The 144179-nt window shown below is 40.0% G+C and overlaps 7 protein-coding genes and 6 pseudogenes across 7 annotated transcripts in view; all 13 read left to right on the top strand.

Moving 5' to 3' along the window:
• Nucleotides 1–543, top strand: part of LOC118818401 (extracellular calcium-sensing receptor-like) — a 4034-nt gene extending 3491 nt beyond the window's left edge. Inside the window, exon 6 of the mRNA XM_036585656.1 lies at nucleotides 1–543. This exon is cut by the window's left edge and continues 371 nt beyond it. Coding sequence (XP_036441549.1) covers nucleotides 1–543 — 543 coding nt within the window.
• A 10802-nt stretch (nucleotides 544–11345) lies between these two features.
• LOC118818388 (extracellular calcium-sensing receptor-like) lies at nucleotides 11346–14895 on the top strand. Its single transcript, XM_036585642.1, has 6 exons — nucleotides 11346–11548; nucleotides 11775–12060; nucleotides 12153–12959; nucleotides 13052–13279; nucleotides 13359–13482; nucleotides 13985–14895. Exons 1-6 carry the CDS (start codon nucleotides 11346–11348, stop codon nucleotides 14893–14895), a joined length of 2559 nt encoding a protein of 852 aa, XP_036441535.1.
• Nucleotides 14896–21923: 7028 nt separating this feature from the next.
• LOC118818405 (extracellular calcium-sensing receptor-like) lies at nucleotides 21924–25513 on the top strand. The gene is given in 6 exon segments (XM_036585658.1): nucleotides 21924–22123; nucleotides 22307–22592; nucleotides 22684–23481; nucleotides 23582–23809; nucleotides 23892–24015; nucleotides 24603–25513. Coding segments are annotated over 6 exon segments (2484 nt in total). The 5' UTR covers nucleotides 21924–21986.
• Nucleotides 25514–26133: 620 nt separating this feature from the next.
• LOC118818386 (extracellular calcium-sensing receptor-like) lies at nucleotides 26134–29900 on the top strand. Its single transcript, XM_036585640.1, is given in 7 exon segments — nucleotides 26134–26339; nucleotides 26618–26903; nucleotides 27458–28270; nucleotides 28385–28615; nucleotides 28730–28762; nucleotides 28764–28854; nucleotides 28987–29900. Coding segments are annotated over 7 exon segments (2574 nt in total).
• A 4577-nt stretch (nucleotides 29901–34477) lies between these two features.
• Nucleotides 34478–37804, top strand: LOC118818392 (extracellular calcium-sensing receptor-like). The gene is made up of 6 exons (XM_036585646.1): nucleotides 34478–34692; nucleotides 34844–35132; nucleotides 35302–36093; nucleotides 36234–36461; nucleotides 36557–36680; nucleotides 36897–37804. The coding sequence occupies exons 1-6, from the start codon at nucleotides 34478–34480 to the stop codon at nucleotides 37802–37804; spliced, it is 2556 nt and encodes an 851-aa protein (XP_036441539.1).
• Nucleotides 37805–39662: 1858 nt separating this feature from the next.
• Nucleotides 39663–43269, top strand: LOC118818389 (extracellular calcium-sensing receptor-like). Its single transcript, XM_036585643.1, has 6 exons — nucleotides 39663–39877; nucleotides 40028–40319; nucleotides 40499–41290; nucleotides 41464–41691; nucleotides 41781–41904; nucleotides 42294–43269. Exons 1-6 carry the CDS (start codon nucleotides 39663–39665, stop codon nucleotides 43199–43201), a joined length of 2559 nt encoding a protein of 852 aa, XP_036441536.1. The 3' UTR covers nucleotides 43202–43269.
• An 11291-nt stretch (nucleotides 43270–54560) lies between these two features.
• On the top strand, nucleotides 54561–59374 carry LOC118818477 (annotated as a pseudogene).
• A 2184-nt stretch (nucleotides 59375–61558) lies between these two features.
• LOC118818479 lies at nucleotides 61559–67608 on the top strand (annotated as a pseudogene).
• Nucleotides 67609–71583: 3975 nt separating this feature from the next.
• On the top strand, nucleotides 71584–75842 carry LOC118818480 (annotated as a pseudogene).
• Nucleotides 75843–85581: 9739 nt separating this feature from the next.
• LOC118818481 lies at nucleotides 85582–89968 on the top strand (annotated as a pseudogene).
• A 6932-nt stretch (nucleotides 89969–96900) lies between these two features.
• LOC118818483 lies at nucleotides 96901–108184 on the top strand. The gene is given in 13 exon segments (XM_036585748.1): nucleotides 96901–97115; nucleotides 97253–97544; nucleotides 97721–98512; nucleotides 98679–98903; nucleotides 99005–99128; nucleotides 99273–100176; nucleotides 104823–105041; nucleotides 105180–105471; nucleotides 105618–105824; nucleotides 105826–106410; nucleotides 106572–106796; nucleotides 106914–107037; nucleotides 107277–108184. Coding segments are annotated over 13 exon segments (5112 nt in total).
• An 11384-nt stretch (nucleotides 108185–119568) lies between these two features.
• Nucleotides 119569–125112, top strand: LOC118818484 (annotated as a pseudogene).
• An 11609-nt stretch (nucleotides 125113–136721) lies between these two features.
• On the top strand, nucleotides 136722–142884 carry LOC118818486 (annotated as a pseudogene).
• Nucleotides 142885–144179: the final 1295 nt, after the last annotated feature.

Raw genomic sequence — 144179 nt, forward strand, 5'->3', positions numbered from 1 at the left:
GTGTTAATGGCCTTCAGAGCTACACTTCCAGGCAGTAATGTCATGAAATGGTTTGGGCCTCCACAGCAGAGACTCAGTGTTCTTGCCTTCACTCTCATACAGGTCCTAATTTGCATTATATGGTTAACAATATCACCTCCTTTCCCCTACAACAATATGCACTACTACAAGGAAAAGATCATATTAGAATGTCGATTAGGTTCAGCTATAGGTTTCTGGGCTGTACTGGGTTATATAGGAGTCCTCGCTAGCTTATGTTTTGTTTTGGCTTTTCTGGCTAGAAAACTGCCTGACAATTTTAATGAAGCCAAATTCATCACATTCAGCATACTGATCTTTTGTGCAGTTTGGATCACCTTCATCCCAGCTTATGTCAGCTCTCCTGGAAAGTTCACTGTAGCTGTCGAGGTATTTGCTATTTTAGCTTCTAGTTTTGGTTTATTATTGTGCATATTTACACCTAAGTGTTATGTCATTCTGTTTAAGCCAGAATTAAATACAAAGAAACATGTTATGGGGAAAATGGCATCCAAATCACTTTGAGACATGAAATGCAATAAAATATTTGCATCTATAAGGTGTCATTAAATGGAATTATGGATATACTGAAATTGTACTCTGAGTTGCCACTGCCCAGCTGACCTCAGCTTGTATAGCAGACTTGAAACTGTAGCGGTAGTTGAGATCAGCCACACACAGCCAACAATGTGGAGATCTGCTGGTTCATAGCAGCCAAAATAGCTTTATAGATAAATAGATAGATTGAACTTTATTGTCATTGCTCAGTACAAGTACAAGGCAACAAAATGCAGTTAGCATCTACCAGAAGTGCAAAAAGTAGCAATACTGCAAACGGACAGTGCAAATGTGCAATAACAGGCATAAATATGATGTATCTATGAAATGTATAACTATATGAACAATATATACAATTATTAATATATCTATGAATGATATATACTTGTATATACACATAATACTCTAAATATATATAAAGTATGTTACGTACTGTTAGAGTAAGCAGTTATGTGTTGTATTCTATATACAGTGAACAGTCTTTTGCATGGAAATGCAAGGAATAATAAATATGAATTGATGGGTCATTCTACAGAAAAGTCTATTTTTGTGTCCATAGCGTTAGCGTTACAATTTATTTATATTTCAAAATAAAACAAGTTATTTTAAAAATACACCTTCTTGAGCCATTAATTTAGCAATATTCGTTTTTAAATAAATTATCTAGAATTCCAAGCACCACAGAAGTGCTTGTCCCCATAGTCATGTGTAAAGGCTCTATTTGCCATATTTATAGAGTGCCATATTTTGAAGAAAAAACAAATAAATATTATAAAATATATAATGAAAGTTGTTGTCCCCAGGAGTCGTGTCACTGGTGCTACTGCATAACAAAAAATCTCTTATTTTGAAATAAAAATCATACTGATGACATAACTTGACTTCCTTTTACCTATTTTCTGAGGATCTATGTAAAAAGCACATGCTAAGTCCACTGTGTCTTTTCAGTTGACGCCTATGGATAGATAGAAAAGTGGACGTTTCTGTAGAATGACCCAAATATTGTGTGCAATATGCAAGTATGAGTATTAGTGGAGTGGTGTTGAGTTCAGCAGGGTGATGGTGGAGGGAAAGAAGCTGGACCTGAGCCGACTGGTTCAGGTCCGAATGCTTCTGTATCCCCTCCCAGATGGGAGGAGGTTAAACAGTGTGCGGCTAGGGTGGGAGGAGTCCTTGATGATGCTGCGCACTCTGCGCACACAGCGCTGGTGGTGTTCCTTCTTTAGACTCCTCAGGAAGTAACGGCACTGCTGTGCCTTCTTAACCAAGTGTGAGGTGTTGAGTGTCTTCGGAGATGTGTACTCCCAGGAACTTGAAGCTGGAGACACGCTCTACCTCAGAACCATTGATTCGGATGAGAAAGTGTGTGCAGCTTTTGCTTTTCCGGTAGTTCACAATGAGCTCCTTGGTTTTGTCTGTGTTGAGGGAGAGGTTGTTGGCGGTAGACCAGGCAGCCAGGTGCTGGATCTCCTCCCTGTCGCTGATGTGGCCAACCGCTGTGGTTTCGTCTGCAAATTTAATAATGATGTTAGATGTATGCAGAGGAACGCAGTCATGGGTAAACAGGGAGAAGAACAGAGGACTCAGCACAAAGCCTTGTGGAACACCAGTGTTCAGGGTGAGGGTGGAGGACATATGACTGACCAATGTCACACACTAGGGTCTGTTTGTCAGGAAGTCCAAGACCCAATTACACAGGGGGGTGTTGATTCCTGGATCACTGAGCTTGGTGACCAGCCTGGTGGGGATGACTGTATTGAAGGCGGAGCTGAAGTCAATGAACAGCATCCAAATGTATGTGTTCCGATTCTCCAGGTGGGTGAGGGCAGAATGAAGAGCTGTGGAAATGGCATCCTCTGTCGATCTGTTTGAATGGTACGCAAACTGGAGGGGATACAGTGATGGTGGGAGCACTGCTTTCAGAAGACTGAGAACCAGTTTCTCAAAGCACTTCATCACAATGGGTGTGAGTGCGACAGGGCGGAAGTTGTTCAGACATGCTGCAGAAGAATGCTTTGGCACTGAAATGATGGCTGTAGCCTTCCAGCACATGGGAACAGCAGCCTGGGCCAGTGGCAGGTTGTAGACGTCAGTGAAGACCAGGGCTAGCTGTCCAGTGCACGCTCTGAGGACTCTTCCGGGGATGCCATCTGGGCCAGCAGCTTTCCATCCATTTACTCTGCTTAGTACTGAACATACGTCCGCTGGAGAGAGTGAGGTGGGGCTGCCGTTGTGAGGAAGTCCACTCCATGTGTTGTGTTCAGCAACGCCCTGATCAAACTGAGCGTACAATCAATTAAGCTCATCTGAGAGAGGCACTGCTGGCTGGGGGGATCAGTGGGGGAGGTCTGTAGTCTGTCAAAGTCTGGATGCCCTTCCACATGTGGCAAGGATGAGAGTTGTGGAAGTGCTCTTCGACAGACAGTTTGTAGGCGTGTTTGTCTTTCCTAATGCGCTTCTTCAGGACTGCCCTGGCTGAGCTGTAAGCCTCAGCATCACCAGATCTAAAACCAGCGTTGCACGCCTTCAGCAGTAGCCGAACCTCAGCACTTGTCCTGATTAGGAAAGATTTTCAGCCACTTGACAAAGGTGACATTGTCAATACAGGAGTTGATATAACTCATTACAGCTGAGGTGTATGTGTCTAAGTCCGTGTGAGAGTCTGTAGTGGCTTCAGAGCAGAACATACTCCAATGAGTGCTCTGAAACTGATGCTGTAGAGAAGAGACAGCCCCCTCTGGCCACACTTTAACAGTCCTTGTAGACGTTTTTACAATGTTTTTAGAGTGGCACATATTTGGGGAGCAGAAACAATGTATGCGTCTGCAATGTTTGTGTAGACGTGATCTTGAGTTTTGTCTCCTCTGGTCGGGCAGGGGTCATTCTGGTGGAATTTTGGCAGCACAGATCGCAAATTACAATGATGGAAGTCCTCAGCAACAATATAAAGTCCATCTGGGTGTGCAATTTGTTGTTTGCTGATCGCTGTACTTAGCTCTTCCATAGCTAGCTTAGCATTAGCATCAGGAGGAATGTAGGTTGAGGTAACAATAACAGCTGTGTGCTCTCGTGGGGACAAAACCTGATCATCAGATACTCTAAATTAGCAGAGCACAGACTTTCAGTTACGGTGGAGTCCGTACACCATGATTTGTTTACATAAACACACAGACCTCCTCCTTTACTCTTACCGGAGTCCTCAGCCACTCTGTCCACTCTGAACACATTGCGTCCCTGCAGTTTCAGCACGCTCGTCGGGAAAATCCCCGTTCAACCATGTTTCTGTGAGAACAATGATGTTACACTCTCTGATCTATCTGTGCACAGTAGTCCAGAGTCGCAGTTCATCCATTCTGTTCTCCAAAAAATGCTGGGAACTGATGTCTGGTGCAGGTTAAGCCTTAGCTTAGCCCATAGTCCAATTCGCCTTCCCTGCCTTTGTTTACGGTCTTGGCGCCTGCGTCAGCTTCGCTCAGCTTGGGGAGCCAACTGTGCAGTCCACGGCACTCTTGGTATTTTCCAAGGGAGTTCCAGATCACTAAAAACTAGATTACTGCAGGCAACACCAATGTTCAGCAAGAACTGCCGACTATATGAGATGTTTGCCTTGCAGTTTGTGATGAAAAGAGTAGAAATCAAAAGACTGTTAACTACTAAAAAGCGAATTCCGGAGAGACGCTGGGCCTTGCGTTGTGCACATGCCACCATCCTGGCATCTTGTGATTGTGACTGAGACTGAGCTAAACATCATCAAAGCTTTATTCACATTCAACATAAAATCATCACACCTTGTTTCAAACTTCCTTTTATCTTTAGGTTTTACATTTTACATGTAGATTAAGCAAGATTCATGACTTTTACTTGTTATGCAGCAGAGAAGACAGTTATGCAGCATGTTTTACCTCTACAAGCATCCACTATGCTTCTAACAAAACCGGGAAAAAAACGCTGCGTGTGTTTACTCTGGGTGTGACAGTATTTGAGGCCCCAGCTACAAGTTGAGGGAACAAAAAAAAAAGTCACCCTTTTGTTGGCCCTTTCAACCAGCTACACATACCAGCTTCCCCCTAACTGGAATACCACTGTGTCATCTGTGATGATGCTGTTCCTGCTGTTTCCCAGTCATTTTGGCTGCTTTTCTGCCACAACTGATTTAACTTTCCTCTTGTTGTTGACTTTGCACTCTCATCCCTTTCAGTTCCCCACACTGGGAGTCATGTATTCTTGCCATTATGGGCTTTTTAGTGGCTTAAATTTCAAATGTGATCTTCATCCACTGTCAGAAGTGAACAACAACTGTTGTCAATAGGACACACCATGCCAAACTTCCTCATGCAGTGACTAGAGCATTATCCTGCTGTCTCTGCCTATTATCATGCCCCTTTACTCCCACTATTCAGCTGTTTCCTTCTAACAGTCATTTCTGCTCCATGTTGATTCCATTCAGTTAAAACCAGCCTTACTCTCATCTAATCCTTTACCTACTATGTTTACCATAATTTCACTATGCAATGTCGACCAGAAGAGGATTGGTTCCCCTGTTGAGTCCTGGTTTGTCTCAGGGTTTCTTCCTTGTGCCTCTGTCCCCTGTTGAGTCCTGGTTTGTCTCAGGGTTTCTTCCTTGTGCCTCTGTTTTTCTTGCCTTTGTCACCCTTGGCTTGCTCATCAAGAGTTCGGACTCAGATGTCTGTTAAACAGCTTGCAACTATTTCACCATGAAGATATTACATGGAATCAATTCTTCTTTCCTCTGACTTTACAACCTCAGTAGCCACACACTGCTTACTCCAGGCGTTTACTTAGGGTCAACTTGAGAAGATCTCTCTTTTCTGCCTAGGCTAAAATCCCCCACCAAACCACATGAAGCCCAAAACCCTGTGCCTAACTCAGTTATCCAAATGCTCCACCTTCTGACCAACCTCTCTTTCTGAACCCAGCTCCTCCATCCATTAGATACACATATATCTAGATTACTGCTCTACCCAAGCAGCTACAGTCCTTGCCACCATCTTGGAATTAGATCTTGCAGGACAGAGACTATTGGACCAGTCTATCTCATCATGTGAAGGTCCCTCAAGTATACTCTTCTTACAGCTCACTCAGTCCAAAATCCAAACAGTTTTTGAAATGATCCTTAAGTTCTTTTGGGGGTCTGGTCTACTAGCTCCAATCAGAAGCCACCCAGAACTCCAGACCAAGTTCTGAGTTGCCTTCCTTCTCTCAATCAGCTTTCCCTAATACTACTACCACATGTTTAAGGCATAGTCCGAACTCAGAAAATAGAGTTATGGAATAACTGAAATTTGGGTGGAGGATCATGCTTGAAAGCCCTCCTCCTTCCAGTCTAACACCCTATAAATTTCCATCCCTATCTTCCATTTCTTATAAGGTTTTCACAATCCCCACCGTCACTTCATCTCCTCCTGTTACTCACTCCTATCAGTCTTAAAATCATTATGAACGGGGGGGTCCGGTCGTCTAGCTCTAGGCAGAGTTGTCTCCCATTTCACAATCAGTCTTCCCTCATTCTGCCACCAAATGTCAAAGTAGAGTCCAAATTTATGAACAACTGTCTATCATGACCTTCACAAAGCCAGCAGATTAAAAGGCAGAAAAGAAAATTATGGTAAATCATTCCATTTGCTTTGATTTGTTTTAAGGCCAACACACAAACTTGCTATACTGTAAAGACCAGAAAACTTGGGTGTGAGCAATGGAGACAAGGGCAAATAATGACTTCTATTCACTATGCCACATTAAATGTAAAAACCACAGATGATCAAGAATTGGGAATGCATTTTGTTGGGGTTATTAATTCAATATGTTTTTTCACATACAATGCCTGGGAATATGAGGCCATTTTTAATGTTACAGGGCAAAATTAATGACAGACTCTTAATTTTGTTAATGATGAACACCTAGCATTTTTGTTTTATTGTGAGTGATATGATAAAATATTTATACATTTCTATGACTGCCTCCGCCGAACTCCTTCATCATTCACTCACTAGGGTAGCACAGTAGGTTTTAAGAATTAATTTTTACCAATTTTTATCCAAGGGCAGTTTCATGATTCCAAGGTCAAATGCCTTTAATGGCCTCCTCAATCAATAAATAAAAAGATAACTAATATTAGGAGAAGTCCTGGAGCATAAAGTGTAAATTACAGAGCCAACATCAGGCCCTCCAACAAGTGTTCAAGGACCAGCAAACCCATTTTGAGGCCCTGGTAAAGGGACAGGAGGAGGACTGGAAAGTGGTTCGGAGCCTGCTGCACTCCACCAACCCACCAGTTGTGGCCACTCACAAAAATGACTCCACAGGATGCCCCAGAAGCATTTCTGGAGCTGTTTGAGTGAGCTGCCAAGGACCATCAGTGGGATGAGAAAAACTGGGCAGTCTGGAAACCCAATTGGCTGCTCACCAGCTTCCAGTGAGGTTGCAGCTGGTATACACAGAGATTAAAAAAGCGTGATTAAAAAACACCCCTTCTAATCCTATGTCCTCTCTCCCTCCTCATGTGACATCAACTGAGCCCACAGGGGCAGGTGTGTAGGGGGGTGCAGGGAATCAGGTCATTTCCAGGACCAGTGTCTTCACATGGAGGTGGGCATGCTGGTCTGGATCCCCCACTCTCCTCATGTCTCCTCCGATTGAGCTGGGATGTACCAAATATCAATTCAAGGGGGTACATATCAGGTCTTGCTGGATTTAGGTTGTGATCAGACCACAATACATCAATGATTGATTCAAAACATAGCTTTGGGAAAAGCTTATGAAGGTAAGGTGAGGTGTGTTCATGGGGATGTGCACGATTATCCGCACGTGTCTGTCACTATTGAATTCCGGGGGGAAAACATAGTGCTAAGGCAGCAGTTAGTCCTCACTTTACCTTCACCGTACCCATCCTTTAATGCTAGGGACAAACTGGCCACAATTTCAGGAATTAGTAAAGAAACTGACAAACGATAGATCCCGTACCAAGGAATGGGGCAAACTGTGCAACGAGATGAGCTGTGAAAAGAGATGGGCTTCCGGGGCCATTGCACACTTCTCCAGACTCAAGTTTATCGGGGCATGGGGACTTGGTTAGGGGAGCCAATCCCGAGAGGAGGGCTTCTCTCCGGGGCTCCACCCTCAGGATTCCCCTAGGGGATTTCCCCCTGGAGCAGTCATGTGATGATACTCAGAAGCATGCCTTTAGCCAAGTGAAAGCCTTTGATGGTCAAAGACTCAAACTGGAGAGGATGCTCACATACCCCTATTTTTGTATGTTAAAGGATAAGTTATGCATGGTGTGACATGTGACATGTGAAACTCAAACAGAGAAGATTATAAAAATGCATGATTCCAAAGAGCTGTATGGAAATGCTTTTCCATGTGGCTTATAATAAACCTATGGCAGGACATTTGGGCCAGGAGAAGACACTAAACTGGCTAATGGCTTGTTTCTACTGGCCAGGCATTTACAATGATCTCTGCAAGTGGAGTGTGGCTTGTGATGAATGTAAACTAGTTAACCCCCCGGCCGTCCCAAAAGGACCATTGTGCCCTCTCCCCTTAATTGAGGTCCTCTTCGAGAGAATTGGTATGGACCTCGTCGGGCCATTAGACCAGAGTACATGTGGGTGCTGCTTTGTATTGGTTCTTGTGGACTATGCCTTTTCAGAACATCTCAGCACACAGTGTTGTGGAAGCATTCTTTCGCATCATCTCCCGAGTTGGAATCACAAAAGAGATTCTGACTGAGCAGGGTACCACTTTTATGTCGGGCACCTTACATGAGCTTACGTATGAATTACTGGGCATTAAGTTGATTCACACCAGTGTTTACCATCCACAAATGGATGGGCTGGGTGAACGATTTAATCAAACCCTGAAAAATATGATTTGTAAGTGCTTACATGAAGATGCTAAAAACAACTGCTTGGGTAGCTAGAACCCCTGTTATTTGCTGTGCAAGAGGTCCCGCAAGCCTCCTCGGGGTTCTCCCCTTTTGAGTTGTTATGCAGAAGACAGCCTTGACTGGAGGTTCCCAAAACTATCAAACCAACTCCGATCTTGTGTGGTGACCAGCTCTCGCCTTCCCAGAAAACAGAGGTTGGCAAGTTGCAAGCCGCGTTTTCAGACGTGTTTTCACCTCTGCCTGGCTGGAACATGCTCAAAGAGCACCACATTGAGACAGTTCTATGCAGTCGCCCCTATACATTACAATAACAAAGTGTTTTGGGAAGAACTCAAGGCCTATGCTTGATATGGGAGTAATAGTGGAGTCGAGCAATGACTAGAGCAACCCTGTGGTGCTTGTTCCGAAGTCCGACTCAACTCTTCCATTTTGTGTCAATTATAGAAAAGTTAACGCAGTGTATTGACAAACTGCTTTTCAGTTGGGTGCTGCTCTTTTTTTATTTGACCCCGGATTTAACCAAGAGATACTGGTAGATCCTCTGGACCCCAGTATCTTGTGAAAAAGTTCTCCACACCACTGGTTACACCATTGGTTACACCATTGGTTACACCAATTTGTCACACTTCCGTTCGGATTGTTTGGCGCTCCAGCCACATTTCAATGTCTAATGGACAAAATCTTATGCCCCCACACTGCGTATGCCGTGGCTTATTTAGATATCACTATTTATAGTAATGACTGGCAGTGGCATGTGCAGCATCTCAGGCCGTCCTTAGGTCTTTGAAGTGGGCTAATCTGTCACCAGCCCACTGACTGATCTCACTAAAAAGGGAGTCCCAGACCCGGTCCAGTGAACAGAGCAGTGCCAAAAGGCTTTTAACTGGGTAACAGCAGCTCTTTGCGGGGGGTCTGCTCTTACACTCACCTGACATTACTCTCCCTTTTACCTTACCGATAGACATGTCAGACAGGGGGCTGGGGCCGGTTCTGTCACAGAAGGTGGAGGGGGTGGACCACCCTGTGCTGTATATTAGCTGGAGGCTCTCCCTGAGAGAGACGAAATACAGCACCATAGAAAAAGGGTGTCTGGCCATCAAGTGGGTGGTTCTCACCCTCCGATAATATCTGCTTGGGTGGCCCTTCACTCTCTGGTATCTGGCGTTGTAGCCCTTTAAGTTCAACGTCGCCCACAGGCCAGGGGCTCAGATGCTGGTAGCGAACTTCCTCTCCCACCTTGCAGGTTGGGGGGGTGGTGGTGTCTGGTGAAGACACAAACCGAATGGCAACAGTTACACCTGTGGGTGATTGTTTCTTTCCACACTTGGGTAGAGAGATGAAATTAACTTAAAGCTCCAGAGGAAGAAACAACTCTGAAGCTTGCAGCAGTGAAGAGCTATCTGCTCACAGCCTAGCATTCTTTTGTTTTTGTTAATGTTTGGAGAGAAAGAATAAAAGGTCTCTGCCCACTGACACTGCCTCCTCTGTACTCCTTCTGCCCACACCCTCCAGGGTATCACAATAATACTATATGTTGTGATTTTATGTATTTCAATTATTGTGCTTGTTATTTGCTATATCACATAATACCTAGTTTGACTGCTTCATTCAGTTAAATGAAGTGTGCTGCTAATAAAACTGAACAAATCCATGTTTTGACGGTAAAGGCGGCCATACACTGTACTAAATATGATATTTATACACATTAGGTGTTTTGGTTGTTTCGTCCACATTTTGAATGTAAAAATGCATGATTTATATTCAAATCAACTAGACTGCAACACCCAGCAGGATTCACAGATAATTTTCCTTGAGTGAGCCTGAAATGTTGATCTGAACCTAAATGCTACCAGAGAACATTCTCCCACAAATCCTACTTAACCAACAGCACCAAGTTTAGAGTCTGATCCTCTCTTGCAAGAATTTTTTTCTCACATACATCGCATCATGCACCTCAGTGCCAACAAGAGACTCTAGCTTAAACCCAGATTGAAAACTGGGTAACAATTTATTTGGATAGCTCTCTATATAGATGATTGTAGATGCTTACCTTACCTTACATTTAACTTAAATTCAACTAAAAATCAATTAAATCACCTCGACTCTTCCAAACCCTAATGCTGTTCCTAATATTGATCTTAAACTTTGCCTCAATCCAAAACCTAAAATTAAATCTAGCCCTGGCCCTAATGTGAATGGTAACTCTAATGCTATTAAATATCAACAGAGTTTTCTCAAATGAAGGGCAACCAAATGTTTAACATAACAAAAGCATGGATGCAGAATAAAGCAGGCATCTAAATATTACATTGGATCTGATTTGGGCCTGACAAATATTTAATATGAACCCCTGAATCTCACTCTATCTGTCATGACAGGTTTATACAAACATTTTAAATTCAATAATACCCACAAAGTACTATCAGAGAGAAAAATAAAAAAAAATTGGAATGCCCAAGTCAATGTCCCAGTTCAAATCTATTAAAACAAGAAATTCACCTAGAGGAAAGAGACAGAAGTCAAAAACATTAAACCACAAAAAGGTGACATTTTATACTTTTACTCCATATTTATCTTTAAATCTTTCATTTAAACTGCTAGTGTATGCAGGAAAATTTAATCATTCTAGTGATTCTCTGAAGGCACTATATGATCAATACTAGTTTCATTGATATTTAAAACTAATTTTTTTAAGAAGGGAAGATGGATAAACCCCTGCTGGATCATACTGTATGATCACTTGTACAGATACAATATGATCACATGATCTCATCCTTCAAGTGCCCAAAATGGGCTATCACTCTCTATATAATAGATCTCCCAGCTGTGAAGCGCAATGGAGTAGTGCTGCAGAGCCTCTGCAATGTTTCTCTATGCGTTTCTGCTGCTCTGTGTTTTTAAAGCAAAAGGAGAAAAGGCGAAGTGCCAAATGATTGGGAGTCTAGAGTACCCTGTGCTTTCCAAGGATGGGGATGTCATCATTGGAGGAGCTTTTTCAATTCACAGCAACATTACTTTACAGACACTGTCATTTACTGAGAAACCACAAGGTCTAACCTGCACCAGGTTTGTTTCATCTTTCATTCTACTACCACTGCGATCTAAAGAAAACCTTTCATTGAATTGGAAGGGTGAGGACCTGGGAATAGTGAGGTCTTGTGTAAGTGGAACTGAATGAACATAAACTTTTTAAAAATGTTTGCAACACTGTATACTACTAAAATTATGAATGACTGAAAGATAAAATTGTATTATGTTATGATTGTATTAATATTTTTGTTCTTTTATTTAGTTTGGACTTCAGAGAATTCCGCTTTGTTCAGACCATGATATTTGGTATTGAAGAAATTAACAACAGTAGTCTTCTTCCTAATATTTCAATTGGGTACAAGATATTTGATAGCTGCAGCTCAACATTAGCCTCTATGAGATCAGTCATGGCTTTGATAAATGGCCAGGAGCTTACAGCGCAAGAAACCTGCTCTGGGCACTCAGCAGTGCAAGCAATCATTGGGGAGTCAGAGTCTTCTTCAACTATTGTGATGTTGAGAGCAACAGGGCCATTCAGGATTCCAGTGGTAAAGTACATAGACATCAAACTGTTTTTGGTAAAACATGCAACCATAGCATAGCAATAATACTAATTTGATGTGTCATTTACTCCCAACAGATTAGTCATTTTGCGACCTGTGCTTGTCTGAGCAACAGAAAAGAGTATCCCTCCTTTTTCAGAACAATTCCCAGCGATTACTACCAGAGCAGAGCACTGGCTCAGCTAGTGAAGTATTTTGGCTGGACCTGGGTAGGAGCGGTCAGAAGCGATAATGACTATGGCAACAATGGCATGGCCACATTTATGGAAGCAGCAAGAAAAGAGGGAGTATGCATTGAGTATTCTGAAGCCATTCTAAGAACAAATTCCAAGGAAAGCATTGCTAAAGTTGTGGAAGTGATCAAACAAGGCACAGCTAAGGTTTTGGTAGCATTTCTGGCCCTGAGTGAAATGGATGCTCTGTTAGAAGAGGCTCTTTCTCAAAACATGACAGGGCTACAGTGGATAGGCAGTGAGTCCTGGATAACTGCCAGGTACTTGGCAACTGAAAAGACATCAAAAGTTATCAGTAGTGCAATAGGCTTCACAATCAGTAAGTCTAAAATTCCAGGTCTGAAGGACTTCCTTGTAAAAGTCCATCCATCTCAGAGTCCCTCAAGTGCACTTCTGAGGGAGTTCTGGGAAACAACATTTGGATGTCAGTTTTCTCAAAATGATGACAATGAGAAGCTTTGCACTGGATTTGAGAATCTTAAAGAAATAAACAACACATTCACTGATGTGTCTGAGTTAAGGATTTCCAACAATGTGTACAAAGCAGTTTATGCAATCGCCCATGCCTTGCAAAACACATTGGCTTGCAAAGCTGATGATCCCTTTGAAAATATAACTTGCACCCAAAAGGATGCACTGCTGTCAAGTCAGGTAAGAAAATGTAGTCTTTAGAAATAATTAGAACGTTACAAGCACACAAACAGACATGGAAAAAAAGCTAAATTTTTCCCAAATTTTTTCAGGTATTACATTCTTTACAGAGTGTTAACTTTACAATGCCTACAGGTGAGAGTGTGTATTTTGACAGTAATGGAGACCCTATTGCAAGGTATGAGCTGGTGAACTGGCAGAAAAATGCAGCAGGAGACATTGCCTTTGTTACAGTGGGTCACTATGATGCTTCTCTCCCAAGAGATGAGCAGTTTGTCATGAAACCTATCAATATAATCTGGGCTGGAAATAGTGACATGGTAAGTAAGTACAGCTTAGAAATTGTTAAGAGAATTTGAGATTTGTTGTCATTTTTGTGGAACTGAGAATGTGTTGCAGAGGCCCAGGTCTGTATGCAGTGACAGCTGTCAACCAGGCTTCAGACAGGCACAACTAAAAGGGAGACCACCTTGCTGCTTTGCATGTGTACAGTGCCCTGTGGGTGAAATCACCAATGCGACTGGTAATTCATGTGTACTGTAAAAATCAATACCATTCAAAAGATATTTAGAAAAGAAAATAAATTTTACAGCATATATTAAAGTATTAGTATATATTTTAAGAGGTTGTATTTAAAATTCCATGTTGTTTGTAAATACCAATAAGTTGATAAATAATATAATAGAATAGATCGTTTTACAAAAAATCCTTGAAATGTTATCTGCCACATACATGAGGCATTCTTAATGTTAGTTTCTTCATTTTGTAAAGTCCCTACAAATCAGCTGAAACCTATTAAGTTAAACCATCATCATATATGTATATTATACATGTCCCTGCCACATAATTGATTTTATATTAGTGAAAACAGTGATTTCAAACTTTCAAATGGTGATGCCAAACTCTAGAACTGAAGTGTACATTTAAGTTTAAAAGGACATTTACAGATAGAAATCTTTAATTTTGTAACAATTCAATATGTTGTGCATGAGTGTTCTATCTGTGACTATTCCGTCTCATTTTAGACTCTGTGGAATGCATCAGATGTCCTCTGGAGTACTGGTCAAATGAAAACCACAGCCTCTGTGTTCCAAAGAGAGTGGAATTCCTCTCATTTGATGAAAACATGGGAATCCTTCTGACAGTGTTTGCATTAACAGGAGTTTCATTTACCATAGCTGTAGGACTGGTGTTTTTCTACTTCATAGATACACCACTTGTAAAGGCAAGCAACACTGAGCTGAGCTTCCTCCTGCTCTTCTCACTGACTCTGTGTTTCCTCTGTTCACTTACTTTTATTGGTCAGCCCTCTAAATGGTCCTGTATGCTGCGCCACACAGCGTTTGGGATCACCTTTGCCCTTTGCATGTCCTGTGTTCTGGCAAGAACAATAGCAGTGGTAATGGCCTTCAGAGCCACTGTGCCAGGCAATAGTCTTCCACAGTGCTCTATGCCTGTACAGAGAATGAGTGTTTTCTGTTGCACTCTTTTTCAAGTCATTATTTGTACTTTGTGGTTAGCACTAGCGCCTCCAGTACATCGCAAAAACATGGCACACTCCACTGACAAAATCATTCTAGAATGTGATCTAGGTTCTGTGGTAGGTTTCTGGGCTGTGCTGGGTTATGTAGGACTTCTAGCTGCTTTGTGTTTTGTTTTGGCTTTTCTAGCACGGAAGCTGCCTGATAACTTTAATGAAGCCAAGTTCATCACATTCAGCATGATCATATTCTGTGCAGTGTGGATCACTTTCATCCCAGCTTATGTCAGCTCTCCTGGAAAGTTCACTGTAGCTGTGGAGATATTTGCCATTTTAGCCTCAAGTTTTGGTTTGTTATTCTGTATCTTTATTCCAAAGTGTTATATTATTATACTTAAGCCAGAGCAGAATACTAGGAAACGGCTAATAGGCAAAACACATGCAAAATCACAATGACTTTTCTCCAATCTCTGCTCTGTACACATAGACACACATTACACAGACAGTAAATACATGAAATGTGAATAAAAATATTTTGTAACTGAATAAATGAAAAAAGAATGAAATCTACAAAAATAAAAACATTGAAAAAATGAATAATTCATATTCAAAAATCTGGTATTATCTGTGGGATCATGATAAGTAATTTTGGTGTAACACATGATGACAGATATGTTAGAGGTCTAACTAAATGACAACCTACTTGCACTATTACCCACTATCACTGCAAAACAACCTCTACTATTTTTACCTGTATTGCTAAAAAAATAATTTATTGTAAGTCCAATCACAGTCATAACATTTTTTTAAATCTCCAAGGTGCATCAATAAAATATGGTGAAACACTAGAATCAGCTTGCAGGAAGCCTTTACAGAAAGGAAGGCCTACTTGCTACTATGACTGTATACCATGTGCAGAAGGAGAGGTCAGTAACAAGACTAATCTCTATTCTTCTTCTACTATTTAGGATGCTGATCCTGAACTATGGCACAAATAACACCATATGACAATGTTTGGTTTCATTCAATGATCATAATTGTTTTGCAGATTCAAATAACTGTGAGCCGCGTCCAGAATACTGGTGTAATGTCAAAAGAGATAAATGTGTGCTGTAGGTCATACAAATTATGGGGATAGTACTGGTCTTCTTTTCTCTTTCTGGAACAGGAATAACAATGTTAGTCGGTATTTCATTTCGAATTAAAAAACACACTCCCTTTGTCAGAGCAAACAACTCAGAGCTTCCCTCTTGCTGCTCTTCTCACTGTTGTTTTTTTTCTGTTCATTTACTTTCACTGGTCAGCACTCTGAGTGGTCCTGCTGTGTCACACAGCATTTGGAATCACCTTTGTCCTGTGTTCTGGGGAAAACAATAGTGGTTTGGATGCTGCGCAGAATGTAAATAAAAACAGAATGCAATGAAATGGAAATCATATAAACCATATTTTTAAAGGAAAATGCTACAAATACAACACATCAAATGTTGAAACTGAGAAATGTTATTGTTTTTTGAAAAATATGTTCCCATTTTGAATTTGTTGCCAACAACACGTTCAAAAAAGTTAGGACGGGGGCCTGTTTACCACTGTGTTTCATCACCTATTCTTTTAACAACACTCTGTTAGTATTTGGGAACTGAGGAGACACTGCTGTAGTTTTGAAAGTGAACTATTTTTCCATTCTTGTTTGATATAGGATTTCAGCTACTCAACAGTTTGGGGTCTCCTTTGTCATATTTTCATTTCATAATGCCCCAAATTTAACAGTGGGTGACAGGTCTGGACTGCAGGCAGGCCAGTTTCAAGCCCAGACTCTTTAAATATGGAGCAATGCTGTTGTAATACATGCAGAATGTGGTTTGGCATTATTTTGCTGAAAAAACAGGGTCTTCCCTGAAAAAGACGTCATCTGGATGGCAGCATATGCTGCCAAAACATGTATATATTGTTCAGCATGCATGTTGCCTTCACAGATGTGCATGTCACCCATGTCATGTGCACTAATGCACCCCCTATACCATCACGAATACAGGCTTTTGAACTGTGCACTGATAACAAGCTGAGTGGTCTTTAGCCTGGAGAACAGTGTCCATGATTTCCAAATAGAATTTCAAATGTTGATTCATCGGACAACAATACACTTTTACACTTCCCCTCAGTCCATTTTAAATGAGCTCGGGCCCAGAGAAGGTGGCAGCATTTCTGAATCCTGTTTATGTACAGTTTCTTGTTTAAATTTTAACCTTCATTTGTGGATGCAGCGGCATTTTCACAGACCAAGTTTTTCAGAAGTGTTCCTGAGCCCATGCAGTGATTTCCACTACAGAATCATGTCTGTTTTTAATGCAGCACCACCTGGGGGCCCAAAGATCATGGCCTTGTCTCTTGCATACAGAAATCTATGGCCATTTATGGCCAAAACGCAAACAAGAAACAGCAGGAAAATAAAGCAAAATAAAAAGGCAAATAATGACTTCTATTTGCAGTGCCACATAATACCAACTGTAAAAACTGTAGAGGATCCTTAATTGAGAGTGTATCTTGTGTGTGTGGGGGGGTATTAACTCTATATGATTTCTCTAATTTAATGGGATTCGTATGAATAGAAATATGAATGAGGCCATTTTTTATGTTACAGGACCACGTAACTATGATGCAAAACACTATGCTTCATTCAGCAAAATCTTTTTTTTTTCTTACATTTGCTCTTGAGAAAGGTCCTGAGAAAAAGTCTACATCAGTAAGTCCAGGTCATGTGATGTGTTCTTAAACCACAGATTTGTTTTCACCTTTGTGCTCTTGAGTGCACATTGATTCTGTTCTTACCTTCCATCAGAATCTTCATGAAAACAGCTTAAGTGGGTGTAGCAGCAGAGGCATGGTCATGGTCTGTAAGGTGGAGGGCAGGTTGGAGTGAGGGAGCCGGCTGATTGGTGAGCATGTGTAACTGTGGATAATTGTCCCCCTCCCTACTAAAATGCCTTTTTTCCTTCTGTAGAGAGAGAGAGCTGAAAGAGAGGCAAAGAGGCAGCAGAGAACTCTGAACAATCAACTTAGCCTGAATGACAAGATTAATGATGGACTGCTGATTTTTGTTATTGATGAGAGCTGTATGCTCCAAATCTAGCATTTCTGTTTCATTGTTAGTGATATAATAAAATATTTCTGTGCTTCTATGACTGTCTCTGCCATAGTCCTTCCTCATTTACCCACCAGGGTTTCACAGTGGTGCCGAAACCCGGGATAGAAGTATGAAGCCGCCGTGAAGGCCTCTCTCATTAAAACCCTCACCCAGATCCAGTAAAGCCAACATCAGGCCCTCCTTCAAGTCTTCCAGGAGCAGCAGAGCCTATTCAAAGCCCTGGTGCAAGGACAGGAGGATGACCTGAAAATTGATGAGACTTATCAATCTGGAGGTAATGGAGCAATTCATGGTCCACCCACCCAGAGGAACAGCTGCTTGGGTATAGTACCACCACCCTGAGTATCTGGAGGAGGCCCCTAGCCAATCACTGCTGGCTTCTCTCTCTGTATCCTCTCTCGTGCCCCCTCATGAACCAGCTCCACACAAAAAGGGAGCATTTCCTCCAAAACCTATTCCCTGTATCCATACTGCATTTACAGGGCCCATTAACCCCTCCCCTTCTGATCAACTGCCCTCTTTATCTCAACAGGTGGTGTCCACGGAGCCCCAAAATGCTGGGACAAAGCCTGGGCAGGTATGTTGGGGATGTGGGAAACCTGGTCATTTCCAGGATCACTGTCCCCACATGAAGATCGGAGCCCTGGCTCAGATCCCCGACTCTCCACACATCTCTCCCGACTGAGCAGGGATGTACCACATACCAATGAGTATTCAACGGGGTACGTATTGGGCCTTGGTGGATTCAGGTTGTGATCAAACCGCAATATGTCAGTGCTTGATTCAAAATATGACATTGGGTAAAGCTTATAAGGTGTAGCTGAGGTGTGTTCATAGGGGAGATACACCAATACCCGCTCATATCGGTCAGTACTGATTTCTGGGGAGAAAAGCTGTTTGCTGCTTTAGCAGCCCGGGAAACTCACAGACCAATCGCATGCATTGTAAATATCACACGTGATGTTACTCAGCCAATCAGATCTGTGCATTACGATGAGCACAGAGACTCGAGTGAGTGATGCACACACAGGGTGAGAAACAGCAGTCAGAGAAGAAAGTGAGTCACATTGCCTGCTCTTAAAAGAGAAAACTGACAATAACTGTTGTTGAAATATTACTGAATTGTACTTTATTTGATTTGACATTCAGTGGTTGACTCTATAAGATGTTTATATAACTACTACTTCAGTATACAGTATATGGCACTGAATCATGATGCAGGTTAGACATTATGATGTTCCGGACTTTTGCTTGGACTTATTGAATTTTAATTAAACATCCCTGCCCTAGGGGATTTCCCTCTGGAGCAGTCGCGTGATGGCACACTAAGGCACGCTTTTGATCAGGTTAGAGTTCTTGATGGTCAGAGGCTCAAACCCCAGATTGTGCTGACATATCCCTATTTCTCCAAAATAAAAGATAAATTCTGGCATTTATGGTGATGTATGCAGGTGGTCTGCGTCTTGCTGTGAATGTCAACTAGTTAACCCTCCAGCTGTCTCAAAAGTGCTACGTTTACACGAGGAGAGAAAGTACTTATTTCACTTCCCACATTGAGCTCTAAATTACTTGCCAAGTGGTCTCTTTGAGGTCACATGACAAGTCGAAGAGGTTGACTATAAGGTGAAATGGTCTAAAAGAGGTGATGCACTACAGATATTCCACCTCGATGTCCTTAAACGGTGGAGAGAGGCAATCCCTGTTTCTCTGGCTATGGTTGTCCCAGAAAACATAGGACTCCAGGTGGCATACAGAATTTTCCCATGTGTTTTCAACTCTGCTGGGCCAGACCAACACACTTCGTTACATGTGGTGACCAGCTCTCGCTGTCCCAGAAAACAGAGGATGCCAGGTTGCGTACAGTTTTCAATGTGTTTTCAACTCTGCTGGGCCAGACCAACCTCATAGAGCACCACATTGAGACCCCTCTGGGTCTAGTTGTTAACAGCCACCCTATAGGTTACTTGAACACAAGAAAAATGTAGTTCATGAGAAACTAAAGGCCGTGCTCAATATGGGAGTACCAGAGGAGTCGAGTTACCAAGCCCAATGGGACTGTTTGGATCTGTGCCAACTATAGAAAAGTCAACATGGTGTCTATATTCAATGCTTATCGCATGCCACGTGTTCAATTGCTCGAATGGTTGGGCACTGCTTGCTTTTATTAGACACTGGACTAAACTAAATGGCACTGGCAGATCCCATTGACTCCAGCTTCCTGTGAAAAAATGGCATTCTCCACACTCTCTGTTAGGACCATGCCCCACTCTAGTGGCTCCACTGCATGAAAGATGCCAATCCCCAGATCACCTGGTGGTATTTGGCTTTACAGCCCTTTAAGTTAAAGATGGTCCACAGGCTGGTGGCTGATTTCCTCTGCCGCCTTGGTAGGGAGGAGGATGTTGTGGGCTGCTAGTCGGTTGCCCGACCTCAGTCAGGTGGTGAGGGTATGTGGCAGCAGGGGTATGATCAGGTGTTGTCTGTGAGGCAGATGGCTGGTTGGAGTGATAGATCGGGATGATTGCTAAGCACGTGCACCTGTACATAACTCGCTCTCTTCCTACTAAAATGCATTTCTTTCCTTCAGTAGAGAGAAAGATGTGAGAGAGCAACAGAGGCAGCAGAGAACTCTGAACATCTGAATGATGAACGTAATGACAAGGTTAACGACAGACTCTTGATTTTATTATTGATGAGCACCTTGCATTTTGGTTTCATTGTGAGTGATAAAATATTTCTATGCCTCTACAACTGCCTCCTTCCTCACTCACCCACAAGGGTATCACAGAGGGATTTGAGAAGAAATTTCTTTTTATGAACGTTTGGTGGATGAGGCCCATTGTTCCTTTATGATGATCACAAACAAATGATTTTAATGGCCTTCTCGATCACTAGATACATAGATAACTGACCTTAGGAGAGGTCCCAGAGCATATAGTATAAAGTATATATCCTACTCTTGACACAAAGAACTGGAGATTTTTCATCTTGAAGAATAGTTCAATATTTCAGGAACCAGGACAAGTATAGTACTTTGTTAGATCTTAGGCACCTGAGAAATGTATTTATATTTTTTTGTTATATATAATAAAATAAGTCACAATTTAATTATTTCAATGTGTCTGCTTAACCATTACCAAACCTTTTATTGCGGCAGTCTATTTGCTATCATCTAATACCTAGTTTGGCTGATCATGCTTCATCAAGCTAAATCAAATGTTCCTTCCAATGGAACCGAAAAAATCCATGTTCTGAAGGTAAAGTGTGGTCATACAGTGTATTAAATGTGATATTAATATATGTGTTCGGTGTTTTGGTTATTTTATCCACACTTTGAATATGAAAATGCATGATTTGTATTAAAATGATTAACTGGACTGCAACAAAACAGCTGGATTCATTGAGAACTTCCTTGAATAGGCCTAAAATGTTGACCTGAACCTAAATATAGCCCTGGTCTTAACCTGAACTCTACCTCTAATGTTTATGAGTATTAGCTGAGTTTTCTCCAGATAGTTTATTAAACATTACAACATCTATAGAAAATACAGAGGGCAATCCAAATGAAGTGGGACCAAAAATGTTTAAGATGATAAAAGCAGAGATAAAGAATGAAGCAGGGAAGTAGAAGAACTAAACAGGGATAAATGCAGGTCAGTCTGTTAAAAGATGTGAGACAGAATATGAGACATCTGAATGTTAAATTGAAGCTGATCTGAGGCTGACAGATATTTAAAATATGAACCCCTGAATCTCACACTATCAGTCATGATGGGTCCATACAAATATTTCAAACTCAATAATACCTACAAAGTATCAGCGATGTTTTGAGCTGTGGTGCTATTGTACTTTTAACAGAGATATTTATTTAAAGCTGAGCTCTAGATATCTAAAATAAATCGAATAATACTAAAATTATCTAAAATAAATCGAATAAAACAAGTAATTATCTATCTTCAGCATCATTACATAAAGCCTCAATGGGAGGTGCCAAAGAAACCAAGGTGAACCAAGAGAGAAAAAGAATAATAATAAAAAAATGGACTGCTCAAAATAATGTTCCAGGTTATATTCAATAAAACGTTCACTTACAGTAAAGAGGCAGAATTCTATAAACGCATTCTATCAAGGACCAGTACTAGTTTCAGTGATAATTAAACTACGTAGATATGTAGGAAAGAAATGAACTCCCTCTGGATCATATTGTATGATCACATGTTCAGATATGATCTGATCACATGATCATGTACTTTAAGTGCCCAAAACGGGCTATCACTCTCTATATAATTAGATCTCCCAGTTGTAGAGAGCAATAAAGTAGTGCTGCAGAGCCTCTGCAATGTTTCTCTATGCATTTCTGCTGCTCTGTGTTTTTAAAGCAAAAGGAGAAAAGGCGAAGTGCCAAATGATTGGGAGCCCAGAGTACCCTGTGCTTTCCAAGGATGGGGATGTCATCATTGGAGGAGCTTTTTCAATTCACAGCAAAATTACATTGCAGGCGCTTTCATTTACTGAGAAACCACAAGGTCTAACCTGCACCAGGTTTGTTTCATCTTTCATTCTACTACCACTGCGATCTAAAGAAAACCTTTTTTTTGCACTGGGAGGGTGAAGACTTGAGTAAGTGGAAAAGCAAACTGTCCATGCCTAAACATGTTTGCAATACTGTATACTGTTAAAGCTGTGAACGAATAACTGTATTAATGTTTTTCTTTGTTCATTTAGCCTGAACTTCAGAGAATTCCGCTTTGTTCAGACCATGATATTTGGTATTGAAGAAATAAACAACAGTAGTCTTCTTCCTAATATTTCAATTGGGTACAAGATATTTGATAGCTGTGGCTCAACATTAGCCTCTATGAGATCAGCCATGGCTTTGATAAATGGCCAGGAGCTTACAGCGCAAGAAACCTGCTCTGGGCACTCAGCAGTGCAAGCAATCATTGGAGAGTCAGAGTCTTCCTCAACTATTGTGATGTCGAGAGCAACAGGGCCATTCAGGATTCCAGTGGTAAAGTACATAGACATCAAACTGTTTTGGTAAAACATGCAACCATAGCATAGCAATAATACTAATTTGATGTGTCACTTACTCCCAACAGATTAGTCATTTTGCGACCTGTGCTTGTCTGAGCAACAGAAAAGAGTATCCCTCCTTTTTCAGAACAATTCCCAGCGATTACTACCAGAGCAGAGCACTGGCTCAGCTGGTAAAGTATTTTGGCTGGACCTGGGTAGGAGCGGTCAGAAGCGATAATGACTATGGCAACAATGGCATGGTCACATTTATGGAAGCAGCAAGAAAAGAGGGAGTATGCATTGAGTATTCTGAAGCCATTCTAAGAACAAATTCCAAGGAGAGCATTGCTAAAGTTGTGCAAGTGATCAGACAAGGCACAGCTAAGGTTTTGGTAGCATTCCTGGCCCAGAGCGAAATGGATGTTTTGTTAGAAGAGGCTCTTTCTCAAAACATGACAGGGCTACAGTGGATAGGCAGTGAGTCCTGGATAACTGCCAGGTACTTGGCAACTGAAAAGACATCAAAAGTTATCAGTAGTGCAATAGGCTTCACAATCAGTAAGTCTAAAATTCCAGGTCTGAAGGACTTCCTTGTAAAAGTCCATCCATCTCAGAGTCCCTCAAGTGCACTTCTGAGGGAGTTCTGGGAAACAACATTTGGATGTCAGTTTTCTCAAAAAGATGACAATGAGAAGCTTTGCACTGGATTTGAGAATCTTAAAGAAATAAACAACACATTCACTGATGTGTCTGAGTTAAGGATTTCTAACAATGTGTACAAAGCAGTTTATGCAATCGCCCATGCCTTGCAAAACACACTGGCTTGCAAAGCTGGATGATCCCTTTGAAAATATAACTTGCACCCAAAAGGATGCATTGCTGTCAAGTCAGGTAAGAAAATGTAAAAAACCTTCAGAAATACTAAGGATATTACAAGCACACAAACAATAAATTATGCTATTTTTTTCCCAATTTTTTTAGGTATTACATTCTTTACAAAGCGTTAACTTTACAATGCCTACAGGTGAGAGTGTGTATTTTAACAGTAATGGAGACCCTACTGCACGCTATGAGCTGGTCAACTGGCAGAAAAATGCAGCAGGAGACATTGCCTTTGTTACAGTGGGTCACTATGATGCTTCTCTCCCAAGTGATGAGCAGTTTGTCATGAAACCTATCAATATAGTCTGGGCTGGAAATAGTGACATGGTAGGTGCACAATAAGTACAGCTTAGAAATAGTTAAGAGATTTGCTGTCATTTTTGAGAGTGTAACTGAGAATGTGTTGCAGAGGCCCAGGTCTGTGTGCAGTGAGAGCTGTCAACCAGGCTTCAGACAGGCACAACTAAAAGGGAGACCATCTTGCTGCTTTGCATGTGTACAGTGCCCTGTGGGTGAAATCAGCAATGAGACTGGTAATTCATGTGTTTTTTTGTTTTTTTTTACTGTAGAAAATAAAACACTACCATTCAAAAGATATGTTTTACAACATAGATTAAAGTATTGGATTACATTTTAAGAGGTTGTATTTAATATTCCATGTTGTTTGTAAATAGCAAGAAGTTGATGAAATAATATAATATAATATAATATAATATAATATAATTATCCCTTTATAATAATTCCTTGATAGGTTATCTGCCTCATGTATGAGGTATTCCTAATGTTAATTTTATTATAACTTCATTCTCAATGTAATGCAGTTTTCTCAGCCATCTGTAGATGTGTTCATCATTCTGGACACATTAAAATTTTTTTAAGCCCCTACAAATTAGCTGAAACCTATTAAGTTAGGTAGAAGCATCATCATATATGTATATTATACATGTCCCTGACACATAATTGACTTTATATTAGTGAAAACAGTGATTTCAAACTTTCGAAATGATACCAAACTCTAGACCTGAAGCATACATAAATATATATAGAAATCTTTGATGTTGGAACAATTCAATATATTGTGCATGAGTGTTCTATCTGTGACTATTCCGTCTCATTTTAGACTCTGTGGAATGCATCAGATGTCCTCTGGAGTACTGGTCAAATGAAAACCACAGCCTCTGTGTTCCAAAGAGAGTGGAATTCCTCTCATTTGATGAAAACATGGGAATCCTTCTGACAGTGTTTGCATTAACAGGAGTTTCATTTACCATAGCTGTAGGACTGGTGTTTTTCTACTTCATAGATACACCACTTGTAAAGGCAAGCAACACTGAGCTGAGCTTCCTCCTGCTCTTCTCACTGACTCTGTGTTTCCTCTGTTCGCTTACTTTCATTGGTCAGCCCTCTAAATGGTCCTGTATGCTGCGCCACACAGCGTTTGGGATCACCTTTGCCCTTTGCATGTCCTGTGTTCTGGCAAGAACAATAGCAGTGGTGATGGCATTCAGAGCCACTGTGCCAGGCCATAGTCTTCCACAGTGCTCTATGCCTGTACAGAGAATGAGTGTTTTCTGTTGCACTCTTTTTCAAGTCATTATTTGTACTTTGTGGTTAGCACTAGCGCCTCCAGTACATCGCAAAAACATGGCACACTCCACTGATAAAATCATTCTAGAATGTGATCTAGGTTCTGCAGTAGGTTTCTGGGCTGTGCAGGGTTATATAGGATTTCTGGCTCTACTGTGTTTTATTTTGGCTTTTCTAGCACGGAAGCTGCCTGATAACTTTAATGAAGCCAAGTTCATCACATTCAGCATGCTCATATTCTGTGCAGTTTGGATCACCTTTATCCCAGCTTATGTCAGCTCTCCTGGAAAGTTCACTGTAGCTGTGGAGATATTTGCCATTTTAGCATCCAGCTTCGGTTTGCTATTCTGTATCTTCATTCCAAAGTGTTATATTATTATACTTAAGCCAGAGCAGAATACTAGGAAATGGCTAATGGGCAAAACACATGCAAAATCACAATGACTTTTTCCAAATCTCTGCTCTGTACACACTCAGACATATGCATATAATGTGAATAAAATTACGGTGCAACTGAACAAATAAATAAAATAACAACATTTTTCAGAATAAAAATGATATATTAAATAAATGTATATCACTTTCACTTTTTCATTTTTAAATATTTAAGTATTATCTGAGGCATCATGACAAATAAACATGTTGTGGTACATGATTAGGCAGATATGTAAGGGGTCTAAATAAATGATGTCCTAGTTACACTATTACCAACTATTCCTGGAAAACAACCCCTATCATTTTAAAATGCACTGCTAAACCAGAAATTTATTGCATTTCTATGTCACAGTCATAACAATTTCCAATTTCCCAAGGGTGCATCAATAATATAAGGTGAAATACTGGATTCAGCCTAGGCCCTGATTGGCTCAAACATCACCCACAGATCATTGCTCCATTTTCTTGTCAATCATCACACTAGCTCTCATCATTGGACAGAAAAGGTAACATGCCACTTAGCATTATGTCAGGCCCCATGTTCTGCTGTCATTAGATGTATATAAAGACAGAGTTCTGCTCAATATAGTGAGAGGATTCTGTAAGGCAAATATTTCCTATAGAGAGTCATGCTGTTGCTGGCAGACATAATGATGATAATCTTTTTTACTGCTAATGCTACAGAACAGCAATGCACAGCATATGGAGCTGATGATCTTCTTCATTTTTCTAAAGACGGTGATGTCTCCATAGGAGGCATTTTTTCATTCCATCAGTATCCACTAGATGTGAATCCAACACTACAAGTCAACCCAGGAAATATTAGGTGTTTTGGGTAAGATGAGAGAGAAATATTTAATGGGATAATTCAACGCTGAAAAGCAGTTGTCTGAAACCGAAATTACAATTATTCTGTATGATTTGAAATGGTTAAAACAATGATGAAATATGTAATGTGACATTATAAAGCTGAAAAGTAATACCAAAAGTACTGGGTACATTAGAAAATGTTGGGCGTTGCACAAAATGTAAAAACATAGCAAAGAGATGGTTGGGTAAGAAAGCATTGACAGACAAAAATGAAACAAAAGAAAAATATATATTTGCTTGTAGGGTTGATCCAGGAGAGCTGCAGTATGCCATGACAATGATGTTTGCTATTGAGGAGATTAACAATAGCACAGATATCCTTCCTGGCTTTACACTGGGCTACAGAATATATGGCTCCTGTCCCAGCATTCCTCTCTCTGTGAAAGCATCACTGGTTCTCATTAATGGCCCAGAAGACAGGATTGATGAATGCATCAAACTCTCCACTGTGCATGCTGTCATTGGAGAGACGACTTCAACAGCCACCATCGGAATTGCAAGGACCATGGGCCCATTTCGCATACCAGTGGTGAGTCAACTGAAAATTTGATTTGTTAAGCCAAATTTAAGCATAATAAAGTGTCTAGTATGCTGTTTATTCCCACATTATTCTTGTATAAGGAGATAATTATAATATGTCTATAACCACATTGTGTCACTGGATCATGTCTGTCTAGAGATACAATTACTTCTAAAGTTTAATTATCCAAGTTGAATAATCAGGCAAAAGCGTATTCTTAGCTGTCTCAGTGTTAGATAAAATTATTTCTCCATAAGCCATGAGGTTCTCCATGAGGTTCTCCATGAGGTTCTAAACACAAATTCTGAAGTTGATATTTCTCATAGTAATAACCCTTTTATTTGATTTGCTTGCATTGTGCCACATGCACATTACCTACGTGATTTAGAAATATTTTTAAGATGAATAGACTTTTTTTTTTAGTTTAAGGAGAAGGCAAAAATGCATTTTAACCGATGAAAAATACAGATTAATCTAATTCAAGACAGTTCAATCTGAGACATATGAGCATTGATCTGACTGTAGTATAATCCCAGTATCAGACTGCATTTTTACTTTCACAGCTCAGTCACTCAGCTACCTGTGCATGTCTTAGCAATAGAAAAGAGTACCCCTCCTTCTTCAGAACAATTCCCAGTGATTACTACCAGAGCAGAGCGCTGGCAAAACTGGTTAAGCACTTTGGCTGGACCTGGGTGGGAGCTGTCAGAAGCAGGAGTGATTATGGCAATGATGGAATGGCCAGTTTTCTGGAAGCTGCTGAAAAAGAAGGAGTATGTGTGGAGTACTCTGTGGCTATTTACAGGACCGACTCCAGAGAGAAATTTCTAGATGTGGTGGATATCATTAAGACATCCACGTCTAGGGTCATTGTGGCTTTTGCAGATGGTAATGACCTGGACATCCTCATTAAAGAGCTTTACTACCAGAATGTGACTGGTTTTCAGTGGGTTGGCAGTGAGGGCTGGATCACATACAGGTATTTAGCCAACACCATAAACTATGCTGTGGTTGGTGGTGCAGTAGGCTTCGCTGTGCCCAATGCTCATATTCCAGGCCTGAAAGAATTTATTGCGAGCAGCCGACCCTCTATGACACCAGGTAATACAGGACTGGTTGAACTGTGGGAGAATGTGTTTGACTGTAATCTGAGACTTCAATCATACAATGGTGCCAAATCTTGCACTGGAGAGGAGTCTCTGGAGACTGCGCACACAAGGTTTACAGATGTCACAGATGCCAGCCTACTGAACAACATCTATAAGGCTGTTTATGCTGTGGCATATGCTGTGGATGGACTGCTGGCCTGTGTGGAAGGAAAGGGGCCATTTCCCAATGGTTCATGTGCAAGGAAAGGAAGAATAGAGCCCTGGCAGGTGGCATGAGTACAGTGTATTTTTATTGTCAGAGCATTTCTTCATTTATGTCACTGCCATTTATTTCAGTAATACATTGTTCAGTTGTTGAGTCTTGTACACTATGTTTTGCAGGTTCTTCATTACCTCTCCCAAGTAAACATTACTATGAAAAATGGAGAGAAAGTTCTGTTTGACGAGCTGGGTGACCCAGTAGCACGCTATGCCCTGGTCAACTGGCAGATGAACAGTGAAGGAACCATAATATTTGAGACCATTGGTCTATATGATGCATCCCAGCAAGATGGCCAAGAGTTTGTAATGAGTGATGATGTTAGTGCAGTCTGGGCAGGAGATCAGCGAACGGTAAGCAAAGAAAACAAGTTTTGGAGCGTAACAATAAATATTGTACTTATTATACAAATATCAAATAAGTCTTTTTCTTATCAAACTATGAACCCAGTTACCCATGTACTTCAGGTTCCTAGGTCAGTATGCAGTGAAAGATGTCTTCCCCGGAACCAGCAGGGCTTTCACAGAGGGGAAGCCAATCTGCTGCTTTGACTGCATTCCTTGTGCAGACGGAGAGTTCAGCAACACCACAAGTGAGAAGACCAGGCTCCTCTCTTTTGCATTAACACTGATGGTGTTTTTAAGTGGCCGACTAAAAGCTCAAATGATTTCACACCATGTTAAAATGTCCTCATTTCCCCTTTTTAATATGTCTATGGTTTCAGATGCAGTGACATGCCTTCCATGCCCTCTCGAGTACAAGTCAAATGGGAACAAGACTCGATGTGACCTAAAAAATATTGAATTCCTGAATTTTAATGAAATCATGGGAATTCTACTGATGACGTTTTCTTTTTTTGGTGGATTTCTCACAATCACAATTGGGTTGATTTTCTTCCACTATAGACAGACTCCCATTGTTAGGGCCAACAACTCAGAGCTGAGCTTCCTGCTGCTCTTCTCACTGACTCTGTGTTTCCTCTGCTCACTTACTTTCATTGGTCGGCCCTCTGAGTGGTCCTGCATGCTGCGTCACACAACGTTTGGGATCACCTTCGTCCTCTGCATCTCCTGTGTTCTGGGGAAAACAATAGTGGTGTTAATGGCCTTCAGAGCTACACTTCCAGGCAGTAATGCCATGAAATGGTTTGGGCCTCCACAGCAGAGACTCAGTGTCCTTTTTTTCACTCTCATACAGGTCCTTATTTGTGTTCTTTGGTTGTCAATATCCCCTCCTTTTCCTCATAAAAACATGAACCATTACAAAGACAGAATTATTCTAGAATGTCATGTGGGATCAGTTGTAGGTTTCTGGGCTGTGCTGGGTTATATAGGATTTCTGGCTCTTTTGTGTTTCATTTTGGCTTTTCTAGCACGGAAGCTGCCTGATAACTTCAACGAAGCCAAGTTCATCACATTCAGCATGCTCATATTCTGTGCAGTGTGGATCACCTTTATCCCAGCTTATGTCAGCTCTCCTGGAAAGTTTATTGTAGCTGTGGAAATATTTGCCATTTTGGCCTCAAGTTCTGGATTACTTTTTTGCATATTTATTCCCAAGTGCTACGTCATTTTACTAAGACCAGATAAGAACACTAAAAAACATATGATGGATAAAAATCCTTTAAAATCCATCTGATCAGGATAGCAAATGTCTGACAAAATTGACAGACAAACAAGCTAAATGGTCTACAAAAATAAATATGTAATATATAAAAAACATACAGTACATATGCAATAAAAATGTAAAAGATTATGAATACTTGCTATTTCTGTACTGTACTTGATACTGATTATACTAAGGTGTCTATGTGTAGACTATCTAATAAAATGAAAAGATTTACCATGTGTTATAAGTGTCTTCTTGGTAAAAAGGGAAAGTAAATTAATAACAGTGAATCATGAATTTTCCTTAAAACACTTTTCAAATGTTAATGAGAAACCAAAACATCGATGACGGTGAATTGCTAACCAATATGTGATGGATGTATGTGTGAGGGTAATCGTGTTGCCTAATCGTGCAATTTATGTGTGTTAGACTTCACATTAAGGCTTCCTAAGAGCATATGAGAAACTTCTTTGTCTTAGTATCTGTACATCAAGTTAGGAACTTGTTTGTCTACTTTTTATCCCTACTAACTGGATGTCAATACTGACTGAGCACTCTGAAGCTCCATGCCCATTTTATTCCAATCTGAGTGAGGGTAGTTTAGAATAAAGTAATATATCACAAAGACCTTTAGGTGGCTCCATATGCAGTATAGTACAACAATACTCTAACAATACCGTAATGAGTTGTGAGAAAAGGATATAAGTGCAGAATATTTGGTCCCACTTTATATTAAGTGTCTCTAATAACTGTGTAGTTACTTGTGAATAACATATGCAACAACATTGTAACTACTGATGATTTAGTCACTGTTACAGAGGGATTGCAGAACTACAGCCTATGTAATTACACATGTGTATCAATTTCAGTTTTGCCTTGTGTAATTACACAAGTGTATCTTGATAGTTGTAACAGCTTTTTCTCTCTCATGTAATTACACAAGGGTAATAACATACTGGAAAAGCAGGTGTCCCCTTATCTTAAAACGTAACTTTTGTGACATTACTTAAATGTGTTACATTACACAGTAATTTATTTTTAAAGCATAATTTTAACACTACGCTACAGGAAAGATGCTGTGTAGAACATACACTTGTTTAATTACATGAGGCAAAATAAGTTGATACACATGTGTAATTGCATAGGCTGTAGTTCTGTAATCCATCTGTAACACTGACTAAATCATCAGTAGTTACATTGTTGTAGCATATGTTATTCATGTGTAACTACACAGTTATTAGAGACACTTAATATAAAGTGGGACCGAATATTTTAGTGTGCAAAACACAATCCACAGTCAGAAAAGTAAGCACTGTTCAATTTTAAACACAGGGACTTACATGTTAGAAATGAACAAAATTATTAACCACTGGGGGTAAAACACAGGTGTAAAACAAGTTAAATGAATGGCCCTGTGGACAAGGAGCTGTCAGTGATGCTGATGAATGCCTAGTCTAGTATGGTTTAAACAATACAGCTGTGTCCCAATTCAAGGTCTGCGTCCTTCTGAGGCTGCATTTGAAGGCTGTCTGCCTCACAGTGGTGCAACTAGACTGTCCCATTTCAAAGTCTCCTTCATATGTGTCCTTCTTTTCCATGGCAAACAAAGGATCCAATGGATGGATCCTTCACCAGCCAACATATCCCGAGGTTCATTGTGTGCTGGCGAGAATTCGAGAACATGGTGGCATCAGCAGAGGAGTGAAAGGCGGCTGACTAGTACTCTTACATACAAGTATTTGGTTTAAACTGAGGCAGTAGCTAACGACACGTTTAAAAATCTCATCAGTAGCCGGCGGTGAAGCATCTCCAGCCCTAAAAAACAAAAAAAAAAATAATAATAAAACAAATATCAAAGTTTCTGGCTCTATGTTTAAATAACTTAAAAAGAACTTGACAGGAGTGACATTTCATTATGTAACGGTAAGGGCAGGAATAGCGGTGCTGTGACGCAAACAGAAAATCAGCTGTGGAGCAGAGCGTCTCATTTCGGTTCAGCCTTTTGCGGGTCTAAGCAGCCTCTGAAGAACACATCTTCATAGACTGCATCCTTTGCAGGATGCAGCCCCTGAATTGCGACACACTCAATGTATACACCAGCCATCCATATGCAAGTGCAAGGGCAGGTCCAGAGGGAAGGTGTCATCCAGTGGACCTGGGATCACTAGCGGGTGCAGAGACACATGGAAACCAAGTGAGATGTGGTAGTTTCTGGAGGGCAGCAAACGAAAGGTCACCTGATCAATCTACCTGAGAATCCTGAAGAGTTTCACAAATTGCACTCTAAACACAAAAGATCTGTTAAAATCTCAAGCTTGAAGCCATACCTGCCAGGTCAAAGTTTGTATTCTGGGGATTCAATGGGGGACTGGGGACTAGCGCTGGATGAATTGCGCCATTTGCTTTAAGGTAACCCTTGAAAGGCTGACTTCTGGGCTTTCACTGTTGTTTACTTTGGTGGAAACTCATCCATCTCAGATGCCTCTATGAGACCATGATTCCTTGAAAAAAAAGTGAAGGTTTGTAAGGCAGCACATTAGTGAGACTTACAGTTAGTCTCAGCCAGTCCACAAAAGCCCTCCCGCTTATGACATGAGGCCTTAGTTTGTGCTCACAAGAAGCAGGACCTTATGGCTATGAGCGCATATGTCCACCACAAGGATATCAAAATTTCTTTCAAAGCAAATGGAACAATCTAGTGCAGCTAATGAGGTTTTTTGTGATCAGTGATTTATCCTTGCATGTTTGGCACATGTAAGTTCGATCTGAGATGAGCACGACTGTAGTACAGGGCTTTCCCAAAGTTTTTTGAATTTTTAATTTCCAAATATAGCTCCTCTTGCATGACTATGCAGAGCAAATATATTTGGGAAAATTCTGATGATGTTTTGGATCCTGATGTTCCTATGTTCTGTAGTGTAAATGGTTCAGAAAGGCTTTTCAGCTAGTGTTGCCTGTTGTGATCTGCTTGTGATAACTTGAAACGAAATGGACAGCAAGAAATAAATGCTTGATATTGAGAGAACACTGCCCGTACCCCAAAATCATTGGCATCCAACTCCATGATCTGGATGTTTCAGTACAGGCCTTGCAAATTTTTCTTTCCCTCAGAAAGCAAAAGGTGGCTGCTGCCTCTTGAGTCCACTGCAGCCATCTAGCACTCTTCTTCAGGAGAGCAGTCAAAAAGGTAGCAAGGATGTCGACACTTCTTATGAACCGGCTTTATTTCAAATGTTAGAACGAGGGTTTCAAACACAGTTCCTTGTGGACCACAGTATGAATTCAACTCAAGAAGGCCTTACTAATAGATTATTAAAGCAGGAGTGTTTAATGGGAAAGAATGCTAAACTCTGCAGAGCCACTTCTGGGGGCCAGGAACAGTCCGACTTGAACTCATGCATTTCAGTGCCCTTGTTTCTTACCAGTGCAGAGGAGAAGGCTGCAGCGAATATTCACTCAGAGGTTCTTCCAAATCCAGTTGAGGTGGCAGAGGTCAGCAGCCACAGTGAATATTTGCAGGTTTTTCTCCAATAAGTTCTTCACCATGATTTTTTGTTTTGACTGATAGCACCTCACTCTCTGAAAGTTTTCTTTTGCGCTCTGATTGGCTCCTGCTCATTCGGTCTTCTGCTACTTAGATGTAGAACAGCTTATTGTACAAGATTAATCACCAAATTTCAAACATGTGTGGAAATATGTGGATAAGTGCGATGCCTCGCTGACCATGTAACTGAACCATTCACACTACATGGCTGGTTTGTTGTTGAGCTGGTGGTGCTGGTCACAGATCTCAAAAGTTTGTCTTTGACTAGAAAATCAGGACTAGTGTGCATAGTGCATAGTGTGCACTTGGCTTATAGATGTATATAAACAGTGAAATTATTGTTTAATAGAATACATTTTTAAGTCTTGATAAAGATGATGCTCTCACACCTCTTGACATGTTGTACAAAATCTTGTAAATATCATTATATCATCTACATATAACAGCACAAAATGACCAGCATGTCTCTTAGCATTTGATTCACAAAAGATGGAAAGACAGAGGTGGTATTAGCACGTCCTTGTGGCATCACCAAGTATTCATAGTGGTCTGAAAGAGTACAAAAAATGGTTCTCACTGTTTTCCACCTATTGATAAGTCACTAAATTGTAGACACAAGGGACGTAAATCCAAGGTGGTGAAAAATGTATTTCCCTAGTTCAAAGATTCAGGCATAAGAAGAGGATCTAAACTTTCAAAATATGTAAAGTTAATGGTTAGACACCTTTGAATATATGTAAATAAACCATTGTGGTTTTCAAGATAGATGACAGAGAAATCATTAAAACATAGCATGAAATCACAAAAGTCTAGCACTCTGTCAAGATTTTTTGTTGTGCCTAACATGCCAAAAGATGGTGCAGAAGGCGACCATTTTAGGGCTAGTGCTGCACACATTGTAAGGTCACACCTCCTTTGACTGTGACCCAGCAGTGTAACATTACCGCAGAGGATTTGCTTTTCCATCTGTATAAATACCACGCATCCTTCCTATTCAACCTCCTGAAACATCAGACCTTGCACACACTCAATCATTCTCTCTACTCAATAACTGAATAGGTGGATGGAGTCCATCTTTACTCTCTTGCATGTGGTAATGGCCATTATTAATTTTTCTAGAACAAATGGGACTGTATGTAGTCTGCAAGGAGAGCCTGTAAACCCACAACTTTCAAAGGATGGTGATATTTTAATTGGAGGGATTTTTCCCTTCCATAGCAGTTGGGACATTACAGATGTGTCCTATATTCTTAAGCCATCACCACTGAATTGCATGAGGTAAGCATTACGACAAAGTGAGATTTTCAGATTTTGAATGAATGTTATTTTAAATAGGGTTACATTACAACACAGTAATAAAGCTTCTAGATGTCATCCTTAAAATGTGTACATCTGTTTCTCTGTGTAAATCTCTTTCTTTCTAATCCAGTCTTGATTTCAGAGCTTTCCAGTTTTCACAGTCTTTGATTTTTGCAATAGAAGAGATCAACAACAGTTCTTTACTGCCTGGTGTCTCACTGGGATACAAGATCTATGACACATGCGGTTCCACAGCGATGGGGGTTAGAATGGCTATGGCACTTGTTAATGGAAATGACAACTCAATATTGGATAAGCAATGCACAAAGCCAGCACAGGTGCAAGCCATAATTGGGGAGACATACTCATCAGCATCAATGGCTATTGCGAAGAGTGTCGGACCTTTCAGCATTCCCTTAGTAAGAATATTATAACTACTATCATGGCATTCAAATGTTAAAAGAAATGCTGAGATGTAAAATAATTTTGGAAATGACTGTTAATTTTATGTGCAGCTATAATATCTGGCATAAAAAAAATAAGACTCAACATAGTCCCTGACATACCTGTGTAAATATGTGAATTTAGATCAGTCACTATGCCACCTGCGAGTGTCTCAGTGACAAAAGGAAATATCCATCATTTCTGCGCACTATTCCCAGTGATTACTACCAGAGCAGAGCACTGGCAGAGATGGTCAAGCACTTTGGTTGGACCTGGGTGGGAGCAATAAGGAGAGATGATGACTATGGTAACAGTGGGATGGCAGCATTTACTGAAGCTGCAGAACAGCTGGGCATTTGCTTAGAATATTCCCTTACATTTTTCACAACCTACTCCCAAGAAAAAGTGCTGAGAATAATCCAGCAGATCAAAAGCTCTACTTCTCGAGTGATTGTAGGATTTCTTGGTCACTGGGACTTGGAAATTTTGCTGAATGTATTTTACGAGCACAACATTACTGGATACCAGTGGGTGGGAACTGAAGGTTGGATCTCTGATTCAGGCCTAGCCACACGGGATAAGCACAAAATACTGCAAGGAGCCATAGGGCTAGCCATTCCAAAAACAAAGGTGACAGGTCTGAAGGAATTCATACTGGATATAAATCCACTGCAGTCTGCAGGCAGCGCAATTTTTACTGAATTCTGGGAGGCTTTATTTAATTGCAAATATACAGTGCAGAATGACTCAGCAGATACAACCATATGCACAGGCCAAGAGAAACTGTCTGAAACAGAAAACTCCTTCACAGACTTGTCTCTGATGCCCATTTTCAGTAATGTGTATAAAGCAGTATATGCTATTGCCCATACCTTACACAACCTTCTCGGCTGCACACAAACATGTCCTACAAAGAAGCAGCCTGATCCTCTCACTGTAAGTTAAAAACATGGATCTTGTCCTTAACTTTGGCAAATGCATGTAGAATAAATTCTGAAAAATCAGCCAAAATGCTTTCATAGTGAAGTAAGTGTTAGGCTTTTTCAAATGCTGTAAACACTGTTCTAATTTGTCAGTTTCTAGAACATCTCAAAAGGGTGCGCTTCAAAACCAAAGAGGGCGAAGAGGTTTATTTTGATGAAAATGGGGACCCTGCTGCAAAATATGAGATAATAAACTGGCAAACAACTAATGATCAGCAACATCAGTTTGTCACTGTTGGACTTTATGACTCTTCTTTTCCTGCTCACGATCGATTAGTGGTAAAAAGGGCTTCTCTTGTGTGGGCACAAAATAGTAATCAAGTAAGCACAAGACCAACAATTTGGTCTCAATAAAGCATAATATGTACAATATGTACAAACTATTTTTATGCTATGAAAATTTATTTTGATCACAGGTGCCGGTGTCTGTGTGCAGTGAGAGCTGCCCTCCAGGAACCAGGAAGGCTGTGCAGAAAGGAAAGCCTATCTGCTGCTTTGACTGTATACCATGTGCTGAAGGAGAGATCAGTAATATGACAGGTACACAAATTCACAAAAGCTGAAACAAACAATATGTTGTTGGTATTGGTGCTGTAACTAAAAATATTAAGAAATTTTTCTCCAAGTTTTTTGGACACAGAAGTTATATGCATTGTTGCTAAACAATGGAAACATTATATGTAATGCATTCTTTCAAATACTTTCCTTGTGCCTGTAACTTTTTTGTCATCCATGTTATTTATCTTTCTTTGACAGACTCGATTAAATGTGAACAATGTTACCAGGACTACTGGTCAAATCCACACAGGAATGAATGTGTAAAGAAGGAAATTGAATTCTTGTCGTATGAGGAAACAATGGGAATTCTAATAACATTTGTTTCAATTGTTGGTGCCTTTATGACAATAATAATAGCAATTATATTCTTCAGACATAAAAATACCCCAATAGTCAAAGCCAACAATTCAGAGCTGAGTTTCTTGTTGCTCTTCTCTCTGGCTCTGTGTTTCCTCTGTTCACTTACTTTCATTGGTCAGCCCTCTGAGTGGTCCTGTATGCTGCGTCACACAGCGTTTGGGATCACCTTCGTCCTCTGCATCTCCTGTGTTCTGGGGAAAACAATAGTGGTGTTAATGGCCTTCAGAGCTACACTTCCAGGCAGTAATGCCATGAAATGGTTTGGGCCTCCACAGCAGAGACTCAGTGTTCTTGCCTTCACTCTCATACAGGTCCTTATTTGTGTCCTTTGGTTATCAACATCTCCTCCTTTCCCCTTCAAAAATCTAAATCACTACAAGGAAAGAATCATTCTAGAATGTCATTTAGGATCAACTATAGGTTTCTGGGCTGTACTGGGTTATATAGGATTATTGGCCCTACTTTGCTTTGTTTTAGCTTTTTTAGCTCGGAAGCTGCCTGATAACTTTAATGAAGCCAAGTTCATCACATTCAGCATGCTCATATTCTGTGCAGTTTGGATCACCTTCATCCCAGCTTATGTCAGCTCTCCTGGAAAGTTCACAGTAGCTGTAGAGATATTTGCTATTCTGGCTTCAAGCTTTGGTTTGTTATTCTGTATCTTTCTTCCAAAGTGTTACATAATCATAATGAAACCAGAAAAGAACACTAAAAAGCAAATTATGGGTAAAGTGCCAGTTAAGTGAGCTGTACATTCTTATTATTATTCTTATTCTTATTATTTATATGTAAAAAACTTAGCCCTTGCCACAATAATAAAAAAAAAGATTCTAAAGAATCTATGGACAATTTAATCTTCAAGATGTAAACAAATCAATCAAAGTGGTTTGATGCAAAATGTTGAATTTTAGGAAATCTTAAAAAAAAGACTTTTTCATAAGGGTGCTAATTGGAAACAGGGGTCATGTTCTTGCCTACAAAAATATAGTCATTTCATTTGCATTCAGAATAACCAGTGAACCAACACCGGCCTTCTGAGTTTTTAGACACAAAGCACCTCATGGCCTCGGCTTTTAACTCACTCACTCATTCACTCACTAACCCTTGTTTATCAAGACTGTCCACAAGGGGGAAGCTACTGGCACTCTAGTAACTTCCCTAGACAAATCTAGACAGATTAGCAGGATGTATTATACTTGCAGTACGTGTGTTACCAATTACAAATCAGGGTTTACTTCATTATTTTAAGTAAAAAGAACTAACTGAACCCTGGGTATGTTGATGTAACAACTGCAATGTACGTGTTTTTTTAAAGGAATCTTGGGAAATGATGGAATTAGAGTAGGTGACACTAAAATACTTTGGCATATTATAAAATGTCCTGCAATGGACTGGCGACCTGTCCAGGGTGTATCCTGCCTTCCGCCCAATGACAGCTGGGATAGGCTCCAGCACCCCACCGTGACCCAGAAGGAGAAGCGGTTTAGATGATGTATGTATGTATATTATAAAATGTGATCTGCTATGTGTTGCATGTGTGATCAGCCACTTCATTAGGTTTACCTCCTTGTATCTACACTCATTGCCCATTTTTAAGCTCCTCTTACTATATAGGAGCACTTTGTAGATCTACAATTACAGACTGTAGTCCATCTGTTTCTCTGTATACTTTGTTATACCCTTTCACCTTGTTTGTCAATGCTCATGACCCCCCACAGAGCAGTTATTATTTGGGTGACATGACACCACTGACATTCTATTGGCATGTCACACTGTGTCGCAGTGGTACATGAGGATCGGACACAGCAGTGTTGCTGGTGCTCAAATTTTTCTCTGATCATGATGTTGCCTACATGAATTTTAGATGTCCACGGCTTATGTAATCAAATGAAAGCCTCAACCACAAAGACAGGGCAGAGTTGTTTTTTCTTCAACAGTTATTACTGGATAAATATATTTCTATGTTGAACTCCAATAAAGGTACAAATACTTTATTTCCACTTTTAACTGAGTAAGATTTTGACACAATATCCATACTTTGGATTTCTCTATACTCTTTCCAACCTGCCAATGAAACAAAAAGTAATGCATGACCATGAAAAGGATAGATTTCTATCACATATTGAGTTTAAAATCAAGATGATAAGCAACAAAGAACTTCTTTGTCCCAGCCATTACCAATACAGTCAGTAGTTTTCAAAAAATCTGAATAGATATCCTTAAGCATGACAGCCAAGACCCACCTCATATATATAAAAAGACAAAACAGAAGAAAAGCATATTGTGACATAATCTATCACAAAAACAATAAACATTGCCATATTGCCCACCCCTCTGCAAAACCAACAAAAAGGTTCTTGTCAGTCCCCAGAACCCATAGGTAAAGCAGACTGAACAAAACAATGGAGCACATTGTTTTAGAAAGTCCCACCTCCTTTCACTATGGACCAACAGTGTAACATTTCTGTAAAGGAAGTGTCTTTCCAACTGTATAAATATCACAAATCCTTCCTATTCAATGTACTGATACAACAGATCTAACAAACAAGTTCTTAATCATCATCTTAATACATTCTTAATTATACCTAATAGTTCTGTAAGTGGATGGAGTCTCTCTTTACTCTCTTGCATGTTGTAATGGCCATCATCAATTTTTCCAGAATAAATGGAAGTTTGTGTAGTTTGCGAGGAGAGCCTGTATACCCACAACTATCAAAGGAAGGTGATATTATAGTTGGGGGGATTTTACCCTTCCATAGCAGATGGGAGATCACAGATTTGTCCTACTTGGTCAAGCCACTTCCAGCAAAGTGCATGAGGTAAGCAGTGTATGAAAGTCGGTACTATACACTTATGTATATGTATTTTATTACCTAGTGCTGCACAATACACACACGTGCAACACGGAAGAAGCTAAATGAAGTTTGATTAAATAAGGTATCTGTGTTTCTCTTTTATGCTTTAACTAGCCTTGATTTCAGAGCCTTCCAGTTTTCACAGTCCTTGATCTATGCCATAGATGAGATCAACAATAATTCCTCTTTACTGCCTGGAATCTCACTGGGCTACAAGATATACGACACCTGCAGTTCCACAGCAATAGGGGTTAGAATGGCTATGGCACTTATAAATGGAAATGAGAATGCAGTCTTGGATGAGCCCTGCACAAAGCCAGCACAAGTGCAAGCCATAGTGGGTGAGACATACTCATCAGTGTCAATGGCTATCGCAAACAGTATCGGACCTTTTAGTATTCCTGTAGTAAGTATTAATTCAATTTTCATCACTCAAAACTGTAATTGTAATTATTAGAAACCAACAACTCTGAACTTAAGTTATACTTTACTTTTCATATTATGTGGTCATATTCCGGGTAACAATGTACAAAAAGGTCACGACTGAATATAATAACTGATACACCTGTGTGAATCTGTTTTTAGATCAGTCACTATGCCACCTGTGAGTGTCTTAGTAACAAAAAAAAATATCCCTCATTTCTGCGCACTATTCCCAGTGATTACTACCAGAGCAGAGCACTGGCAGAAATGGTCAAGTATTTTGGCTGGACCTGGGTTGGGGCGATAAGAAGAGATGATGACTATGGTAACAGTGGGATGGCAGCATTTATTGAAGCTGCAGAACAGTTGGGTATATGTCTAGAATATTCCCTTCCATTTTTTAGAACCTATTCACAAGAAAAAGTGCTAAGGATTATTGAGCAGATCAAAAGCTCTACTTCTCGAGTAATAGTGGGATTTGTTGACACATGGGACTTGGAGATCTTGGTGCATGCATTTTTTGAATACAATGTTACTGGATACCAGTGGGTGGGAACCGAGGCCTGGATCTTTGATCTAGAACTGGCGACAGCAGATAAATATAGCATACTGCAAGGTGCCATAGGGCTATCGATTCCCAATACAACAGTGACAGGTCTGAAGGACTTCATTCTGGATATACACCCACTGAAATCTGCAGGCCGTGCCATTTTTACAAAATTCTGGGAGGCTCTGTTTAAGTGTAAATACAAAATACAGAATGACTCTGAGAATACAACAGTGTGCACAGGGCAAGAGAAAGTGTCAGAAGTGGAAAACACATTTACAGACATGTCACTGATGCCCATTTTCAGTAATGTGTATAAAGCAGTATATGCTGTTGCCCATACTCTACATGACCTTCTGGGCTGCACGCAAACATGTCCAACAAAGAAGCAGCCTGACCCTTTCACAGTGAGTTTAAAGTCTGATTAAGCACTGATTTGCATTTAGGCCATAGAACTTTGGACACACATTTGAATCACAAGCAAAATGCTTTTCTTTTAAGGAGAACGTAGATTTTATCATAAAGACTTTTTGAAAGTTCTCACAACTATTAACATATAGATCTTGCTCTATATTGTAAGTTTCTAGAACATCTCAAAAGGGTACGTTTCAAAACAAAAGAGGGTGAAGAAGTTTATTTTGATAAAAATGGTGATCCTCCTGCAAAATATGAGATAATAAACTGGCAGAAAAATAAAGAACACCAACATGAATTTGTCAATGTTGGATTTTATGACTCTTCATTTCCTGCTCACAATCGATTAGTAGTGAACATGGCATCTATTGTATGGGCACAAAATAGGAATCAGGTGAGAAAAAGGAAAGAAAAGACATCTTGGTCTCACTGAAAGCATACATCATGTACGTTTTTAGGAAAGTAAATTTTTCTTTATTACAGGTGCCGGTGTCTGTGTGCAGTGAGAGCTGCCCTCCAGGCACCAGGAAGGCTGTGCAGAAAGGAAAGCCTATCTGCTGCTATGACTGTATACCATGCGCTGAAGGAGAAATAAGTAATGTAACAGGTACTTATATGAAAAACAGGAAACAAACATGAAATAATCTCTGCATTACACCCATCATTAAAAATATTAAGTTTTGTGATAATTCATTGTAAATCGCAGGTTTTCATTTCAAACAAGCTGGATGTCACCTGATTCTACTTGTTTTATTAAATAGTCTCAGTCTGTTCTAAGTCTGTGTTCTCATGCTTTGCTGGAATGAAAATCTGCAGCCAAACTCCCCCCTTGTGGATAAGATTTAAGAAACAGCTAGTTACAGAGGTGCTTCATGTACAAGACAAAGTACTTTTATTAATTGTTGCATCTGTATTACCATATTTTTTCTATACATCTAAATCTCCATCTAAATCTGTATTTTTTGTCATTCATATATCTCTGTCTCTCTCTGACAGATGCGATTAAATGCACACAATGCCATCAAGATTATTGGACAAATCCACGCAGAGACGAATGCGTAAAGAAGGAAATTGAATTTCTGTCCTATGAGGAAACGATGGGAATTTTGCTAACAGCTGTTTCAATTATTGGTGCTTTCATTACCATAATAATAGCAATAATGTTTTTTAGATATAAAAATACCCCAATAGTCAAAGCTAATAACTCAGAGCTGAGCTTCCTGCTGCTCTTCTCTCTGGCTCTGTGTTTCCTCTGTTCACTTACTTTCATTGGTCGGCCCTCTGAGTGGTCCTGTGTGTTGCGTCACACAGCGTTTGGGATCACCTTTGTCCTCTGCATCTCTTGTGTTCTTGGCAAAACAATAGTGGTGTTAATGGCCTTCAGAGCTACACTTCCAGGCAGTAATGTCATGAAATGGTTTGGGCCTCCACAGCAGAGACTCAGTGTTCTTGCTTTCACTCTCATACAGGTCCTTATTTGTGTCCTTTGGTTAAAAACATCTCCTCCTTTCCCCTTCAAAAATCTAAATTCTTACAAAGAAAGAATCATTCTAGAATGTCATTTGGGATCAACTATAGGTTTCTGGGCTGTGCTGGGTTATATAGGACTCCTGGCTCTTTTGTGTTTTGTTTTAGCTTTTCTAGCACGGAAGCTGCCTGATAAGTTTAATGAAGCCAAGTTCATCACATTCAGCATGCTCATATTCTGTGCAGTTTGGATCACCTTCATCCCAGCTTATGTCAGCTCTCCTGGAAAGTTCACTGTAGCTGTGGAGATATTTGCTATTTTGGCCTCAAGCTTTGGTTTACTGTTTTGTATCTTTCTTCCAAAGTGTTATATAATCATACTGAAACCAGAGAAGAACACTAAAAAGCAAATTATGGGAAAAGTGCCAGCTAAGTGAGTTACAGTCAACAAAGCCACAATTACTGTAAACATATTCTGGCTAATATTTTAGATCTTGAATTTAAATCACAGTTAAGTTGAAATACAGTATTTGCTTTAACAAGTTTAATTTTCCTTATTTTTTATGGTAGCTGTTCAGAGGAAATTTCCTAATTTGCAACACAGAGCATCTTGTCTTTGTATAATTTGTTGTAGTTTTCCTCTAGTCCACAGTTGGCTGGATATTGGTATAAAACCCAGAAATGTTACTGCGCCTAACACAATAGCACCAGCACAATTCCTAATTTACGTGGGATTATCATGTTGGTTCTGCAGTGCTGTGAATGGTTCACAGCCCCAAGCAATATATTGTGCTCCTGTTCCACTGATGGGCAGGATAGGGGGTGGCAAACTGTGCATAGCTATAGATGAGCTACAGTGAGTTATTGTATAACTACAAAGTGCATCTGTTTGGTAAGTCTATGTGTTAAAATGGTGAGGGATAGGTCATTCTAGTAAACTGGCAACTCACAAAATTCTATTCAAAGGTTTAGATGTATCTGAGTAAATGTATGCCTTTCATAATCTTTGAGACATCCTAAGCACAATGCTTTGTGTTTTCAGGAAAACAATAAAGTCAATTTTTAATTATTGTTTATACATTCATTTTGTAAAACAAAACAATTTGATTTAAACACATTTAAAACACACACAAAACAAAATACTTACAAGAAAATAATTGTACAAAAGGTACACCTCTAGACAACAACAAGGAGGGAGGAAATAGGGAGAACATGTGATTAGAAAAGGACCACAGAAGAGTAAAGTTACTGTGATGAGCAGAGCACTGACTCATTTAGTGAAGTTAGTGAAAGAGGGATCTGGGCAGCAGTCATAAGTGACAAAGTCTATGGCAACAATGGCATGGCAGTGAAAGAACTGAGCTAGAAAGGGGAGTGGAGTCCTTCTGCATAACATACAGTTATTGAAGCTTGACAAAAAACAGTGGGTAGTATAGTACAAGAAGTAGGCAAGAGCAGCTAGACACCATAAGGAACCAATGGTACAAGAGACTCACCCAGAGACTACCTAATCTTATAGGCTGATACAGGACAGCACCATCAACAACACAACATGGTGCCACTTTCTGGGCTGACATGACTTCCTTGTGTACCAAGGGAAGTTATCAATGTAGGTGGTGATTCGATGGCATACACTGGGGCATGAGGCAACAGAAGAGGGGTCCATGAGAGAGGTACCCCCCCTCTCAGGTACATGAGGTGATTCTTTTATATTAAGCAACAGTAAGCGTGGACCATTGGAGACACTAGAATTGGATCAAGACCAGGGACAGAGTACTGTGATATAGAGAACTGGAATTGAGACCGGACATAAACTGACTGAATCAGGGGTAGGAACAGTTACTGGAATGAGAGACGGACAACAAATCAGGGTGAGTGGTAAGACAAAGTGGGAGGGAAGTGGTCACAAAAAAGGTAGTTGAGGATCTAGACACATAGAACAGTTACACCATGAGTGATGGGCCAATAGATGTGTGGTCAGCAACAGCAGTGACTACTAGGGCTAGGGCAGAACTGAAGGTCTGGAAGATCCAATTTGGCCGTGAGGGACAGGTGGGCTGTAGGTTTCCTGCTACTGCAGGGATAAATGCCACTAAATCCACTGGATCCAGGGCGAAAGACAGAAATCAAGGCCAACTCTGTTAAATAGATAATAATAAGAAATAGAAAAGATGGTAACACTTTACAATGCTGTTTTGTTGTTAATAAGTAAGAAATCAGGAACTAAGCAGAAACGAATGAGTAGTGCTTCATTAACACTTAAGTAACTACTATTAACTACCAGGGACTACTAGTTAACTACTCAGTAGATAACAGTGAACTAATGATTAGGGTAGTTCACTATTAACTAAACAATAACTACTGAGTCTCATAGAGAATTACTTAGTAACTATGGTTTCTTAGAATGACTACCCATAAATTACTGATCAATTCAACATTAATTGCTCAATAGCTGAGTCTGACAAGGTTCCTGCTGAACTGCTAATTGATGTAGTGTAACACTTCTAACAGTAGTGAAATACACTACACAGTGTGCAGTCTCTACAATATAATGGATTATATCCTTCATTTTAATTCACAGAAACAGGTATCCTCAGAGAAGGCTGGGGGCATCACATCACACTGTACTGACTGGTGTCTCTCATGTGCTTCTTTTGATTAGAAATGTTAAAAGGCTAATGAACATCTTCATATTTGGCCATGTGAACCAATTTGCACATCAGCCTACAAATGGGACAACTGCTAAAATACTACAGTATTCAGTAGACCAGTCTGCTTACCTCTCGTCTTTAGAAAAGAAAACACCATTCTTTTTCTGCAGGAGCACATGTGCCAGTGTTGTTTCTTCTGAACAGTAGTTCTTCTTTAAGGTCCTCTTGAGGGCAGGGTGAGTTGAAGAGAGGGCTCATGGAAAATCTTACTGTGTATGTATCCTGCCTTCAAATTCACTTGCTTCTAAATATTACCAAGTGATTATGTAATTACTTTCTGTTAGATAATGAATGAGGTGTTGCTGTTCTTCATTTGGAATGATAATCAGGAACAGTATAAAGTGAAACACATGGTAACTCATTACTAATGAACTAGGAGTTAATGAGTATCAGGAACAGTATTATAAAGTGAAACGTATGGCACCTCATTACTAATGAACTAGGAGTTAATAATGATCTAGAACAGTATTATAAAGTTAAACACATGGTGACTCATGACTAATGAACTAGGAGCTAAAGATGATCAGGAACCATATTATAAAGTGGAACACATGATAACTCATCATTAATGAACTAGGAGTTAATGATGATCAGGAATAGTATTATAAAGTGAAACATGGTAACTCATTACTAATGAACTAGGAGTTAATGATGATCAGGAACAGTATTATAAAGTGAAACACATCAACTCACTACTAATGAACTAGAAATTAATGATTATCTGGAACAATATTGTAAAGTGGTAACTTATTTCTAATGAACTAGGAGTTAAAAATGATCTGGAACAGTATTACAAAGTGAAATACATTAGAAATAAATATCCCTAAAGAAATGATGTACTGTAGTACAAAAATGTTAATAAAGAAATGTTGAAAAAAGTAAGAGTAAAAAAAAACAATTATTGAGTCCTTTGTTATTTGTGAACAGTCCAAATGTGAAAACATTCCTGAGATAGCTAGCTATATCATTGAAAATAACACACCCAAACAAAATGAATTCAAAATCTGTCATTACTACTGAAAGAAAAAGTCTGAGAGCTGAGACTGATCACAGTACGTTCTGCTAGTATATTAATTACACATCTTTCTGTTTCATATCTGATGCACAAATTTTTACTGCCCATTAGCTCACATTAGCTAAATTAACTAGCTAGATAGAATGCACTCATAACAGAACATAAGAAGCAGCTTTAGGTTTAAAAAAAAGCAATAATTTGCTTATAAATCTAAAACAACAAGGTAAAACAGACATCGTACAGGAAGACCATACCTACTTAGCTCAGATTAATTAGCAAGTCAGCTGTGTCTCTACATTCTGCTACTTTGAGCTTAACAGAAACATCAATGCTTTCATAATAAGAGTCCCGTGTAATTCTACCATTAAATGTAAGTTTATTCAATTCAACAGAGCACTAAAATGTTTATTTTAAACGTCAAAACCTCTATATATTTATACTACTACTACTAAAATAATAATGATAATAATAATAATAATAATCATCATCATCGTTAGCATCATCATCCTCATCATCAGTAGTAGTAGTAGTGGATTGTGGTGATAGAAGACTTGCTAATAAGCACTGACTAAGATGTACTTAAATGAGTGCATATTTGAAGTACTTGGATGAAAAATACAGAACATTTTTCCCTACATTTTTTTCTACCAGGACTTTTTGGAGAAGACCACCTGATACTTGGCCCACAGACAATTTACACAGGCCCACAGACTTTAAGACCCTGTATTTTATTTCAAGTAAAGTCTAATTGTAATTGACCATGATGACTTAACTGGGCAGATCAGAATGTTTTCATTTAATAATGAAAAATTGATGTAGGTTGTTTGCTTTATATTTAGTTGACCTTAGGTAGTGATTCCAAATAGGTTTTAGGGAAGAAGGTACAGGAAATAATCTACCATCAAAGTTATAATGCAGAATTGGACAGTATTATAATATATTAATATTTCACAATATTTTCAGACTATGTATTCTTTAATGTTTAGTTTTACAAAATATGTTATTAATGTACTAGCAGAACATACTGTGACCAGTCTCAGCTCTCAGACTTTCTCTCTCAGACAGATTTTGAATTCATTTTGTTTGGGTGTGTTATTTTCAATGATATAGCTAGCTATCTCAGGAATGTTTTCACATTTGGACTGTTCACAAATAAAAAGGACAAATAAATACAAATAAACAGCTTATTTTCTCTTACTTTTTTTCAAAATTTCTTTATTAACATTTTTACATAATTTCTTTAGGGATTTTTATTTCTTATGTGTTTCACTTTATAATATTGTTCCAGATCATTATTAACTCCTAGTTCATTAGTAATGAGTTACTATGTGTTTCACTTTATAATACTGTTCCTGATCATCATTAACTCCTAGTTCATTAATGATGAGTTACCATGTGCTTAACTTTATAATACTGTTCTTAATCATCATTAACTCCCAGTGTTTAACTTTATAATACTGTTCCAGATCATCATTAACACCTTGTTCATTAGTAATGAGTTACCATGTGTTTCACTTTATATTGTTCCTGATCATCATTCCAAATGAAGAATGGCAACACCTCATTCATTATCTAACAGAAAGTAATTACATAATCACTCAGTAATATGTAGAAGCAAGTGAATTTGAAGGCAGGATACATACACAGTCAGATTTTCCATGAGCCCTCTCTTCAACTCACCCTGCCCTCAAGTGGACTTCAAAGGAGAACTACTGTTCAGAAGAAACAACACTGGCACATGTGCTCCTGCAGAAAAAGAATGGTGTTTTCTTTTCTAAAGACGAGAGGTAAGCAGACTGGTCTACTGAATACTGTAGTATTTTAGCAGTTGTCCCATTTGTAGGCTGATGTGCAAATTGGTTCACATGGCCAAATATGAAGATGTGCATTAGCCTTTTAACATTTCTAATCAAAAGAAGCACATGAGAGACACCAGTCAGTACAGTGTGATGTGATGCCCCCAGCCTTCTCTGAGGATACCTGTTTCTGTGAATTAAAATGAAGGATATAATCCATTAAATTGTAGAGACTGCACACTGTGTAGTGTATTTCACTACTGTTAGAAGTGTTGGAATACACTATATCAATTAGCAGTTCAGCAGGAACCTTGTCAGACTCAGCTATTGAGCTGTTTAGTTAGTACTGTATAGTAGTTACTTAAGTGTTAATGCAGCACTACTATTTCGTTCCTGCTTAGTTACTTATTAACTACAAAACAGTATTGTAAAGTGTTACGAAAAATATAATGGTAGGATAGAGTGAGAAAGAACAAACTGTAGGAATGAGAGCCAAAGCTTTGAAAATACTTTGCTATGCTGCTAATGACCCAGTGCCTGTATGGAAAGGCTTCCTGGGGATTACCAACTATAAGGTCAGAAAAATGCCCCTTCTCCTGAATGAGCTTGTCAATGACCTGAAAAGGTTTCACTGTAAAGATCAACATTACAGCACTAAATGACTACAATCCCGTCAAAAGACTGTGGAAATAGTGACAGACTTCCATACCCCTGTCAACTCAAGCTCCTTGGCACCACTATAACCAGGGATCTGAAGTGGGAGGGGAACACGTTCTCCATAGTGAATAGAGTGCAGCAGAAAATGCAGATTGTAACATGTTGCAGTCCTGATAATACAGTTCTTCAAAGCAATCATCAAGTTCATCCTCACTTCATCTACAACCATCTGGTCTGGATCCTCCACCTCACAAGAACAAACCAAACTCCACGGCAGAGTCCTGACAGTGGGGAGGATCATTGGTTGTAATTGACTAACACTTCAAGACATACACAAAAATGCTAGAAAGATTTTGACCTATGACTCTCACGCTTTCATCACCTCTTTCATCTACTGCTCTCTGAAAGAAGACTCAGGGCCTTCAAGTTCAACACAACTACACATGCTAACAGCTTTTTCCCCAGAGCTGTGGCGCTCATCAATCACAGTGGATCCTCTGAATTTGGCTGAAAGGTAAAACATTTATAAACAATTTACTCATTGTTTATATATTTCTTAGGATTTCATGAATGAGAACCATTATTCAACTTATTCAATCTGTTTGGGTTAGGTCAAGAAGTGTTAATGAACAACTGACTACATATCTGTCTACAGTGCCCCCCGGAATTATTAACACCTTTGGTAAAGAAGAGGAAAAAAAAAATGAAAAATGTATTTGTTAATTCTCCATTTGATATTACCAAAATATGAAAGAAATCAAATCTTTCACTGAAGTAAAGTCATTCAAAGAAAAACTAACAATTCTCTAAATCATTAAGTGTCTTTGGTCCTGAATTCCTGGTCACTGCTTCAGCTCAGCCCAAAGGCTTCAATGAGATTTAGATAGGGGACTGAGATGACCACTACAAAGGTTGATTTTGTGGTAACTGTATCGTTTCTATATAACTTAAGCAGTATGATTGAATTGATGCTTGGTGTTTTTGCCAGGCTCCTGACCCCAAGCACCGATGATGAGCCCAAGAGGAGGGGCAAGGAGTTGCCCAAGACTTGCATGCCAACAAAGGCTCAGAATTACATGTGGCAAATCATCAGATGGTCAGGAGGCTGCTGGTGAAGTGGCACCCCTCAGTGTACTGGGGCAGGAGCCTTCTCATCCCTCTTAACTTCTCCACTACATGCTCCAAGAAGGAGTGGATCTCTCCCTCTCAATCTTCCTCTCCCTGCTCAGAGAAGGAACAGAGTTCTGCTTCTCAGTTCCCCCTTCCTGCTCCAAGAAGGAAAGGAGCTCTCCCTCTATAGCCCCCCTACCCTGCACCTCAAAGGTAAGGGGCCGTGCCTCCCTATGTTCAAGAAAGGTTACGTGCCCCCTTTCTCATACCTGCTCCTCGATGGTGAGGGGGTGTGCCTCAAGAACCTCAGCCAGGGCTTATGCTCCCCTTACTGTCCCAGATTTTGATTTGGTGTGATTTTGTTTGTGTTTGTGAGTGCAAATGAAAAAAGAAATGGCTGCTGCAACCCTCAACCCTTCCTCCAGTATACTTCCTGTACCTGGGGTAGCACGTCATGCTACAAATCCTACGATGACCCAGTCTCGTCCTCTTGGAACAGACTGTCAAATACAAGGTTCCCCGGGCTTCTGAAACAATAACAGCCCCACAACACCCTTAACACTGCATATTAACCACCACATATTAACCAACAGTGAAAATTAGGCTCTTTTCTGCATTTTCATTATTTTAATTTCAAACCCACCCACATCATTTGTTGAATAACCATAGAACCTGATTTCAATCAAAGTTTCAATGATGCTTAGCAAATTCTTGCATCTTATATCTGTGGTTTTGCAACAGAAGAGGCTTTCTTCTGGCAGGTTCCAAAAGTTTTGCTTACATGGAGGTGCTGCATAATTCTAATTAGGAAAACTCCACGATCCCAAGATACATCCATTTCCTCCAACTGTGATCCATGTAGAAAGTCTTGCCTCTCAAACTACAACCTTATTCCCTAAACAGTTTGGATGCTGTGGAAAAACTGTAAATAAACACAGAATGCAATGATGTGCAAATTAATTAAATCCTATATTTAATTGAAAATGGTATAATAACAATATATAAAATCTTGGAATTTTATTGTTTTTTGAAAGATATCCCTAAAAAAGACGTTGTCTGGATGGCAGCATATGTTGCTCCAAAACCAAATTTATATCATTCAGAATTAATGGTGTCTTCACAAATATTCACAAATATAAGTCATGTGCACTAATGCACCCCTATGCCATCATGAATGCTGGCTTTTGAACTGTGTGCTGATAAGAAGCAAGATGGTCCCTCTCCTCCTTAGCCCAGAGGAAGCAGTGTCCATCATTTCCAAAAAAGAATTTCAAATTTTGCCTTGTCAGACACGGGACACTTTTCCACTTCACCTCAGTCCATCTGATTTCCACTACAGAATCATGTCTGTTTTTAATGCAATTCCACCTGAGAGCCCAAAGATCATGGCCAGCCAATACTGGTTTTTAGCCTTCTCCTTTGCATACACAGATTTCTCCAGATTCTCTCAATCTTTTAATGTTATTAGGTACCATCAATGAGGAAAGCCCTAAGTTTGCTATTTTACATTGAGAAATGTTATTCCTGAACTGTTAAACTGTTGGCCCATGCAGTCTTTCCAAGAGTGGTCAACCTCTCCACATCTTTACTTCTGAAAGACTCCGCCTCTCTGGGATGCTCTTTTTATACCCAATCATGTTACTGACCTGATCCTTATTAACCTAATTAGTTGTGAAATGTTCCACCAGGTGCTTTATTGCCCCATCCCAACTTTTTAAAAATGTATTGTTGGCATCAAATTCAAAATAGTCATATATTTCAGTTTCAACATTTGATTTGTTGTCTTTGTACTATCATCAATGAAATATAGTGTTTAAATGATTTGCACATCATTGCATTCTGTATTTTATTTTAATTTTGCATAGCATCCCAACTTTTTTGGAAACTGAGTTGTATCTTCTTCACTGTGTGTATAGCATTTTTGTTCATCCACATTCCCCACAGCTCCAATTATTTGAAGCTTATTTCCTAAATAAGACAAAAAAGTCATATATAATTGTATAGCAGTTCCAAAACACTCATAGGTGCTTACAAAATATGAATATATGTTGAACTTTGTTTGGGGTACCAAAAATTGTGACTCATGTGCTTTTGAATCTTTTGAATTTTACCTAATTGAAATGTTAGATATTTATATATATTTTTTGTGTAAGGTCAAGCTAAGAAACAACATCTGTTAGAGCCATGGCAAATGTTACCAATAATTCTGAAAGACACAGTATTTATGTCCAGCAGAGGGTAGTATACACCTGTTCCCATATTCCGTGTAACAGCAGGATTTGCTGTCATAATGAAAAATTTGAGTACATATCCTTTAGCATGGCATCCAAGGCTCACATAAAAAAGCAAAACAAAACCATAGGGCCTATATTCACAGGCCTTATTTGAATTCAACATTTTAGGAGTTTGTTTTAGTTCCACAGCAGAAATAACACAACATTTTTAAAGCCCCTGTATAGTGATTTTCATGATTTTCTTTTCACAATTATCTTTAGTTTTTGCAGTGATTTTACTATGAACTGACAGAGAAAGAATGAATGATGGCCTATTCTGTTGATAGATTTTTTTTAAATTATTTTTCCCGACATTTTTTCTGTGATTTGTGTTGAGCAGGATTAAATTCAGGTTTAGAGTTAGAGTTAGCGTTCCTGTACTTCAGAAAAAAAAATCACTTCTCTCCTGCTATCACCAAATCCTGGCTAAAATTCCTATCAAGTAGATTATTTAAGCATATTTAAATTTGGTAACAGTGCTTGTTATGAAGGCTAATTACACCATTGTTGCGTAGTTAGGTGCTGCTTCTCACCTATGTTAGCCACTTGTTGCTGGATCCTACTATAAGTGATTTTTATCCACGGCAGCGCAGTAGATAGTTGCCCACTTTAAATGTAAGAATAAAAAGCTAAAACATTAGCTACTCAACTAACTTTAAGGCTCACAGTAGTTCCCTGCAACTGTACTGTACATGTGTGGCACACAATAAAACACAAGAAATCTCTCCACCGCATCCACAAATATGACTGTGCCAACTCATAACAGGAGTTTGAGTGACGAGCATGGCCTGGCAGTGGGCTAGTAAGCTACAGGTTGCAGATATAACAGACAGTGTTGCTGAGCGTTCGAATCCCAGATATGATATGTCCATCACATGCACGTCAAAAAATGAATAGCCTGAGTTCTTCTATATTATCTGCAAAATGTGATCTCTAAAATGACCATTTACGCTTGAACCTTTTTACTCATTCTGACAGCAGTCGAGAAGAGCAAAGCTTTCTATTTTTCTGCGTGGGAGGCTCAAACATGTAGGGTTGAATCACACCAACTGGCAGTGTCACTACTATATATATATATATATATATATATATATATATATATATATATATATATAGGGAGAGAGAGAGAGAGAGAGATTAAAGAATGGTAATTGCTTTTTCTGTGGCAGACCTTTACTTTTAAAACAAAAATTTTTATACTTGAAACTGGACTTCAGAACACTCTAGATGAATCCTGTATTCATAATACATTTTAAATGCATTTTTGAAGAGTCATATAGCATACCTTATTGTACATGACATAAGCTTGCATAATATCTCTTAAGGAGTTGTATAATATGTCTTAATGACATGCATAATACGTTATAACAGCAACAGTATGTGACTTCATAAATCCAGGTTCATAACATCATTGTAGACACTAATGTTGTAATGTACTATAGCACTTTATAGAACTTTTTGCCAGGCTGTTACAGGCTTTAAGTGAAATAAATTTATCACATCTGGTAAACTGGTAATACAGATCATATAATGTGAATATTAGTCTGCTCTATCTTTTAATTTCAAGTTTAAGGGTGAATTAGTAAAGCTAGTTTAAAGTCATAGCTGATGTTAACTGGATTCCTAAACAAGACAGATGGCATTTATTATTGTTATGTACAGACTGACATAAAGCATGTCTCTGTGCTAACAATTTAGTTAACTGCTACAGTCTGGCACCCGTAGCATGTACAGCATGTGCAGACTGACATAAAGCATGTTTCTGTGCTAACAATTTAGTTAAGTGCTACAGTCTGACACCTGTAGCAAGACAGCCCAGCAATAGTTTACAGATACTTACTTAAAGATAAACTCTATCAAATTTGCACCAAACATAAAAGTTATGAAGCAGTACCAAGTCACCCAAAAATCAGCCCGTATTGTCTCACTCCATACAGAATGTTATTCGTCTCCCATAACTGTTACCAAAAACAGAACCATACAGCCATCAGAAACCACAAGACAATGCACAAAACAATGTGACGTGTGTTTTACATATATGTGCCAATCATTTTATAAAGTCACACCTCCTTTCACTGTCTCAACAGTGTAACTTTTTCCATGAAGGATGTGCCTCTCCAACTGTATATATACCACAAATATACCCATTCAGTCAACCGAAACAACAGACCTGACACATTTTTAATTATCATTTCAACTCACTCAATCATTACACTGAACAGTTAAATGAGTGGATGGAGTCTATTTTTACTCTTTTGCATGTGGTGATGGCCATCATCAATTTTTCCACAACAAATGGGACTTTGTGTAGTCTGCGAGGAGAGCCTGTATACCCACAACTATCAAAGGAAGGCGATATCATTGTTGGGGGGATTTTTCCCTTCCACAGCAGATGGGAGATCACAGACTTGTCCTATATGGTCAAGCCACCTCCTGTCAAATGCCTGAGGTAAGCAGCATAGGAAAATCAGCATTACACACATTTGATAAATATGTGATTTATTTAGTGATGACAATTCATAAGGTTTAAAATTTTTCATTGTACAAAAATGCCTTTGAATGTTTCATGATTTTGAATGAATATTTTTACACAGTCTTGATTTCAGAGCATTCCAGTTTTCACAGTCTTTGATCTACGCTATAGAGGAGATCAACAACAGTTCTTCTTTACTGCCTGGAGTCTCGCTGGGCTACAAGATCTATGACACATGTAGTTCCACAGCGATGGGGGTCAGAATGGCTATGGCACTTGTTAATGGAAATGAAAATTCAGACTTGGATGTGCCCTGCACAAAGCCAGCACAGGTGCAAGGCATAATTGGCGAGACATACTCATCAGTGTCGATGGCTATTGCAAACAGTATCGGACCTTTCAGCATTCCTGTAGTAAGAATTCATTACATTTTTAGCAATCAAATCTATGATTATTGTTAACATACAGGATTATCAGAAAACATGAATCCTGACTGAGCATACTGATTGAAACATCTGTGTGAATCTGTTTTTAGATCAGTCACTATGCCACCTGTGAGTGTCTCAGTGATAAAAGGAAATATCCATCATTTTTGCGCACTGTTCCCAGTGATTATTACCAGAGCAGAGCACTGGCAGAGATGGTCAAACACTTTGGCTGGACGTGGGTGGGTGCAATAAGGAGAGATGATGACTATGGTAACAATGGAATGGCTGCATTTACTGAAGCTGCAGAACAGCTGGGAATTTGCTTAGAATATTCCCTTCCATTCTTTAGAACCTACTCACAGGAAAAAGTGCTGAGAATAATTCAGCAAATTAAAAGCTCTACTTCTCGAGTAATAGTGGGATTTCTCGACACATGGGACTTGGAGATTTTGGTGCATGTCTTTTTTGAACACAATGTCACAGGATACCAGTGGGTGGGAACGGAGGCCTGGATCTTTGATCCAGAACTGGCCGCACTGGATAAGTACAACGTACTGCGAGGAGCCATAGGGCTGGCTATCCCCAATACAACAGTGACAGGTCTGAAGGACTTCATTCTGGATATAAATCCACTGAAATCTGCAGGCAGTGCCATTTTTACTGAATTCTGGGAGGCTCTGTTTAAGTGTAAATATGCACTACAGAATGACACTGAGGACTTACCAGAGTGCACAGGCCAAGAGAAACTGTCTGATTTGGAAAACACATTTACAGACATGTCTCTGATGCCCATTTTCAGTAATGTGTATAAAGCAGTATATGCTGTTGCCCATACCCTACACAACCTTCTGGGCTGCACACAAACATGTGCAACAAAGAAGCAGCCTGATCCTTTCACAGTGAGTTTAATGTTTGATAAGCCCAGATTTACATATAGGCAATTGAATTTTTGGTCAATTTTTGAATGACATAACATTTATTACATTAAGTCTTTCCTCTATTTTGTTAGTTTCTAGAACATATGAAAAGAGTGCATTTCAAAATCAAAGATGGTGAAGAGGTTTATTTTGACAAAAATGGTGACCCTGCCGCAAAATATGAGATAATAAACTGGCAGACAAGTAAAGAACACCAACACGAATTTGTCACTGTTGGACTTTACGACTCCTCTTTCTCTGCTCACAATCGATTAGCAGTAAACATGGTCTCTATTGTGTGGGCACAAAATAGCAATCAGGTGAGTACAGGGAAAAAAAATGCACCCTGGTCTCAATAGAAGGATACCTTAAACAATTTTAGGTAAGTGGATATTTTCCTTGACCAGGTCCCGGTGTCTGTGTGCAGTGAGAGCTGCCCTCCAGGCACCAGGAAGGCTGTGCAGAAAGGGAAGCCTATCTGCTGCTTTGACTGTATACCATGTGCTGAAGGAGAGATCAGTAATATGACAGGTACACTTATAACAAAGAGGAAACACACATGACATACTGTCTGTATTATTCTGATCACAAAAAATAAGCATCTTGTCATAAGTCTAAATTCATTTTTTTAAAGACAGAGAAAGGTTAAATTATTTTTCCAGTATATGTTACTCTATTCTAACTGTATTTTGTTTCTATTTTCCTCTGTGGTAGATTCAATTAAATGTGAACAATGTTATGAAGACTTCTGGTCAAATCCACGCAGGGACGAATGTGTAAAGAAGGAAATTGAATTCTTGTCATATGAGGAAACTATGGGAATTCTGCTAACAGCTGTTTCAATTATTGGTGCTTTAATGACAATAATAATAGCAATTATATTCTTTAGATATAAAAATACTCCAATAGTCAGAGCCAACAACTCAGAGCTGAGCTTCCTGCTGCTCTTCTCACTGACTCTGTGTTTCCTTTGTTCGCTTACTTTCATTGGTCGGCCCTCTGAGTGGTCCTGTGTGCTGCGTCACACAGCGTTTGGGATCACCTTCGTCCTCTGCATCTCCTGTGTTCTGGGGAAAACAATAGTGGTGTTAATGGCCTTCAGAGCTACACTTCCAGGCAGTAATGTCATGAAATGGTTTGGGCCTCCACAGCAGAGACTCAGTGTTCTTGCTTTCACTTTCATACAGGTCCTTACTTGTGTGCTTTGGTTAACAACATCCCCTCCTTTCCCCTTCAAAAATCTAAAGCGTTACAAGGAAAAAATCATTCTAGAATGTCATTTGGGATCAACTATAGGTTTCTGGGCTGTGCTGGGTTATATAGGATTATTGGCTCTTTTGTGTTTTGTTTTAGCTTTTTTGGCTCGGAAGCTGCCTGATAACTTTAATGAAGCCAAGTTCATCACATTCAGCATGCTCATATTCTGTGCAGTTTGGATCACCTTTATCCCAGCTTATGTCAGCTCTCCTGGAAAGTTCACTGTAGCTGTGGAGATATTTGCCATTTTGGCCTCAAGCTTTGGTTTGTTATTCTGTATCTTTCTCCCAAAGTGTTATATAATCATACTGAAACCAGAAAAGAACACTAAAAAACAAATCATGGGTAAATTACCAGTCAAATGACCTGAAAGGAAGTGATCTACATGTTAATAATTGTATGCTATTAATATTACCCCATATAAAGGATATGACACATGCAACTGCAGTTGTTTCTGGTTAACATTTCAGAATATATTATCTAAAAAACAATAATATTAAAAATAATTTGGAGATGTTTGCTTTCTTAGCCTTAGCTTTAGTTTGCAATTCTTATTTTGCAATTCTTTTTAATGTTTTACCACAAATGTTCATAACAACTTGGAAATGCTTATATTTTGTTCTGTTGCTATTTCCAACTGTTGTATAAAAAAAAAGTGGTAGGAAAAAATATCTATGTATATATTCTCAAATCCCAGCTGTACTGCTTAATATACTAGCATCAACACAATACTCACTGACATGGGAATACTGTTTTGGTGTTGCTGGCCTTGGTCTCCCCCCAAACAATATCACCTGTGTTCCTGTGGTGGTCCCTTCCCATTTATGGGCAGGACTGAAAGTGGCTGACCAACTGTACATAGCAACAGATGAATTACAGTTAGTAATTTTATACCTATACAGTGCACATATTTGTGACATGCATGACACCTGCTATATGCACTGAATATGCACCAAATGTATGTTTTTTTTCACAATCTTAAAGACTGTTTTAAATGTATTTATAAGGCAAATATAAACAATAAGGTTAATGTTGGTCTTATGTATGAATTCATATCTAGAATTTTAAATTAAACACATTTAAAACACACCCACAAAGCAAAGTAAAGTAAATTGCCGGCTCAGGAAGTCGAACCGCCGACCTTCTGGTCACAGGGCTGGGTCCCTGAGCTCCAGCCCATGACTGCTCAGCCCAAGTGTAGTCATTAACAAAGAAGGACAAAAGGGATGACAGTGGAGCAGAACAGGACCAGGGAAGGGCTCTTTTATGGTTCTGTAACAAGTGCAGAGAACTAACTCAGCTAGAGAACTTTATTTGCTAGATCTGGGGGGCAATTATAAGGATAAATACTACTATAACAAAGCCAAGGCCATATTTGTAGCTAGAGTAAGACACTGAAACAGGACAGTGAAGTCTAGTTCTACTGCATAACATGCAGCTCCACAATGTAACCAAAATGGGTTGATGGGTGATCTGGCTGGTGCTGCATTAGAGGTAGGCAAAAGAAGGTAGACACCCTAAAGACTCCTTGAAACTGCAGACCCACCCAGAGACCCTACTCTAATTTAAAAACCACCTGACCAATCATCATAGGTGGATACAAGGAAATACCACCAAGACAATTCATGGTGCCTGGGCCTTAAAAGGACTGCTAATTCTCCATGAGGAGCTATAGCTGTGGAAAGAGATTCAGTAGCATACACTACACTATTTTGTTTATTTACAGGTTCAAATAAATTAAATCCCCCTGCAGACTTTTGTCAAAATCTGTATATTTCACACTTTTACCAGAGAAACTTACCAAGAGGAAAAAAAAAAAACTGTTGTAATGTTGAAAAATGTACGTCTACTTTTCCACATACTTGAACCCTGATCATTTATTTGAATAATTATTTAGCATTTAGCTGCCTGGAGTTTTAACTACGTTTATGTTCTCCCATGGCAGAAAAGCCTTAGCAGAGGTGCCAGACTAAACCTACCACCTATATTGGCAGCAGAATTGAGGGACGATGTCACTGGCTGTAATGTCCCACCTCCTGCTATGCCACCTCTGGCCACCAGAGGGAGGAACTGAACTGAACCAGGCTGATTATGGCCGAATGCTGTCAGTTGTTCAGCACTGTACTTAAGAAGTGCTTACACGCAGATGTCCGCTCGGTCTTGAGTTCATGCTATCATGCTAATGACCAAGCTAGTAACCTAAATTTCCCTCTCAAGCTCTGGTGTTTTTATCCACAGTACGATCTAAGCTGGGATCTCAGCATAAGTACAACTCCATTTCCAAAAAAGTTGTGATGCTGTGTAAAATGGAAATAAAAAAATGCAGTGATGTGCAAATCATTTAACCCCTGTATTTCATTGAAAATAGTACAAAGACAACATCAGATGTTGAAAAACATATATGCCCATTTTGAATTTGATGCCAACAACACTTTCCAAAAAAGCTGGGACAGGGCAACAAAAGACTGGTAAAGTTGCGTAATGCTAAAAAAACACCTGGTTGTGAATAAAAAGCATTCCAGAGAGACCATGCAGGCAAATAGTGCCACAATTCAAGAATAAAGTTTCTGTGAATTAGAACTTTTGCTTTTCATCATCTACGGAACATAATAACATTAAAAGATTCAGAGAATCTGGAGAAATCTCTGTATGCAAGGGTTAAGGCCAAAAGTCAGTATTGCTGGCTATGATCTTTTATGCCCTTAGGCAGCACTGCATTAAAAACAGACATGATTCTGTAGTGGAAATCACTGCATGGGCTCAGAAACACTTCTGAAAACCACTGTCGATGTTCATCACTGCATCCACAAATGCAAGTTAAAACTTTAACATGCAAAGATGAAACCATAAACAAACAGAATTCAGAAACGCTGCCACCTTCTGTGGGCCTGAGCTCATTTAAAATGGACTGAGGGGAAGTGGAAAACTGTCCTGTGGTCAGACAAATCAACATTTGAAATTCTTTTTGGAAATCATGGACACTGTGTCCTCTGGGCTAAAGACCACTCAGCTTGTTCAGTACACAGTTCAAAAGCCAGGATTCATGATGGTTTAGGGGTGCATTAGTGAGCATGGCATGGATGACGTGCACATCTGTGAAGGCAGCATTAATGTTGAATGATGTATACATGTTATGGCAATATGTGCTGCCATCCAGATGACATGTTTTTCAAAATATTTGCTTATTTCAGCAAGACAATGTCAAACCATATTCTGCATGTATTACAACAGCATTGCTCTGTATTAAAAGAGTCTGGGTGCTAAACTGGCCTGCCTGCAGTCCAGACCTGTCACCACTGAAAACATCTGGCACATTATTAAATGAAAAATACAACAGACACAGGCTCACTGGACAGGAGAGGATCTGACACAAGTGTGCATCCAGATAACCAAAGTATATGGCTGGTCACATATCAGAGTAGTCAAGGTAAGTCCAGTAAAACAGCAAGAAGCTGGAATTGATCACTCAGTCACACAATCAGTTTTTCCCACCTTCTTTTTTCTTTAGCACCGTTAAATAAAATCAACATACAGGCTTCTGCAGGAAGCAATAAAGCCTAATATGGCCTCAACAGAGCACTGTGCTTAAGGAACTTATAAAGTTAAGTGAGAAAACCAGCACAAACTCCATAATCATAACAGAATCAATTTCCAACAGACAAACCTTCATTAACTGTGATTTGTTTTTAGCAGTAGAGTAAGAAATGTAGACATTTAAGTAAACATTCATTTTCCTTTAAGAAAGATTGGTTGGACATTTGGATATTTGACTAAAATTGTTGGTCTTATAAATAAGCATGACATAATAAAAAAAGGACTACACAGAGATTCTTTAAGTATAAACAATGAAAAATCAAATTAAAGCAAAAAGCAAAAATTGATCGATTTTAATTAAACTGCACAAAAAAACAAGAACTCACCAAAAACAATACAAAGGTAAAATAGGCACAAGAAAAAAATGGGGTCAACCTCTTTCACATTAGAGCTGCTAACATTTGAAAGTCACACCTCCTTTGATGGCGACTCGTCAGTGTAACATTACCATAGGGGATTTGCATTTCTGTATAAGTACCACAAAAACTTGCTGTCCAACCAGCTGAAACATCCATCCTTGCACACACTCAGTCATTATCGCTACTTAGAAGTTGAATAGGTGGATGGAGTCTGTCTTTAATCTCTTGCATCTAGCAATGGTCATCATCAATGTTTTCAGAACAAATGGGACTTTTTGTAGCCTGCAAGGAGAACCTGTTTATCCACAACTTTCAAAGGATGGTGACATTATAATTGGAGTGATTTTTCCCTTCCACAAGACTTGGGAAAACACAGAAGTGTCCTATGCAGTCAAGCCATCGCCATTGAAATGCGCGAGGTAAGCAAAAGGACAAAGTGAGATTTTCATACTCTGAATGAATAGGTACTATTTTAAGCAGTTAAATTAGACAGTAGTAATTACGGTTCAGCATGTTATCCTTAAAATATCTGTGTATGTCTTTTTTCCCTAATCCAGTCTTGATTTCAGAGCAATGCAGTATTCACAGACTGTGATTTTTGCAATAGAAGAGATCAATAACAGCTCTTCTTTACTCCCTGGAGTCTCACTGGGCTACAAGATCTATGACACATGCAGCTCAGCAGCGATGGGGGTTAGAATGGCTCTGGCAGTTGTTAATGGAAATGAGAACTCAATATTGGATGAGCCCTGCACAAAGCCAGCACAGGTGCAAGCCATAATTGGTGAGACATACACAACAGTGTCTAAGCCTATTGCAAAAACTGTTGGACCTTTCAACATTCCCGTAGTAAGAATTTAAGTTTTTATCAATATTATTATCATTAGGTAATTTTTTTTTTCTGAACTTACCTTTATTGTTTAATGAAATGAATGTCTCGCATACAAAACTATGATTGAACATAATCCTACAGACCTGTGTGGATCTCTTTATAGATCAGTCATGATTCCACCTGTGAGTGTCTCAGTGATAAAAGAATATATCCCACATTTTTGCGCACTGTTCCCAGTGATTACTACCTAAGCAGAGCACTGGCAGAAATGGTCAAGCAGTTTGGCTGGACCTGGGTGGGCGCAATAAGAAGAGATGATGACTATGGTAACAGTGGGATGGCTGCATTTATTGAAGCTGCAGAACAGCTGGGCATTTGCTTTGAATATTCCTTTTCATATATTAGAACCTACTCACAAGAAAGAGTGCTGAGAATGATTCAGCAGATCAAAAGCTCCACTTCTCGAGTGATTGTGTCATTTCTTGCTTATTGGGACTGGGAGATTTTGCTCGATGTATTTTATGAGCACAACATTACAGGACACCAGTGGGTGGGAACTGCAGCTTGGATCGCTGATTCAACTGTAACGAGAACAGATAAGCATAAAATACTGCAAGGAGCCATAGGGCTAGCTTACCCCAAAAAAACAGTGACAGGTCTGAAGGACTTCATTTTGGATATACAACCACTGAAATCTGCAGGCAGTGCCATTTTTACTGAATTCTGGGAGGCTCTGTTTAATTGCAAATATACAGTGCAGAATGACTCAGAAGATACAACAGTGTGTACAGGACAGGAGAAACTGTCTGAAATAGACAACGAATTCACGGATATGGCAATGATGCCTGTTTTCAATAATGCTTACAAAGCAGTATATTCTATTGCCCATACACTGCACAACCTTCTGGGCTGCACGCAAACATGTCCTACAAAGAAGCAGCCTGATCCTCTCACTGTATGTTAAAAGTCTATTTTCACAGAGATTTTAAAGTTTTAAGCTTGTACTGATGCTGTACTTTTATGGAGAAGTGTCAAGTTTTTTCAGATGTTGTCATTCAATTCTTCAGTTTCTAGAACATCTCAAAAGAGTGCGCTTCAAAACCAAAGAGGGCGAAGAGGTATATTTTGATAAAAATGGTGACCCTCCATCTAAATATGATGTAATAAACTTGCAAACTATTAATAATCACCATGAGTTTGTCAAAGTTGGATACTATGACTCTTCGTTTCCTGCTCATAATCGATTAGCAGTACAAATGCCGTCTATTGTGTGGGCACAAAATTCAAGCCAGGTACAGTGATAGAATTGCATGTCTGTCTTAATAAAGTATGTACATTGTATGTAAAGTTTCTAAAATATGTCCAAACTAAATATTCCTTTAGATTATTAAATATTTATTTCGTTCATAGATGCCAGTGTCTGTGTGCAGTGAGAGCTGCCCTCCAGGCACCAGGAAGGCTGTACAGAAAGGAAAGCCTATATGTTGCTTTGACTGTATACCATGTGCTGAAGGAGAGATCAGCAACATTACAGGTAAAACAATTTACAATAGCTGAAACAGAATATTGTTGTTACTACAGCTAATCAGAAAATACTGTAGAATATTTGTGATAATTAAGTCTAAATTGTTTCCATTCTAGAAGCTTTTCTCCATTTTTTCAGAGATAGAAGACTAATGCAACATTATATAGAAGAACACATTTACAGTTACTGTCCCTCTGCATTTCACCTTTTTTATTATGTATGTAATATATTTCTCTCTGACAGACTCGATTAAATGTGAACAATGCTACCAAGACTACTGGTCAAATCAACACAGGAATGAATGTGTAAAGAAGGAAACTGAATTCTTGTCGTATGAGGACACGATGGGAATTTTGCTAACAGCTGTTTCAATTATTGGTGCTTTAATGACAATAATAATAGCAATAATATTCTTCAGATATAAAAATACCCCAATAGTCAAGGCCAACAATTCAGGGCTGAGTTTCTTATTGCTCTTCTCACTGGCTCTGTGTTTCCTCTGTTCACTTACTTTCATTGGTCAGCCCTCTGAGTGGTCTTGTGTGCTGCGCCACACAGCGTTTGGAATCACCTTCGTCCTCTGCATCTCCTGTGTTCTGGGGAAAACAATAGTGGTGTTAATGGCCTTCAGAGCTACACTTCCAGGCAGTAATGTCATGAAATGGTTTGGGCCTCTACAGCAGAGACTCAGTGTTCTTGCTTTCACTCTCATACAGGTCCTTATTTGTGTGCTTTGGTTAACAACATCCCCTCCTTTCCCCTTCAAAAATCTAAAGCACTACAAGGAAAAGATCATTCTAGAATGTCAGTTAGGTTCAGCTATAGGTTTCTGGGCTGTGCTGGGTTATATAGGACTCCTGGCTCTACTGTGTTTTGTTTTAGCTTTTCTGGCTCGGAAACTGCCTGATAAGTTTAATGAAGCCAAGTTCATCACATTCAGCATGCTCATATTCTGTGCAGTTTGGATCACCTTTATCCCAGCTTATGTCAGCTCTCCTGGAAAGTTCACTGTTGCTGTGGAGATATTTGCCATTTTGGCCTCAAGCTTTGGTTTGTTATTCTGTATCTTTTTTCCGAAGTGTTACATAATCATAATGAAACCAGAGCAGAACACGAAAAAACAAATTATGAATAAAGTGCCAGATAAGTGAGGTGAATGTTCATGATTAATATACCTAAATATGAAGCACATGGCCCTTTCAATTCTATTTTAGTAAGTTTTAAATGTTTTAAAACATATCTTAAAGAGGAATATGAAAAACTCAGCATAACTGAATCTCTGAGATGTAAAAAGAATCAATGAGAGAGGTTTGATGTGAACATTTTAGAGAAACCTGCTGATTTTTTGTTCATAACAATAGTCCTAGTAATCAGGGATCACAACATATGTATAGCTATTTAATTTGCTATTCAAAATAACCAGTGATTTTCTGAGGTTTTCTATATGTACAATAGTGGTAAATCTGACAAATGTGGTAAATCTGAAATAAAAGGGCACTATTTTGCCTTACGATGTCCTGCATGTACCTCCATGAATGCATTAAACGAAATATATGTTTAAGGTCAAAACCTTAATTTAAAACTATAGTGAAATAATGTCACAGGCATCAAGCAATGTATTAAATACAGTTTTTTGCAATAGCTTTTTGTGAGGTAGCATTTAGGGGCATTAAATACTTAGGGAGTCTTTTTGCTCTCCACCACTGTGAACAATTGTCCTATTGTGAACAAACCCATCTTTCATTGTTTTCTATTTTTTTCATTATATATTAGCTTAACACCGTAACAGCATGAGTGAAAAGCAGAATCCATAAAATATTTACATGAATTTGAGAATTTCTCTGAATTTTGTATGCCCCCTTTGGCTTTAAAAAACAGCGCGCACTCAAGCTGGCATTAACTCTGGCAAGTAGATCAAATCCGCATAAGAACTGTCAGAACACAAGCTTCAAAATAAGAGATGAGGTTAAAGTTAATATCAGACCTTTTTGGCCATTTATAGACAAAGTGCAGAATCTTGACTATTTCTTTTCCTTTTTTAAATTTTACTTTTTTTAGCTTAGCTTTGTTTTAAATTTGTACTGTGTTTTTGTTTATTTGCAGGTTTAAATGAATGAAATCCCAGATTTTCAATGTGGTCTCAGTCCTTTGGACACCACTCTAGATACACTCAAAATCTGTATATTTTATGCTTTTAAAATATGTTTCATTAAAGTTTTGTTTTTTCCTTTTATCCAGAAGAACTGTTGTAATGTGCACAAAATGTATGTTCACTTGCTTCCAACTACTTGAAACTTATTTAACATAGAAACATTTAGCTAATTAACATATAGCAGCTAGCAGCCCTCCTCTGGGCCATATCCCACCCATTCTACCAGATAGTGGATATGCCCCCAGAATTCAGAGATGCCTGACTGTGTAAGCCAGCAGGCTGGCGATCAGGCTCGGAACAAGGGAACCAGAGCTTTCTCAAGGGGGCTACACAGTACCAGCTTAAAATGCAAGGCATGAAAAGTTGGACTGATCTACATCCAACTGGAAAAGCTGGCAGAAAAAAAGGATTAACCCACCTGACCACACTGATGGGACCCATATATTGAGGGGCCAGCTTACTGGACTCGAGATGCAAAGATAAGACCTTTGTAAAGATCCAGACTTACTTTCCTGGGTGGAATATGGGTCTCAGTCACCTTCTTCAGTTGGTAGTCTGTTTCCAAGTGTTTAAAGTAGACCAAATAGTGGCTCAGACTGCCAGACATGGTGGCAGGGACAGACAAAATGCTCGGCTGTGGAAATCCTTTTAGCCCCCTTCTCTGGGTACATATGGGGAGACTACTTCCAGGGTCAGGATCCTGTTGGGCATTACAAGGTTAAACTGGTTGAAAACTGAAGCCCATCTGGTCTGGTGCTTGTTGAGGTACTTGGTATCTCAAATATATGCCAAGTTTTTTAATGATTTGTGCAGACTAGAAACTGATGTGTAGTCCCTTCCAGCCAGTGTCTCCACTCTTCAGGGGGCTAGCTTCACAGCAAGAGGCTCACAGTTTCCAACATCAAAGAATATCCACCTTAGAGTCATCCTCCTTGACAAGGAATAGAGTTGGGCAACTGGAGGAATGGAGTGTACATCAGGTGGTGTTGATGTTCTAAAATGCCCCTAAATTATAAAACCTAGGAAGCACTAGACCAGCCGGAGCGAGGTAAGGCACAGACAATTCAAGACTGTCTTAATTTTGGCTGGATCAAAACACAGACTGCTTTTGGACATAACAAACTTAGGAGATAGATGCTGTGTGAAACAGAGACTGCAAGTTTTATGTAGATATGATTGTCCAAAACTAGCTGGAAAGCTCACTTAACATGGGTTATGTGCTTGTGTAATGTCTTCCTATAATAAAAAATATATCATCCAGGTAGAAGAACACGTAGTGGTTCAATGCCTCCCTGAAAACCTTGTTGGTGAATTGTTGGAAGATGGCTGCGTTCATCAACCCAAAGGGCATCACCAGGTACTCGTAGTGACCGTAGTGCGTGATTGTCAGGAGGGTCAATCTAGAGACTATGTCGCTGCAGCCAGGGGAAATCTAAGATAAGATGATTTTGTGCTTTTGATGATAACTCCAGGAGATGGTATCATCTAGAAAAATGCCTGATGGCTGGTGAAAAGGGTAGGGTCTATCACAGGTCCCCCTTCCTGGGACAGATCTTGGCTTTTACTGGCAGCTTGGGGCAGTCAGAATGGAAGTGACAAGAGCACCCACAGTAGAGGTCTCTGCCCTCCTGTATACAGGTGTCCCATTCTTGGTGGGAAATACAGGCACTGCCCAACTGCATGGGCTGTTCTCAGGGAAGAGTGAGTGTTCTCGAGAAGTTAAGGAGGTGACCAAAGGAGAGTGAAGGCAATGTGCCACTCAGGAGGATGTCTAGCAGCAATCAGCCTTTCGGTCCTGGCAATGCTCCAAAAGGCGACTGTCCAGTCTGAGGGTCAGCTCATATAGATCTTCAACAGATAAGGATGAAGCATTATTCCGTTCCTCAGACAACTCGCTCTAGTAGATAGCCATCAATGCTTCAACGCTAGTTGCAGAGATTGGCTAGTAGCCAATCTCTGCATCCAAAATGTGGAATTCAGTGGCATAAATGCCCACCAAGAATTTGCCTGTCATAAGTGAAGAAGCTGAGAAGCAGTCTCGCAAACACAGACAGTGTTGTGAAATATACTTCACAGAGCAGCCTTGAATCCTGTTAGGGTGGCATAGGTCTGCTGGTGAATAGACTAGAGCAATGGCATGGGTAGTGCTGTCATCCCTAAATATTCTCCAGTATTCTCCAATTGACCACCTGTGCTTCCTTGACAAGACTGCATGAAGGCTGCTGTTTGAACACCAAGAAGTTTATCCAGTGAATTTCATATTTTTGGCTCCTCTGCATACCTATTAATCTAATATTTCGTGCCCACATACCTTTTGTAATCTGTTATTTAGCGCTTATATACCTTTATCATTAATTACCCTTCATTTTGGGTACAGTGCCAGTTAACTGAGCTTTATGTTCACTATTAACATGGCTTTATATAAATCACAAGAGCCTTATAACTGTAAGCTTAAGCTGTTAACATTTTAGAACATATCTCACGGTGGAATACCAACAATTAAAAAAATGTCTTCACAATTCAATCTTCGAGAAGTAAACAAAATCAATACAAGTGGTTTGATGTGACTATCACAGTGAAACTGACAGATTTTTTTTTATAATGGCCCTAAAAACAGTGGTCACAATACTAACAACAGAAAAATAGCCATTTGATTTGCCATTCAAAATAGCCACTGAACTCACACTTGTTTTTTATATGTTGATAGAAATAGAAGTATATAATTATATATAAGACTAGAAATTATTCAAAAGTATAGTAAAACAATGCCTCAGGTAATATATTATAAATCATTCAAATGCAATAGCTTTCTGTGAGGTAGCTTTTAGTGGCCCTATCACCAGCACCATTTAGTGGTTCTATCACCACCACTGTGAACACTTCTAAATTTTCTGACATATTCTGAAAAAAAAAATCAATTCATTCACAAAAACCATTACACCTGAAAGAGCTGAGTGTAAAAGAGAAGGAGGATAACCAGTAACAAGATGGATAGAAATAATCAAAAACTTAAATACCAAAGCAGAAGACAGGATATTCTAGAGAAACTCAGTGGTCACCACAAGTTGGAAATTACTGTGTTGACGAGTGACAATTGCATTTGGTATGAACAGTCATGGTTATGAAAGCGAATATGCTTTCATGAAAACATGAAAAGCATGAAAACACACATCTTAGACCGCTGTAGGCCAAGCCTTCTTATCAATTACATAACAGTGAAGGAAAAGTTCGATCTTCCAGACAAACATCTTCATCTTCTTCATATAACCATGAGAAGCCAGAGAATTTTACAGATCAAACCCTTGGTAAGTCAGTGTTTAATCACACTAAACATGATAACCAGCTTGCCCCTTCAATGGATGACATTACATTCTTTAAAATAATGGAAATGATATCTTCAAGGATTCTACATACAGCAGGATAGCACCTTTACCATTCCACCAACGACTGAGATGTTTGCCTAATAACAGAGAGTACGCCATGAGCTGCCTCAGATCGTTGCACCGCACTCTTGCAAAAAAGCAAGAAATGAAAGTTAATTTCATTGACTTTATGCAGAAAACACTTGACAGCCACCATGCAGAGCTAGCACCTCCTCTAGATGAAAGCCAAGAGCATTGTTATCTGCCCTTTTTTGGCATATACCATCCACAGAAACCAGGGCAAACTTGTGTGGTTTTTGGCTCCAGCGCAAAGTTTGACAGAGTCTCTGTCTGCCGGGCCAGACCTCAACAATTGCCTAGTCAGAGTCATCCCCTAGATTCAGAAAAGATACTATGGTAGCTACAGCAGACATTCAGCAGATGTTTCACTGCTTTTTGTATATGAAGACTCCAAAGATGTCTTGCTCTTTCTGTGGCATTGAGACGATGTCCTTGGTCAGGAGGTCATAGACTATCGAATGAGAGTGCACATGTTTGGGAACAGTCCTTCTTCAGCAATGGCAATCTATGGACAAGCAGCAAGAGAGCAAGAGCAGGAGCTTTGCAGTGATGTGAGGCTGTTCAATGTTCGATGCTAGCAATCTCCAACCTCAGGCTTCATAAAATAGCCTCAAACAGGGCCACTGTAATGGATGCCTTTTCCATGGAGGATCAAGCCAACACTATCAAAGATTTCAACCCTTTTGCGGACGACTTACCTGATCAACGTAGACTGGGTATAAGATGAAACATCATACCAGATACCTTCGTATTTCAGATTCCCGACACTAAAAAGCCATACATGAGACAAGGTCTTTCATCACTAGTGAACAGCCTGTTCAAACTACTAGGTTTCCTTGCAACTGTCATCATACTCAGGGAGCTCTTCTCTGTAAGCAGTGAGTGCGATGTACCCTTACCTGAAAATATGTAAAAATGGAAAATGGAAAAGATGGCTGGAATTACTTGAAGAGCTGAAAGAGCTACACATCCCACAAACATACTCATCATTCTCTCCTTTCAGTGCCCAATGAACAGAAGTGTGTCTTTTCAGAAGCTTTAGTGTAGGCTATCGCTGATGTTGCTTATCTGAAGATCAAGGTCACAGATCAGGATAGACATACTGAAGTAGGATTCATCCTCAGCAAGACAAAACTTGCTCCATGACCTGAACTAACTGTTCCCAGATTGGAACTATGTGCTAGAGTTCTTGCTGTTGAAATGGCTGAGCTCATCACTGGAGAAATTGAATTAAAAACTTGATGCCATACCGTTCTACACAGACAGCAGGACAGTTTTAGGCAAAATTTATAATCAGTCATGGCGGTTCTATGTTTATATGAACAACAGGATTCAACACATCAGGCAGTCCACTCTACCTGAGCAGTGGAATTACGGGCCAACTGAACAGAATCCTGCCGACTGTGTTTCAAGATCTGTCTCTGCATCTCAGCTTCAAAGCACAACATGGCTTACAGGATCATCCTTTCTCTGCTATCCATAAAAAGTGCCCTCAGTGGACCCAGCAATATTTAACCTTGTTGACCCAGAAAATTATTTGGATGTTCGAAATGAGGTAAAGGTCTTATCCACTCACATGCAAAGCCAGTTAGGATCAGGACGATTCAACCTGTTCGCTAACTGGTCTCACTATTTTTTGCACAGCCATCAAATACCAGAGGTTGCACTTGCTGGCATTTCTGTTGGACGGGCCTTGCAGAAGATGCTTTGGCTAAAGCAGAGAGTATTATTATCAAGAATGTCCAATGTGATGCATACAGAGAATTCCACTGGAAAGTCTTCCCTCACGCAGCTCACTCTTGAAACTGAACTCTGCTATTGATAAGATTGGCTTGCTACGTGTTGGAGGTCATATAGCTCAGGCAGGCCTTGTGGACAAAGAAACAAACCCTGTTATTGTTTCAAGCTGTTCACATGTGAAAACTCCACTTGTCAGGCACCATCATGAGCAATATTAAGGGAGGCACTTCACTGAAGGGGCTATCAGGGCAAGTATATTGTGGATTGTTGGTGCAAAAAGATGCATCAGCAGTGAAATTCAAAGGTGCATAAAATGTCGCAGGCTGAGAGGCAGGTTGGAGGTGCAGCAAATGGCAGAATTACCTCCTGAATGACTGCAATCAGATCTCGCTTTCTCTTACGTGGGCTTCTTATGTATTTGGTCCTTGGGAAGTGGCAGCAAGGTGGACTAGAGGAGGTCGGGCAAACAGCAAAAGATGGGCAGTGCTGTTTACATGCATGTGCACAGGAGCACTCCATATAGAGGTAATTGAAGAGATGTCATCCTCAAGCTTCGTAAATGCCCTACGCAGATTCTATGCCATCAGAGGCCCTGCCAAGCAACTGTGCTCTGATTGTGGCACAAATTTTATCAGAACATCCAAAGAGCTCAAGATGGACAGTGCTGAAGACTCTACTGTGCAGAAGTACCTACAGGACAAGAGGTGCACTTGGGTGTTTAACCGCCACATTCGTCACACATAGGAGATGCATGGGAATCCCTGATCAGGATAGCACGGTGTATCCTTGACTCCATGCTCCTCCGGCTTGGACGTACACATCTTATGCATGAAATCCATACCAAAACTGAAAAACAAGCTGGCAGTTTGGAAGAGGTCAGTTTACATCCTAATACCAAGAAACGAGGCAAGATAAGGCAGACTTAGTTTATGTTTAATTGACTACAGCAAAAGCCTTAGACTGTGCCAACCACAAAAAATTATAGAATGTGCACAGAAGAACTGCACTATCAGAGCATTGCATCATTCTAATTAGGAATCTCTACACTGATAAACAAGTCATGGTCAGAACAGAAAATGTACTGATGTTGGAAATTTCAGTACTATGACAATACTAAAGCAGTGTCCAAAACAGAAAAAAGTATATACCAGATTTAAGGTGTCTGAAGTGGTCATTTTAAAAGCTGCACTAAGTAAGTTATGGTGATTAGAAGGCCTCTCTTGTGGAAATGTGTAATTGCAAGCAAAGTGTGGAAGAACAGCAAGTATTTTATACTTATCATGAAAGTGAATATTTTCACCAGTATAATGTTTAATGTGCATTTGTGAGCAAAACTGTGAGCCAGACTTTCTTTCTGAGGCAATGCTAAATGGCACAAATACATAAAGACATATGATGTGGTTGGAAAAAATCCTGCGAAATCCAACTCAACAACTTTGACTTTTGAAGTACTATTTCTGGTGTTAGAAGGTGACTTGCAGCAGCACATGGACATCAGATGCCAGCATGTCTCTCTCCTAACATAGTAATGCTTCTCCCTTTGATTCTAACACACAAATCTAATATACAACTACTTTAAATAATGTATGGATCAAATTACTGGAGCTTGAGAAATTCCAAACAGGCACAGGCTCACTGGACAGGAGAGGATCTGACACAAGAGTGTGTCCAGAAAAACTGCTTAGCACAGAAGGCTAGTAGTGTCTGCATGGGAGGCAGTAGGAGTGATCAAAGCATATGGCTGGTCACAAAATATAGTAGACAAGATAATTCCAGTAAAACAGCAAGAATCTGGAATTAATCACTCAGTCACACAGTTTTGTCCACCTTCTTCATTCTCTGGCGCCAATATGCAAAGTGAGCAAGAAGAAATAAAGCCCAATATGGCCGTGAAAAAGCACCCTGCTTAATGAACTTATGAAGTTAAGTGAGAAAGCCAGAACAAACTCCATGGCACAATCATAACAGAATCAATTTTAAATGACTGTCATTTGTTTCTTAGTAGTAGAGCAAAAAAAAAAAAAATTTAAACAATCATTTATTTTCCTTTAAGAAGGATTGGTTGGACATTTAGATATTGGACTAAAAGCATTTGTCTTGCAAATACGCATGACATTATTAAAAAAAAAGGACTACACAGAGATTCTGAAAGTATCAACAATGAAAAAAAAAAGACAGTCTGAAAAAAACTGCACAAAAAAACAAGAATGCACCAAAAACAAGGTAAAACAGGCAAAAAAAGATAATGAAGTCAACTTCTTTCACATTAGTGCTGCTAACATTTGAAAGCCACACCTCCTTTCACTGTGGCATGTCAGTGTAACATTACTGTAGAGGATTTGCATTTCTGTATAAGTACCACAAAACCTTGCTGTCTAACCAGCTGAAACATCCATCCTTGCACACACTCAATCATTATCCCTACTCAGAAGTTGAATGGGTCGATGGAGTCTGTCTTTAATCTCTTGCATGTAGTGATGGTCATCATTAATGTTTTCAGAACAAATGGGACTTTTTGTAGCCTGCAAGGAGAACCTGTTTATCCACTACTTTCAAAGGTGGGTGATATCATAGTTGGAGGGATTTTTCCCTTCCACAGGACTTGGGAAATCACAGAAGTGTCCTATAAAGTCAAACCTTCACCACTGAAATGTGTGAGGTAAGCAGTAAGACAAGGTGAGATTTTCATACATTGAATGAATAGGGACTATTTTAAGCACCTAAATTATACAGTATTAATTAGGGTTCAACATGGTGTGCTTAAACATATTTGAATATCTTTTTTCTCTAATCCAGTCTTGATTTCAGAGCAATGCAGTATTCACAAACTGTGATTTTTGCAATAGAAGAGATCAACAACAGCTCTTCTTTACTCCCTGGAGTCTCACTGGGCTACAAGATCTATGACACATGCAGTTCCAGGGCTACGGGGGTCAGAATGGCTCTGGCACTTGTCAATGGAAATGAGAACTCAATACTAGATGAGCCCTGCACAAAGCCAGCACAGGCACAAGCCATAATTGGCGAATCATACTCATCAGTGTCAATGGCTATTGCAAAGACTATTGGACCTTTCAGCATTCCCTTAGTAAGAAATTGATCAATTTTTATCAATATTATAACCATTAGGTAAAAAAATTCTAAATGGAATGCATATCTGGCATAAAGAATATAATTGAACATAATCCTACAGACCTGTGTGAATCTGTTTTCAGATTAGTCACTATTCCTCCTGTGAGTGTCTCAGTGACAAAAGAATATACCCCTCATTTTTGTGCACTATTCCCAGTGATTACTATCTAAGCAGAGCACTGGCAGAGATGGTCAAGCAGCTTGGCTGGACGTGGGTGGGTGCAATCAGAAGAGATGATGATTATGGTAACAGTGGGATGGCTGCATTTACTGAAGCTGCTGAAAAAGTTGGGTATATGCTTAGAATATTCCCTTCCATTTTTTACAACATATTCACAAGAAAAAGTGCTGAGAATAATCCAGCAGATCAAAAGCTCTACTTCTCGAGTGATTGTGGCGTTTGTTGCATATTGGGACTTGGAGATTTTGCTCGATGTATTTTATCAGCACAACATTACTGGATATCAGTGGGTGGGAACTGCAGCTTGGATTGCTGATTCAACTGTAGCCAGAATGGATAAGCACAAAATACTGCAAGGAGCCATAGGGCTAGCTATACCCAAATCAAAAGTGACAGGGTCTGAAAGACTTCATTTTGGATATAAATCCACTGCAATCTACAGGCAGAGCCATTTTTACTGAATTCTGGGAGACTTTATTTAATTGCAAATATACAGTGCAGAATGACTCAAAAGATACTACAGTGTGCACAGGACAGGAGAAACTGTCTGAAATGGACAAAGAATTCACAGACATGACCCTGATGCCCATTTTCAATAATGTGTATAAAGCAGTATACACTATTGCCCATACACTGCATGACCTTCTGGGCTGCACACAAACATGTCCTACAAAGAAGCAGCCTGATCCTCTGACTGTGAGTTAATTTAAAGTTAATTTTAAGTCTATTTAAAGTTAATTTTAAGTCTATTTAAATATGGATCTTAAAGTTTAAAGCGTCCATATTTGTGTGTAGCACTAAGTCTGAAGCCAAATGCTGTACTTTTATTGATAATTAAGTGTTAAGCTGTTTTTAAGATGTTGTAACTTAAACTTCATTCTATTTGGTCAGTTTCTAGAACATCTCAAAAGAGTGCGCTTCAAAACCAAAGAAGGCGAAGAGGTTTACTTTGATAAAAATGGTGGCCCTCCATCTAAATATGATATAATAAACTGGCAAACTATTGAAGATCACCATGAGTTTGTCAAAGTTGGATATTATGACTCTTCTTTCCCTGCTCACAATCGATTAGCAGTACAAACGCCGTCTATTGTGTGGGCACAAAATTCAAGCCAGGTACAGGGATAGAATTGAACGTCAGTCTTGAATCATGCTTATTTTATATCAAGTTTGTAAAATATGTGTAAATTATATGTTCTTTTAGGTTATTAAACATCTGTTTTGTTCATAGTTGCCGGTGTCTGTGTGCAGTGAGAGCTGCCCTCCAGGAACCAGGAAGGCTGTGCAGAAAGGACAGCCTATCTGCTGCTTTGACTGTATACCATGTGCTGAAGGAGAGATCAGTAATATGACAGGTACAAACATTCATAAAAGCTGAAACAGATTATTGTTGGTACTACAGCTAATCAGACAATACTGTAGAATATTTGTGATAATTAAGTCTAAATTGCTTCCATTCTAGAAGCTTTTCTCCATCTTTTAAGAGATAGAAGACTAATGCAACATTATATAGAATAGATTCTTACAGTTACTGTCCCTCTGCATTTTACCTTTTTTATTATGTATGTAATATATTTCTCTCTGACAGACTCGATTAAATGTGAACAATGCTACCAGGACTACTGGTCAAATCAACACAGGAATGAATGTGTAAAGAAGGAAATTGAATTCTTGTCATATGAGGAAACTATGGGAATCTTGCTAACAGCTGTTTCAATTGTTGGTGCCTTTATGACAATAATAATAGCAATTATATTCTTCAGATATAAAAATACCCCAATAGTCAAAGCCAACAATTCAGAGCTGAGTTTCTTATTGCTCTTCTCACTGGCTCTGTGTTTCCTCTGTTCACTTACTTTCATTGGTCAGCCCTCTGAGTGGTCTTGTATGCTGCGTCACACAGCATTTGGGATCACCTTCGTCCTCTGCATCTCCTGTGTTCTGGGGAAAACAATAGTGGTGTTAATGGCCTTCAGAGCTACACTTCCAGGCAGTAATGTCATGAAATGGTTTGGGCCTCTACAGCAGAGACTCAGTGTTCTTGCTTTTACTCTCATACAGGTCCTTATTTGTGTGCTTTGGTTAACAACATCCCCTCCTTTCCCCTTCAAAAATCTAAAGCACTACAAGGAAAAGATCATTCTAGAATGTCAGTTGGGTTCAGCTATAGGTTTCTGGGCTGTGCTGGGTTATATAGGACTCCTGGCTCTACTGTGCTTTGTTTTAGCTTTTTTGGCTCGGAAACTGCCTGATAAGTTTAATGAAGCCAAGTTCATCACATTCAGCATGCTCATATTCTGTGCAGTTTGGATCACCTTCATCCCAGCTTATGTCAGCTCTCCTGGAAAGTTCACTGTTGCTGTGGAGATATTTGCCATTTTGGCCTCAAGTTTTGGTTTGTTATTCTGTATCTTTTTTCCGAAGTGTTACATAATCATAATGAAACCAGAGCAGAACACAAAAAAACAAATTATGAATAAAGTGCCAGATAAGTGAGGTGAATGTTCATGATTAATATACCTAAATATGAAGCACATGGCCCTTTCAATTCTATTTTAGTAAGTTTTAAACATTTTAAAATATATCTTAAAGAGGAATATGAAAAACTCAGCATAACTGAATCTCTGAGATGTAAAAAGAATCAATGAGAGAGGTTTGATGTGAACATTTTAGAGAAATCTGCTGATTTTTTATTCATAATAATAGTCCTATTAACCAGGGATCACAACATATGTATAGCTATTTAATAGCTTAACACCGTAACAGTTTTTTGTCTGTTGTTAGAGTAAAAATGGCTGCTGTACATTCAGCCCTGCCTCCAGCATCCTTGTGCCTGGGGTAGCACATGGCATACTACAAGGTCAATTTTATCTCATGTCACTCATGACATTGTAACAAGCATACTTAAATACTGAGCATGACCAAAACACAGACAAATTCTGTCACTCACTGACACAACCAAAGCAGGTCTCCACTGTCAAATATAAGCATAAGTGTTTATTATGGTCACAGTGTAAATGAAATTAATGCCATTTTTATAAATATGAATTGTCCCTGTCATATCCTGGTCCACCCTATCATGTCCTTGTCCACCTGTTATCTTCATGTTTTATTCAGCTAAATCAGTAAACAAACCATTTATAATTAATTTATTTTACATAATAAAGATTCCCCACTTTTTTGGGGAAAAAAAGGATGTCTGATGTAAAAACAGTGAGGACAGAAACAAACTTTATAACAAAATCCAAAACTCTTAATGATTCTGAGAGGACATAAGAATTCCTGCTGAAAAGGGGACACAACATCTCTGAAAATGATTTTACAGGTTCTACAATAGCTTATAAACATTATTTATCTATGTTGTATTTAACCAGGGTAGACACAACTTGTGGTTGTGTCATAAGATATTGGCTTGACATTGCAAAATACCCAAGACTGAGCACTGATCAGTGTTAGACCTTCCCTTAAGTAGGCTGGTCAGAGGCAATGCTGGTTGCCCTGATTGCTAGTGGGGAGCTGTCTGCCTCCAGTTGGGCACTGCAGCCACTCTTGCAGATGGCCAGGCCCCAAGCTGGGCTGTTACATATTCGCTTCCCTAAAAATTGTTTCCCAACATTCCCAAGCCAGCTGATCAGTTCCACCAAAAGGTCCCAATAAATTTAGGATTAAGGATATGGCCAACTGGAACCAAGCAGCATTCCTCTGGGCCATATCCCACCCAGTCTACCAGATAATGGATATGGCCCTGGACTTCAGAGATGCCAGACTGTGTAACCCAGGGAGCCAGCAATCAGGCTCGGAACAAGGGAACCAGAGCTTTCTCAAGGGGGCTACACAGTACCAGCTTAAAACGCAAGGCATGAAAAGTTGGACTGATCTACATCCAACTGGAAAAGCTGGCAGAAAAAAAGGATTAACCCAACTGACCATGCTGATGGGACCGATATATCGAGGGGCCAGGTTCCTGGACTCGAGATGTGAAGACACAACCTTTGTGAAGAGCTAGACTCACTTTCCTGGGTGGAATACAGGCCTCAGTCGCCTTCTTCAGTTGGCAATCTGTTTCCAAGTGTTTAAAGTAGCCTGAATAGTGGTTCAGACAGCCAGACACAGTGGCAGGGACAGACAAAATCCTCGGCTGTGGAAATCCTATTAGCCCCCTTCTCTGGGTACGTATGGGGAGACTACTTCCAGGGTCAGGATCCTGTTGGAGGGTGCTCTCAATGGAGGTCTCACTGAAGGGCCAGTATCTGTGTGCTAGGCTTCAGGTTTTAAGCCATATGTGCCTAGTTGAAAGGGCATTACAAGATTAAACTGGTTGAAAAATGAAGCCCATCTGGTCTGGTGCTTGTTGAGGTACTTGGTATCTCAAATATATGCCAAGTTTTTCATGATCTGTGCAGATTAGAAACAGATGTGTAGCCCCTTCCAGCCAGTGTCTCCACTCTTCGGGGGGCTAACTTCACAGCAGGAGGCTCATGGTTTTCGACATCATAGAGTATCCACCTTAGAGTCATCCACCTCAACAAGGAATAGAGTTGGGCTACTGGAGGAATGGAGTATACATCAGGTGGTGTTGATGTTCTAAAATGCCCCAAAATTATAAAAATCTAGGAAGCACTAGACCAGGCGGAGTGAGGTAAGGCACAGACAATTCAAGACTGTCTTAATTTTGGTTGGATCAAAACGCAGACTGCTTTCAGAAACAACAAACTCAGAAGAGAGATGTTGTGTAAAACAGAGACTGCAAGTTTCATGTAGAGATGGATGTCCCAAACTAGCTGGAAACCTTACTTAATATGGGCTACGTGCTTGTGTGATGTCCTCCTATAATAAAAATTATATCATCCAGGTAGAAGGACATGTAGTGGTTCAATGCCCCCCTGAAAACCTTGTTGATGAATTGCTAGAAGATGGCTGCAGCATTCATCAACCCAAAGGGCATCACTAGGTACTCGTAGTGACTGCAGGGCGTGATGGTCAGGAAGTCAATCTAGAGACTATGTCGCTGCAGCCTGGGGAAATATAAGATGAGCTGTAGCTCAGAAGTTTGGGTCAGGAGCAGTCATATCTGTTCCCGTATGTGAACCCAGCTTTCACACTTCAAAGGTGTCAACATTACCAGCTTTCCCCCTTCCTGGGACAGTGTCCCCCTTCCTGGAACAGATCTTGGCTTTTACTGGCAGCTTGGGGCAGTCAGAATGGAAGTGACAAGAGCAACCACAGTAGAGGTCTCTGCCCTCCTGTATACAGGTGTCCCATTCTTGGTGGGAAATACAGGCACTGCCCAACTGCATGGGCTGTTCTCAGGACTTGAGAAGTTAAGGAGGTGGCCAAAGGAGGGTGAAGGCAGGGCAAGGGGCAATGTGCCACTCAGGAGGATGTCTAGCAGCAATCAGCCTTTCAGTACTGAAATGCTCCGAAAGGCGACTGTCCAGTCTGAGGGTCAGCTCGTATAGATCTTCAACAGATAAGGGTGAAGCAAGAGTAGCCAGTTCATCCTTACGTTCCTCAGACAACTCGCCTCGCTCTAGTAGATAGCCATCAATGCTTCAACGCTAGTAGATAGCCAATCTCTGCATCCAACATGTGGAATTCAGTGGCATAAATGCCCACCAAGAATTTGCCTGTCATAAGTGAAGAAGCTGAGAAGCAGTCTCGCAAACACAAACAGGGTTGTCAAATATACTTTACAGAGCAGCCTTGAATCCTGTTAGGGTGGGATGGGTCAGCTGGTGAATAGACTAGAGCAATGGCATGGGTAATGCTGTCATCCCTAAATATTCACCAGTATTCTCCAACAGACCACCTGTGCTGCATTGACGAGACTGCATGAAGGCTGCTGTTTGAACACCAAGAAGCCTGCAGCAGAAACCACTGCTCATCCTGGGTTGAGATGTCAATGGACCACCTCACAAATTCCCTTTGCAGTAAAACCACAGTAAAGTTTAAAGACAAACTGAGTGTATGACTTTGGAAATTCCTTTCCAAGTAGCTTTATGTAACCATGGTGTGGAATTAGAATACTTTTATACGCAATAATCTGTAAGCTTTTGTTGTGTTCTGGTAATTGTTACTATGGGAACAGTAATGTTTTTGTTTATGAAACTATATGCTTGTCTTTTACTTAAGTGGTAACCACACTCAAGAATCTTCGTGAAGTTTTGTGAAATTGTCTCAATGGCGAATCTGAACAGTGCCACAGACAAAGAAATTGCATATTCATTAGAAATTGAGCATGAAACAATCGGAGAGGGTGAGTCACGAGGAGAGAAACACATGTGACAGCGAAAAACAAGCCCTCTCCAAAAGAAAAGCACTTAATCTGAAGATGCATTTTTGTTTCATGTCTCAGTTTGTGCCGTCTTTGTTCCCCTTCGTTTTGTTATTTTATTCATTTGGTAATGAAATGCTGAAGTTTACACTACGCTGTGTTTGCATAATTAATAGCCGCATCTAGCTGTGTTTGTTTTCAACTTTTGTTGATTAATTTTGAAGGTCTAATTGGCAATGATAGGTCATTGTGAAATCTGCGAGCATAGTTTAAGAATTAGGAATAGAAGTAACACAGCACTGACTGCAATCCATCTGAAGAGTCTGCTCCAGCAGCCCCTACATAAGGGTACGGCCTGACTTCATCAGGCAACCATTGCAAGCCAACTGAAGTGCTGCCTTCCTCACCAGAGGTTGAAATGAGCCAGCTCGAAGCCCATCTCACCATCTCGGTCATGTCTTCAGTGGCCACTCATTTGACCCACAGACCCTTCTCCAGCCCACGCAAGCAGACGGCTTGTCTTCCTCAATGTTCTGAAGCATCAAGATCGGAAGACTCACCCACACTGCTACTTTATGTGATTCAATCTTGCTGTGTTACTCTGTTCCCCTTTTTTCCAAAAGCAGTTTTACGTTAGCATTAGTATTCTGTTCTGCATGCTGCTCAAATGCAGTATGATACATTTTCAAGTCTCAGCTAATTAGAGTATGTTAATCATACTGTTATTTTGTATGTATGTTATTTTTGGCTCCTCTGCATATCTATTAATCTAGTATTTAGTGCCCACATACTTTTTGTAATCTATTATTTAGTGCTTAAATACCTTTATTATTAATCAGCCTTTGTTTTGGGTACAGTGCCAGTTAACTGAGTTTATGTTCACTATTAACATGGCTTTATATAAATCACAAGACCCTTATAACTGTAAACTTAAGTTGTTAACATTTTAGAATATATCTAAAGGTGGAATACCAACAATTAAAAAAAATGTCTTCACAATCCAATCTTTGAGAATAAACAAAATCAATACAAGTGGTTTGATGTGCATATTACAGTGAAACTGACAGATTTTTTTTACGGCCCTAAAAACAGTGGTCACAATACTAGCAACAGAAATATAGCCATTTGATTTGCCATTCAAGATAGCTACTGAACCACTGTTTTTTATATGCTGATAGAAATAGAAGTATATAATTATATATAAGACTAGAAAGTATAGTAAAACAATCATTCAAATGCAATAGCTTTCTGTGAGGTAGCTTTTAGTGGCCCTATCACCAGCACCATTTAGTGGTTCTATCACCACCACAATGAACCATTACACTTGAAAGAGCTGAGGGTAAAAGAGGAGGAGGACAACCAGTAACAAGATGGATAGAAATAATCAAAAAGCTTGAATGCCAAAGCAGAAGACAGGATATTCTGGAGAAACTCAATGGTCACCACAAGTTGGAAATTACTGTGTTGACGAGTGACAATTGCATTTGGTATGAACAGTCATTGTTATGAAAGCGAATATGCTTTCATGAAAACATGAAAAGCACGAAAACACACATCTTAGACCGCTGTAGGCCAAACCTTCTTATCCCATGTGACAATCACATAACAGTGAAGGAAAAGTTCGATCTTCCATCTTCTTCATATAACCATGAGAAGCTGCCCAGAGAATTTTATAGATCAAACCCTTGGTAAGTCAGTGTTTAATCACACTAAACATGATAACCAGCTTGCCCCTTCAATGGAAGACATTACATTCCTCAAAATAATGGAAAATGATATTTTCAAGGATTCTACATACAGCAGGATAGCACCTTTACCATTCCACCAACGACTGAGATGTTTGCCTAATAACAGAGAGTACGCCATGAGCTGCCTCAGATCGTTGCACCGCACTCTTGCAAAAAAGCAAGAAATAAAAGTTAATTTCATTGACTTTATGCAGAAAACACTTGACAGCCACCATGCAGAGCTAGCACCTCCTCTAGATGAAAGCCAAGAGCATTGTTATCTGCTGTTTTTGGCATGTACCATCCACAGAAACCAGGGCAAACTTGTATGGTTTTTGGCTCCAGCGCAAAGTTTGACAGAGACTCTGTCAATGATGTTCTGCTTGCCAGGCCAGACCTCAACAATTGCCTAGTCAGAGTCCTCTAACTCTAGATTCAGAAAAGATACTATGGTGGCTACAGCAGATATTCAGCAGATGTTTCACTGCTTTCTTGTATGTTTAGACTGCAGAGATGTCTTGCACTTTCTGTGGCACTGAGACGATGACCTTGGTCAGGAGGTTGTAGACAATTGAATGTTTGGGAACAGTCCTTCGTCAGCGGTGGCAATCTATGGACTCAGAAAAGCAGCAAGAGCAAGAGTATGGTAGTGATGTGAGGCTGTTCGTTGTTTGTTTTATGTGGATGACACCCTTAAGTCATTCAGCACAGAGGTAGACACTGTTGATGTTCTCAAACGTCTTGAACCTCAGGCTTCATAAAGTAGCCTCAAACAGGGCCACTGTAATGGATGCCTTTCCATGGAGGATCAAGCCAGCACTATCAAAGATTTTGACCCTTTTGCAGATGACTTATCTGATCAACATTGTCTGGGTATAAGATGGAACATCATGTCAGATACTTGCACATTTCAGATTCCTGACACTAAAAAGCCATACATGAAGCAAGGTCTTTTGTCAGTAGTGAACAGCCTGTTCGACCCACTGGGTTTCCTTGCAACTGTCATCATACTCAGGGACCTCATCTCTGTAAGCAGTGAGTGGGATGTACTCTTACCTGAAAATAAGTAAAAAACAGGAAAAGATGGCTGGAATTACTTGAAGAGCTGAAAGAGCTACACATCCCACAAACATACTCATCATTCTCTCCTTTCAGTGCCCAATGAACAGAAGTGTGTCTTTTCAGATGCTTCAGTGTAGGCTATCGCTGCTGTTGCTTATCTGAAGGTCACATATCAGGATGGACATACCGAAATAGGATTCATCCTCAGCAAGACAAAACTTGCTCCACGACCTGAACTAACTGTTCCCAGATTGGAACTATGTGCTAGAGTTCTTGCAGTCGAAATGGCTGAACTCATCACTGGAGAAATTGAACGAAAAACTTGATGCCATACCATTCTACACAGACAGCAGGACAGTTTTAGGCAAAATTTATAATCAGTCATGGCGGTTCTATGTTTATATGAACAACAGGATTCAACACATCAGGCAGTCCACTCTACCTGAGCAGTGGAATTACGGGCCAACTGAACAGAATCCTGCCGACTGTGTTTCAAGATCTGTCTCTGCATCTCAGTTTCAAAGCACAACCTGGCTTACAGGATCATCCTTTCTCCACTATCCATAAAAAGTGCCCTCAGTGGACCCAGCAATATTTAACCTTGTTGACCCAGAAAATTATTTGGATGTTCGAAATGAGGTAAAGGTCTTATCCACTCACATGCAAAGCCAGTTAGGATCAGGACGATTCAACCTGTTCGCTAACTGGTCTCACTATTTTGCACAGCCATCAAATACCAGAGGTTGCACAGGTTGGCATTTCTGTTGTGGACAAAGAAACAAACCCTGTTATTGTTTCAAGCTGTTCACATATCAAAACTCCACTTCTTAGGCACCATCATGAGAATGTGCAACATCAATGGAGGCACTTCACTGATAATGAAGGGGTTGTCAGGGCAAGTGGGTTGTGGATTGTTGGTGCAAAAAGACGCATCAGCAGCAAAATTCGAAGATGCGTAAAAGGTCGCATGCTGAGAGGCAGGGTGGAGGTGCAGCAAACTGTAAGGTATAGAAGCAGGGCTAAGGAAAAGCAGAGTGTGACTGTATGCTGGATAACTGAAAAAGCCTAGGAATTCAAGAGGGAAGTCAACATATGTTTAATTGACTACAGCAAAAGCCTTAGACTGTGCCAACCACATAAAATTATAGAATGTGCACAGAAGAACTGCACTATCAGAGCATTGCATCATTCTAATTAGGAATCTCTACACTGATAAACAAGTCATGGTCAGAACAGAAAATGTACTGATGTTGGAAATTTCAGTACTATGACAATACTAAAGCAGTGTCCAAAACAGAAAAAAGTATGCACCAAATTTAAGGTGTCTGACATGGTCATTTTAAAAGCTGCACTAAGTAAGTTATGGTGATTAGAAGGCCTCTCTTGTGGAAATGTGTAATTGCAAGCAAAGTGTGGAAGAACAGCGAGTATTTTATACTTATCATGAAAGTGAATATGTTCACCAGTATAATGTTTAATGTGCATTTGTGAGCAAAACCGTGAGCCAGACTTTCTTTCTGAGGCAATGCTAAATGGCACAAATACATAAAGACATATGATGTGGTTGGAAAAAATCCTGCGAAATCCAACTCAACAACTTTGACTTTTGAAGTACTATTTCTGGTGTTAGAAGGTGACTTGCAGCAGCACATGGACATCAGATGCCAGCATGTTTTTTTTTTTCTCTCCTAACATAGTAATGCTTCTCCCTTGGATTCTAACACACAAATCTAATATACAACTACTTTAAATAATGTATGGATCAAATTACTGGAGCTTGAGAAATTCCAAACAGGCACAGGCTCACTGGACAGGAGAGGATCTGACACAAGAGTGTGTCCAGAAAAACTGCTTAGCACAGAAGGCTAGTAGTGTTGCATGGGAGGCAGTAGGAGAAAAAAAAACAAAAAAACAAGAATGCACCAAAAACAATATAAAGGTAAAACAGGCAAAAAAGATAATGAATTCAACTTCTTTCACATTAGTGCTGCTAACATTTGAAAGCCACACCTCCTTTCACTGTGGCATGTCAGTGTAACATTACTGTAGAGGATTTGCATTTCCGTATAAATACCACAAAAACTTGCTGTCTAACCAGCTGAAACATCCATCCTTGCACACACTCAATCATTATCTCTACTCATAACTTGAATGGGTGGATGGAGTCTATCTTTAATCTCTTGCATCTAGTAATGGTCATCATCAATGTTTTCAGAACAAATGGGACTTTTTGTAGCCTGCAAGGAGAAACTGTTTATCCACAACTTTCAAAGGATGGTGACATCATAGTTGGAGGGATTTTTCCCTTCCACAGGACTTGGGAAATCACAGATATGTCCTATATGGTCAAGCCATCACCACTGAAATGTGTGAGGTAAGCAGCAAGACAAGGTGAGATTTTTATACAATGAATGAATAGGTACTATTTTAAGCACCTAAATTATACAGTATTAAGTAGGGTTCAACATCGTGTCCTTAATCATATTTGAATATCTTTTTTTCCCTAATCCAGTCTTGATTTCAGAGCAATGCAGTATTCACAAACCATTATTTTTGCAATAGAAGAGATCAACAACAGTTCTTCTTTACTCCCTGGAGTCTCACTGGGCTACAAGATCTATGACACATGCAGTTCCAGGGCTATGGGGGTTAGAATGGCTCTGGCACTTGTTAATGGAAATGAGAACTCAATACTGGATGAACACTGCACAAAGCCAGCACAGCCACAAGCCATAATTGGCGAGACATATTCATCAGTGTCAATGGCTATCGCAAAGACTATTGGACCTTTCAGCATTCCCTTAGTAAGCATTAAATCATTTTTTATTAATATTATTACTCTTAGGTAAAACAATTTCTGAAGTTACCTTTAATCCTAAATGGAATGCATATCTGGCATAAAGAATATAATTGAACATAATCCTACAGACCTGTGTGAATCTGTTTATAGATCAGTCATGATTCCACCTGTGAGTGTCTCAGTGACAAAAGAATATATCCCACATTTTTGCGCACTGTTTCCAGCGATTACTATCTAAGCAGAGCACTGGCAGAGATGGTCAAGCAGTTTGGCTGGACGTGGGTGGGTGCAATCAGAAGAGATGATGATTATGGTAACAGTGGGATGGCTGCATTTACTGAAGCTGCAGAAAAGTTGGGCGTTTGTTTAGAATATTCCCTTCCATTTTTTACAACATATTCACAAGAAAAAGTGCTGAGAATAATCCAGCAGATCAAAAGCTCTACTTCTCGAGTGATTGTGGCGTTTGTTGCATATTGGGACTTGGAGATTTTGCTCGATGTATTTTATCAGCACAACATTACAGGATACCAGTGGGTGGGAACTGCAGCTTGGATCGCTGATTCAACTGTAGCCAGACTGGATAAGCACAAAATTCTGCAAGGAGCCATAGGGCTAACTATACCCAAAGCAACAGTGACGGGTCTGAAGGAATTCATTTTGGATATAAATCCACTGCAATCTACAGGCAGAGCCATTTTTACTGAATTCTGGGAGACTTTATTTAATTGCAAATATACAGTGCAGAATGACTCAAAAGATACAACATTGTGCACAGGACAGGAGAAACTGTCTGAAATGGACAACGAATTCACAGACATGACCATGATGCCCATTTTCAGTAATGCGTATAAAGCAGTATACACTATTGCCCATACACTGCACAACCTTCTGGGCTGCACGCAAACATGTCCTACAAAGAAGCAGCCTGATCCTCTCACTGTAAGTTAAAAATCTATTTAAATATGGATCTTAAAGTTTAAAGCGTCCGTATTTGTGTGTAGCACTAAGTCTGAAGCCAAATGCTGTACTTTTATTGATAATTAAGTGTTAAGCTGTTTTTACGATGTTGTAACTTAAACTTCATTCTATTTGGTCAGTTTCTAGAACATCTCAAAAGAGTGCGCTTTAAAACCAAAGAAGGCGAAGAGGTTTACTTTGATAAAAATGGTGACCCTCCATCTAAATATGATATAATAAACTTGCAAACTATTAAAGATCACCATGAGTTTGTCACTGTTGGATATTATGACTCTTCTTTCCCTGCTCACAATCGATTAGCAGTACAAATGCCGTCTATTGTGTGGGCACAAAATACAAGCCAGGTACCGGAATAGAACTGAACGTTGGTCTCAACAAAGCATGTATATGTTATATCAAGTTTGTAAATATGTGTAAATTATATGTTCTCTTAGGTTATTAAACATTTGCTTTGTTCATAGTTGCCCGTGTCTGTGTGCAGTGAGAGCTGCCCTCCAGGCACCAGGAAGGCTGTGCAGAAAGGACAGCCTATCTGCTGCTTTGACTGTATACCATGTGCTGAAGGAGAGATCAGTAATATGACAGGTACAAACATTCACAAAAGCTGAAAAGCTGATTGTTGGTACTACAGCTAATCAGACAATACTGTAGAATATTTGTGATAATTAAGTCTAAATTGCTTCCATTCTACAAGCTTTTCTCCATATTTTAAGAGATAGAAGACTAATGCAACATTATATGGAATACATTTACAGTTACTGTCTCTCTGCATTTCACCTTTTTTATTATGTATGTAATATATTTCTCTCTGACAGACTCGATTAAATGTGAACAATGCTACCAGGACTACTGGTCAAATCAACACAGGAATGAATGTGTAAAGAAGGAAATTGAATTCTTGTCATATGAGGAAACTATGGGAATTTTGCTAACAGCTGTTTCAATTGTTGGTGCCTTTATGACAATAATAATAGCAATCATATTCTTCAGATATAAAAATACCCCAATAGTCAAAGCCAACAATTCAGAGCTGAGCTTCTTATTGCTCTTCTCTCTGGCTCTGTGTTTCCTCTGTTCACTTACTTTCATTGGTCAGCCCTCTGAGTGGTCCTGTGTGCTGCGTCACACAGTGTTTGGGATCACCTTCGTCCTCTGCATCTCCTGTGTTCTGGGGAAAACAATAGTGGTGTTAATGGCCTTCAGAGCTACACTTCCAGGCAGTAATGTCATGAAATGGTTTGGGCCTCCACAGCAGAGACTCAGTGTTCTCACCTTCACTCTCATACAGGTCCTAATTTGTGTGCTTTGGTTAACAACATCCCCTCCTTTCCCGTTCAAAAATCTAAAGCACTACAAGGAAAAGATCATTCTAGAATGCCAGTTAGGTTCAGCTATAGGTTTCTGGGCTGTGCTGGGTTATATAGGATTATTGGCCCTACTTTGCTTTGTTTTAGCTTTTTTGGCTCGGAAACTGCCTGATAAGTTTAACGAAGCCAAGTTCATCACATTCAGCATGCTCATATTCTGTGCAGTCTGGATCACCTTCATCCCAGCTTATGTCAGCTCTCCTGGAAAATTCACTGTAGCTGTGGAAATATTTGCCATTTTGGCTTCAAGCTTTGGTTTGTTATTCTGTATCTTTTTTCCAAAGTGTTACGTAATCATAATGAAACCAGAAAAAAACACAAAAAAACAAATTATGAATAAAGTGAGTTGAATGTTCATGGCTAATATGCCTAAATATAAAGCACATGACCCTTTAAATTCTATTATTAGTAAGTTAATGTTTTAAATCATATCATAAAAGGGAATATTAAAGAATGAACATGACTGAATCTCTCAGATGTGCTGATTCAAACCTCTCTCATTGATTCAAACAGAATCAATTAGAGAGGTTTGAACTGAACGTTTTAGAGAAACGTAAGTTGATAGTCCTAGGAACCAGGGGTCATAAATATTTACATGAATTTGAGAATTTCCTAGAATTTTGTATGCCCCTTTTGGCTTCAATGACAGCATGCACTCAAGCTGGCATTACCTCTGATAAGTAGACCAAAGCTATATAAGAACCGTCAGAAGAGAAGCTTCAATACAAGAGAGATAAGATTAAAATAAAAGTCAGACCTTTTCGTACAAAGGCCATTGATAAACAAAGTGCAGAATCTTGAATATTTCTTTTCTTTTTCTAAATTTTACTTGTCATAGCTTTGCTTGTTTTAAATTTGTATTGTGCTATTGTTTATTTGCAAGTTTAAATGAATGAAATCCCAGATTTTCAATGTGGTCTTTGGACACCATTCTAGATTTTTCTTTTTTGTAAAAATCTGTACATTCTACACTTTTGAAATATGTTTCATTAAAGTACTTTTTTTTCCTTTTATCCAGAAGAACTGTTGTAATGTGCAGGAAATGTATATCCACTTTCTTCCACCTACTTGAAACTTGCTTATTTATCCTAGAAACATTTAGCCAATTAACATATAGCAGCTATATTTAGCTAAATGAAATCAGCAACTATTACCAAAAGCAAAGGCTGTGTTTGAATACCAAACACTGTCGAGGGACATGAAAGGGAGGCGGACGTCAGCTGCCAGAGAGCAGAAGAAGATGATGATGGCCATGAGAGCTACAAAGGCAGAACAAAAGTCATGAACTCTGCCACCCAGGCCCTGCCTCCTGTTCCACAGCAAAGCCGCTCGGCCACACCTCATGTTCAACCGTTTGACCAGGCGGCTGAGCCGGGGAGAAGGCGTCTTGGCCGATAGGTCTGGAGACCTTTTAGACTAACATTTCGAGTTAGTGCTAATGGACCACCTCATCAAACCCTTTTAAACAACCTGAGGAGACTTTAGACCTAACCACAGTAAATTCTGGATATGAACCAAGTTTATCACTTGGGAATTCCACTTCTCTCTTCTCCACAAAGATCAAACAGAGATAAAAAAAGGCCAAGATGGCACTACTGCTCACGCTGAGTTGAGATGCTAATGGACCACCTCACAAATTCCCTTTGCAGTAAAACCAATCAACAATGCAACTTCTTTTCACCTGAGCATTGTTTAGTGATGTTATTGCTGATAAAAACTAACTTTGAAATTATGTCCTTCTTTAGAAATCTCATTTCTTTGTCTTAGTAGTCACATTCCTTTTATAAGTAGAATGGCTGGAAATTCCAAGTAGCTTTATGTAAACATGGTGTGGAATTAGGATACTTTAATAATCTGTAAGCTCAATAGTGTTCTGGTAACCATTACTAAGGGAGCAGTAATGTTTTTGTATATGAAATTGTATGCTTATCTTTTACTTGAGTGGAATCTTTGTGAAGTTTTGTGAAATTGCCTCAATGGCGAATCTGAGCAGGGCCACAGCCAAAGAAATTGTATATTCTTTTGAAATTGAGTGCAAAAACCCTTTTCCCTGCCTTAGCTCCACCCACAAAAGTTAGTTTCTTTAAAACCAGTGAAACAGTCACCTCCTTCCAACCTATAGGCAGAAGCTCAAGTGTGCCAAATGTGTAGTCAGCTCTGTGAAGAATTGGACCACCAAGGCTAAAGAAAGGCTTCAGGACTGCATGGAATTAACAGATTGGAGTGTGTTTGAGGACGCTACAAGCAGCCTGGATGAATATACGGTTACTGTGACATCCTACATCAGCTTTTGTGAAGACACCTGTGTTCCCACCAGGACTCGCATTAAACATAACAATGACAAGCCCTGGTTTAATGCCAAACTGAAACAGTTGTGCCAGTCTAAAAAGCAGCGTATAGGAGTGGAGATCGGGCTCTGTACAATCAGGCTAGGAACACACTCAACAAAGAAATCAGAGCTGCAAAGAAGAGCTACCCAAACAAGCTGAGTAGTATGATGTCCACAAATGAGCCATCAACCGTCTGGAAGTGCCTGCAGAACATCACCAGCTACAAAAGGACAGACAATGGGTTGTCGCCAGCTGGCTGAAAGGCTTAACACCTTTTACTGCAGGTTTGAAAAGCACAGCTCCAAGCATCCATTCAGCACAGATTCACACTCTTGTCACTCAGCCACCTATTCAGCCTGCCCTGAAGATCTGCGAGAAGGACGTGCATCAACTCTTCAGGAGACAAAAAGTGAGGAAAGCACCAGGACCAGATGGTGTATCATCCTCCTGTCCGAGGACCTGCGCCAAACCAGCTTGCGCCAGTGTTTACAATGCTCTTCAACACATCACTGGAACTGTGTGTCGTACCTCCCAGCTTCAAACACTCCACCATAATACCAGTTCCAAAGAAAGCAACCATCACAGGATTGAACAACTTCAGAGCTGTTGCTTTGACCTCTGTAGTCATAAAATCCTTTGAGAAACTGGTGCTCACCCATATGAAGAACATCAGAGATCCTCTGGTAGACCCCCTGCAGTTTGCATACCAGGCAAACAGGTCAGTGGACGAGGCAGTGAACATGGGACTCCATCTTATTCTCCAACAGCTTGAACACCTAGGAACTTATGCAAGAATTATGTTCTTGGACTTCAGCTCAGCCTTTAATACAATAATCCAAGGACAGCTACACAAACTGCTCCAACTCAGCATGCCAACCTCCACCTGCGAGTGGATCACCAACTTCCTCACTAGCAGAGAGCAGCAGGTGAGATTGGGAAAGTTCACCTTAAACACCCAGATGATCAGTACGGGCACTCCACAGGGTTGTGTCTCTCACCATTGCTCTTCTCACTGTACACTAATGACTGTACCTCCAGGGACCCTTCAGTCAAAATCTTGAAGTATGTAGATGACACTACAGTCACTGGTCTCATCCTAGATGGTGATGAGTCTGCTTACAGATGGGTTGTTGATCAGGTGGTTCTTTGGAGCAGCCACAACAACCTGCTGCTGAATACAGGGAAAACAATGGAGATGACAGTAGACTTCAGGAGGAGGCCTCCAACCCCCCCACCACTCACCATCCTGGAAAGAACTGTGATGGCAGTGGAGTCTTGCAAGTTCCCGGGCACAACAATCACCAGAGACCTGAAGTGGGACAGTAACATCAGCTACATCAAGAGAGCCCAGCAGAGGATATGATTCCTGTGTCGGCTGAGGGAGTTCAACCTGCCCCAGGAGCTGAGGTGTGGTTCTACACAGCCATCATAGAGTTCGTCATCACCACGTCCATCACAGTGTGGGGTAGCTCAGCCACCAAGCATGACCTCCACAAACTGCAGCGCATCATCAGGTCTGCAGAGAGGATAATTGGTGTTAAGCTGCCCACACTGCTGGAACTGCATGCCTCCAGAACCAGGAAGCATGCAGAGAAGATCTCCACTGACTCGTCACACCCTGGCCACCACCCATTCCAACTCCTTCCCTCAGGCTGGCGCTTCAGCCAGATGAGGATCAGGACATCCAGGCTACAGAGGAGCTTCTTCCCACAAGCCATCACTCTCTTGAACAGTTAAAATATTACACATAAAAATATTCCAGCTTCTAAACTGCACTTCTAAATATGCTGGTAAATATTATCACACTCAACAGTCCATCCTCTGAAACTACTGTCTCAGGCCACAGTTTCTTCTAGCATCTCACTTACCTGCCTTATTACCCCACTTATCTGTCTGTTACCTCACTTACCTGCCTTATTACCCCACTTATCTGTCTGTTACCTCACTTACCTGCCTTATTACCCCACTTATCTGACTGTTACCTCACTTATCCCTTTCTTTGCCACTATACACTCTTTAATTGCTGCTGCACTCAGCACTTTAACTTATGACACATACTTTGCACATTGTAAGGTTTACAGGTATGACTGTGTGTATGTGTGTGTGTGTATGAGTGAGTGATGGTAGGAATGCATGTTTTATTTTATTTTATTTTATTTTATTTACTACATGTAAATGTTTGTCTGATACTGTGCATTGTGAGCTCCTGTAACCAAAACCAAATTCCTTGTATGTGCAAGCATACCTGGCCAATAAAGCTTGATTCTGATTCTGATTATAGAAAAGTGAAAGCAGTCTCACCTTGCCAGGAGCATGAACCAAGGTGCGAGGCCTAGGAGTTCCCACTGAGCTTCTGCTAAATCACAAAACAAAGTAAATATTAGGAATTCAAAACAAAAATAGAAGGGATAAAATAAGAATCTCTTACCCTCACACAAAGTGACACAAAAAGAAGAGCTTCAAAAGGCATAGAAACAACTTGAGAACAACTTGAGAAGTAATACAGAAAATTCTGGCTTAGTGTGGAGATACGCTATATTGCCAAAAGTATTCACTCACCCATCCAAATCATAGAATTCAGGTGTTCCAATCACTTCCATGGCCACAGGTGTATAAAACCAAGCACCTAGGCCTGCAGACTGCTTCTACAAACCTTTATGAAAGAATGAGTTGCTCTCAGGAGCTCAGTGAATTCCAGTGTGGTACCGTGATAGGATGCCACCTGTGCAACAAGTCCAGTCATGAAATTTCCTCACTACTAAATATTCCACAGTCAACTGTCAGTGGTATTATAACAAAATGGAAGCGATTGGGAACGACAGCAACTTAGCCACAAAGTGGTCGGCCACGTAAAATGACAGAGCGGGGTCAGCAGACGCTGAGGTGCATAGTGCGCAGAGGTCACCAACTTTCTGCAGAGTCCATCGCTACAGACCTCCAAACTTCATGTGGCCTTCAGATTAGCTCAAGAACAGTGCATAGAGAGCTTCATGGAATGGGTTTCCATAGCTGAGCAGCTGCATCCAAGCCTTACATCACCAAGCGCAATGCAAAGCATCGAATGCTGTGGGGACATGGTCTCTGGAGTGACGAATCACGCTTCTCCATCTGGCAATCCGATGGACGAGTCTGGGTCTGGCGGTTGCCAGGAGACGGTACTTGACTGACTGCATTCTGCCAAGTGTAAAGTTTGGTGGAGGGGGATTATGGGGTTGTTTTTTAGGAGGTGGGCTCGGCCCCTTAGTTCCAGTGAAAGGAACTCTTAATGCTTCAGCAGACCAAGAGATTTTGGACAATTTCATGCTCCCAATTTTGTGGGAACAGTTTGGGGATGGCCCCTTCCTCTTCCAACCTGACTGCGCACCAGTGCACAAAGCAAGGTCCATAAAGACATGGATGAGCGAGTTTGGTGTGGAAGAACTTGACTGGCCTGCACAGAGTCCTGACCTCAACCCGACAGAACACCTTTGGGATGAATTAAAGCGGGGACTGCGAGCCAGGCCTTCTCGTCCAACATCAGTGTCTGACCTCACAAATGCGCTTCTGAAAGAATGGTCAAAAATTCCCATAAACACACTGCTAAACCTTGTGGAAAGCCTTCCCAGAAGAGTGGAAGCTGTTATAGCTGCAAAGGGTGGGCCGACATCGTATTAAACCCTATGGATTAAGAATGGGACATCACTCAAATTCATATGCGTGTGAAGGCAGACGAGTGAATACTTTTGGCAATATAGTGTATGTGCATGCAAAAGGTGAACCCAAGACAGTGCACTGAGCATGTGTATATATACATGGTGATGGGGGTGTGCACTTTCTCTTGCTTCCTGAAATCCACTATGAGCTCCTTGGTCTTGTCGACATTGAGAGAGAGGTTGTTCTCCTGGCACCATTGTATCAGGAAGCTGATCTCCTCTCTGTAGGCCTCCTCGTTATCATTGGAGAGCAGGCCCACAATCGTGGTGTCATCAACAGTGAGAAACAGATCTATGAAAATCGCTCACTGTTACCAGTGGAAACAAGTTACTACTCTAAGGAGCATATCACAGTCAAAATGAGAGTTAAATCCATGAATGTGACTACTTTTAGAAGATTATAATGATGATCTGTTAGTATGAATATGAGAAGATTTCATTGTATTGTGAGTCAGGTGAAACAATGCCTATGATTAAACAGTTTGAGGCTGTGCAGGCACCAGCATCATCAGAAGGGTGAGTGGCATGCAGATGAATTTTTCTGCACAGTACTGGACAGCACTTGAGTACATAACAGAAAAATTCTACACCCAACTCCAAGAAATAATTAATGGAGTGGACAAGAAAGACATAATGAAAGTACAAGGTGACCGGAATGCAAAAGTTGGAAAGGACTCGCTAATAGACAGGATACAATTCTGTGGTTGCTCTTGCAATGACACCACCAACAACAGATGGTTACGCCTCCTAGAGTTTGCCAGCTAAAACAATATGGTCCTGGCCAACACGCTTGGCAAACACAAACCCTCACGATGCTGGACATGGCATGCACCTGACAGAACCCACCACAGTCAGATTGACTATATCCTGGTGCAGCATCAATTCCAGTCTGGCAACAACAGACTGAAAACAACGACATTTCCTGGTCCAGACATTGGAAGTGACCATGACCTTGTTATCATGAACCAGGCCGAAATTCAACCTTGACAGACTGAAGGATCCTTTCATCTGCAAATCTTTCCAGGTGAAAATTGGTGGCAAGTTTGCCCAACTGCTGGCACTTGATAAATAAACTGAAGTTACAGTGTTACAAAGTTACAGCTACAGTTATGGGGTTGTTTTTCAGGGGTTGGCCTAGGCCCCTTAGTTCAAGAGAAGGGAAATCCTAATGCTTCAGCATACCAAGAGATCTTGGACAATTGTTTGCTTCTAAGGTTCGCATGGTTGAGTAAGTTTGGTGTGGAAGAACTTGACTGGCCTGCACAGAGCCCTGATCTCAACCCCATCAAACACAGGAATAAATAATGCTAAATAAGCACTTTGCTTAATGAACTTATTAAGTGAGAAAGCGAGAACAAGTTCCATGGCATAATCATAACAAAAATTAAATTTCCACTGTATACCCCTACCTGATTGTTATTTGTTTTAAGCAACAGACCAACAAATTTTAGTCTTTTTTTTTTTTTTTTAATTTTTACCCGATTTTCTCCCCAATTTAGTCGTCTCCAATTCCACCCGCTAGTTAGGACTCCCCCAATCACACGATGCTATCAATGCTAGGAGGGTGAAGGCTAACACAGGCTTCCTCCGAGACCTGTGAAGCCAACCACCGCTTCTTTTCGAACTGCCGCTCACGCAACGTCATTGGACAGCCGAACGCGCTCGGAGGAAAGCGCCAACCGCCAGATCTGTTACGTCAGCTAACAGACGCCTGCGCTGACTAGCATCGCGCTGAGTGATGGGGGGAGAAGGAGGGGCCATCCCACCCACCCAGAGAGAGCGAAGCCAATTGTGCTCTCTCAGACTCCCGGCTACGGATGGCTGTAGCATCACCAGGGATCGAACTCGCGATCTCCTGATGACAGGGCCAACGCTTAGATGGTTGCGCCACTCGGGAGCCCAAATTTTAGTCTTTTACATATTCATTTTAAGTGGGAGTGTTCGGACATTTGGAAATTTGACTAAAATTGTTGGTCAAGCAAAAAAGGATAACATAATAATAAGTATCAACACTTAAAAATAAAAACTTCAAGGAAAAGGAAAAAATGACAAATAAAAAAAAAGAAAGCACCAAAAAAATCAAAGGTAAAACAGGCTAAATAGATACTGAGGTCAATGTCTTTCAGATCAGTGTGGCTCACTTTTGAAAGTCACACCTCCTTTTACTGTGGCCCAGTAGTATAATATTACCATGGAGATATGCATTTCTGTCTATATAAATACCACAAACTCTTTCAGTCCAACCAGCTGAAACATTAGATCTTGAACACACCCAATCATTATCTCTACTCAGTAGTTGAATGAGTGGATGGAGTCGATATTTACTCTCTTGCACGTGTTAATGGTCATTATAAATTTTTCGAGAACAAATGAGATTTTCTGTAGCCTGCAAGGAGAGCCTGTATACCCACAACTGTCAAAGGATGGTGACATCATAGTTGGAGGAATTTTCCCCTTCCATAAGAGTTGGGAAATCACAAACGTGTCTTATGTGTTCAAGCCATCACCGCTGAATTGTGTGAGGTAAGCAGGAATGCAAAGTGATATTTTTATACATTGAATGAGTATGTATTATTTTAAATAGTTAGATTATACAGCTATAATAAACTTCTAAATGTCATCCTTACAATGTCTGTGTATATCTGTTTTCCCTAATCCAGTCTTGATTTCAGAACCTTCCAGTTTTCACAGTCCTTGATTTTTGCAATAGAAGAGATCAACAACAGCTCCTCTTTACTCCCTGGTATTTCACTGGGCTACAAGATCTATGACACATGCAGTTCCACAGCTAGGGGGGTGAGAATGGCTATGGCACTTATTAATGGAAATGAGAATTCAACCTTGAATGAGCAATGCACAAAGCCAGCACAGGTGTTAGCCATAATTGGAGAGACACACTCCTCAATATCAATGGCTATAGCAAAGATTGTTGGACCTTTCAATATTCCCATGGTAAGCCTTTAATATTTAAAAAAAAAATTAAAAGAACAATTAAAATATGAAAACTATTAAAGACTATTAAAATCATTCCAGAATGTACCTTTAATGTTAAATGCAGTTAATATCTGGCAAAAAAACTGAATATAATTCCATCCCTGAAACCAGTTTGAATCTGTTTTGTCCATCAGATCTGTCCTTATTCCACCTGTGAGTGTCTCAGTGACAAAAGAAAATATCCCTCATTTTTGCGCACTATTCCCAGTGATTACTACCAGAGCAGAGCACTGGCAGAGATGGTCAAGCAATTTGGCTGGACCTGGGTGGGAGCAATAAGAAGAGATGATGATTACGGTAACAGTGGAATGGCTGCCTTTGCTAAAACTGCAGAACAGTTGGGCATTTGTTTAGAATATTCCCTTCCATTTTTTACAAACTACTCACCAGGAAAAGTGCTGAGAATAATCCAGCAGATCAAAAGCTCTACTTCTCGAGTGATAGTGGCGTTTGTCACTTATTGGGACTTGGAGATTTTGCTGAATGTATTTTATGAGCACAACATCACTGGATATCAGTGGGTGGGAACTGAATCTTGGATCTCTGATTCAACTGTAGCCAGAATGGATAAGCACAACATACTGCAAGGAGCCATAGGACTGGCTATCCCCAAAACAACAGTAATGGGTCTGAAGGAATTCATACTGGATATAAATCTGATGCAGTCTGCAGGCAGTGCCATTTTTACTGAATTATGGGAGACTTTATTTAAGTGCAAATATACAGTGCAGAATGACTCAGAAAATACAACAATGTGCACAGGTACAGAGAAACTGTCTGAAATGGAAAGTGAATTCACAGACATGTCTTTGATGCCCATTTACAGTAATGTGTATAAAGGAGTATATGCTGTAGCCCATACCCTACACAACCTTCTCGGGTGCACACAAAAATGTCCTACAAAAAAGCAGCCTGATCCTCTCACTGTAAGTTAAAAGTCTGTGTAAGCATAAAGGTTAAAATTAGAGTTTTACACCTTTGGCACATGCAATTACCACTAATTCAGAAAAATCTGTTAAAATGCTGTAGTTTAGAGTAGAAAGTTTAAACTCCTTCAAATTTTGTATCTTAAGTTATGTTTTATTTTGTCAGTTTCTTGAACATCTCAAAAAGGTGCGCTTCAAAACTAAAGAAGATGAAGAGGTTTATTTTGATAAAAATGGTGATCCTGCAGCAAAATATGAAATAATAAATTGGCAAACTATAGAAGATCACCATGAGTTTGTCACCGTTGGACTTTATGACTCTTCTTTCCCTGCTCAAAATCAATTATCAATTGAACTGGCCTCTATTGTGTGGGCACAAAATACAAGCCAGGTACAGGGACAGAATTTGTTAGGTCTCAATAAAACACACATACTTCACTTTGTCAGCATGGAATTTTATTTTATGTTATTAAGCATTTATTTTGATCATAGGTGCCGGTGTCTGTGTGCAGTGAGAGCTGCCCTCCAGGCACCAGGAAGGCTGTGCAGAAAGGAAAGCCTATCTGCTGCTTTGACTGTATACCATGTGCTGAAGGAGAGATTAGTAATATGACAGGTACAAACATTCACAAAACAAAGTATTGCTGGTATTACTGATGTAATCACAAACTATTCTAGAATACAAGTCTAAACTGTTTAAAGTATGGACTGTATTTTTCCATGTATTTGTAACTTACCCATGTTTATTTCTCTCTAACAGGCTCTATTAAATGTGAACAATGCTCCCAAGACTACTGGTCAAATCAACACAGGAATGAATGTGTAAAGAAGGAAACTGAATTCTTGTCGTATGAGGAAATGATGGGAATTTTGCTGACAGTTGTTTCATTTATTGGTACATTCATGACGACAATAATAGCAATTATATTCATCAGATATAAAAATACTCCAATAGTCAAAGCCAACAATTCAGAGCTGAGCTTCCTGCTGCTCTTCTCACTGGCTCTGTGTTTTCTCTGCTCACTTACTTTCATTGGTCGGCCCTCTGAGTGGTCCTGTGTGCTGCGTCACACAGCGTTTGGGATCACCTTCGTCCTCTGCATCTCCTGTGTTCTGGGGAAAACAATAGTGGTGTTAATGGCCTTCAGAGCTACACTTCCAGGCAGTAATGTCATGAAATGGTTTGGGCCTCCACAGCAGAGACTCAGTGTTCTCACCTTCACTCTCATACAGGTCCTTATTTGTGTGATTTGGTTAACAACATCCCCTCCTTTCCCCTTCAAAAACCTACAGCACTACAAGGAAAAGATCATTCTAGAATGTCAGTTAGGTTCAGCAGTAGGTTTCTGGGCTGTGCTGGGTTATATTGGACTTTTGGCTCTACTGTGTTTTGTTTTAGCTTTTCTGGCTCGGAAGCTGCCTGATAAGTTTAACGAAGCCAAATTCATCACATTCAGCATGCTCATATTCTGTGCAGTTTGGATCACCTTCATCCCAGCTTATGTCAGCTCTCCTGGAAAGTTCACTGTAGCTGTGGAGATATTTGCTATTTTAGCTTCAAGTTTTGGTTTGTTATTCTGTATCTTTCTTCCAAAGTGCTATGTAATTATACTGAAACCAGAAATGAACACTAAAAAACAAATAATGAGTAAAGTGCCAGCTAAGTACTTCTAAGCAGGTAAGCTACACTTTTACAAGGTTTTGTTCGGACAGCAGCGATATGTTATGTTGATACTAATAGTGGTAAATCTGACAAAAAAAAGAAAAAAAAACAATAAAAGAGTATCTCTCTCTCTCTCTCTCACTCTATATATATATATATAATATGTATATATATATATATATACATATATATAGTATATATATATATATACATATATATATATATATGTATATATATATATATATATATTCAGGCATCCACATCCTAAGGACAAGTGAGCTAAATTAAATTGGATGCAACAGATGCTAGCAAGGAAGAAATCAAAAAGTTTTGTGATCAAATTTCAACAAGATTTACTGGTGGTGATTTGACACTGGAATGCTAAAATTGGAAATGAGAAGGACGGAAATACTGTCAGCCTTGAAAACAAGAATGAATCAGGAAAATAACCACACACACACACACACACACACACACACACACACACACACACACACACACTTTTTCTAAGCCGCTCATCCTTCTGGGTGTTGGGGGCGGAGGGATGACTAATCAATTTTTGCAAGTACAATGACTTTGTCATTACTACAACATTTTTCAAGCACCAAAAGAACATCTTTGTATGTGGACACCACCAGATGAAGTTCACTGAAATTAAATCTGAAAAACGGCTCAATGGCTGGTAGTTTGAAAGAAGTCAGTTTATATCCTAATACCAAAAAAAAAAAGAAGGCAAGACAGACTGTTCAAACTATTGCACAATTTTTCTAATATATATCGACAGCAAAATTATGCTCATTCAAGGCAGACTAGAGCCTTACATTGAGAGAACTGTCCACTGTGGAAGCAGGACTAAGGAAAAGCAGAGTGTGGATGTATGCTGGATCACTGAAAAAGCCTAGGAATTAAGAAGGAAGTAGTTAGAAGGAGTTAAAACCACAGGACTTCAACTCAAAATGAAGAACACATCTCAAAATGAAGAAGTTATGAAAAAGGAAAAACTGTTATCTTCAACACTGATGTATCAGATCAGTTATTAACAACTGAGGATCCAGCACTCAAGAATGTGACACAAATTGGCACACGACAGAACAAGATTGAAAAGATCTTCAAATCCAATTATTTGTCTGTACAACCAAAGATCAGAACTGTCCAGACTACAGTCTTGTCTGTGGATGTTTATGGATGTGAAAGCTGGACAACAAACAAGTAAGAAAGGAAAAGTGTAACTTTTGGCGAAAGACTTCTGAGAGTAATGTGGACAATAAGAAAACAAATAAATGGACCAGCGAACAAAGAAAGACTCACCTCTCACTGAAGCTTATATTCCAATGAGACGTAATTCATTTAAAAAGACTGTTGTGCTTGAAAAAGTTGAGAGTAAAAAGAAAGAGTATAACCAGCAGCAAGATTGATGTTTACAGTCAGATGAATCATAAATCAGCCAGAAGGCCAAAACAGAAAAAAGGATTTTCTGGAGAAACACTGTCCCTCACCTGGACTTAGAAAGGACTTGACAGGATTACATAAATAAATAAAAAAATACATAAATATTAAGTTATTGTGGAAAGTTTGTGTTAAATGATGCATTTAGTAAATTAAATCAATCAGTTAAAAAGCAACATTTTATTCATAATCGCTTCAGGAACACCTTCCACAATACAATGTCTGTGTCACACTCTTCAGACTTTATGTGTTCACAGTATGCTACAAAGGTTGCGTTCTGTAATGAAGCAGAGGAAGACGACACATCTAAATAAAGTCTAACTAGAGATCCTTTTATAGTAATATGCAAATTTAGCATATTTATTCTTAACTTAATCTAACAAAATGAATGTTTAAAACATCTGACATTTCCTTTTTTTAATTTAGACTTCAATTAATTTTGACTATCGCAGTCTTAGATTTTGAACAAGAAGAATTTAAGTTCATTTGTTGTCTGGTTGTGTTGAAAAAATAAAGACACTTAATTCTCTGAAAAAGCTGCACTAAATAAGGTATGGTGATTAGAAGAAACATGTGATTGCAAGCAACATGTGAAAGAACAGTGTATTGAAAGAGAAGTTAAAGAGAACTCACAGTCAAAACTTGGTGAAGGTCGTGTCTTCTAATGATGAAAGTAAATATGTTCACCAGTCTAATGTTCATTGTGCATTTAAGAGAGCCAGAGTTTCCGAAGCAATGCTTAATGACATAAATATGTAAAATCATATGATGTGGTTGGAAAAAATCCTGCGAAAACCAACTCAACATTTCTGACTTTTAAAGTACTATTTCAGCTGTTACTGGTGACTTGCAGCAGCACACGGCCTTTAGATGCCAGCATGTTTTTTTTTTTTCCCTCCCCACACGCTAATGCTACTTCTTTCGATTCTAACAAAAATACATATAAATATTTTAAATAATGCATGGGTAGCACAGAAGGCTAGTAGTGTTGCATGGGAGCAGGGATGGGGGAGTAGCTAAGTAGCGCGCTACTTTTTGTAGTTAGCTACGAATATTTGTAGCTAATAGCTGTAGCCGCTACAGTTTTATGAAATGTAGCTAATACCTGTAGCGCCTACATATTTTTGTGTAGGTATAGTGAAAATTTTCGCTAGAATTTCACAACAGACTTAAGAAAATCCACCCAAAATTCAAGCAACCGAACGCGGTCGTTCACTTTATGTCCATTTTACCATATTGGCTGTATGTCTCAGTATGTGCTGATAGTACAGCCTAAAAACATAATATAAACAAAAGCTCAGACTTACTTCGCTCTGCTTTAAGCTTTAGCTCAGCTGTAGCCGCTTTTCTTGCACTTGCTGGTGAATTAGCAGTTCTACATCAACTCCAGCATTTCACATTTATTGTGAAAACTGTGTTAGAACTGTGTGTTATAACGATTTTACAGCAAATGAGGATTATGTTATTTTACCTAAAAATCTAGTTCTGCTGTGGAGCTGCAACAGCAACAGTGGAGAGATTATTCAGGCCTGATTCTCAGCCCAAACAGAGCCAGGGTCACTGATGAGAAGGCTAATGTTTGAGGCTAAAGTGTTGGTGAAGTTTAATAAAGACTCTGAATGTCACGTCTGTACATACACCGATCAGGCATAACATTATGACCACCTCCTTGTTTCTACACTCATTGTCCATTTTATCAGCTCCACTTACTATATAGGTGCACTTTGTGGTTCTACAGTTACAGACTGTAGTCCATCTGTTTCTCTGATACTTTGTTAGCTACTAGCAGGTACTATTGTAGCAGGTACTATTTGGGTGGTGGATCATTCCCTGCACGGCAGTAACACTGACGTGGTGGTGGTGTGTTAGCGCGTGTTGCACTGGTACGAGTGGATCAGACACAGCAGTGCTGCTGAGGTTTTTAAACACTGTGTCCACTCACTGTCCACTCTATTAGATGCACCTGTATTGTCAGTCCCCCTTGTAGATGTAAAGTCAGAGACGATAGCTCTTCTGCTGCTGCACAGTTTGTGTTGGTCATCCTCTAGTCCTTCATCAGTGGTCACAGGACACTGCCCACAGGACGCTGTTGGCTGGATATTTTTGGTTGGTGGACTATTCTCAGTCCAGCACTGAGGTGTTTAAAAACTCCAGCAGCACTGCTGTGTCTGATCCACTCAGACCAGCGCAACACACACTAACACACCACCACCACGTCAGTGTTATTGCAGTGCTCAGAATGATCCAACACCCAAATAGTACCTTGTTGGTTACACTTAAACTTACTTTTTGTTGATATTTTTGTACATTTGCAGCTTTTCAATTGTATGTTTCTTTCTGGCACATGATTAAATGCAGTGTCTTGTTCACACTGTCAGTTGGGCTTGTTTGGTGTGTCAGATAGAGATTCAAACATTCTGACAGTCGTGCTTTGAAAGTAGCTAAAAAGTAGTGCACTACTTTTCAAAAAGTAGCTAAAAAGAAGCCACTACTCTTTCTTGAAAAGTAGCTAAATTGTAGCTAGCTACAACTGTTGGGAAAGTAGCTACAAAGTAGCTAACTACAAATTTTTCAGTAGCTATCCCAACCCTATCCCAAGAAGATATAAAGCGCAATATGGCCTTAAAAAAGCACTCTGCTTAATAAACTTATGCAGTGAAGTGAGAAAGCCAGAACAAACTCTATGGCACAATCATAATGAAATAACTTTCCAACATAAAAAAAACTTATTTCACTGTCATTTGCTTTTTGCAGTAGAGAAAAAAATTGTAGATATGTAAGTAATCAATTATCTTCATTTAATTGCTAGAGCATTGGGATATTTGAATAAAGTTGTTGGTCTTGCAAATAAGCATCATATAATAAAAAAAGGCCCACACAGACATTCTTAAAGTATCAACAATGAAAATTCATGAATTAAAAAAAATACAGTTTTTAAATAAACTGCATAAAACCAACAGGAAAGCAACAAAAACAAAACAAAGGTAAAATAAGCAATAAAATAAAGTGAGGTCACCTTCTTTCTGATTAGTGCTGCTAACATTTGAAAGCCACTCCTCCTTTGACTGTGGCTCATCAGTATAACATTACCATAGAGGATCTGCATTTCTGTATAAATACCACAAAAACTTGCTGTCCAACCAGCTGAAACATCCATCTTTGCACACACTGAATCATTATCCCTACTCAGAAGTTGAATAGGTGGATGGAGTCTGCCTTTAATCTCTTACATGTAGTAATGGTCATCATCAATGTTTTCAGAACAAATGGGACTTTTTGTAGCCTGCAAGGAGAACCTGTTTATCCACAACTTTCAAAGGATGGTGACATCATAGTTGGAGGGATTTTTCCCTTCCATAGGACTTGGGAAATCACAGATATGTCCTATATGGTCAAGCCATCACCACTGAAATGTGTGAGGTAAGCACAAGACAAAGTGAGATTTTTTATACAAGGAATGAATAGGTACTATTTTAAGCAGTTAAATTTCACAGTAGTAATTACAGTTCAACATGTTATCCTTAAAACATCTGTGTATGTCTTTTTTTCCTAATCCAGTCTTGATTTCAGAGCAATGCAGTTTTCACAGTCTGTGATTTTTGCAATAGAAGAGATCAACAACAGTTCCTCTTTACTCCCTGGAGTCTCACTGGGCTACAAGATCTATGACACTTGCAGTTCCAGGGCTATGGGGGTTAAAATGGCTATGGCACTTGTTAATGGAAATGAGAACTCAACACTGGATGAGCACTGCACAAAGCCAGCACAGCCACAAGCCATAATTGGCGAGTCATACTCATCAGTGTCAATGGCTATCGCAAAGACTGTTGGACCTTTCAGCATTCCCTTAGTAAGCAATTTAATCTATTTTTATCAATTATAACCCTTAGGTAAAATTATTTCTGAACTTACCTTTAATTTTAAATACAATGCTTATCTGGCATAAAAAAACATGATTGAACATAATCCTATAGACCTGTGTGAATCTATTTTTAGATCAGTCATGATGCCACCTGTGAGTGTCTCAGTGACAAAAGAATATATCCCACATTTTTCCGCACTGTTCCTAGTGATTACTACCAGAGCAGAGCACTGGCAGAGATGGTCAAGCAGTTTGGTTGGACCTGGGTGGGTGCAATCAGAAGAGATGATGATTATGGTAACAGTGGAATGGCTGGATTTACTGAAGCTGCTGAAAAGTTAGGGCATATGCTTAGAATATTCCCTTCCATTTTTTACAACATATTCACAAGAAAAAGTGCTGAGAATAATCCAGCAGATCAAAAGCTCTACTTCTCGAGTGATTGTGGCATATGTCACTTATTGGGACTTGGAGATTTTGATCGATATACTTTATGAGCACAACATTACTGGATATCAGTGGGTGGGAACTGGAGCTTGGATTTCTGATTCAACTGTAGCCAGACTGGATAAGCACAAAATTCTGCAAGGAGCCATAGGACTAGCTGTACCCAAAAAAAACGTGACAGGTCTGAAGGAATTCATTTTGGATATAAATCCACTGAGATCTGCAGGCAGTGCCATTTTTACTGAATTCTGGGAGGCTTTGTTTAATTGCAAACATACAGTGCAGAATGACTCGAAAGATACAACATTGTGCACAGGACAGGAGAAACTGTCTGAAATGGACAATGAATTCACAGACATGACCATGATGCCCATCTTCAATAATGCTTATAAAGCTGTATATGCTATTGCCCATACACTGCATGACCTTCTGGGCTGCACACAAACATGTCCTATAAAGAAGCAGCCCGATCCTTTCACTGTAAGTTAAAAGATTATTTAAGCATGGATCTTGAAGTTTTAAGCTTCTATATATGTGTGTAGCACTAAGTGTGAAAAATCAAAAATGCTGTACGTTCATTGAGAAGTATGTATTAAGCTTTTTTCAGATGTCGTAACTTAAACTTTGCTCTATTTGGTCAGTTTCTAGAACATCTCAAAAGAGTGCGCTTTAAAACCAAAGAAGGTGAAGAGGTTTACTTTGATAAAAATGGTGACCCTCCATCTAAATATGAAATAATAAACTTGCAAACTATTGATAATCAACATGAGTTTGTCACTGTTGGATATTACGACTCTTCTTTCCCTGCTCAAAATCGATTAGCAGTACAAATGCCGTCTATTGTGTGGGCACAAAATACAAGCCAGGTACCGGAATAGAACTGAACGTTGGTCTCAACAAAGCATGTATATGTTATATCAAGTTTGTAAATATGTGTAAATTATATGTTCTTTTACGTTATTAAACATTTGTTTTGTTCATAGTTGCCGGTGTCTGTGTGCAGTGAGAGCTGCCCTCCGGGCACCAGGAAGGCTGTGCAGAAAGGAAAGCCTATCTGCTGCTATGACTGTATACCATGTGCTGAAGGAGAGATCAGCAACATTACAGGTATAAAACAACGCAGAGTTGAAATAGAGTATTGTTGGTACTACAGCTAATCAAAAAATATTGTAGAATATGTGTGATAATTAAGTCTGAAATGTTTCCAGTCCAGAAGCTTTTCTCCATGTTTCAGGACATAGAAGACAAATGCAACATTATACAAAATACATTCCTTCAGTTACTGTCCCTCTGCATCGAACTTTTTGTTTTTTTTGTTATTTATGTAATATATCTCTCTCTGACAGACTCAATTAAATGTGAACAGTGCTTTCAAGACTCCTGGTCAAATCAACACAGGAATGAATGTGTAAAGAAGGAAACTGAATTCTTGTCGTATGAGGACACAATGGGAATTTTGCTAACAGCTGTTTCAATTATTGGTACATTTCTGACAACAACAATAGCAATCATATTTTTCAGACATAAAAATACCCCAATAGTCAAAGCCAACAATTCAGAGCTGAGTTTCTTGCTGCTCTTCTCACTGGCTCTGTGTTTTCTCTGTTCACTTACTTTCATCGGTCGGCCCTCCGGGTGGTCCTGTGTGCTGCGCCACACAGCGTTTGGGATCACCTTCGTCCTCTGCATCTCCTGTGTTCTGGGGAAAACAATAGTGGTGTTAATGGCCTTCAGAGCTACACTTCCAGGCAGTAATGTCATGAAATGGTTTGGGCCTCCACAGCAGAGACTCAGTGTTCTTGCTTTCACTCTCATACAGGTCCTTATTTGTGTACTTTGGTTAACAACATCTCCTCCTTTCCCCTTCAAAAATCTAAAGCACTACAAGGAAAAGATCATTCTAGAATGTCAGTTAGGTTCAGCAGTAAGTTTCTGGGCTGTGCTGGGTTATATAGGACTCTTGGCTCTACTGTGTTTTGTTTTAGCTTTTTTGGCTCGGAAACTACCTGATAAGTTTAACGAGGCCAAGTTCATCACATTCAGCATGCTCATATTCTGTGCAGTTTGGATCACCTTCATCCCAGCTTATGTCAGCTCTCCTGGAAAGTTCACTGTAGCTGTGGAGATATTTGCCATTTTGGCCTCAAGTTTTGGTTTGTTATTCTGTATCTTTTTTCCAAAGTGTTACATAATCATACTGAAACCAGAAATGAACACTAAAAAACAAATTATGAATAAAGCGCCAGTTAAGTGAGCTGAATGTTCTCGATTAGTATACCTTAATATAAAGCAAATGACCCTTGCATTTCCATTATTAGTTAAAAATAAGTTAACATTTGATCAGTTAACATTTCAAAACATCTCAAAACGGAATAGTACCTTTTAATAAAATCAGTATAACTGAATGTCTGAGATGTAAAAAGAATCAATGAGAGAGTTTTCATGTGAACATTTTAGAGAAATCTTCTGATTTTCCATTCGTAATGATGGTCCTCTGAACCAGGTGTCACAACATATATACAGCCATTTAATTTTCTATTGCAAATAACCAGTGATTTTACACGTCTTCTGAGTTTTTCTATACATACCATTAATAGTGGTAAATCTGACAAAAGTGGTAAATCTAAATAAAAATAAAAAGGGGACTATTTTGCCTTACAATGCCCTGCATGTACCTCCATGAATGCATTAAACAAAATATATGTTCAAGGTAAAAACCCTCATTTAAAACTATAGTAAAATTAAGTAATTACATGCAATGAGGTGTAAACGTATGAGTGAAAATTCTTCTATCTTTCATTGGTTTTTTCATTACAAATTAGCTTAACACCATATTGAGAATTTCTCAGAATTTCTTATGCCCCCTTTGGCTTTAATGCCAGTGTGCACTCAAGCTGGCATGAACTCTGATAAGTAGATTAAATCTACCCACAACCCTTCAGAAAACAAGCTTCAATAGAAGAGATGAGACTGAAAAAAATGTCAGAACTTTTGTACAAAGACTATTGACAGACATATTGCAGAATTTTGAATATTTCCATTTTTTTTTATTTTTCCTTTATCAGTCATAGCTTTGCTTTGTTTTAAATGTGTATTATGCATTTGTTTGTTTAACAGGTTTAAATGAATGAAACCCCAGATTTTCAATGTGGTCTCAGGCCTTTGGACACCATTCTAGATTTATTTTTTTGTCAAGATATTATATGCTTTTGAAATGTTTCATTAAAGTTTTTTTTTTCTTTTTCCCAGAAGAACAGTTGTAACGTGCACAAAATATATGTAAACTTTTTTCCACTTGTGAAACTTGATTATACAAACATTTAGCCAATTAACATAGCAGCTATAAAGGTTTTGGTTTTGAGAAAAGGACTGAAAGGTCTGTCTTTGAAGCCACTGAAAAGTGGCCAGCTTTGGTTTTGAGTTGTTTTTGTTTGTTTGCCATGACAATTAAGTAAAAATGGCTGCTGTAACCTTCAACTCTGTCTCCAACGTCCCTCTTGTGCCCGGGGTGACACATGGCATGCTACAAGGTTAATTTTACCTCATGTTACTCATCACATTGCAATAAGGGCACTTAAGTAGTGAGCATGACCAAAACACAGACAAATTTGGTCACTCACTAACACAACCAAAGCCTCCACTGTTGAATATAAGCATAGGTATTTATTATGGTCACAGTCTTAATGAAAAATGTAAATATGTTTTGTCCCTATCCTGTTCTTGTCCACCTGTTATCTTTGTGTTTTATTCAACTAAATCAGTAAGTCTTCACAGGGAAACAAACCATTTATAATTAAATAAATTGAATTAAAAAGGATGTCTGATGTGAAAACGGTAAGGAAAGAAATTAATTCTATAACAAAATCCATAACTCTGAATGATTTTGAGGGGACATAAGAATTACTGTTGAAAAGGGGACACAACACCTCTGAAGATGATTTTACAGTTTCTACAATAGTTTAGAAGCATTATATATGTTGTATTTAACCCTGACAGGGTAGACAAAACTTGTGGTTGTGACATAAGATATTGGCTTGACATTGCAAAGTAAAAAGTGTTTAAGCTTAAGCTTGACAGACGCCTGAGTATGTAAGCTGGGGAGCTGGGGATGCTCAGAACTGGGAAATAAGAGCTTTCTCAAGGGGGCTACAGGATACCAGCTTAAAATGTGAGACAGGGAAAGTTGGAATGATTTACATGGAACTAGAAAAGCAGACAGGGAACAAGATTAACCCACCTGACCACCTTGAGGGGATCCACATATCCAGGGGCCAGCTTCCTGGACTTAAGATGCAAAGACAAGACTTTTGTGAAGAGCCACATAGAATATGGATCTCAATTGCTTTCTTCAGTTTACAGACCATTTCCAACTGTCTGAGGTAGCCCAAATAGTGGCTCAGACCATCTGCCCAACATGATGACAGGGACGGACAAGATGTCCAGCTGCAGAAACCCCCACATTAACCTTTGGGTTTCTCTGGGTATACATGGGGAGAGTGATCCCGCAATGTATCATGGGCATATTTAGCCAAGAGTCCTGGTCACCTCTGGGTGTTCTGAGAATGAGGATGTAAGATCTCACTGTAGGGCATGGGCCCAACCAGATGTGGGGACATAAAGTTTACAGAGGGACCTCTTCCAGGGTCAGGATCCTGTTGGAGGGTGTCTGAAATTTTAATGTCACAGCAGGGCCAGGATCTGTGTGCTAGGCATCAGATTTTAAGTCATATGTGCCTAGTTGAAGAGACTCAACAAGGTCAAACTGGTTGAAGAATGAAGCCCATCTGGTCTGGTGCATGAAGAGATCCTTTGCATCCTAAATATATGCTACATTTTTCATGATCTGTGCAGACTAGAAACTGAGGCTGGAGATGAGCAACTGGAGGAATGAAGTGTACATTAAGCAGAAGTGATGATTTCAAATGCCCAAAATTTATAAAAACCTAGGAAGCACTAGACCAGCTGGAGTGAGGTATAGCATGGACATTCCAAGACTTTCTACTGCTGATGCCTCCAAGAGATGGTAACATCTAGAAAAATGCCTGACTGCTGGTGAAAAGGGTAGGGTCTATCACAGGTCTCACATCCTGTGAAGGATCTTGGCTTTTACTGACAGCTTGGGGCAGTCAGAATGGAAGTGACATGAGCACCCACAGTAGAGGTGTCTGCCCTCCTGTATACAGGTGTCCCATTCTTGGCAGGAAATACAGGTAGTCCCCAACCCTCTAGGTAATCCTTGGGTGTTGTTTCGCTATGAGCAAATTGCAACATAGTAAAATCATTACTCCAGGAGAATAAAGGCAAATAAACAAGCAGAGTAAAGGAGCTAACTGAAACAAGTGACAGGAAAGCCTAGGTACATACTTATCAGTGTTCTAAAATCACTACTTTAAATGGTTACTTCAGTAACATTAACAAAAATTACTTCAGTAACATTAACAAAATGTTATACTACATCTACTATCATCTAACAAAACAACAAAAGAATACACATTTTTAAGTCATCGAGTACACAAAATACAGGCATCATCAGTTGCAGATTATGTAGCGAACACTGGCTGAAACTTTACCCCTAGGTTAGTGTTTCTAACGTATCAACAACCCAAAGTTAAGCGCCTTTTGGCTCCAGCAAGTCTGGAAATGAGGTGTAAATCTGTCGGCTTAACACCCCCCAACCCCAGACTCAGTCAGATTTACAGCTGAATCAAGAACCAGCACCCCTCTCCCTTGACCTAGAGGGCAACAGGACAACGCCTCCCTGGAATATTGGCCACATGGCCCTCCAAAGTCCTGTGGACAACCTTATCTTTAAGTAACAGAAAGTACATTTCTAAGATATATGTCCACTCCAAAGTGCAACCATTCGTTAAAACTCTTTTTAACTAAACTAGACATACCAAAAGCGTAAATTTTACGACTCTGGACGGCAAAGTTGTAACTTCCTAAATTCCCTAGGGATCTCAAGCATGGACCCACAGCACCCCCAAGGGGTAAAACCGCGAATTACCACATCACTACTGTAAGTACTTGTGCTTATAAGGAACCCAAGAAACTTCTTGCTTGTCTGCTTGATTATCAACATTTATATAATCTGTAAGCAATACTACTAGTTGTATTAATCTTGTTGTTGGGTAGTACCTAAATATTACCTGTATCTTTTTCTACTATTAAGTGCTAGAAATACGTAGAGTATAACTTTGATAACAGTCAGACCCAACCATTTAATTGCTATGAGTTTAGACCATTGACCAATATGTATCCTGAGTGTGGCTTTCTTTTCTTTTCTTCCTTTGTTCCTTTCCGTTTATTGTCGATTTTATTTTTCATGCATTGGGTCATGTTCAGATATGATAGGCAAATAGTACCTGTGTTCTTTGACATGTGTTGTGTATCAGGTAACAAGGGTTAAACTCTCTCTTAGAAACATGCCTGAATATCCTAGTTGTTCATTCCTTGATTTTGAAAGTTAAACCAATTTGATGATATAGAAACGTTTCTTTTTCTTTGTTTAAACTAGCTGAAACAAAGGAGGCAGTGATTCTGGGGAAGGCAGTCCTAAAATTATGCACAACCAATCAGAGTTGGAAACAATTAGTAGTAACCTTAGGTGAGGAGAACCTATCAGCACTCTGGCTCCACCTCCAAAGGGTAGGGCCTCCAGCCGAGCAAAACCAGAGTGCACCGCAAAATTCAGTTCAGATTCCTGTGTCGCAACAAAAGGATAGCTAAGTTTCTAAGTTTGTGCCGGCCTTGGTCAGAAAGACAGGTCAGAAATATTAGAACGCTAAATTTTCAGATCTGAAACCTTTGTTTGTTTTGTAACTTGCCTGTTTGTCTACACACCTTAAGTTTAAACTACCCTCAGAGAAGGAAGGTGGATATTTCTTGTCTGGCCAGGGAGAATATATCCATACCTTTCGATTCTGCTAAAGACAGGTAGTTAGTTAATTTAGTATCACCAGCCTCAGAACCCTGTTTGCAACCTGAACCTTGCCAGCGGAGTGGGAGCGGTTCTGACGCCACGGAGACCCAGCATCGCACCCAGAGCCACGCACTGATCTGTGAACATATCGACCATCGAAAGGCTGCCCAAGCTCCACCGTCAGGCGGCCACGAGATGCCTCTGCCCAGTCACTGACGGGAAGGCGCGTGCCTGCACGGAGATGCAGCATCCACAGCCAGCGAGGAGAGGAACCACCGCGTGAGCTCCAGCTGTGAATCACTCTAACTTACTTGAGCTAATTTGTCTTTCATTACTATCACTTTGTTTTGTTTTGTTTTCTGGTTTTATTTTCTATTGTTTATCATTGAATGTAGTCCAAAGTAGTTGATATTTAGCCAATAAATTCCCTTTTCTGAAGCATCCTTGGTGCGAGTGTTTCTTTCTCTTGCCCTGGTCTGTAGACTTCAAAAAAATCCGGGTTACCTCACACCCTCACATAAGGTTCTAGCAATAATAATATTAAAAATTGCAAAACCCGTTACAATTATATAAAGTTGATTGTTATGCATGCATATGAACGAGTTTTTCTGGGGTGCTTTGAGAGCAACAGTCCTTACGGTGGTGGTGTGGTAATTCTCAAAAAGGTGTTCTGGTCCTTGATTGGGCCATAAATTAGGCTGAATTCATGGTTTGTGAGTCTTACATTGGCAGAGTTAAACTTCTAACTCCAGACTCTCTGGAGCCAAAAGCTCTTAACATTTGGGTTGTTGATAAGCTAAGTGAACAAGCTTGAAGAAGAGTTTCAACCATGGTGTTTGCTACACCAGCTTAGTAAATATGGCAGCTTAGTGAATATGGTAGCTGCCTTAAATGCTGTTGACCACTGTGGCAGTCTTTTACAGTGATGACATTGAGACCATGGTAATCCATGCAGGGACGGAGGCCTTCATCCTTTTTTCAGACAAAGAAGAAGCCTGCTCCCGTGGGAGATGAGGATGGGCAAATGAAACCCAGCTCCAAAGCTTCTTGGATATATTTGTTCATAGCAATACTTTCAGGGGGCGAGAGCACAAACATTTGACCATAGGGGGTGTGGTGCCTGGGAGCAGATTGATGGTGCAGTCAAATTTCCTGTGGGGTGGCAGAACCTGGGCCTTTTCTCCCCAGAGGTCTTCAGTAAAAGAGGTCCCACTAGTCTCTGAGGACCCCTGAAAGGTCTTGCATGGTGGGACCCTTGAGGGATTGTGCCCTTCGTCAGGGGCCAGGATCAGCCAAGCAATGACCATTACACCGGGGGTCCCATGAATATACAGACTGTGTGGACCAGTTGTATGTGGGGGGCTTGGGTGAGGTACAGCAGACTGCTCTCACCAGGACAGCCCACTCACACAGTGACTGGCCCAGTGCATTGAGTGATGGACCCAAAACCCAGAGATCAGCCATTGATGGCCATAACTGGTAGGGGATGCTCCTGGGGCTTAATAGGCAGGCCCAGGACAGCAGCCAACATGCTATCAAGAAAGCTTTCTCCTGCCCCTGAGTCAACGAAGGCCCGCAAGGTGGTGTGTTAAAAGTTTTGCTTTCAAGCAGAACCCTGAAGTGGAGGAGGAGGAACACAAGCCCGTGCATTTTCTGATGGGTGGCTAGTGTTGCTAGGGTGCCTAACCTCAAATGATTGAGGCCCAGGTCTATGATCAGGCAAGCCAGCACTGCCCATTTGCATGGGCTCGGGAAGGTCCGAAGTAGGTGGTGGTCCGGCTGGAGAGGGGCGCCGGGGGGATGGGAGGCAGGAGCGCGGGAACCACGTCTAAGTCTCTTTGAGGCATGCAGGTGTCAAGACGGATGCACATCGCAGAGACCCTCTAACGTGGAGGGCAGTTCCCGGGTGGCTAGTTCATCTTTGAGCCTCCCATTAAGCCCCTGATGGAAGACAGCAATAAGTGCTGCCTCATTCCAGCCACTCTCAGCAGCCAGTGTATGACATTTAATGGCACAATCCACTACCAAACAGGCTCCTTGGGAGAAGGCCAAGACCAAGGTGCAACCTCCCTACCCCTGACAGGGTTATGGAAGGTCACCTGCATGGCTTTGACATTCACCTATGGTGCACACAGGAGAGTTCTGTTCCCAGAGCGAGGTGGCCCAAAGGGCCAAAGCCCTACCGGTCAATAGGTAGATCATATAACCCACTTTGGATCTCTCTGTGGGGAACTGGGAGGGTTGCTACTCAAGCACCAGAGAGCACTGCAGCAGGAACCCTCTACAGGTCTCTGGGTCCCCAGCATCCCTCTCTGGATAGGCAACCAGAGCGTCCCCTTGAATGGGGCCCTGATTAGCAATGGGGTTGGATTGGGAGCTAATACAGAAGCTGGAGCAGCAGCAGCACTGGCAGGCTGAACCCCCTCAGTCTGTGCCCTAAACAGAAGGGTCAGCTGCTGCTTCATGTCTTGTCGGTCAATAACAGCACTCTGACTTTGCAGGGCAGTTTTGATGGGTTCCAACTCTGCTGGGTCCATGGTGGTCACACCTTTCTGTTACAGGATGGCAGGGAGGTGGACCCAAGTGCAGAGAGGAAAACCCATGAGAAACGGTCTTAAATGAATTTACTGAGGTGATGGAGTGCGTATTGAGTGCTTGTGCACAAAGGCTGAGATAGAAAAAGTGAAATAAGACAATCAGAAAACAAAAGACCCTTCCTCTGTGATTATGAGAGGAATTCAGCTTTATGTTTCACCTGTTTGCTCTATGTGGAGCAAACACTTTTGTATGGCTTGGAGCTGTTCCTTGTTTAAGCCTTCCTTTTAGGCTTTTAAGTAGTTTGGAGTCTCTTTTGTTTTTTTTCCAGCCGTCTTTTTGTTTCTTTTTGTTTTCTTTTCTTTTTGCTTTACATGTATTTTCTTTTTCCTTTCCTTTTCTTTTCCTTGTTTAAATACCCACCTGGGCTAAGTACAGTACTGGTCACTCCTCTACAAAGATGTGACAAAGGGCTGCTGTTTGCCACAGTCTTAAGTAGACAAATCCACAAATGTGCCAGGTTGGGCCTCATCAGCCCAAGGGCTTCCAGGAATTGGAGTTCCCTGTGCTTGTGGCTGGGCCTTTATTAAAATAAACAATGTCAGAGTTTTTATACATAATGTTTAAAGAGGTAATATTTCATAATTATTTTGGGAGGCAATGTCCTGGAATTGTTAGCCACAACAGTGAAAAATTCTAAATTGGCAAGTTCACCTAGAATGGCGCATTTGACATCACATCGTTATTTTCACACCTTGCTGATTACATAGATTTTTTGACAAAATCTGTATATGCTTTTGAAATATGTATTATTAAACAGTTTTTCTTTTACATCTTCCTGATTACAATTGGGGTTCAAAAGTCTGAGACCACTAGTGAAAATCCTTCTATTTTGCATTGTTTGCTAATTTAATGTGCACTGGGTTCCAGAGTATTGCCCAGAGCTCCACAGAATGCCTATGAGACAGTGCAGGGTTACAAGGCTCCGCCTAGGGCTACAAAGAGCACTGGCCCAATGATGCCTTTCCTCAAGGCTCCACCCAGTGCTACAGAGAGCACTGGCTTGATGATGTCTAGGTTGAATAGGGTTATGAAGCCCTTGTTGAAAACCTAAAGTAAAGCTAGCCATGGTTGATAATCTTCATGCAAAAGCACTGATCAAAATCCATTTGCCATATGAAATATAGAGAAAACACAAAGCTCAGGACACAATTCAGTAAAAATGGTGCATTGAGCAGCTACCATAGGTGCAATTGTTTTTGTAATTGTTGGCTTCATGATAATTTACAACCACACCAAATTCATCTCCTTTCCGAACCATACATATGGGTGAGTTGCTGGGACTTTGGGTTAGAAACAACACACTTTGTTTAATTAAATCCTCCACAATGTGTTAAATACCTATGAATGTATTCGGATAAGGAAAACCAGTCAGTTTGACATATTCAACCTTTAGTAAGCCACAGTCTGTGAGAGATTTGGACCAACTCACTGGACATTGGAATGCTAAAATTAGAAACGAGAAGGACGGAAATACTGTCAACCTTGAAAACAAGAATGAATCAGGAAAATAACACACACACACACACACACACACACACACACACACACACACACACACACACATTTTCTAAGCCACTCATCCTTCTGGGTGTTGGGGGAGAGGAAAATCACTAATCAGTTTTTGCAAGTACAATGACTTTGTCATTACTACAACATTTTTCAAGCACCAAAGGAATATCTGTACATGTGGACACCACCAGATGAAGTTCATCAAAATTAAATCTGAAAAACGGCTCAATGACTGGTAGTTTGAAAGAGGTCAGTTTATATCCTAATACCAAGAAAAAGAAGGCAAGACAGACTGTGCAAACTGACAGACTGTGCAAACTATTGCACAATTTTTCTAATATATATTGACAGCAAAATTATGCTCATTCAAGGCAGACTAGAGCCTTACATTGAGAGAACTGTCCACTGTGGAAGCAGGGCTAAGGAAAAGCAGAGTGTGGATGTATGCTGGATCACTGAAAAAGCCTAGGAATTAAGAAGGAAGTAGTTAGGAGTTAAAAGTACAGGACTTCAGCTCAATATGAACAACACTAAGGTTATAAAAAAGGAAAAACTGTTATCTTTAACACTGATGCATCGGATCAATTATTAACAACTGAGGATCCAGCACTCAAGAATGTGACACAAATTGGCACACGACAGAACAAGATTTAAAGGATTTTCAAATCCAATTATTTGTCTGTACATCCAAAGATCAGAACTGTCCAGACTACAGTCTTGTCTGTGGATGTTTATGGATGTGAAAGCTGGACAACAAACAAGTAAGAAAGGAAAAGTGTAACTTTTGGCGAAAGACTTCTGAGAGTAATGTGGACAATAAGAAAACAAATAAATGGACCAGCGAACAAAGAAAGACTCACCTCTCACTGAAGCTTATATTCCAATGAGACGTAATTCATTTAAAAAGACTGTTGTGCTTGAAAAAGTTGAGAGTAAAAAGAAAGAGTATAACCAGCAGCAAGATGGATGTTTACAAATCAGATGAATCACAAATCAGCCAGAAGGCCAAAACAGAAAAAAGGATTTTCTGGAGAAACACTGTCCCTCACCTGGACTTAGAAAGGACTTGACAGGATTACATAAATAAATAAAAAAATACATAAATATTAAGTTATTGTGGAAAGTTTGTGTTAAATGATGCATTTAGTAAATTAAATCAATCAGTTAAAAAGGAACATTTTATTCATAATCGCTTCAGGAACACCTTCCACAATACAATGTCTGTGTCACACTCTTCAGACTTTGTGTTCACAGTATGCTATGAAGGTTGCGTTCTGTAATAAAGCAGAGAAAGATGACATCTAAACAAAGTCTAAATAAAGATCCTTTTATATATAACAAAATGAACGTTTCAAAAACATCTGACATTACCTTTCTTTATTTAGTTTAATTTTGACAATCACAGTCTTAGATTTTGAACAAGAATGATTTGATTTACAAGAAAAATCATAAGTTTATTTGTAAAGTGTTTGGTTGTGTTGAAAAAATAAAGACACTCAATTCTCTGAAAAAGCTGCACTAAGAAAGGTACGGTGATTAGAATGCTTGTCCTGAGGAAATGTGTAATTGGAACAGTGTAGTGAAAGAGTATTCAAAGAGAACTCAGTCAAAACTTGGTGAAGGTCATGTCTTCTAATCATGAAAGTAAATATGAAAAATCATAAATACGGAAAATCATATAAAAATCCTGCGAAATCCAACTCAAAATTTCTGACTTTTGAAGTATTATTTCAGGTGTTATAAGGTGACATGCAGCAGCACACGGCCTTTAGATGCCAGCATGTTTTTTTCCCTCTCCACACGGTAATGCTACTACTTTTGATTCTAACAAAAATACATATAAATGTTTTGAATAATACATGGGTCAAATTATTAGAGCTGTGGGGAAATTCTAATCAAGCACAGGCTCACTGGACAGGATAGAATCTGACACAAGTGTTATCCAGAAAAACAGAAGGCTAGTAGTGATGCGTGGGAGGCAGTAGAAGTGACCAAAGCATATGGCTGGTCAAACAACAGAGTAGACAAGATAATTCCAGTTAAGCAGCAAGAACTTGGAATTAATCACTAAGTCACACAATCTGTGTTGTCTACCTTATTCATTCTCTGGAGCCGATATGCAAATTCAGCAAGAAGAAATAAAGCCCAATATGGCCTTAAAAAAGCACTCTGCTTAATGAATTTGTGCATTTAAGTGAGAAAGCCAGAACAAACTCCATGGCACAATCATAATGAAATAAATTTCCAACATACAAAACTTATTTCATTGTCATTTGTTTTTAGCAGTAAAAAAAAAATGTAGCTATGTAAGTAATCGTTTATTTTCCTTTAAAAGCTAGGGCATTTGAATATTTGAAAAAAATTGTTGGTCTTGCAAATAAGCATAAGATAATTAAAAAAAAGGACTACAGTGAGGTCAGCTTCTTTCTGATTAGTGCTGCTAACATTTGAAAGCCACACCTCCTTTGATTGTGGCTCATCAGTGTAACATTACCATAGAGGATCTGCATTTCCGTATAAGTACCACAAAAACTTGCTGTCCAACCAGCTGAAACATCCGTCCTTGTACAAACTGAATCATTATCCCTACTCAGTAGTTGAATGGGTCGATGGAGTCTGTGTTTAATCTCTTGCATGTAGTAATGGTCATCATCAGTTTTTTCAGAACAAATGGGACTATTTGTAGCCTGCAAGGAGAACCTGTTTATCCACAACTTTCAAAGGATGGTGATATTATAGTTGGAGGGATTTTCCCCTTCCATAGGACTTGGGAAATCACAGAAGTGTCCTATATGGTCAAACCGTCTCCACTGAAATGTGTGAGGTACGCACAAAGACAAAGCAAGATTTTCATACATTGAATGAATAGATACTATTTTCAGCACTAAGACAGTAATAATTACAGTTCAACATGTGATCCTTAAAACATCTGTGTATGTCTTTTTTTCCTAATCCAGTCTTGATTTCAGAGCAATGCAGTTTTCACAGTCTGTGATTTTTGCAATAGAAGAGATCAACAACAGTTCTTCTTTACTCCCTGGAGTCTCACTGGGCTACAAGATCTATGACACTTGCAGTTCCAGGGCTATGGGGGTTAAAATGGCTATGGCACTTATTAATGGAAATGAGAACTCAATATTGGATGAGCCCTGCACAAAGCCAGCACAGCCACAAGCCATAATTGGCGAGTCATACTCATCAGTGTCAATGGCTATCGCAAAGACTGTTGGACCTTTCAGCATTCCCTTAGTAAGCATTTAATCTATTTTTATCAATTATAACCATTAGGTAAAATTATTTCTGAACTTACCTTTAAATTTAAATACAATGCTTATCTGGCATAAAGAATATAATTGAACATAATCCTACAGACCTGTGTGAATCTGTTTTTAGATCAGTCACGAGGCCAGATGTGAGTGTCTCAGTGACAAAAGAATATATCCCACATTTTTGCGCACTGTTCCCAGTGATTACTACCAGAGCAGAGCACTGGCAGAGATGGTGAAGCAGTTTGGCTGGACATGGGTGGGTGCAATCAGAAGAGATGATGATTATGGTAACAGTGGAATGGCTGGATTTACTGAAGCTGCTGAAAAGTTGGGCATATGCTTAGAATATTCCCTTCCATTTTTTACAACATATTCACAAGAAAAAGTGCTGAGAATAATCCAGCAGATCAAAAGCTCTACTTCTCGAGTGATTGTGGCATATGTCACTTATTGGGACATGGAGATTTTGATCGATATACTTTATGAGCACAACATTACTGGATACCAGTGGGTGGGAACTGGACCTTGGATTTCTGATTCAACTGTAGCCAGACTGGATAAGCACAAAATACTGCAAGGAGCCATAGGGCTAGCTGTACCCAAAACAACAGTGACAGGTCTGAAAGACTTCATTTTGGATATAAATCCACTGAAATCTGCAGGCAGTGCCATTTTTACTGAATTCTGGGAGGCTTTGTTTAATTGCAAATATACAGTGCAGGATGACTCAAAAGAAACAACATTGTGCACAGGACAGGAGAAACTGTCTGAAATGGACAAAGAATTCACAGACATGACCCTGATGCCCACCTTCAATAATGCTTATAAAGCTGTATATGCTATTGCCCATACACTGCATGACCTTCTGGGCTGCACGCAAACATGTCCTACAAAGAAGCAGCCTGATCCTTTCACTGTAAGTTAAAAGACTATTTAAGCATGGTTGCTGTACGTTCATTGAGAAGTATGTATTAAGCTTGTTCAGATGTCGTAACTTAAACTTTGTTCTATTTGGTCAGTTTCTAGAACATCTCAAAAGAGTGCGCTTTAAAACCAAAGAAGGTGAAGAGGTTTATTTTGATAAAAATGGTGATCCTCCATCTAAATATGAAATAATAAACTGGCAAACTATTGAAGATCACCACGAGTTTGTCACTGTTGGATATTATGACTCTTCTTTTCCTGCTCACACTCGATTAGCATTACAAATGCCATCTATTGTGTGGGCACAAAACACAAGCCAGGTACAGGAATAGAACTGAACGTTGGTCTCAACAAAGCATGTATATTTTATGTCAAGTTTGTAAATATGTCTAAATTATATGTTCTTTTACGTTATTAAACATTTGCTTTGTTCATAGATGCCGGTGTCTGTGTGCAGTGAGAGCTGCCCTCCAGGCACCAGGAAGGCTGTGCAGAAAGGAAAGCCTATCTGCTGCTATGACTGTATACCATGTGCTGAAGGAGAGATCAGTAACATTACAGGTATAAAACAAAGCAGAGTTGAAATAGAGTATTGTTGGTACTACAGCTAATCAAAAAATACTGTAGAATATGTGTGATAATTAAGTCTGAAATGTTTCCAGTCCAGAAGCTTTTCTCCATGTTTCAGGACATAGAAGACAAATGCAACATTATATAAAATACATTCCTTGAGTTACTGTCCCTCTGCATCTAACTTTTTTTTGTTATTTATGTAATAAATTTCTCTCTGACAGACTCAATTAAATGTGAACAATGCTATCAAGACTCCTGGTCAAATCAACACAGGAATGAATGTGTAAGGAAGGAAACTGAATTCTTGTCGTATGAGGACACAATGGGAATTTTGCTAACAGCTGTTTCAATTATTGGTACATTTCTGACAACAACAATAGCAATCATATTTTTCAGACATAAAAATACCCCAATAGTCAAAGCCAACAATTCAGAGCTGAGTTTCTTGTTGCTCTTCTCTCTGGCTCTGTGTTTCCTCTGTTCACTTACTTTCATTGGTCAGCCCTCTGAGTGGTCCTGTGTGCTGCGCCACACAGCGTTTGGGATCACCTTCGTCCTCTGCATCTCCTGTGTTCTGGGGAAAACAATAGTGGTGTTAATGGCCTTCAGAGCTACACTTCCAGGCAGTAACGTCATGAAATGGTTTGGGCCTCCACAGCAGAGACTCAGTGTTCTCGCTTTCACTCTCATACAGGTCCTTATTTGTGTGCTTTGGTTAACAACATCTCCTCCTTTCCCCTTCAAAAATCTAAAGCACTACAAGGAAAAGATCATTCTAGAATGTCAGTTAGGTTCAGCTATAGGTTTCTGGGCTGTGCTGGGTTATATAGGACTCTTGGCTTTACTGTGTTTTGTTTTAGCTTTTTTGGCTCGGAAGCTGCCTGATAAGTTTAATGAAGCCAAGTTCATCACATTCAGCATGCTCATATTCTGTGCAGTTTGGCTCACCTTCATCCCAGCTTATGTCAGCTCTCCTGGAAAGTTCACTGTAGCTGTGGAGATATTTGCCATTTTGGCCTCAAGTTTTGGTTTGTTATTCTGTATCTTTTTTCCAAAGTGTTACATAATCATACTGAAACCAGAGCAGAACACTAAAAAGCAAATTATGAATAAAGTGCCAGTTAAGTGAGCTGAATGTTCACAATTAGTATATCTTAATATAAAGAACATGACCCTGACAATTCTATTATTAGTTAACAATGAGTTAACATTTGATAAGTTAACATTTTAAAACATCTCAAAATGGAAAAGTACCTTTTAATAAAATCAGCATAACTGAATGTCTGAGATCAGTGAGAGAGGTTTGATGTGAACATTTAAGAGAAACTTACTGATTTTTCATTCATAATGATCATCCTCTGAACCAGGTGTCACAACATATACGTACATAGCCATTTAATGGCTATTGCTATTGAAAATAACCAGTGATTTTACACATCTTCTGAGTTTTTCTATACATACCGTTAAGAGTGGTAAATCTGATCTTAAATAAAAAGGGGACTATTTTGCCTTACAATGCCCTGAATGCATTAAACAAAGTATATGAAAAACCTTCATTTAAAACTATAGTAAAATAATGTCACTGGCATCAAGCAATGTATAAGAAATGACTTTTCTTTCTTTTTTATCAAATTTCGTTAATTATATGCAAATAAGGTGTAAAAGTATGAGTGAAAATTCTTCTATTTTTTTTTTTCTTTCATTACAAATTAGCTTAACACCACATTGAGAATTTCTCAGAATTTTGTATGCCCCCTTTGGCTTTAATGCCAGTGTGCACTGTTGTTTCTAGTGATGATGTGAAGATGATGAAGAACTCTCCGCTGAAACTGCATTACTTGTATAAGATGTTTATTACAAAGTAAAATGGTATCATATCAAGCACTATAAAGTAACTGAGAGGGGATCTGTGCCAAGTGTGTCCCCTCCAGAACAGAATATCCAGCTGCTTATATAGGGTGCTTGTTGAAAAGGGAGACAGAACATATGATCCTTTTTAAATTGATCTCATCTATGTGGAACTAAGAGAGCGACTTTTGGACCAGGGGGCCTTTGGATCGGGGGCGGGGGGGCCCTTAACGTAAACATTCCAAATGCTGCAAGACAGATAATGCAGAGGACTTCAACCCTCAACTTATACTGGAAGTTTACGAGTGTTTTCACCTTCTTATATAAAACTACTCTTCTAAATACACCTCAGCACTCAAGCTGGCATGAACTCTGATAAGTAGATCAAATCTACCTACAACCTTTCAGAAAAAAAGCTTTAATAAAAGTGATGAGACTGAAATAAATGTCAGACCGTTTTTAACAAAGACTATTGACAGACATATTGCACAATCTTGAATATTTTTTTCCATTTTTTTTTTTTATTTATCCTTTATCAGTCATAGCTTTGCTTTGTTTTAAATGGGTATTATGCATTTGTTTTTTTTACAGGTTTAAATGAATGAAACCCCAGATTTTCAATGTGGTCTCAGGCCATTGGACACCATTCTAGATTTTTTTTGTCTCAAGATATTATATGCTTTTGAAATGCTTCATCAAAGTCTTTTTTTTTTTCTTTTTCCCAGAAAAACAGTTGTAAACTTTTTTCCACCTATGTGAAACTTGATTATCATAGAAACATTTAGCCAATTAACATATAGCAGCTATAACTAGCTAAATGAAATCAGCAACTATTACAAAAGCAAAAACTATTTTTACCACATTCAAAATGTTTTAAATTATAAATCTACTATATTACTACAATAAAAAAAACTTTAAAATTGTTTTATGACTCAATATTAATACGATGTTCCTTTCATGTCCCCAGCATAGTCAAATTCACATAAACTTTGTGAAGCAATTAAAGTGTTACAATGAATGAACACATTATTATGAATAAATGGGAATGTTTATGTTTACGTGAAAAAAAAAAATGTTTTTAATGGTTTGATTCCCAGGCGGGTGACCAGGATCCTTTCTGTGTGGAGTTTGCATGTTCTCCCCCTGTCTGCATGGCTGTCAGGTCCAACAACATGCAGTCAGGCCAATTGGACATGCTAAATTGCCTTTAGGCAATTTGAGAGTGTGTGCATGTGTATGTCAGTCTGTCTGCCCTGCGGTGTATCCTGCCTTCCGCCCAATGACTGCTAGGATAGGCTCCAGCTCTCGTGATCTGGAAGGAAAAGTGGCTTAGAAAATGTGTGTGTGTGTGTGTATGTCATTGTGCCATGACTTGATGGATGCATGCACATCTGGGCATGAATACCGAACACTGCCGTGGGACGTGATTGACAGTGGGAGGAGGACGACAGCCGCCAGAAAGTGGGAGAAGACAAAATGGCCACGACAACAACAAAGGCCGCCCAGGTTCTGCCTCCTGTTACACAGCGAGACCCCTAGACTACACCTCAAGTTCGACCCAGACAACCGAGCTGGGGAGCGGGATCTGCGATGGGGAGGTGGAGCAACGAGCTCCCTGTCTCTCTCAACTCACACACTCAGACCTACAGGCAATTTAGCATACCTTTAAAAAGAGCAGAGAGAGAGAGAGTTGAGCAGCAGAAAAGACTGAGGAGCTATAAAGTTTTTGGTTTTGAGAAAAGGACTGAAAGGTCTGTCTTTGAAGCCACTGAAAAGTGGCCAGCTTTGGTTTTGAGTTGTTTTTGTTTGTTTGCCATGACAATTAAGTAAAAATGGCTGCTGTAACCTTCAACTCTGTCTCCAACGTCCCTCTTGTGCCCAGGTTGACACATGGCATGCTACAAGGTTAATTTTACCTCATGTTACTCATCACATTGCAATAAGGGCACTTAAATAGTGAGCATGACCAAAACACAGACAAATTTGGTCACTCACTAACACAACCGAAGCCTCCACTGTTGAATATAAGCATAGGTATTTATTATGGTCACAGTGTTAATGAAAAATGTAAATATGTTTTGTCCCTATCCTGTCCTTGTCCACCTGTTATCTTTGTGTTTTATTCAACTAAATCAGTAAGTCTTCACAGATAAACAAACCATTTATAAATAAATAAATTAAATTAAACAGGATGTCTGATGTGAAAACGGTAAGGAAAGAAATTAATTCTATAACAAAACCCATAACTCTGAATGATTAGATAGAAGCATTATATATGTTGTATTTAACCCTGACAGGGTAGACAAAACTTGTGGTTGTGACATAAGATATTGGCTTGACATTGCAAAGTAAAAAGTGTTTAAGCTTAAGCTTGACAGACGCCTGAGTATGTAAGCTGGGGAGCTGGGGATGCTCAGAACTGGGAAATAAGAGCTTTCTCAAGGGGGCTACAGGATACCAGCTTAAAATGTGAGACAGGGAAAGTTGGAATGATTTACATGGAACTAGAAGAGCAGACAGGGAACAAGATTAACCCACCTGACCACCTTGAGGGGATCCACATATCTAGGGGCCAGCTTCCTGGACTTAAGATGCAAAGACAAGACTTTTGTGAAGAGCCACATAGAATATGGACCTCAATTGCTTTCTTCAGTCTGCAGTCCATTTCCAACTGTCTGAAGTAGCCCAAATAGTGGCTCAGACCATCTGCCTGACATGGTGACAGGGATGGACAAGATGTCCAGCTGCAGAAACCCCCACATTAGCCTTTGGGTTTCTCTGGGTATACATGGGGAGAGTGATCCCTGCAATGTATTATGGGCATATTTAGCCAAGAGTTCTGGTCACCTCTGGGTGTTCTGAGAATGAGGATGTAAGATCTCACTGTAGGGCCTGGGCCCAACCAGATGTGGGGACATAAAGTTTACAGAGGGACCTCTTCCAGGGTCAGGATCCTGTTGGAGGGTGTCTGAAATTTTAATCTCACAGCAGGGCCAGGATCTGTGTGCTAGGCATCAGATTTTAAGTCATTTGTGCCTCATTGAAGAGACTCAACAACGTCAAACTGGTTGAAGAATGAAGCCCATCTGGTCTGGTGCATGAAGAGGTACTTTGCATCCTAAATATATGCTACATTTTTTTGATCTGTGCAGACTAGAAACTGAGGCTGGAGATGAGCAACTGGAGGAATGAAGTGTACATTAGGCAGAAGTGATGATTTCAAATGCCCAAAAGTTATAAAAACCTAAGAAGCACTAGACCAGCTGGAGTGAGGTATAGCACGGACATTCCAAGACTTTCTACTGCTGATGCCTCCAAGAGATGGTAACATCTAGAAAAATGCCTGACTGCTGGTGAAAAGGGTAGGGTCTATCACAGGTCTCACTTCCTGTGAAGGATCTTGGCTTTTGCTGGCAGCTTGGGGCAGTCAGAATGGAAGTGACATGAGCACCCACAGCATGGGCTGTTCTCAGGACTCAAGCAGTTCAAGAGGTGACAGAGGGAGGGTGAAGGCAGGGCAAGGACCAATGTCTCCCTCAGGAGGATGTCCAGCATCATCAGCCTTTTGGTCCCGACAGTGCTCCAAAAGGCAACTGTCCAGCCTGAGGGTCAGCTTGTATAGATTTTCAACAGGTGAGGGTGGAGCATTAATAGCCAGCTCATCCTTCCATTCCTCAGAAAACCTCTGCAGATAGATAGCCATCAATGCCACCACGTTCCAGCCAATCTCTTCTTCAAGCATGTGGAATTGAATGGCATAAATGCCCACCAAGAGATTCCCTTGGTCATAAGTGAAGAAGCTGAGGAGCAGTCTCGCAAACATAGACACGGTTGTCAAATGTACGGGAAAAACACCTCAATGAATGGGAATACAAAAATGGCAGGAAACAGCACACAAAGGGGACACTGAAAGGAGCGTGCTCAAACAAAGGCTGAGATAGAAAAAGTGAAGTAAAAGATAATCAGAAAACAAAAGACACTTCGTCTGTGATTATGAGTGGAAAGTCAGCTTTATGCTTCGCCTGTTTGCTCTTTGTGGAGCAAACACTTTTGTATGGCCTGGAGCCGTTCCTTGTTTAAGCCTTCTTTTTGGGCTTTTAAGTAGTTTTGGGGCATTTTTTCTCGTTTTTACCAGCCCTCTTTTCTTTTCTTTTCTTTTCTTTTTGTTTAAATACCCGTCTGGACTGTACCGGTCACCCCTCTACAAAAGTGTGACAAAGGGCTGGTGTTTGCCACAACCTTAAGTAGAGAAGTCCACAGGTGTGCCAGGTTGGGCCCAAGGGCTTCTGGGAATTGGAGTTCCCTGTGCTTGTGGTGCCTCGTGAATTAAACCCAGCACAGGCTGGGCCTTTACAGGACCCCCCTCCTAGGGACAGCCAGCAACGAGATGCGGTGCTGGGGGCCGAGTCCCACAAAGGAATGGCCTGAGGTGAGCAGTCGACTTTAAATGGCCTTACGTATCTAGATGCCAGCTTTTTCGACTCAATGTGGAGTGTGAGATCCTTGACCGAGAGCCAGGCCCGCTGGCCCAGCCGGAAGGTGGGTGCTGGGTGCCTCTTATGGTCTGCCACCTGCATGCTGGCCTTGCTGGTGGTCAGGAAGGAAGCATGCCTTCGGCCATGCCCTCCGGCAAAGCTGCACAAATTGATCTGCAGCAGGGACCCCAACCTCACGGTCCTCTTCAGCAAACATGGGTGGAGAAAACCCAAACTATCATTGAAAGGGCAAAATGCTGGAGAGTGTTATGGGCATATTCTGCCCAGGGTAGATACTCCGCTTAAGAGGAGGGGCTGGTGGAGGTCAAGCACTGCAGAGTTCGGGTCTTGACTGACCCTTTAGCCGTTGGACTCTGTGGAAGCTGGAGGAGAGACTCAAAGAGGCTCCCATGAGCTGGCAGAAGGCCTTCCAAAAATGGCTAGCGAACTGGGGACACTGGTCAGACTCCAGATCACTAGGCATCCCATGAATCCTGACCATGTGCTGTAATAGAAGCTCCACTGGCTCCTTGGCAGACAGAAGCTTGGGCAGTACCACAAACTTGCATGCCTTGGAGAAGTGGTCCACGAGGACCATGTTGAGCATGTTGCCCTTGGAGGAGGGTAGGCCTGTGTCAAAATCGAGGGAGATGTGAGACCATGGATGTGCAGGGATGGGCAGAGGGTGGAGGAGACAGTGGGGCCGGGGAACCAGGGGGGATGTCAACAACACCTTCATCTCCTCAAAAGCCTTTTGGGCTTCGATGGTCCAACAAAAGGGCCCTGGGGTCTTCCGGGTAAGGGTGGTGAGGGGAGCTGCCACAGAACTGCACAAAGCGCCGGAACAGGTTGGCAAACCCCAGGAAATGTTGGACCAACCGGAGGAAGGTAGAGCGGGGCCAGTCCACCACGGCTCTGATCTTGGCCAGGTCCATACGCAGGGTGCCCTTGGACACCACAAAGCCCAAAAAGGATAGCTGCAGGATATGCCTAACGTGCCCGATGTGTTCCGCGATGGACCGGTTGTAAATGAGTATGTCAGGTAGACATAAGCATACTGACCCAGAGGCTCTCTCAGGACTTCATTAATAAAGCGCTGGAAGACCGCCAGTGTGTTCATTAGCCCGAAGGGCATTAACCAATAGTCAAAATGCCCAGTGGGGGTGATAAACGCCATCTTCCATTCATCCCCCTGCCTAATGCAAATGAAGTTGTAAGCACTGCGCTAGTCCAGTGTAGAGATTATTGCAATTTAATATGATTATTATTGCTTAAACCTAAAAGAAGAAGTCAGAGTAACCTGGATTTATTTAAATTCTACAGACCAATGCAGGGGAGAGACACTCGCACCCAGGATGCTTGAAACAAAAAGGAACTTAATTGATTAAATATGACACTACAATTGGATCGCTTACATTAATAAACAAAAGAAAAGAAATACACCAAGCAAGCAAATAACTCAGGTAATGCGATTCACAGTTTAAAATGGTATGAGAATGGGGTTTAGGGTGATCCTTGGGAAAGCGACTCGAATCTTAAGGGTAACAGAGCCTATAGAGAATTAACCTAAGCAAATACATCTAAGAGAGTACTGTTATTGAATAAAATGGCGTCGAACCTTGAATGCAAAAATGAAAGATAGTCAGTGACCAGGCTTGGGCATCTCTGCTGCTCGAGGATGGAGCTTGGAGTCTGGGCAGTCTTTCCATTTTGAATCTGCTCACAGATTGAGGCGTGGCTCTGGATGGGATTCCGGGTCTCAGTGTCACTTCTTGGGGCTGCTTGAGGATGGAGCTTGCAGCTCAGCGCTCTTTCATGGTCAATCTGCTTGCAGATTGAAGTGTGGCTCAGAGGGGATTCTGGTCTTTGCGCCGCTGGACTACCTTGACTCACAGGTGGCAGTTGTGGGTGCAGTCAAACTTCGAGGCTGCTAACCTAAAATAACAACTTATCTTCGTCAGAGCTGAAACTTGAAGAAATTCCTTACTTGGCCACATAAAGAAATCTCCACTTTCCTCTCTAGGTTGGGTTAAACTTAAAAGTACAAACTAAAGACAAACTACACAGACAACAAAACACTTCAGATCTGATCTAAGCATTCTAAACTTTTCCGCGGTTAGTACACAATTGTGAATGTTTCTCTTCTTCTCCTCTGGAACGCTAACTGACTAGAACCTTCGTTCACTCTGGTTTTGTCTGACTGTTGGCCCTTCCTTTTGGAGGCAGAGCCAGGGTGCTGATAGGTTCTTTCACATAACGGGTAATTAGCTATTCATGGTTTTCGATTCTGATTGGTAGTGTTTTCACTACGAGCGCTTTCCCAGGGACACTCCCTCTTTTGTTCCAACTAGGTTTCAAAACTTTTAATTCAATTAAAATGAAAATAATTAAAATAAGTTTTAAATTAATCAATTAAGTTTCCAAAACACAGAACAGAACAAATAGGACACTCATGTGTCACTATACAGTTTGTACTCACGTTACCTGAAAACAACCATAGTAAAGACAGAAGCAACCTTCTAGGTAATCCTTAGGTGTTGTTTCGTTATGAGCAAATTACAACATAGTAAAATCATTACTTCAAGAGAATAAAGGCAAATAAACAAGTGGAGTAAAGGAGCTAACTGAAACAAGTGACAAGAAAGCCTAGGTACATACTTATCAGTATTCTAAAATCACTAATTTAAATGGTTACTTCAGTACCATTAACAAAATGTTATACTACATCTACTATCATCTAACAAAACAACAAAAGAATACACATTTTAAGTCATCGAGTACACAAAATACAGGCATCATCAGTTGCAGATTATATAAAGTTGATTGTTATGCATGCATATGATCAAGTTTTTCTGGAGTGCTTTGTGAGCAACAGTCCTTACGGTGGTGGCTCAAAAAGGTGTTCTGGTCCTTGATTGGGCCGTAAATTAGGCTGAATTCATGGTTTGTGAGTCTTACATTGTCAGAGTTACACTTCTGACTCCAGACTCTCTGGAGCCAAAAGCTCTTAACATTTGGGTTGTTGATAAGCGAAGTGAACAATCAGCTTGAAGAAGAGTTTCAACCATGGTGTTTGCTACACCAGCTTAGTAAATATGGCAGCTGCCTTAAATGCTGTTGCCTGCTGTGGCGGTCTTTTACAGTGATGGCGTTGAGACCACGGTAATCCATGCAGGGACGGAGGCCCTCCATCCTTTTTTCTGACAAAGAAGAAGCCTGCACCCAAGGGAGATAAGGATGGGCAAATGAAACCCAGCTCCAAAGCTTCTTGGATATATTCGTCCATAGCAGTACTTTCAGGGGGCGAGAGCCCAAACAATTGACCATGTGGGGGTGTGGTGCCTGGGAGCAGATTGATGGTGCAATCAAATTTCCTGTGGGGTGGCAGAACCTGGGCCTTTTCTCCCCAGAGGTCTTTAGTAAAAGAGGTCCCACTAGTTTCTGAGGACCCCTGAAAGGTCTTGCATGGTGGGACCCTTGAGGGATTGTGCCCTTCGTCAGGGGCCAGGATCGGCCAAGCAATGACCATTACACCGGGGGTACCATGCATATACAGACTGTGTGGACCAGTTGTATGTGGGGGGCTTGGGTGAGGTACAGCAGGCTGCTCTCACCGGGAGAGCCCACTCACACAGTGACTGGCCCAGTGTGAAGAGTGATGGACCCAGAACCCAGAGATCAGCCACTGATGGCCATAACTGGTAGGGGACGCTCCTGGGGCTCAATATGCAGGCCCAGGACAGCAGCCAACATGCTATCAAGAAAGCTTTCTGCTGCCCCTGAGTCAACGAAGACCTGCAAGGTGGTGTGTTAAAAATTTTCCTTTCAAGCAGAACCCTGAAGTGGGGGCCCAGGTCTATGATCAGGCAAGCCAGCACTGCCCATTTGCATGGGCTCGGGAAGGTCCGAAGTAGGTGGTGGTCCGGCTGGAGAGGGGCGCCGGGGGGATGGGAGGCAGGAGCGCGGGAACCACGTCTAAGTCTCTTTGAGGCATGCAGGTGTCAAGACGGATGCACATCGCAGAGACCCTCTAACGTGGAGGGCAGTTCCCGGGTGGCTAGTTCATCTTTGAGCCTCCCATTAAGCCCCTGATGGAAGACAGCAATAAGGGCCGCCTCATTCCAGCCACTCTCAGCAGCCAGGGTATGATGTTTAATGGCACAATCCACCACCGAACAGGCTCCTTGGGAGAAGGCCAAGAGCAAGGTGCAACCTCCCTACCCCTGACAGGGTTATGGAAGGTCACCTGCATGGCTTTGACATTCACCTATGGTGCACACAGGAGAGTTCTGTTCCCACAGAGAGGTGGCCCAAAGGGCCAAAGCCCTACCGGTCAATAGGAAGATCATATAAGCCACTTTGGACCTCTCTGTGGGGAACTGGGAGGGTTGCTACTCAAACACCAGAGAGCACAGCAGCAGGAACCCTCTACAGGTCTCTGGGTCCCCAGCATCCCTCTCTGGATTAGCAACAAGAGCGTCCCCTTGAATGGGGCCCTGATTAGCAATGGGGTTGGATTGGGAGCTAATGCAGAAGCAGGAGCAGCAGCAGCACTGGCAGGCTGAACACCCTCAGTCTGTGCCCTAAACAGAAGGGTCAGCTGCTGCTTCATGTCTTGTCAGTCAATAACAGTACTCTGACTTTGCAGGGCAGTTTTGATGGGTTCCAACTCTGCTGGGTCCATGGTGGTCACACCTTTCTGTTACAGGATGGCAGGGAGGTGGACCCAAGTGCAGAGAGGAAAACCCATGAGAAACGGTCTTAAATGAACTTACTGAGGTGATGGATTGAGTGTATTGAGTGCTTGTGCACATCAGGGCAGCTCAGAGCCAGGCTCGAACCACCGATGTACTGACTGGCGATCCAAGGAGTTAACACAGCGCCAGCAGGAAGCACAGGCAAAAAAGAGAAAAACACCTCAATGAATGGGAATAAAAAACGGCAAACAAAGGGGACACTTAAAGGAGCGTGCTCAAACAAAGGCTGAGATAGAAAAAGTGAAATGAGACTATCAGAAAACAAAAGACCCTTCCTCTGTGATTATGAGAGGAATTCAGCTTTATGTTTCGCCTGTTTGCTCTATGTGGAGCAAACACTTTTGTATGGCTTGGAGCTGTTCCTTATTTAAGCCTTCCTTTTGGCCTTTTAAGTAGTTTGGGGCATTTTGTCTCTTTTGTTTTTTTCCAGCCCTCTTTTTTTTCTTTTTTCTTTTTGTTTCTTTTCTTTTTGCTTTACATGTATTTTCTTTTTCCTTTCCTTTTCTTTTCCTTTTGTTTAAATACCCACCTGGGCTAAGTACAGTACTGGTCACTCCTCTACAAAGGTGTGACAAAGGGCTGCTGTTTGCCACAGTCTTAAGTAGACACATCCACAAATGTGCCAGGTTGGGCCTCATCAGCCCAAGGGCTTCCAGGAATTGGAGTTCCCTGTGCTTGTGGCTGGGCCTTTATTAACATAAACAATGTCAGAGTTTTTATACATAATGTTTAAAGAGGTAATATTTCATAATTATTTTGGGAGGCAATGTCCTGGAATTGTTAGCCACAACAGTGAAAAATTCTAAATTGGCAAGTTCACCTAGAATGGTGCATTTGACATCACATCGTTATTTTCACACCTTGCTGATTACATAGATTTTTTGACAAAATCTGTATATGCTTTTGAAATTTGTTTTATTAAACGTTTTTTCTTTTACATCTTCCTGATTACAATTGGGGTCCAAAAGTCTGAGACCACTAGTGAAAATCCTTCTATTTTGCATTGTTTGCTAATTTAATGTGCACTGGGTTCCAGAGTATTGCCCAGAGCTCCACAGAATGCCTATGAGACAGTGCAGGGTTACAAGGCTCCGCCTAGGGCTACAAAGAGCACTGGCCCAATGATGCCTTTCCTCAAGGCTCCACCCAGTGCTACAGAAAGCACTGGCTTGATGATGTCTAGGTTGAATAGGGTTATGAAGCCCTTGTTGAAAACCTACAGTAAAGCTAGCCATGGTTGATAATCTTCATGCAAAAGCACTGATCAAAATCCATTTGCCATATGAAATATAGAGAAAACACAAAGCTCAGGACACAATTCAGTGAAAATGGTGCATTGAGCAGCTACCATAGGTGCAATTGTTTTTGTAATTGTTGGCTTCATGATAATTTACAACCACACCAAATTCATCTCCTTTCTGAACCATACATATGGGTGAGTTGCTGGGAACACACTTTGTTTAATTAAATCCTCCACAATGTGTTAAATACCTATGAATGTATTCGGATAAGGAAAACCAGTCAGTTTGACATATTCAACCTTTACTAAGCCACAGTCTGTGAGAGATTTGGACCAACTCACTTAGAAATGAGAAGGATGGAAATACTGTCAACCTTGAAAACAAGAATGAATCAGGAAAATAACACACACACACACACACACACACACACACACACACACACACACATTTTCTAAGCCGCTCATCCTTCTGGGTGTTGGGGGAGAGGAAAATCACTAATCAGTTTTTTGCAAGTACAATGACTTTGTCATTACTACAACATTTTTCAATCACCAAAGGAATATCTGTACATGTGGGCACCACCAGGTCAAAATTGAAAAGATCTTCAAATCCAATTATTTGTCTGTACAACCAAAGATCAGAACTGTGCAGACTACAGTCGTGTCTGTGGATGTTCATGGATGTGAAAGCTGGACAACAAACAAGTGAGAAAAGAAAAGTGTAACTTTTGGCGAAAGACTTCTGAGAGTAATGTGGACAATAAGAAAACAAATAAATGGACCAGCGAACAAAGAAAGACTCACCTCTCACTGAAGCTTATATTCCAATGAGACGTAATTCATTTAAAAAGACTGTTGTGCTTGAAAAAGTTTAAAGTAAAAAGAAAGAGTATAACCAGCAGCAAGATGGATGTTTACAAATCAGATGAATCACAAATCAGCCAGAAGGCCAAAACAGAAAAAAGGATTTTCTGGAGATACACTATCCATCACCTGGACTTAGAAAGGACTTGACAGGATTACATAAATAAATAAAAAAATACATAAATATTAAGTTATTGTGGAAAATTAAATGATGCATTTAGTAAATTAAATCAATCAGTTAAAAAGGAACATTTTATTCATAATCGCTTCAGGAACACCTTCCACAATACAATGTCTGTGTCACACTCTTCAGACTTTGTGTTCACAGTATGCTATGAAGGTTGCGTTCTGTAATGAAGCAGAGGAAGACGACACATCTAAATAAAGTCTAAATAAATATCCTTTTATATATAACAAAATGATTTTCAAAAACATCTGACATTACCTTTCTTTATTTAGTTTAATTTTGACTATCACAGTCTTAGATTTTGAACAAGAATGATTTGATATACAAGAAAAATCATAAGTTTATTTGTCAAGTATTTGGTTGTGTTGAAAAAATAAAGACACCTGATTCTCTGAAAAAGCTGCACTAAATAAGGTATGGTGATTAGAAGAAACGTGTGATTGCAAACAACATGTGAAAGAACAGTGTACTGAAAGAGAATTTAAAGAGAACTCAGTCAAAACTTGGTGAAGGTCGTGTCTTCTAATCATGAAAGTAAATATGTTCAACAGTCTAATGTTCATTGCGCATTTAAGAGAGCCAGAGTTTCTGAAGCGATGCTTAATGGTATAAATACAGAAAATCATATAAAAATCCTGCGAAATCCAACTCAACATTTCTGACTTTTGAAGTACTATTTCAGGTGTTATAAGGTGACTTGCAGCAGTACACGGCCTTTAGATGCCAGCATGTTTTTCTCCCTCTCCACACAGTAATGCTACTTCTTTCAATTCTAACAAAAATACATCTAACTATTTTGAATAATGCATGGGTCAAATTATTAGAGCTCTGGAAAAATTCTAAACAAGCACAGCTCACTGGACAGGATAGAATCTGACACGTGTTTAAACCAAAACAGCTTAGCACAGAAGGTTAATAGTGATGCGTGGGAGGCAGTAGAAGTGACCAAAGCATATGGCTGGTCAAACAACAGAGTAGACAAGATAATTCCAGTTAAGCAGCAAGAACCTGGAATTAATCACTAAGTCACACAATCTGTGTTGTCTACCTTATTCATTATCTGGAGCCGATATGCAAATTCAGCAAGAAGAAATAAAGCCCAATATGGCCTTAAAAAAGCACTCTGCTTATTAAAATCATGCAGTTAAGTGAGAAAGCCAGAACAAACTCCATGGCACAATCATAACGAAATAAATTTCCGAACTTACAAAACTTATTTCATTGTCATTTGTTTTTAGCAGTAGAAAAAAAAATGTAGCTATGTAGGTAATCGTTTATTTTCCTTTAATTGCAAGGGGATTTGAATATTTGAATAAAATTGTTGGTCTTGCAAATAAGCATAAGATAATTAAAAACAAAAGGACTACACAGTGATCATTAAAGTATCAATGTACGATCATAAAAAAAGTAAAATAAGCAATAAAAAGACAGTGAGGTCAGCTTCTTTCTGATTAGTGCTGCTAATATTTGAAAGCCACACCTCCTTTGATTGTGGCTCATCAGTGTAACATTACCAAAGAGGATCTGCATTTCTGTATAAATACCACAAAAACTTGCTGTCCAACCAGCTGAACTGTCTTTGCACACACTGAATCATTATCCCTACTCAGAAGCTGAATGGGCCGATGGAGTCTGTCTTTAATCTCTTGCATGTAGTGATGGTCATCATCAATTTTTGCAGAACAAATGGGACTATTTGTAGCCTGCAAGGAGAACCTGTTTATCCACAACTTTCAAAGGATGGTGATATCATAGTTGGAGGGATTTTCCCCTTCCATAGGACTTGGGAAATCACAGAAGTGTCCTATATGGTCAAGCCATCTCCAATGAAATGTGTGAGGTACGCACAAAGACAAAGCAAGATTTTCATACACTGAATGAATAGATACTATTTTCAGCACTTAGACAGTAGTAATTGCAGTTCAACATGTTGTCCTTAAAACATTTGTGTACATCTTTTTTCTCTAATCCAGTCTTGATTTCAGAGCAATGCAGTTTTCACAGTCTGTGATTTTTGCAATAGAAGAGATCAACAACAGTTCCTCTTTACTCCCTGGAGTCTCACTGGGCTACAAGATCTATGACACTTGCAGTTCCAGGGCTATGGGGGTTAAAATGGCTATGGCACTTGTTAATGGAAATGAGAACTCAATATTGGATGAGCCCTGCACAAAGCCAGCACAGGCACAAGCCATAATTGGCGAGTCATACTCATCAGTGTCAATGGCTATTGCAAAGACTATTGAACCTTTCAGCATTCCCTTAGTAAGCATTTAATCTTTTATCAATTATAACCATTAGGTAAAATGATTTCTGAACTTACCTTTAATTTTAAATACAATGCATATCTGGCATAAAGAATATAATTGAACATAATCCTACAGACCTGTGTAAAACTGTTTTTAGATCAGTCACGATGCCAAATGTGAGTGTCTCAGTGACAAAAGAATATATCCCACATTTCTGCGCACTGTTCCCAGTGATTACTACCAGAGCAGAGCACTGGCAGAGATGGTCAAGCAATTTGGCTGGACCTGGGTGGGTGCAATCAGAAGAGATGATGATTATGGTAACAGTGGAATGGCTGCATTTACTGAAGCTGCTGAAAAATTGGGTATATGCTTAGAATATTCCCTTCCATTTTTTACAACATATTCACAAGAAAAAGTGCTGAGAATAATCCAGCAGATCAAAAGCTCTACTTCTCGAGTGATTGTGGCATATGTCGCTTATTGGGACATGGAGATTTTGATCGATATACTTCATGAGCACAACATTACTGGATACCAGTGGGTGGGAACTGGACCTTGGATTTCTGATTCAACTGTAGCCAGAATGGATAAGCACAAAATACTGCAAGGAGCCATAGGGCTAACTATACCCAAAACAACAGTGACAGGTCTGAAAGACTTCATTTTGGATATAAATCCACTGAAATCTGCAGGCAGTGCCATTTTTACTGAATTCTGGGAGGCTTTGTTTAATTGCAAACATACAGTGCAGAATGACTCAAAAGATACAACAGTGTGCACAGGACAGGAGAAACTGTCTGAAATGGACAATGAATTCACAGACATGACCCTGATGCCCACCTTCAATAATGCTTATAAAGCTGTATATGCTATTGCCCATACACTGCATGACCTTCTGGGCTGCACGCAAACATGTCCTACAAAGAAGCAGCCCGATCCTTTCACTGTAAGTTAAAAGACTATTTAAGCATGGATGCTGTACTTTTATTGAGAAGTATGTATTAAGCTTTTTCAGATTTTGTAACTTAAACTTTGTTCTATTTGGTCAGTTTCTAGAACATCTCAAAAGAGTGCGCTTTAAAACCAAAGAAGGTGAAGAGGTTTACTTTGATAAAAATGGTGATCCTCCATGTAAATATGAAATAATAAACTGGCAAACTATTGAAGATCACCACGAGTTTGTCACTGTTGGATATTATGACTCTTCTTTTCCTGCTCACACTCGATTAGCATTACAAATGCCGTCTATTGTGTGGGCACAAAATACAAGCCAGGTACAGGAATAGAACTGAACGTTGGTCTCAACAAAGCATGTATATTTTATGTCAAGTTTGTAAATATGTCTAAATTATATATTCTTTTACGTTATTAAACATTTGCTTTGTTCATAGATGCCGGTGTCTGTGTGCAGTGAGAGCTGCCCTCCAGGCACCAGGAAGGCTGTGCAGAAAGGAAAGCCTATCTGCTGCTATGACTGTATACCATGTGCTGAAGGAGAGATCAGTAACATTACAGGTATAAAACAAAGCAGAGTTGAAATAGAGTATTGTTGGTACTACAGCTAATCAAAAAATACTGTAGAATATGTGTGATAATTATGTCTGAAATGTTTCCAGTCCAGAAGCTTTTCTCCATGTTTCAGAACATAGAAGACAAATGCAACATTATATAAAATACATTCCTTCAGTTACTGTCCCTCTGCATCTAACTTTTTTTTATTATGTATGTAATATATTTCTCTCTGACAGACTCAATTAAATGTGAACAGTGCTATCAAGACTACTGGTCAAATCAACACAGGAATGAATGTGTAAAGAAGGAAACTGAATTCTTGTCGTATGAGGACACAATGGGAATTTTGCTAACAGCTGTTTCAATTATTGGTACATTTCTGACAACAACGATAGCAATCATATTTTTCAGACATAAAAATACCCCAATAGTCAAAGCCAACAATTCAGAGCTGAGTTTCTTGTTGCTCTTCTCTCTGGCTCTGTGTTTTCTCTGTTCACTTACTTTCATTGGTCAGCCCTCTGAGTGGTCTTGTGTGCTGCGTCACACAGCGTTTGGGATCACCTTCGTCCTCTGCATCTCCTGTGTTCTGGGGAAAACAATAGTGGTGTTAATGGCCTTCAGAGCTACACTTCCAGGCAGTAATGTCATGAAATGGTTTGGGCCTCCACAGCAGAGACTCAGTGTTCTTGCTTTCACTCTCATACAGGTCCTTATTTGTGTGCTTTGGTTAACAACATCTCCTCCTTTCCCCTTCAAAAATCTAAAGCACTACAAGGAAAAGATCATCTTAGAATGTCAGTTAGGTTCAGCTATAGGTTTCTGGGCTGTGCTGGGTTATATTGGACTTTTGGCTCTACTGTGTTTTGTTTTAGCTTTTCTGGCTCGGAAGCTGCCTGATAAGTTTAACGAGGCCAAGTTCATCACATTCAGCATGCTCATATTCTGTGCAGTTTGGCTCACCTTCATCCCAGCTTATATCAGCTCTCCTGGAAAGTTTACTGTAGCTGTGGAGATATTTGCCATTTTGGCTTCAAGTTTAGGTTTGTTATTCTGTATCTTTTTTCCAAAGTGTTACATAATCATAATGAAACCAGAGCAGAACACTAAAAAGCAAATTATGAATAAAGTGCCAGTTAAGTGAGCTGAATGTTCACGATTAGTATATCTTAATATAAAGAACATGACCCTGACAATTCTATTATTAGTTAACAATGAGTTAACATTTGATAAGTTAACATTTTAAAACATCTCAAAATGGAATAGTACCTTTTAATAAAATCAGCATAACTGAATGTCTGAGATCAGTGAGAGAGGTTTGATGTGAACGTTTAAGAGAAACTTACTGATTTTTCATTCATAATGATCGTCCTCTGAACCAGATGTCACAACATATACATACATACATTTATATATATATATATATACACATATATATATATAGCCATTTAATGGCTATTGCTATTGAAAATAACCAGTGATTTTACACATCTGAGTTTTTCTATACATGCCGTTAAGAGTGGTAAATCTGACAAAAGTGGTAAATCTTAAATAAAAAGGGGACTATTTTGCCTTACAATGCCCTGCATGTACCTCCATGAATGCATTAAACAAAGTATATGTTCAAGGTAAAAACCTTCATTTACAACTATAGTAAAATAATGTCACTGGCATCAAGCAATGTATAAGAAACGGCTTTTCTTTCTTTATTAAATTTTGTTAATTACATGCGATAAGGTGTAAAAGTATGAGTGAAAATTCTTCTATTTTTTTTTTTCTTTCATTACAAATTAGCTTAACACCACATTGAGAATTTCTCAGAATTTTGTATGTCCCCTTTGGCTTTAATGCCAGTGTGCACTCAAGCCGGCATGAACTCTGATAAGTAGATCAAATCTACCTACAACCCTTCAGAAAACAAGCTTCAATAGAAGAGATGAGACTGAAAAAAATGTCAGAACTTTTGTACAAAGACTATTGACAGACATACTGCAGAATCTTGAATATTTTTTTCAATTTTTTTTGTTCATCTTTTATCAGTCATATCTTTGCTTTGTTTTAAAAAGGTATTATGCATTTGTTTTTTTACAGGTTTAAATGAATGAAACCCCAGATTTTCAATGTGGTCTCAGGCCATTGGACACCATTCTAGAGATTTTTTTTTGGCCTCAAGATATGTTATGCTTTTGAAATGTTTCACTAAAGTTTTCTTTTTCCCAGAAGAACAGTTGTACCGTGCACAAAATATATGTAAACTTTTTTTCCACCTATGTGAAACTTGATTATCATAGAAACATTTAGCAAATTAACATTTAGCAGCTATACTTGGCTAAATGAAATCAGCAGCTATTACAAAAGCAAAAACTATTTTTACCACATTCAAAATGTTTTAAATTATAAATCTACTATATTACTACAATAAAAAATTGTAAAAAAAATTGTTTTATGAGTCAATATTACATGACCAAAACACAGACAAATTTGGTCACTCACTAACACAACCAAAGCCTCCACTGTCGAATATAAGCATAGGTATTTATTATGGTCACAGTGTTAATGAAAAATGTAAATATGTTTTGTCCCTATCCTGTCCTTGTCCACCTGTTATCTTTGTGTTTTATTCAACTAAATCAGTAAGTCTTCACAGGTAAACAAACCATTTATAATTAAATAAATTAAATAAAAAAGGATATCTGATGTGAAAACGGTAAGGAAAGAAATTAATTCTACAACAAAATCCATAACTGAATGATTTTGAGGGGACATAAGAATTACTGTTGAAAAGGGGACACAACACCTCTAAAGATGATTTTACAGTTTCAAGCATTATATATGTTGTATTTAACCCTGACAGGGTAGACAAAACTTGTAGTTGTGACATAAGATATTGGCTTGACATTGCAAAGTAAAAAGTGTTTAAGCTTAAGCTTAACACCTGCCTGAGTATGTAAGCCGGGGAGCTGGGGGTGCTCAGAACTGGGAAATCAGAGCTTTCTCAAGGGGACTACAGAATACCAGCTAAAATGTGAGACAGGGAACGTTGGAATGATTTACATGGAACTAGAAAAGCAGACAGGGAACAAGATTAACCCACCTGACCACCTTGAGGGGACCCACATATCCAGGGGCCAGCTCCCTAGACACATAGAATATGGACCTCAGTTGCTTTCTTCAGTTTGCAGTCCGTTTCCAACTGTCTGAGGTAGCCCAAATAGTGGATCAGACCATCTGCCTGACATGGTGACAGGGATGGACAAGATGTCCAGCTGCAGAAACCCCCATATTAGCCTTTGGGTTTCTCTGGGTATATATGGGGAGAGTGATCCTGCAATGTATTATGGGCATAGTTAGTTCTGGTCACCTCTAGGTGTTCTGAGAATGAGGATGTAAGATCTCACTGTAGGGCCTGGGTCCAACCAGATGTGGGGACATAAAGTTTACAGAGGGACCTCTTCCATGCTCAGGATCCTGTTGGAGGGTGTCTGAAATTTTGATCTCACAGCAGGGCCAGGATCTGTGTGCTAGGCATCAGATTTTAAGTTATATGTGCCTAGTCGAAGAGACACAACAAGGTCAAACTGGTTGAAGAATGAAACCCCATCTGGTCTGGTGCATGAAGAGGTACTTTGCATCCTAAATATATGATGCATTTTTAATGATCTGTGCAGACTAGAAACTGAGATGAGCAACTGGAGGAATGAAGTGTACATTAGGCAGAAGTGATGTTCTCAAATGCCCAAAATTTATAAAAACCTAAGAAGCACTAGACCAGCTGGAGTGAGGTATAGTATGGACATTCCAAGACTTTCTACTGCCGATGCCTCCAAGAGATGGTAACATCTAGAAAAATGCCTGACTGCTGGTGAAAAGGGCAGGGTCTATCACAGGTCTCACTTCCTGTGAAGGATCTTGGCTTTTACTGGCAGCTTGGGGCAGTCAGAATGGAAGTGACATGAGCACCCATAGTAGAGGTGTCTGCCCTCCTGTATACAGGTGTCCCATTCTTGGCAGGAAATACAGGTAGTCCCCAACTGCATGGGCTGTTCTCAGGACTCAAGCAGTTCAAGAGGTGACAGAGGGAGGGGGAAGGCAGGGCAAGGACCAATGTGTCCCTCAGGAGGATGTCCGGCATCATCAGCCTTCTGGTCCCGGCAGTGCTCTGTCCAGCCTGAGGGTCAGCTCGTATAGATTTTCAACAGATGAGGGGGGAGCATTAATAGCCAGCTCATCCTTCCATTCCTCAGAAAACCTCTGCAGATAGATAGCCATCAATGCCGCCATGTTCCAGTCAATCTCTTCTTTCAGCATGTGGAATTCAATGGCATAAATGCCCACCAAGAGATTCCCTTGGTCATAAGTGAAGAAGCTGAGGAGCAATCTCGCAAACACAGACAGGGTTGTCAAATGTACTTCACAGGCGAAAACGGGAAAAACACCTCAATGAATACAAAAATGGCAGGAAACAGCAAACAAAGGGGACACTGAAAGAAGCGTGCTCAAACAAAGGCTGAGATAGAAAAAGTGAAGTAAAAGATATTAAGAAAACAAAAGACATTTCCTCTGTGATTATGAGTCATCAGCTTTATGCTTCACCTGTTTGCTCTTTGTGGAGCAAACACTTTTGTATGACCTGGAGCCGTTAGCCAGAAGGTGGGTGCTGGGTGCCTCTTATGGTCTGCCACGTGCATGCTGGCCTCGCTGATGGTCAGGAAGGAAGCATGACTTCAGCCATGCCCTCCGGCAATGCTGCACAAATTGATCTGCAGCAGGGACCCCAACCTCACGCTCCTCTTCAGCAAACATGGGTGGAGAAAACCCAAACTGGCATTCAAAGGGCAACATGCCCAGGGATAAATGCTGGAGAGTGTTATGGGCATATTCTGCCCAGGGCAGATGCTCCGCCCAAGAGGAGGGGCTGGTGGAGGTCAAGCACTGTAGAGTCCAGGTCTTGATTGACCCTTTTAGTCTAGCCATTGGACTCTGGGTGGAAGCTGGAGGAAAGACTCAAAGAGGCTCCCATGAGCTGACAGAAGGCCTTCCAAAAGTGGCTAGCGAACTGGGGACACTGGTCAGACTCCAGATCACTAGGCATCCCGTGAATCCTGACCATGTGCTGTAATAGAAGCTCTGCTGTCTCCTTGGCAGACAGAAGCTTGGGCAGTGCCACAAACTTGCATGCCTTGGAGAAGTGGTCCACAAGGACCATGTTGACCATATTGCCCTTGGAGGAGGGTAGGCCTGTGTCAAAATCGAGAGAGATGTGAGACCATGGATGTGCAGGGATGGGCAGAGGGTGGAGGAGACCTTGGGGCCATGAAC

The sequence above is a fragment of the Colossoma macropomum genome, unplaced genomic scaffold (genome assembly GCF_904425465.1).
Source record: "Colossoma macropomum unplaced genomic scaffold, Colossoma_macropomum, whole genome shotgun sequence".
Lineage (NCBI taxonomy): Eukaryota > Metazoa > Chordata > Actinopteri > Characiformes > Serrasalmidae > Colossoma > Colossoma macropomum.

Bases quoted from the DNA above. Each gene is read 5' to 3' on its own strand.
- LOC118818388 (XM_036585642.1), top strand. From the start codon at position 11,346: ATGTTTCTCTATGCGTTTCTGCTGCTCTGTGTTTTTAAAGCAAAAGGA. The intron at 11,549-11,774 runs GTTTGTTTCATC...TCTTTTATTTAG, and splicing joins CAAGGTCTAACCTGCACCAG to TTTGGACTTCAGAGAATTCC. The intron at 13,483-13,984 runs GTAATTCATGTG...GTCTCATTTTAG, and splicing joins TGAAATCACCAATGCGACTG to ACTCTGTGGAATGCATCAGA.
- LOC118818389 (XM_036585643.1), top strand. From the start codon at position 39,663: ATGGAGTCTCTCTTTACTCTCTTGCATGTTGTAATGGCCATCATCAAT. The intron at 39,878-40,027 runs GTAAGCAGTGTA...TGCTTTAACTAG, and splicing joins CTTCCAGCAAAGTGCATGAG to CCTTGATTTCAGAGCCTTCC. The intron at 40,320-40,498 runs GTAAGTATTAAT...ATCTGTTTTTAG, and splicing joins GACCTTTTAGTATTCCTGTA to ATCAGTCACTATGCCACCTG.
- LOC118818392 (XM_036585646.1), top strand. From the start codon at position 34,478: ATGGAGTCCATCTTTACTCTCTTGCATGTGGTAATGGCCATTATTAAT. The intron at 35,133-35,301 runs GTAAGAATATTA...ATGTGAATTTAG, and splicing joins GACCTTTCAGCATTCCCTTA to ATCAGTCACTATGCCACCTG. The intron at 36,094-36,233 runs GTAAGTTAAAAA...CTAATTTGTCAG, and splicing joins AGCAGCCTGATCCTCTCACT to TTTCTAGAACATCTCAAAAG.